General features: G+C 56.5%; 1 protein-coding gene and 2 long non-coding RNA genes across 4 annotated transcripts in view; 2 read left to right on the forward strand and 1 right to left on the reverse strand.

Moving 5' to 3' along the window:
* LOC142444371 (uncharacterized) overlaps window positions 1-3093 on the forward strand; it is a 6250-nt gene extending 3157 nt beyond the window's left edge. Inside the window, exon 3 of the long non-coding RNA XR_012783906.1 lies at window positions 1-3093. This exon is cut by the window's left edge and continues 332 nt beyond it. This is a non-coding gene — a long non-coding RNA (uncharacterized LOC142444371).
* A 50063-nt stretch (window positions 3094-53156) lies between these two features.
* OSBPL5 (oxysterol binding protein like 5) lies at window positions 53157-108928 on the reverse strand. 2 transcript variants are annotated; one of them, XM_075545221.1, is made up of 22 exons: window positions 108759-108928; window positions 82777-82933; window positions 80931-81013; window positions 76461-76541; window positions 76159-76260; window positions 75091-75294; window positions 73974-74058; window positions 71767-71941; window positions 71251-71458; window positions 70565-70749; window positions 70126-70207; window positions 69119-69217; window positions 68364-68460; window positions 65626-65724; window positions 57821-57918; window positions 57470-57559; window positions 57251-57387; window positions 56816-57001; window positions 56511-56631; window positions 55703-55835; window positions 55060-55162; window positions 53157-54317 (listed from the first exon to the last, which is right to left on the reverse strand). In XM_075545221.1, the coding sequence occupies exons 2-22, from the start codon at window positions 82910-82912 to the stop codon at window positions 54179-54181; spliced, it is 2643 nt and encodes an 880-aa protein (XP_075401336.1). In that variant the 5' UTR covers window positions 82913-82933; window positions 108759-108928; the 3' UTR covers window positions 53157-54178. The 2 variants fall into 2 exon arrangements, with proteins under 2 accessions (XP_075401336.1, XP_075401337.1); XM_075545222.1 differs by lacking the exon at window positions 55060-55162.
* Window positions 108929-109178: 250 nt separating this feature from the next.
* Window positions 109179-115627, forward strand: LOC142446212 (uncharacterized). The gene is made up of 3 exons (XR_012784036.1): window positions 109179-109296; window positions 113831-113914; window positions 115525-115627. It is a non-coding gene; the product is annotated as an uncharacterized LOC142446212 (long non-coding RNA).
* Window positions 115628-140890: the final 25263 nt, after the last annotated feature.

Raw genomic sequence — 140890 nt, forward strand, 5'->3', positions numbered from 1 at the left:
AGTGGGACCCAGCGTGATCTGGGCAGACTGAGGCTGCTCAAGGTGGGGTGAATAAGTCCTCGGTACCTGGACCATCCTCAGGACAGTCCAAATGAGCCTGCCGCAATGCTGGTGTGGCCTGCACCCTGGGAGGTCCAGAGCAAGTCAAGTGCCCAGTAAGGTGCCCCTCCATGTGTTCCTGGTCACACTTGAACCCACATAACCAATGCCAGGCCGAGGCCGGACCAGCAGGGGTTGGAGGGAGTGGGTGCAATCTAGAATGGCACCCGTCCAGGGGCACACCCTCCACCCTGCACCCCCAGTCACACCACTGCACCCTGTTGCTAACATGGAGGAGCAGTGGGAACATCAGATCTCCTCTGACCCCAGAATGGGCACTTTCCTGGGCACCTCTCAGGTGGGGCTGGGAGGTGGTTGTGGCCAGGTTTTCCTTGCCTCAGGGCTAGATAGATTTAGCCGAGATTTTAGCCAGAAGTCTTGGGCATGGTAAGAGTCTTGGCTAAAGGTGAACTTCAATGTGAGAAAATAAAGTTGTTTGCTGGAGTAAAAAAAAAAAAAAGAGTCTTGGCTATATAGAACACTCTTTCTACCCCCGTGAGGGGGATAAATAGCAGAAATGTGGGTGAAGGGAGATAAAAGACAGTGTAAGACATGAAATAAGAACAATAATATGTAATTCATCTAGGATTCATGAGGAGCTGATAACAAGGGCTCAAGTAGAAAGGAAATGTTTTGGAAACATTGATGGCAACACATGTACCAGTGTGCTTCATACAATTAATGATGGATTGTCATAAGTTTTGTAAGAGCTCCCCAATAGAATTATTAATAAAGAGAGAGAAGGAAATATTTAAAAAGTCTATCTAACGACTATATATATTTAAAATAATTAATCATTGGAAATACTAATTAATATTACACAATATATTAAAAAATACTCTTTCTTAGACCCCTCTGTGAGGGGATCTCCAGTGGCCGACAAATGTGCTTTGGGTCTCCACTCTGCACTTCCCCCTTCATTCATTATGGTTAAGAATTTTTTTTATGATGCCTTATAACTGATCCCTTTGACACCTCATGATCGCACAGGCTGATGTGCTTCTTTCATGTGGGCTTTGTTTTTTCTGAGCTAGATGGCCGCTTGTTTATCTTCAAGTCTTTAAGACCCAAGACACTATCTCTTTTGATAGCCGAGCACCATCAGCTTTCTTCGCCACATTTGTTTATGTACCCGTTTGTCCTCGGCGATCGTATCATGGAGGTGTGCAGCCAATGACATGATTTTTTGTTCTTTGATACCTGATACCTGATCCCTTCAGAACCACGTGATCACACAGGCTGGTGTGTTCTTCCATGTGGGCTTTGTTGCTTCTGAGCTAAATGGCCGCTTGTTTATCTTCAAGCCTTTAAGACCCCAGACACTATCTCTTTTGATAGCCGGGCACTATCATCTTTCTTCACCACATTTACTTGTTCACCCGCTTTGGCTTCAGCAGTTGTGTCAGGAGGGTGAGCATCATAGAATGCCAATTTAATAGAAGAAAGTATTCATGCATTGAGGGAGTGCTTGAGTAGAGGCCCAAGGTCCTTCTGCCACCTTAATACTAAACCTATAAATATAGACACATAGATCTTTCCCCATCCTCATATATATATTTGCATGTACATGTCTTTGTCTAGACCTCCATAAATTCCCTTTGACTCCTAGCTCTTTCCTCCATCTCCCTTGACTTTCCTCCTGCCCCACTATCATGCTCCGTCCCCACCTGGGTTACAGCTATACCTCTTCTTTACACAACCTTACTCTTGATTATTCCCTACCAGGCCTGCCACTGCCCCCTCACCACCAATTTGGAACCCATGTTGTTCCCTTGTCCCTGGGTTAGTTAACACCACTTCCTTACCCCCCCACCTCCCCCTATCCCAAGTCCCCCCGGAACTGTCGGTCCCGTTGTTTTTCCTTCAGATAGTTCATGCAGCCTGTCTTATTTAGACAGAACTGAGGAGATAACAGCATGCACAGAAACAAGACAGAGGAACACAAAGCAACGGTATACAACAAAACAACAACAAAAAACACTGACAGAGAACAAAACAAAACACATCAAGAAAGAAAAGCTTGTAGTTAGTTCAAGGATCATTTGTTGGCCTTTAGGAGTGGTTTCCAGTCCAGTCTGTTGGGGCACCACACCCTGGCCCCAAAGTCCACTTTCAGCATTCCCTGAGGACCTTGCCGCTCCATTCCCCTTGCTGTTCCCCTGCACTCCCCCAGTGCTTTGCCTTGGTGTGGTGGCATACTGTGTCTACGGTGCTGTCCTTTGTAGCGCCATGGGTCACTGAGGGGCATCATGTCTCATAGTGGGGCCAGCCATGTTGTCCTCTCTGTGGACTGGCTGCTCTAATCAGGAACATCATCCTCTCGGCCTGATGGGCCAAGCCGGCTCCACTCTCTCCTCCTCCCCCTTCATCTGCTCCCGTGTGCTCAGATCAGATATGTCCCTCTCCCGGAGCTGCAGAATCAATGTCGTCCTTTGAAACAAATTCTTCTGGGGGGAGGGGCAGGAATCCACTTAATTTTTGCTGCTGGGGCCAGCCTCCCAGACCTCTCCACTGGTTCGGTACTCTACGCCGGAATGTTGCATTCACACCTTGTGGCACTGGGTTGCAGTCTGGTCCCTCTTTCACTGTGGAGACATAAACAACACCCTCCCCTTGGGTGGATTAGTGCCCCGTGCCCCGCTCCCCTTTTCTTCCTTATGTTCATCCTTTTATTTTCCTTTCCCCACCTCCTCCCCAGAAATGAGTCAGTCAAGTTGCAATGTAGCACCGATGAAGAATACAGCTTTCCCCCAGTTCCCAAATGCTTCCCCCGCGCCCAACTACCATGATGCGAATTCTACCTTACAAGTCTGGATAGAGCAGAGGTTGTACACTGGTGCAGATAGGAGCTGGAGGCACACGGAATCCAGGTGGATGATACCTTCAGGACCAGGGGTGTGAGGGGCGATACTGGGAGAGTAGATGCTGAGTGGGTTGCAAAGGGGGAACTGATTACAAGGATTTACATGTGACCTCCTCCCTGGGGCACGGACAACAGAGAAGGGGGTGAAGGGAGACGCTTGATAGGGCAAGATATGACAAAATAATAATTTATAAATTATCAAGGGCTCATGAGGGAGGGGGGAGCGGGGAGGGAGGGGGGAAAAAGAGGACCTGATGCAAAGGGCTTAAGTGGAGAGCAAATGCTTTGAAAATGATTAGGACAAAGAATGTACAGATGTGCTTTATACAAATGATGTATGTAGATGTATGGATTATGATAAGAATTGTATGAGCCCCTAATAAAATGTTTTTTTTTAAAGTAGTCTTTCTCAGCTTCTGTTGCAGATTAGTGTGTGCTTAGCTTGCTTATTGACAAGAGGGACATCTCGCGATTTCTCGTGTCCAATCCTGTGATGATTGATGCCAAAGAAGTGTCTGCCGCACATAGGGCCCGCTATTTCTGGGGTAACCTTCCCGGTATGAAGAGGCCATTGGCGTCCACTATGAACGATCAACTGGAGTTGCAGGAGTGTCTGGAGCACGGCACAATAGCCAAGTTCAGCAAAGTGAGGACCATTATGACTAGGTCAAACGCCATCAAGCAGGGCAAGGACCAGCATTTCCCCGTCTTCATGAACGAGAAGGAGGACATCCTTGGTGCACCGAGATGGAAAGGGTGTTTGGCTTCCCCGTCCACTACACCGATGTCTCCAACATGAGCCGCCTGGCGAGGCAGACTGCTGGGCCGGTCGTGGAGCGTCCCGGTCATCCGCCACCTCTTTGCTCCGCTGAAGGAGTACTTTGCCTGTGTGTAAGGGATGTGAGGGCACACTGAGGTAGTGACAAAAGCTAAACAAACAACAACCACCACAAACAAAACACCAAGACCGTGAGGACGGAGAGAAGAATCAGCACCCAGAAGAGAACACGGAATCTTAAACACAACACAGCCCAACAAACCACAGATGCGGACATGACTGGAGGGCTTTGCCTTGCAAAGAGGGTTGGCCATCATCTCCTGAGTTTCTCAATGTTACACTTCTGGTTCTATTTAAAACAAACAAAACACAACAGCCAAGAAGCCAAGCCTCCTGTTCCCTCTCCGTCTCCCCCCTCCGCCCCTCCTTTTCATTTTTGGTCAAAACTTTTGTTTTCTACTCTTTCCAGAGGGGTTTTCTGTTTGTGTGGGTTTTTCTTTCTTGCTGTGACTGAAACAAGAGGGTTTATTGAAGCAAAAAAAAAAAAAAAACCAGGATTAAAAAAATAGTTACAATACCTTGCAGAGGAAAGATGGGAGAGAAGAAAAAAGGCAATTTTATAGAAATCGATATATTGGGTATTTCTTTTGTTGGTTTTTTTGAGACTATCTTTTTTGTTGTTGTCTCTAGCCTGATCAGATAGGAGCACAAGCAGGGGACAGACAAGAGAGAGTCGGGCGGCACAATTCCTTCCCGGCCCCTAAGCCACCTTGCCGGCACCATGCCTGGTCACGCAGAACAGAACCCAGCCAGCAGCAGCAGGGAGGACAGACAGACATCCACACAGACACTTTTCTACAGTATTTCAGGTGCCTACCACACAGGAAACCTTGAAGAAAATCAGTTTCTAGAAGCCGCTGTTACCTCTTGTTTACAGTTTATATATATATATATGATAGATATGAGATATATACATATATAAAAGGTACTGTTAACTACTGTAAACCCCAACTTCATAATGGTGCTTTCAAGCCACGAGATGAGTAAAAACATCAGCTTCCAACGTTGCCTTATGTGCAGAGGGTTCCGACCCCAGGTGGAGAAGAGGGATCAAGCTGGAAGATGAGTCACGATTCTGAGGGGGTTGTCCCCCCACCAAAAAAAAAGGCAGAGGAGGAGAATTTGGAATAGTTGGTCTCCTGTTGGCTACTGCCACAAGGGTGTGAGGCGGGAGGGGTTGGGACCGTGGGAAGCTGAGAGTGGGATTCATCCAGCCTCATGCAATAACCTTTTGATTTTGGTTCTAAAAGGAAGCAGACCCCTCCCCCCTTCGGGGGTGTATGTGTGTGTGGAAAACGGCAGCGTGAGGGGTCTTCAGGCTCAATTTGTCACTGATTCGAGGGCTCCTTGTGGGGGCCCCGAGAGATCATCCAGAGTGTGGGACAGTGACAGGGAAGCCCCCCGCCTTGAGCAAATAAAACAACATAAAAAACGTTTAAAAAAATAAAATACTCTTTCTCAGCTTCTGTTGCAGATTAGTGTGTGCTTAGCTTGCTTACTGGGGATTTGCTGCTGGATGTGCTGACTGGGGGCGTTAAGAACGGAGTAGACATGGTGGCAGGGCGATCCTTCTTAAAAAGGGAATCTGGTCTCCCTAAAGATGAGACTATGTGACTCATGCCAGATGGTGACCTGAGTCTCCAACAAGGTACAGTGCCACACCCTTTGCCAGGTGACTGTGCAGAGGCTGGGAGCTACAACACATCACCAGGAGCCGCATAATCACATCCCATCGGGACGTGGAGAGCGACCACTCCATCCTGAGGACCGCAGCCTCGCGCAGGTGACCCGCAACTTCGGGGTGGCCCTCAGTCCGGGACACTGGCTGAAGGGGATTCTGTCTCACTCCTTTCTGCATCACTGGCGGGGACCCCGAGGAGTCCTGGGGTGGCTGCGCCATGGATTGCTGGGACTCCTTGGTCAGGTTTGCAGCAGCAGCAGGACAGCATCCCTGGTCCTTGGAACCCAGCAAGGGCACAAGTGAGGACAGCGTCTCGGTGGGCAGGGCACCCAGGGCGGTGAGTGTGCACTTGCTGCTCAGGGGTCTCTCTTCCTCGCGGCAGGAGCGCACGCCCTTCTAGCGCGGAAGATTTGTAGCGTTGACTCCGCTCTCTTGCCCTGTCTTGTCCCGGTTTGCCTGGCTTTCTGCCAGTCTGCCAACCTGGGGTAACTGCCTATCACAGGCGCTCATGGGCACCACTGACCTTGGTGCGGCATTATTCTGACACTGCAGCCTTCCATTGAGTGAGCGCAGTGAAAGCAGGTGCCCTACCACACCCTGCCCCGGGCTCTGCCGGGAAGCTGCCCCTTGGTCTGCCCACAGCCTGCCTCTCGGCTCTGCACGCAGGTTCTCAGGGGCACAACTAACCCACCCCCGCAAGCGCACAGCCAGGCCGTCCATGCTGACCCCAGTGGCCCTTTACCCAGGGAGGACTGCCCGGTGGGTGTCTGCGACCATGGTCTACACTGCGGATAGCCAGGGCCCATTGCTGAGCAGGCTGCTAGCAGGCCGACCTGTGAGCCCTGTATTGCAATTCTCTGTTCTGGATCCCTCTGGCTGTCCAGGGTTGCTTATGGTCTACCCAGTGAAATGCCTTTACCTAGTCCATCGAACACAAGTAGGCATGTTTCTGAGAGTCTCGGCTTTCAGCCAAGGTCCATCTGACCATGACAAGGCTAGTTCTCATCCACATCCTCTTTCCGACGGCTTGCACATCTGGCTGAGAGATAAACGGGTTAAAGATCATTATTAGCCATCAGTTGCATGACCTGTTCTTTTAACAAGCATGTCCTGTGGGTGGTTGCTAATTGCGAGGCTTAGGAGGGATGGAGCGTATGGAAATGAACTAGAGTTCTAAGATTAGACGCTAGGAGTGTTTGGCTAACATTCCACGGAGAAAGAGTCAGACGGGGAGAGGCTGACCCACTAATCAGGAGCAGCATCGTGGGTCTCTCACGCGGTGGTGGCTGGTGTGATGCTGCGGTACAGGAAGCCGTGTCAGTAGAATTTCACCCCAAAAGAACAGGTTTCAGCAGAGCTTCCAGACTCAGAACAGACAGCAAAGAATAACTCGGGCCTTGGGTGAAACTGCTGTACAGACCGCTTGAAAATGTGGAAGGCACACATTCAACTTGGAGGGCTAAAGAGGGCCTGACCCAAGCCTGGATGCCAGGGCCCCCACCTGCTCCCTGGACATGCCCGACACAGGCCCCCAGCATTTTACAGAGCCCAGATTCTCGGTGATGCCCCGCGGGTAGGGACAGGCTGTGGTTGGTGCAATCAGAGGCAGAGGGGCGAGGACACGCTGAGCCGCGAGGATACGTGGAGTGTCCTCTCTGTCCAGTCTGGCCAGGTGTATGGGAAAAGTGACCGAATGTAAGCCCCGTGTGAGCAGTCGAGAAGCCCAACCAGGGTGCGGTGTCAGGAGCTCCAGTGGCTGGGATGGTGCCCAGGGATCCAGGTCTCCGGCCTGCCTCAGGGCCTCTGTGGGTGTGCTGGGTGACGTGGCAGACAGCCTCCTTCCTGGCTAGAGTCTTCTGCCATGAGCTGGCCTGTCCTCCTTCCTGAGGCTCTCTTGGCCACACAGATATGGGGAGAGGCCGAGACTGCGTGGGGTGGTCCCTAGGTCACTAAACACGCAGGGCCCCAAAGAAAAGGCCTGTCCAACCACCCCAACAAGGCTCCTAACGGAGCAAACTTCACCTCATGCCGATCTTTCTCAGTGACGCACCCACCCGCCCAGAGGCAGCAGGCCAGGCCCTCAGGTTGGCTGGGCTACACAAGGGAAGGTACCTGTAAGACCAGCTTTGGGGTTGGATGGGGGCCAGAGCAAGCCTCCCAAGGGGCCTCTTGCCTCTTACTGCTGCTGCCCCTGCAGAAGTGAGGGAGCAGGGTTGGTGTGCAGCCCATCTGGGCAGGGACTTGGGCCAGGCATCTGGACCAGCATTTTGCCCCAGCAAGAGGTGAGAGGCAAGACTAGGGGCAGGGAAGGGTAGGGGCAGGGGAAAGGTAGGGAGTGGGGCAGAGGGTGGGTCAGGGAGGGTTGGCCTGTGGAGTGTTCCGGGGCCTAGGGGAGGCCAATTACCATCTTGTTCCTGATGCCAAATGTGGGCACGGCTTTAAAATTGCAGGTCCCCGTGCAGCCCCACCCCAGCTCTGCTCAGGACCTGCTCCAGGCTCTAGTCCCCCTCCCCATGGCCTTGCTCCCCGCTGGGAGCTCAGCCCAACACAGGCCACCCAAGTGAGCCCAGAGCAGCTGCAGTTAAACCAGCCAGGAGCAGGGCCAGTGGAGTATAGTTTCAGGAGTGCCATGGTTCCCAAGACCTGGAATTGCCTCATCCCAGTTCCTAGGAATGACTGGTTCCCCCAGATCCTCCCATAGCAAACATCCTCCACCGTGTGTCCACAGCTGGCTCTGAGACACAAAATGTCAACCTCACTGCTGTTCTGTCCAGGGACTTTGGGAAGGATCTGCTGCTCTTACCCTGTCACCTCCCATGTCCTCTGGGAACCTTTGCAGACAGGATGCTAGACTCAGACACAAGGTCACTGCTCTCCTGCTGCCAGGGGCCTCTCCCAGGGGCCCCACTGGACACCTCCTCATCTCCCCCGAAGCTGCAGCTGCAGCTTTGGGGTTCAGGTCTCCTATAGGTTCTCTCAGCCTTCCCCTGGCTAACAGGCTGGACTCTTGGAGCCTGTGATGTTCTTGGGGTTGGGGGTGGGGGAACCACAGACCATGAGGGTTCTGTCTCCCATCAGTCCTGCTCAGCAGAAGGAGCAGGAGGGAGGCTCCGGCCTGACCTGACTCTGATTCAGAGACCCACCCTGGCCACATCCTCCCCCACTGTCAGAAGTATTGGGGGCTCTGGGGACGTCAGATGCCTGGGTGACCCAGTGACACCCCTTTGCCTCCATTACCATGGTATTTTCAGGGGTCAGACAGCCACATAGACTTAATTTAGCCTAAGGGCATAAGTGCCCACTTTGGGGGGCTAGGAGCACTATGGGTGGCCGCAAAACCAGGTGGCCCCCCTCAGCCCCACAATGTCCTAACTTTCCCTAGTCATCCCCAAATCTCACTGGCCCTGGATGAGCCTGGCTCTTCCAATCAGGGCCTCTCAGGACACATCCCTCCGTGGCCATGAGTGGCACCGTGGCCTGACCCAGGGGCTCCACGAGGGCTGAGATGACACGAGAGGAGTCCCCTTGCTGGGTGGTTGTGATTCCTCTCTTGGTGGGGTGCTGCTCTCCCCTTCCTCTGGTGTGGGGTCTGCAGCTGCACATACTTCAACGGGTAGCTGAGGTTGTCGCAGCAAGGCAGCCCCCTTCCCTGGCCTGGACAGCTGTGAGGACGCCTGTGGGTGGGGCTAGGGCTTGGGCGGTCCCTGGACAGGGTTGTGCTAGATGGTCCTAGCCTGTGCCCGTCCCCTGTGCCCACAGCTCGCTCCAGACCTGGATACCCAGGTGACCAGCCTCATTTCTTTTGCCCTCAGCTGGCTCATGGGCTTCTCAGTGGACACCCTCTGTCAGCAGAAGTCTGACAGGGGGGCTGGTCCTTCCAGTCACTGGGCACCTCCCTCCTCATGCCCACAGGCTCTGCCCTAGGCTCCTCTCCTCTGTCTTTGATCCTGACTGAACAGAGAGAGCCTAACTTCCACAGCAGCCCACAAGGAGCCACCTGCATGCCTTCTAGAACCTTCCGCGCAGATAAGTGATCTCAGCAACATAAAGGCCCTTTTGCATTGCCCAATTTTCCTTTCTTTTTTTAAACAAGAGAAAGTAGACAGATTCGTGTTGGTAAATGGTAACTGTCCATATTCACAAAGGGACAGTGTAATTTCTGAGCCACGCGTACAGAGAAAGCGGGAGAGCAGCCAGAATTCTGTGCACTGAGACAGGCTGTGGGCTCACACCCTCCAGCTGCCAGCAGAGCCAAGGGGCAGAGGGGCTTCTGTTTCCCCACAGAGCCCGGGGGTGAGTGGATTTCATAGTTTTGTTGAGACAGGAAGGGATGGAAAGTTCACATGCAACTCAAAGGGGTAGAGATCCTTCACCCTGTGTTCTGCCCCCTCCCCACAGTAAGTTGACCGCCATGGTGCAGAGAGAGAAAGGACAGCAGAGATCAGGGGGACTGAGCACAAGAGGAAAACCAAAGCAAAGCAGAAAGAGGGCAACTCGCTCGCAGGGACCGAAGAAAAGGACGAAAGGAAGTCTGGAGCACATCCTGTGCTGGTAGTCATCCTCCTTCATCCTCCCCCCTCCCTCCTCCTCACCTTCATCTTCACCCCCTCTTTCATCAATGTCTTAAGTACCTTCATCGTCCTCCTCCTCTACTCCTTCACCGTCTTCATCTTCCACACCACAATCCAAGCAGCACTGCAAGGATCGGGGCAAACGTCACCTGTGACGCCCTCTCCTAGCTCACCTGCTCCTGCTGCAGAGTGCTGGGTGAGCAGGTAAAGACCCGCACTCCCTGGCCCTTCAAGCTGCCTCTTCCTGCGGGCTGCCTCCTGTGTGTGAGGTGGACGTTTCCTCCAGTCCTTCCCAGATTCCTCTGGATTTCAGCTGAGTTTGAAGATGGAGCACTGTCTAGTGCAGATGAACTTCTTCAGAGAGAACTTTGTTTTCCAAGGAAGGATTTTCATCAACATCAAAATCTACTCTGTAACCTGATTTCATGTCTTGGAAATCTGTCCCTTCTACTCTGCTCAAATTAAGCTGTGCCTCTTCATCCTCTTGGCCAGGCCACGCAGACACTTGTGGACAGTGGACACTGTTGTTACCCCAGATTGGGGATTCTGGGGATCAAGGGTGACTCTTCTGGAAGGAGTGCTGGCGGAAGTTGCTCTAATTTGGTTCTACCTTCAAACTGCTTGCTGGTTCCTCCTGTAAGTCTGTCTCATTCCCTGCCCAGCTCCGTGTTCCACTGATTCCTCTGGAGGTGAATGCTCTCCTGGTAGACTGACTATCTCCCTGGGCGGAGTCTCATCCTCAGACGCGCCCATGCCAACCACCCAGCTCTGGCCTTAGGGCTGGTGTCTGTGGACTCAAGACAGATTGGGTGCTGAGTATGCCTCAGCTGCCTTATTCGGAAAGGGGCGCATCAGGGGGGGTAAAGCCTATCAAAAGGGGAAATGGGGAGCGCTGGAGAATACAAGAACTGCTGCCTGGCTTCAAGCTTCCAGCCTTGCTGCTCAGTCTCTTGCTCCTGATCCTGGCGAGTGGATGCAGGGCAGGCGGTATCAGAGCTGGGACAGTGAAAGGGACCCGGAGCAGGGACCAATCCCAGGTGAGTGCTCACTGGGCACAGGTCTCAGGTCTAGGACCTGCCAGGAACTGAACCCGGGAGCAGGGGCTGGCATATTTGAAAAGCCCCAGACCTGTTTAGCATGAGCGGGCAGGAGGAGCTGACTTTTTATCCCCCTGGGAACCTTGCACCCCAACATTTCACAGGGGTCTGCTCCCACAGGGGTCGGGCTCAGCTGGAGGTCGTTGCCTGGAGCCTTTTGGCAGGTTGGGGATGTGAGAGCCTCTGGGGCTGTGGGAGCCCAGAGAGTAGGGAAGTGGTCTCCCCTGGGAAGCAAGGGGGTGGGGGTTGGAAGAAGCAGGTTCCAGCCTTGGTCACCTGCAAGCCTGTTAAGTGGGGCGGTCCCAGTTCACTCTGGGAATGGACTGCAGGAGTGGAGCTAGGGAAAAGGGAATTGTGGGGTTGGGGTGTTGGGGGGTATGAGGGAGACAGCGGAGCTCACCTCACAGGAAATGCAAGCAGTTCAGAGCTGATGAGTGCTGGGACTCTGAGTCCCCTTTCTTCTACCCTCCCACCCCAACTCCCTTGTCTGGGAACCAGAGGTTCCTGCTTGGGGGCCTGGGTCCTGTTCACCTGGGGAGTACTGGGCCAGGGACCACTGCTGTCTGGAATGCCCTGCAGGTGAGTTCGGGGTGCAGAGCCAGATTTGACTTGGGGGCCAGGGGGCAGTTTTGCAAAAGGCAGAGCTGGAGGCAGAGTTGGGGTTTGGATTTGGATTTGGGATTAGTCCTTTGAGAGTGGGAACCACCACACTTGCCACCCACACTCCAGTGTCCTGCCTGGCTTTTCCCTGGGGATTTGGTGGGCGGGGCCAGCAAGCTCCCCAAAGTGTCCCCTCCCAGCTCTCAGCAGCCCTCTACTTAGAGCTGCCATTCTGACCACAAAGGATGCTGGGAACGTGGGGGCCCAGCAGTGACCCCACGGTGGGGTCTCAGGGACAGGGCCCATTCTGAGGCCATCATGTGGGGACATCCTGTGTGGTGACCCAGTCTTCCCCGGGGACTATGGGACCCTGAGACCATGGGCCTGAGCTCTCCAATCAGTCTGCAGATCACCCACACTTCAGGTCACAGACACAGTGTGGTCCAAGGCTCCCCAAAGGAACAAAGAACCCCTCATAAATCACAGGGTTCAGGTAGACACAGAGGAGGCCCAGGATCCCAGGTCAATAGAGAAGCTCAACAGACAGGACACCCTAGGTTCCAGGTGCCCCTAGATGTGGACAGGCTCAGCCTGTCTTTGGGATGTGCAGGGTTTGACTCTCTCACCTCTGGGTTAACCCTTCACTGCTCAGTCCTCAGGTGAGGGTGAGGGTCTTGCATTCTCCCTGCCTGGACCCATCTCAGCCAACCTGTGACCATGAAGCAGCATGAAGGTTGTTCTGGTTCAATTGTCTCATCTGTGTGAGGGGGTGGGTACCCCACGAGCAGGCCTGTCCCCCATAGAAGCTTTCCTGTCTCTGTCACCACCAACACCACCACCACCTCCCAACCCCACCCCCTGGCCCACACCGAAGGTCCCCATGTCCTTTCCTCTGTGAGAAGGGGGAGTCAGAGTGACCCTGCAACACCCTGAGGTTTGAACTCAGTCTCTGGGACAGGGGGCTGTCCATCAGGGACCTGTCCCCCTCAGGGCCACTGCTCTGTGTCCCCAGAGGCAGTCACCTGGCCTGGCCCAGGTCCCACATGATCAGGGCAGGACACAGACCCAGTCAGAGCTGATCTGGTCCTGCATCCCAGGAAGGAAGCCCCTCTACCTCCCACAGGAGGAGCTGCCCTGGTTGGGGTCTCACCCTGCAACCCCCTCTCTCACACAGGCCACCATGTCAGGGTGTCCTGCAGGACCCCCCACACCCAGGGGACATGTGAGCCCTGTGAGCCTGGGACATTCACAGCCCACCCCAATGGCCTGCCAGCCTGCCTCCTGTGCGCCACCTGTGGAGAAGGTGAGTCTGTACCTGAGGGGCCATCCCTGTCCTGGGACACTGTCCCTGGACCCGCAGTGGCTGGATGCGGGGTTGTCCTCAAGGGACCGTTCCCGTGGAGCTGAAGCAGTCAGTCCAAGTGAGGTGGCTGGGGGGAGGGGGGTGAGGTGAGGGGAGTCTAATGTCCCCCTCTGGCTCTAGGACCCAGAAGGGATAGTGCGACACAGAGCACAGAGCCTCGGGGGCAGGACTTGCCCCTGGATGCATGGATTTCATAACTGTCCCTGACACTGAGTGCGCTGGCGCGTGCGTGTGTGTGCTGCCCGTGAGCGTGTGAGGACCTGTGAGTGTGACTTTGAGAATGAGTGTGTCTTTGGTTGGACAGGGTGCACACCTCTGACTGTGAGAGTGAGTGTGAGTTTGTGTTACCCGTGTGCGCATGTACGTAAACGTGTGAGTTTGAATGTGTGAGCATGTGTGTGATTGTGGGGGTGAGTATGAACGTGCATGTGACTATGTGTGTGTGAGTGTGTGTATGTGAGAGTCTGAGTGTGGTGTGGACTTGTGAGTGTGGGCATGTAGCGGGTGGATATGAGCCCGCATGTGAGTGTGAGTGTGGGTGCGTGTGGACCTGTGAGAAGATGTGGGTTTCTTGTAGTGTGTGGGCAGGATGGCTGTGTGTATACATGGGACTGTGTGTACATGTGTGTGACTGTTAATATCTGTGTTTGGGTTGGGGAGGGTGTGTATTTTGGACAGTACCTGGGTGTGTTCAGCGCGTTCCTCTTATGTATCTGTGTGTGTGCACACATGAGTGTGAGAGTGGGTAGATGTGAGTGTGTAAGTACAGACACAGTGAATGGCAGGGAATTCCCACAGAGGCGACAGGGACAGACGGGGGTGGGTGTGGGGGGCGGATGTGGCTTGTGAGGAGTGGACCTCTGTGTCTTAAGGTGCTTGTGGTGAGGATTGTACAACTCTTCTTGACTTGTGTGAAGTACTGCATTACATGAAATGACCTTAAAACTGTTGAAAAAAAGACAAAATTAGTATTCATGGACTTCAAAGAGTCAACAGAAAAGTGGACCCCTGTCCCTGTGAGTGGGGGTGACTGGGTCATCCTTTGGGGTAGCTGACATTGCCCCTTAGGACCACGAGTCCAGGCTGTGCAGGCCCCAGCATCCCAATGCCACCACTTGTCCTGGAGAGACAGTGAGGGACGAGATGGGGGACCACAGCTGGGCTGTTGAAGGGTCCCACATGCGGGGCCTTGTGTCAAGTTCAGGGGCTCCTAGGACTGAGCCGTGTCTCCTTGACCCGCAGACCAGGAAGCACTGGTGAGCTGCTCTTCAGACACAGACCGCACCTGCCGGTGCCTGCAGGGACTTTTCTACCTGGATGCCCTGTCCCTCGAGTTCTGCAGGCCCTGCCGCAGGTAGCGAGAGGACCCCAATCAGCACCCTGGGCCTGGCTCACAGCTGCCTGTGGGCCTGTGCTGGCACTTGGGTTCTTTCCTCTCAAAGCCCAGCATCAGTCAGAGAGGTGACTTTGACCAGGTAGGGCTGGTCCAGCTCCCGGAGCCCCTCACTCCCAGATCAGTGCGTTATGGCCCATCCCGTGGCCCCGGTGAACCCCAGCATGCACAAATTCCATTGCACACCTTGGGGCCTGCACCCACCTGTGTGATAGGTTTCTCCAGTCCCGGGGGATGGACCCAGAACCCCCTCCATGGTGGGGACAAGGACCTGAGTGGAACTTCGGGTGTGTCTCCTCCAGGTGTCCTGAAGGCCAGGCCATCCTCCAAAACTGCAGCGTCACGGCAGACACAGTGTGCGGCAGCGCTGGTCCAGGTAAGAGGGTGTTGTAATGTCACCGCTTGTTGAGCTAACAGTCACCCTCCATCCCATGAACCACATGAAGACACACGGAGGTCTTTCACCAACCAGGAAGCTCCGTGAGCTTCGGTGTCCAGCGCCGACCGAGGGCCTCCTGACTTGGTCCTGGCTGCTCATCCCACCTCTCGAGGTCACGTGATTCACCGGGTGGTCTTCCACCCTGGCCGGCCCCCACCCGAGTGGCCCGTTGGCACCAACCCTCAGGTGCGGTCTGGGCTTCCCCTGAAAGATGCTTTAAACCCTGAGGTCACTCCAAGGCCCTAGCAGCGCCACCTGTGAATCAAGGACAGAGAGCAAACCTGTGTGGAGTTCAGTTTTCTCCCCACAACCGCGTCGCCCTGTGGGTGTGGACACTAGACGGTGGGTCCCAGCACCCATGAAGGACCCAGGGTCATTGTGAGGCGCTAAAAGGCCCAGGTCAGGAGGGGCCATCCCCTTCCACGCACGGAGACTGACCAGGAGGGTCTCCTTGGCCGCGTGGTGACCCCCAAGCAGCTCAAGAACAGCAGGCCCTTGGCCCTGAGTCCAGGTTGCCCTTTGCTGGTTTCAGAGCCCAGGTCCAGGCTGCCCCTGGTCGCAGCTGTAGTGACTGTCCTTATGTGCGGGACCCTCGTCCTCTGTGTGGGAATTGAAGGATGCTGTGCCAGGTGCCCTCATCCCCTGGAAGGTTGGTGGACAGTCCTGGGACCCTGGGGAGGGGTGGGGTTCAGGCAGCCTTTGTCCCTTCTGGGGCTGAATGTCCCCCTTGTCAGAGTCCTCCTAGTGTGTGGCTCCCAGGAAATGGGGGTGCCTCTCTCACTGGGGAACATGTGGAGTAGGGTGTTTCCCCCCCACCCCATGACCTCATGTCACCTGTGGCTGAGCCCCCAGCAGGTGAGGCAGGGGCATGTCTAGGATCACACCAGGGGTCGTTAAGCCCCTCCCACAGGGAGGCTCAGCCCCAGGCCCAGGTTGTGGAGACAGGACAGTCTCCCAGTGAGCCAGTTTCTAAGCCCTGGCTGGACATTCATGGTGCTGAGGACCATAGGCCTGTGGACAGTTTGGGAAACCATGGGGTTACTGTGGGAGTGAGGAGAGGCATATGGGGCCCCATGGGAATCCTCCTGGGTGCGGGTGGGGACCAGGCTCAGGGTGGAATCTCATACCCGTTTGTATCATCCTCTCAGGAAATGCCAACCAGATGGAGAACTTGTTGAGTGGGGGCTGGCCGGGGCCCTGGGCTGTCTTCTCTTACAGACCCCTCCGGGGGCACAGAGAGTGGGCAGGTTGAGTTGGGTGGAGCGACATCAACAAGAGGGTGGTGTTGGATAGGAGTCAGCTGTGGGACTGGGCAGAGAGGGGCTGTTTGGGCCCAGGGCTGAGGGACCACGACCCCAACCACAGTGTGGGGATGGAGCCCACATGGCCGTGTCCACAGTCATCCGAGCCTGGTCAGGGCAGAGATGTGAGAGAAACTTTCTTGGGGTCCAGTTCTGTCCCAGGATTGGCCTGTAGGTGCCCTGGGTCCTGTCCCCAGGCACGTGGACACCATGGAATGTCGTCTCTCCTCTCAGATGGTTGGTCTTGTTTTCAGGGGTCGAGGGGCTCAGTGTCCAGCGTGCTTTCCAGCCAGCAGGAAGACATGGAGGTTCCATCCCAGGACCGGCACCACACAGGGCCACTCTGCACAGTGTCTGCTTGCTGTCTGAGTTACCTTTTCCATCCAGGAACCCAGAGGCTCGTGTGGATGTCCATGCAAGCCCCCCATATCATGGCCTTCCTTTCTCCCCCATTGGGGAAGAGCAGGCTGCAGCGAGACCGTCCCCCCTCAGGGCTCTGGAGCAGGTAAGAGGCCAGTCCAGTATCTGCAGTCAGATCCAACCTCCAGCCCCTCTGGGCCACTGTCACTGCCATCTGAGCAGGGGACCTCCTTCCTGGCCTCCACACTGAGTCCTTCCTAAGGGGCGACTTACAATGGGAGCGTCATTTGCCCCAGTCTGGGCACAGGAACCCTTACCTCAGGCTCTCTCCTTCTGGGCACCCCAGGGGGAGCCCTGCTCACAGCCCCCTCAGCGTCCCCCGCAGTCCTGAGCTGGTGGCAGCTTCCGTCTTGTCCCAGCCTCGGTCTCTACATGGTATCTCCTCTGAGTCTCAGTCTGGCTCTTGTCACTTTCTCTGGTGGGAACCCAGCCGAGGGTTGTGACCCCCTGCTCCAGCATATCCCCGTCCTCACAGGTCACTGTGCAAACACCTTGGTTCCACACAGGGTACCCCGGAGGTTCAGGATGGACAGCCATAAGGGAGGACACTGATCCCCCAGTATAGGGGTGCTCAGAGCAGAGGACACCACCATATCCGGAGAGTCTCAGGAGAAATGGAGATGTGTGTAGGGCTGGCAGCTTGAGAGACATGAGCTTGTGGGCAGGGCTAGGGATCAGGTCTCAATGTGCACTCTGGGGTGGGACCTGTGATGGCCCCAGGATGAGTCCTAGACCCTTGTCCATTGCCACATGATGTTCTGCTGAGAGGCCCAAAGCTCCCCAGGGGCTAGGTCCTGGGAGGTTGCTCAGGGGACCCCCAATGCTGTGTGGGGAGGGACACATCTAGGAGGGCACAGGGGTCACGATCAAGATTGCCAGGAGCTGTGAGTGCAGAGGGAAGAGAGAGGGCTGGATGGGACCTGGATGACCAGCTCAGCGCCCACAGGTTGTCATGATGAGGAAATCGACCTGGTTCACAGACTGTGGACCTTCCCACATGGACACCACACAGAGATCATTGGGATCACACTCCGCGCACTGGAGAAAGAGGCGTTCCACGTCCCAGCCCACAGCACCAGGCCCAGGTCATTTCACACGTGAATTTTAGCAGCCCTTCTAAATCACGTTCTTCTCAGCTTCTGGAAGCCCCTGCGGCCGGAAGGAAGGAAAGAAGGACCGAAGGAAGGAAGGACCGAAGGATCAAAGGACAGAGGAAGGGGGGATTGATGCAATGACAGGAAAGGGAAACAAAGTCAACAAGGCCCACGCGAGCGCAGTGTTGCCCTCTGTTGGAAGGAGCCACACTACAAATGCAAGAACATCAGGTGCACACAGTTTGCAAGGAAGGAAAGGGTGGGTTGGCAGGACAGAGTGGGAGCCAGGTAGCAGAGGGCTCCCTGTGCCCCAGGGGCATGAGAGTGGCGGGTAGCTAGTGGGGGACTGTGTTAGGCTGGGTTGACTAGAGCAGGGGTCCTCAAACTACCGCCCACGGGCCACATGCAGCCGGCCGAGGACATTTATCCACCCGCCGGGTGTTTTTGACCCCGCTGCCTGTCCTGCTTAGCAGCCGACTCGTCCAGTGTGCATAGGAGTTTGCTCCTAGTTTTAAATATATATATATACATATATATATATATATATATATATATATATATATATATATATATATATATATATATATATATCTGGCCCTCCAACAGTCTGAGCAACAATGAACTGGCCACTTGTTTAAAAAGTTTGAGGACTCCTGGACTAGAGAAACAGGTCTGGTGACCATGGTGTGTGTCAGAAAGGACTTCAAATCCAGACGTTTCTATATCAGCGCAAGATCCCACCCCAGTCCAGCTCAAGTCCCTAAATCCAATATGCGCCCCGGGTTCCCCTTCAGACTCACACAGCCACCTGGAGTCGTGCAGAAAGCAGGGCATTCACAGGACGGGGTGCGTGGTCGTGTGGACCCAATGGCAGTGGGTCTAGCAGGTGTCAGTGGGGCTCACTAGCAGCAGGTGAAGGCAGAGAGAGGGGCCTGTCTCCAGAGAGCCATTGATTCTGGTCACACCTCCAAAGGAGGCCACCAGGCTGCGACCTGATTGGCAGGCTAAAAGTCACCCTGATCTGTGACAGTGGCCAAGTTGGCACCAAAATCCCGTGTCAGCAGAATTCCTGCAGGGGCGTGACAGCGTCCTCCCTCTGGCTAACTGTCCTTCCTCCGCAGCGATACGCACAAGAGTACTTCCTGAAGCATCCGTCCTACGCAGGTGAGTCCTTTGAATTCCTCATCCGCAGTGACCGTTTCCTGTGGAAACCCCCTGTTTCTGACACAAGCCGCTGAGTTCTAATGGAAGAAGAGTTTGGTGCAGACAGTTGGGGCCTGGTCTTCTGGAGCTGCAGGGATTGGCAGGGGTGGGAGGGGTTGGGGGTGGGGGTGGGGGAGTGTGGAGGTGAAAAGGGCTGGCATGGAGTGACTAAGACCCAACCTCAAAGGAAATTCCCTTCCCTGGGGAGAAGTCAACCGCCCCTTTGAAGGCCTGGAATATTCCAGCTCAGAGTTTGCCTCAGGTGACTTCCTAGGAACCTGAGAAAATGCACTGAAGGGGTGGTGCCAGGTCCCCACATAAGGTTGGCTTCCAGCTGAATGACTCACAGTTTACCTTTCTCTTGTTGCCACATTCATTGCTGGGCTCTCCCCATGGCTGGATGGTCCCGGCTGCTGCTTTTGTGGGTAAGTGCGCCTTCGGACCCCAACTGCTACTACCCCCTTCCCCCCTGCCCAGGGACAGCGCAGATGGGCCCCAATGCTGGAGCTGCTGGGCGCTGGGAGGTCCAAATGAAGGAGAGGAGGTGAGGCCTTGAGAGGTTCCCGTGTTGGAGTGTCCTGGGCGCTGAGAGGTCCAGGTGCTGGAGAGGCGGGGGTTCTGGGAGGTTCGGATTCCTTGGGGAGTCTGGGAAGTCGCCCTTCTGGGGTTCTCCGATTGCCCATCAATAACACAGAGCACCCTAACTCTGGGGAACTTCGCGGGACCCATAGGGCGTGGCGGTGCCGAGGACTTAAGTCGAAGGAGGCTCCATAGCTTGAAGCCAGACATTTCCGCCTCAGCTGCTCAGTACAAGCGCAGGGGGTGGGGAGCCGAATGGGGTGTGGCTGGAACCGAGTTTTCTGGAAATCTCTTCCTGGCTGCTCCCTGCATGACCACAGGTGCCGCCAGCCCATGCTGGGCACCAGACTCCCACCCTTTTGTCCTCTTTTGGGTGATGCCAAGTGGTCATCGGTGACAGGGGACAGACAGCGTGCTAGAGCCTGAAATGGAAACTGCAGAAGCTCGGGTGGAGGCTGCAGGGCCCACCTGCTCCCCTGCGTCTAGCCAAGTCTCTGGCAAGAGCAAGCTGGGTCTTCCAAGAGCAGCCAGGACCCAGGAAGTCCCAGTGACTTCCACCTGACCACGCACACCCTCCACGAAGGGGCCCTCCAGCTACGTCTGTCTGCTGTCTGTGTATCTATCTGTCTGCGTGCCTGCCTGTGTGTCTGAGAGAATGTGTGTGTGTGTCTTTTCAATTGGTTTGTTTTAGGAATTGGTAGTTCCTTTCTTTCCCAGTCAGCTCCGCAGGCAGGGTTTCCTAAAAACCACAGCCTGTGCTGCCCTGATTTCCTGCTGATGGTACCGCCTGCCCCCTATAGACCTTTTCCCATAAGCCCAAGGACACCTGAGTTATAGGATGTACCCCCAACTGAATTTCGCAGTTCCAACTATCAGTGGCCCATGGGGGAAAGTTGAAACTTCCTGCTCCTTTAACCAGTCTCAGACCCTCAGCGGCAGTTCTGCTGGGTCCCGTAGGGTCCCTCTGAGGCACAGAGGACTCTGTGGCAATGAGTTTGGAGTGACAGGCTCAGGAATTCTCTTCCTGGGAGAAAGAACAGGCTTTTTATCCTGAAAAAAAGCTACCCTGTCCCATAGGGTCCCTGCCAGCCGGAAAGGCCTCGAAGGCCCTGAGTTTGGAATTGCAGGGTCACTCCTTTGGTTCCCAAGAGAGAGGTCAGACAGACAGATAAGCTTTCTAGTCCAGTCAAGAGACAGAGCCTTGGAAAACCACCCAGGCATCCTCCCCTTGTGCCATAGGGTCGCTAGGAGCCAGGAAGGACTGCATGGCTGTGAGTTTGGAATTACAGGGTCAGGAGTTCTGTTCCCCATCGGGACTTCTGACCTGGATGATAACTGAGAATAAAGTCATCCCTGTTCCAGACACTGGGACCCTGGGGACCAAGCCCCACCCCACCACCCATGGCCACTAAGGCGACCCTGACCCCTGTGACCTCGGGAGGCCTTCTGAGGATTGTGAACCTTGTCAGGAGCAGACAGCCTCATCTTGCTCCTGAAGAGCAACTGGTGGGTTTGAACCACTGGCCTTTGGGCTACCAGACCAATGTTTATGTGGCAAGGCCACCCAAGGTCCTTGTGCAGAAACATGGGCCCACGTTTATACTGTGCCAATGGGGGCACAGTTGAGGGCTGTTTTCCTCTAGGTTGGATCTCTTCAGCGGGTGGTACATGGGGCTGTACACATGATGTACATGGGATTGTACACGGGGTATACATAATGTGCACATGGGATTATGCCTGGGATTGCACATGAGTTTGTGCATGTACTGTACATAGCTATATATAAGATAACATGGGTCTGTACATGAATGTACATAGGATATACATGGCTGTACATGGGATTGTACCTGGGTGCACCCAGGTGTACATGAGGCTGTTCTGATTTGGAACCACCATGACGGCACCTAACATCAGTGTCCTGGCTTGAGTTTGAAGCAGGTCATTGACACTCCCAAAGCAATCCGATGTTGCTCCAACCGGGTGATGGACACAGGGGGTCAGAGGAACCACTCCTGTGAGCACGCGTCCAGGAGGGCCACCGGCACTCAGATGAGTGACCCCGATATCGGTGGGTGTCCACCTCTTTCTCACAGCGGGGACAGGGCCCTCTCTTGATGACACTGACCTTTCCTTTCTAACAGATGGTGGTCCTGGTGGCCTGTGAGAACCAGTGTGGCCCCGACGAGTATGAGACGGAGGGTATCTGCTGCCAGACGTGCCCACTTGGTGAGTGTCCAGATGCTTCCAGAACATTCTGGGGCAGAACTCTGAGCTGGTTGAGGACTGCAGATTCCCAAAACAGAAATGGATAAGGGAGCCTGGTCATTTCAGGGGACCACACCTAGACAGGTTCTCACCACTGGGGTGTTCTCTGCACCCCGGAGAACAGACAGGGGTGTGTGGACACTGAGGAAGGACATTGAAGGACAGAAGAGGCCATGTCCCAGCCCCATCCCCGCATGACTCCCTCTGACCCTCCTGGCATCAGGGGATCCTGAACCCAGCTGCAGATGGAGGGCCCCAGGGCAGGTGACAGACCAGCCAGCTCACCTGTGCCTGTCTCTCCGCCAGCAGCACACACTCACTCCTCTCATCTGCCTTCAGGGACCGAGGCTCACACACACCTGCACCATTACCATGTGGGCCCCATACATGCTTATATACTCCCAGCACCGTCACACTAACGTGCTCACACTCTTAGCCCAGCTTTAGGAAGAAGCGTCATCATTGGCCTGCTGTCCTCCCAGTTCTCAGGATTTAGACCCCGAGGGGCAGGGGCAGAGCTCTCTGGGTTGAATTCCTGCCAAACCTGGAGCACTGAGCCTGGGCTCAGGGACCTGGGCAGACCCTTGGTCCCCAGGCTCCGTGGTCCCATGTGAAACAAGGAGGGCTCTGCCATCCTGCCCCAGGTACTGAGGGGCCTCCCATGGGAGTTGGGGGCAGGGATACATGAACTTCCAGGATATCTCTGGTGGGGTGTTGTCTAGGATCCTCCCAGAGAGGCCAGAGGTTCTGTAACCTTCTTACTCTGTAGACTCAACAGAAATTACACTTCTGAGCCCTCTCACCTGTGGTTCTCTCCTGTGCAGGACATTATGTCAGCAAACCCTGCAGGAAGGACCCCCGTGATGGAGAGTGTGCGGTGTGCCCTCCTGACACCTTCAGAGCCCACCCCAGCCCCTTCCAGTATTGTCAGCACTGCACCCAATGCGGGAAACGTAAGTGTGTGTCCCTGAAGAGCCCGGCCTATGGGCCCTGCGGTCTGCCTGCCTGCCTGCCTGTCTCCCAGAGCCATTGGGAACCTAGCAGGGCCCTGCTGCCCACTGGGGCGGGAGGAGAGACCAGGACTGATGTTACCACGATGACACGGGTGTCTGGTGGCTACAGACTCAGCCCAGAACAGAAACAAAAACTCCTCCAAACTCTGCTATTCAGTCAATGTCGACTCAATGCGACCCCATCAGTCAGGGTGCAACTGTGTGAGGTTCCAAGACTCTACTCTTCATGAGAGTAGAAAGCCGGTCTCCCGAGGAGCGGCGCTGGTTTGAACTGCTGACCTTGCAGGTAGCAGCCCAACAGGTCCCCACTGCACCAGGAGGGCTCCTCCCAGACTGGCCCAGAGGCTTTTCCTCGCCTCAAGCAGAATTGCGCTAGACAAGAAACCCTCTCTCAGTTACACCGGAGGTTCTGTGGCTTCTGGGTGGTTGTGAGCATGGACAGCGTTCTCATAACATTGTTGGCAAGGGCACAGGGAGGGCGTGTCCTGAGGGCACACTTCTGCCGGCTCCATTGACAAAGGTGAGTTCCACCAGCGGGGAGTCCAGCCAGGATGGAGTCAGTGGCAGATCTCCCCCACCCTGCGTCTGGGTGCACAAACATGGCGGCTCTAGACAAGAAACGGGGCAGCAGTTCAGGTGGGTGTCAGGCAGGCTCATGCCCATTGAGCCCCATACCCTGCAGTCAGCTCACCTGACACCTGGATGACAGGCCCCAGCTTCTCCCTGACACTAGGTGGCAGGGACATGTGTTGTCCTGTAGGTACAGAGGCAGAGGGATGGGGACACAGGGCACTGAGCACTAGTGTAGGGTCCTCTGTGTCCTGCCCTGAGCCCTGGCCCTCCTCCTTCCCAACAGGACAAGAGATAGTGACCGACTGCAATGCGACCAGCGACCGGAAGTGCCAGTGTGCAGCGGGCTACTTCTGCGCCCAGGAGCACTGCGAGGACTGTGACGAGTGTTCCAGGTTCTGGTCTCAGGAGGGTCCGGGTGGGCAGCCACCCAGCGCCCAGGCTTGGGTGTGGCCATGGGCTCATTTCACAGTGGGTGGCTGAGTCCCCTGTCTCATGTCGCTCAGCCTTTACACCTCCATTTTCAGCCTGGGGTCCGGGCATCAGAGGGTAGAGGGGTGGCACCTTACTCCTCAGATGTCACCAGACTGAGGGGAGTCAACATCAGCTGCCCAGGGCCCTTTCCTGAGAGGTCAGACAGGTCTCCAGCCTGCAATCTTCTCTACTAATTCTGACATCTCCACCTACCCCCACCCCACCTGACTCACACACCCACACATGGCATGTCTCTTCTCTGCTGGGTGGAAAAATCACACAGGTAATCCATACATGGGCAGCCCTCAGAACGCTGGGGCTGACCTGGGAGATTCCAATTCAGGATCAGGGCAGTTCAGGATCGAGTTCTCCATGCTCAGCCAGCACAGGAGCACCACCCTCCACCAGCAGATATCCCCATATGGAGCTTTCTGGCTCTTTGGTGGGAAGCATACCAAGGCAACTCCTGCCCTCTCCAGCTGTGCTGCCACCACCTGTCGGTCATCTCTCACTGTCTCTGGAGTCCCTGCCCTGTGTCGCCGCTGGCCCCTGGAGTCAGCACCGGAGCTCAGAGGCTAGCTCTGCCTTCTGGTCATCCTGAGATCCACTTTTATCCTGACTCGGATGCTCCCAATCAGCCAGAGGATGGCTGAACAACCAATCCCCTCACTAGGGTTCTGCCTGCCTGATTTTCACTGCCATGCGCCATCAGGCTGCCAGGTGTGTTATTTGCATATTGCTTGGTCTTACCAGTCTCCCAGTCACTGCACCAGGCCTGACTTGATGAATGACATGTGCAAACACCGCCCCTGATTCCCAAGTGTGGTTGCACAGGATAGAGGGCGTCTGTTCTCCCCAGGATAACCTCCCCAACATCATCACCAGGCCCCTGTCAGAGACAGCCCCAGCATGCCCCTGATGCCCTGAGGGTCGTGTCCCTGGGAAGAGAACATCCAGTGGAGAAGACACCCTGAGGGCCTTGGGGGCGGGATCATGAGGAAGCTCCTGGAACACACCTCACACGTGTGACCATGTGATAGATGCTCAGAACCCAGCTCAAACAACGCCCCGAAGTCCACAGTTGGGCCTTCCTCCTGTCCCGCTCGGTCAGCGCTCAGGCTCCGTATCTCAGGGACTCTGTGGCTTTGTCCTTGGGTCTTGTCCCTCTTGCTGAGCTGTGGCTGCTGCAACCCCCACCCTCACCTCCATGCTCCCCAGCACACAGAGGATGACAGCATTGTCTCCCAGACAGCACAGTGTTCCCCAGATTTGCTCTCTGGGTCAGACTGTGTCTACGAGCCAGCCCCACCAGAGAGTGACGGTCTGAGAAACTGGGTCCCTTGTGGGGGTGCTGAGGGCCCTCCTGGCTGGACTGCAGGCCGCTGATGGTCATGTCTTCTTCTTCCTCCACTCAGCTGTCTTCGAGGTCATACCCCAATTCAGCCTTGTAATGCCACGTCGGACACGGTGTGCAGCTTAGACACAGGTAGGTGCCAGCCCTGGGGCTCCAACTCTAGTCAGGAACCTGCCCCGGAAGCGAAATCCCTGTAGATTGTTGACCTCCACACCCACCTCCTCAAATTCTCAATTCAGGCTCTAGGCCAAGGTGTTAGACGCCCCCCAGAGACCCGTGGAAACGGAATGTGCATAACTGTGTGCCATTAAAACGTTTTTCACAAGAGCAGGCATGGTCTGGTGTGGCCTACATGTCAGTATGCACAGGAGTGGTTGTGTGAATAGTGCACACTTCCACACGCACACACACACTTGCAAATGATGAGATGGGCCTGACCTGAGAATAAGGGGAAGCTTCGAGATTGGCGTCCCCTACAATCCAGCCTGTCCCTCGCTGCCCTGGGAGCTGGTCCTTAAGCGCAGACTCCAACTTCTATTCTCTATGGTCACTGCCAATCCTTGGCTTGTGTCTGAGCTGCCACCTTGCCAGGGAAGCCAGCCCCTAACACATCATTACGGGTCCAGTAGGTGCAATTGTGCGGTGTTAATAAGCAAAGACTGTAGTAAAGTCACAAAGCGCATGAGAGACAGAAGAGAAATCTATAAATAAACGGAGTCAGACACACTTCATGGCAGCTTGCCCACCTCAGCCCTGCGTGGTGGTCCACATGGACGGAGAAAGGGAATCTTCAATGCCAGCCCAGGCTTTTATCTCCTCTGGGAACACCAAGCCCCTAATTACAGGTGAGGACCCATGTCACAGGAAGGGGTTGTGCTCTAGGTAATACGGTAGTGGAAGGGGAGTGATCTAGGGGTATACACGCGATATGAAGAAGAGGGATTGGGGGTATACATGTGGCAATATGGGCAGATCCTAATGACAAGATGGCAGCCTAACTTTGGATGCGATTTGGCCTGTTCCTGGCTCAACTGATAGAGACCATCACCGGTAGGGTGTGAACTCCACCTACAGGAACCAAGCTAAAGGTCCCAAGCCTCAGGGAGAAGTGATTCCTTGTCCCCAGCAGTAGGGAGCAGGCCCACCCCTGTGGTGGGGTGAGACAGCAGTCTGGCAGTGAGTGCCTCAGGGAGGATGTCTGTAATATCTGACCTCCCCACACACCACCTCCTCCACGCTCCTGGACAGGACTCTCTTCAGACTGGAGGGCCACCCTGGGCAAAGGCATCTCCCTAACCCAGGGGCTGTCCAGGAGACGCATGTCATCCAAGTGTCTCTGCTGAGGACTGCCACCATAACTGGGCCACACGAGTCTCTCTCTCTGACTCCTTCCAGACACTGTAGTTGCTGTGTTCCTCCCTGTCCGTGTGTCGCTCCTGCTGCTCTGGATATGTGTCTCCTGCTGGTACTACTGCAGACGGAGAGGTGAATCCCCGGGAGTCAGCCTAGACCCGCAGATTCATGGACACGGGGTCTCCAGGGCTTTTGACAGCACAGAGCCTCCTTGACCACAGTCTCAACTTAGGGACCCCTGGTTGCCAAGGCTGGGTGGGCTCATGCCAATTCCAGGGGAGACCTCTCTCAATCCCACCCCCACCACCCATCCCTGGACTCTTCAGAACTGAATCCCAGGCCTGTGGACCCTGGTGCAGGCAGGCACTGAGGGCTAAGGTGCCCTGGTGGTGTGTGTTTGTGTGTGTGTGTGTGTGTGTGTTGGAGTTCCTGGTAGAGGAGTCAGTTCCTAGTGTGTGTGTGTTGGGGTTCCTGGTAGAGGAGTCAGTTCCTAGTGGGGGAAGGGCTCCTGATAACTGTGCAGTCCCAGTGCGTCTGGGTGGGTATAGGGCCAGGGTGGGAGGTGCGGCAGGGCCCTACTGAGGTGGGGGAGGGATCCCTGGCTTAATCCCTGTGCTGAAAACCTACCTTCCTGTCTCCCCAGGGATCGGCATAAAACATTTGCTCACCTACTTAAGGAAAGGTAGGCTGATCTCTTTCAGGGTGGGCCTAGGTGGGAGGCCACATCCTTTCCATCTCAGAAACCTTTCTCTGAGGTCACCTCAATGACACTCTGCCTTCTCTCCTCACTTTCAGAAATGCCAAGAGAGACAGAGGGCCCTGTAAGTACCACACATCCCCAGACACCCACCTGGGCCTCGGTCCCAGCAGGCTGAGGTCTCAGACATGATGGCCGGTAGTCTCAGGGTGCTGAGGGAGAGTGGGGGCCTCAGCTGCCCTCCTGCTCCTCTGTTCACTTTGCGTGGGGACTCTCCCCCACCCTCTAGAACCTGAGACCCCTGTGCTGGGGTGGCGTGGGGAGCTGCAGCTGGATGGAGCACCGGGAGGGAAACTGAGACACACAGAAGGTCAATGTCTGCTGTAACAATGTAACTCACATGGGGGCTTACAAGCCTGGAGAGTTCTCCCTCAGTCCTGGGAAGCAGTCACCCCAAATCAAGATACTGCAGTTCGGAGGGGACTCCCTGCCTCCGTGGGAGCCCATTGACCGAGGCTGCATGGACCCCATTCCCAAAGAAGCCACAGCTAGTCTGCTTGCTCATGAGTGGGGGATGCCGGCTTCACCCCTCAGCTTCCTGACCTCCCCCTCTCCTGGTGGCCCAGCGTCCTGTGGCTCGTGGCGGCCAGTAGGCTCAGATCTCTGCCTGTGGCATCATGTGGCCTCTTCCCGTGTCCATGACCAGGTGCCCTATATTTATGAAGACGCCAGCACTGGACGAGGCCCACCCCTCCCCAGTGTCCCCCCACCTCCCTCTCTGCATCTTCCTTGGGGCTATTCCCCAATCAGCCTAGGCCTCCCATCCCAGGGGGTCAACACGGACATGCCACTCTTCAACCCTCAACACGCTTACCCTGATGCCCCACGCGGTGTGGTGCTAACTGTTCCCTGACACCTCAGGCCCTGGGACCCCATGCCACCCCACGTCCCACACAACCCATGACCCCTTGCCACCCCAAGGGCTTCCCCGACACCGGCTGGGCTCCCTGAGCAGAGTCGGCCCAGGACATTGGCAGGGCCTGTGCCGCAGGCTCTCCTCACCAGAGGAAACCTCTGTGTCACTCAGGCTTCTGACAACACCAGCTGCCAATCTCAGGAGGCCTTGCTGTCCCAGGATAAAGGAGGTATCCCGGCAGCTCCTGATGTGGAACCCACGCTGCAGGAGGAGATCAGCTCAGGTTTCGAACCCGAGAACAGGCCACCCCGAGACCTCTCTGAGGAGCCCGGGCAGGAGGTGCTGACAGAGGGAGGCCTGGAGGTGCCTGAACCTGATCCAGCTGCTGTGGACAGGCCCCAGGGCCACCCCAAGGCCGTGGTCGGCATAGAGGATCTGGAGGAGGTAGGGCGCCTGCCTGGAGGGTGAATCACGGCCCCTGGCCTGCTGAGTCCCCTGCATGTCCCTGAGTCCCCACCAGACCCACTTTCCAAGGGGCTGCAGGCTCAGCTTAGGGGATGGACCAAGGGGTCCCCACTGCCAGAGCAGCCAGGGGTGGGGGTAGAGGTTCTGCCAGCCCCCTCCACCCTCCAGGCATCATCTCAGCTCCTGTCAGGCTTCCCTGCTCCCCCGGCGAGCCTCCCACCACCAGCTCACCTCTGAGTGCATTCCTGGGAATTCCTTCGGGGCTGGACCGTCCTCCTCTGAGTACCCGTGTCCTCTCTTTCCCCACAGATACAGAGGAGAGTATTTCCTGAAGGTTTCCACCTAGGACGGTGAGTGCATGCAGTTCTCCCCCGTCGTCACTCATGTGAAACATGTTTCTTTGTCACACACCTGGAGCCATGGGCCTCCTTCTAAGACAGGACCACGCTCCTGTGGTCGCTGAGAAGCATGGATCTTTGTAGTGGTTTGTGGCCCCTTCTCGCCTCTCAGGAAGCTCCAGGAGGGCAGGAGAGGCCATCCAGCCTGGGCTCTGGAATCCCCGCCCCTGATACTGCAGTTTTCTCCCCACACAGTGAGGGTTCATGGAGGCCAGGCCACGTGCAGGTGCTGTAGAGTTGACCCTCACCGGGGAATCTCAGAGATGTTTCCAGATTTACACAGCCGAGCCCTGAGGCTGAGAGAGGTGACACAGCTCACCCTGGGTCACAAGTCCTTCCTCTTCTGGCCAGCCTGCCCTGGCCCGAGGGCCTCCCCCATCAGACCTCCTTATCATCTCCCCCCAGCCAAGTGGGGAGAACAGACAGGCCAGACCCTCGCCATTGTGTCCATGGGCGCTCCCATTTCCCAGGATCCTCTAAGACCTTCCCCCAGGACGATGGCAGTCTGGGGCCTGGGCCACGTGTGGTCAGTGTCTTATGGATGACAACAGCCAGCAGGTGTCCCTTCTGAGGGAGCGGCCAGGAGCTCCCCATCCGGGTGCACGGTAGGGCTTCAGGGCTCCAGCCAGGCAGGTGGAGCCACGTGGGGAGGCGACAGGGTGGAACCTTGTGCTCCTCCTAGAGAAGTAGGCGCCTCTTTCCTCTGAGCTTTAGAGCCGAGAAAACAGGAATGCCCCGTGTGTCCTTTTAACAAACAGCAATGCCCTCTCGCTTGACGCTGGGCTGGCTGTTAGGGCCTCTGCCTCGCCCCGGCTCCCGCGGCGCCGTGGTCGTCAGAAGGACGCGCGTCCGGCCCTCCCAGTGGTTCTCACGTCTGAACGCACGTGGCAGCCCCTGCCCCTTGTGACAGGCGTCCCCGTCTCCACTGCCCGCTGCCTCACTGATCGTCCCCTTCCCCAGCGCCTGCTCTCTCCCATCGCCGGGCTCAGGGCACGGAGCTCTCACGTCCTCGCCCCCGAGGGCCACTCTGGGCTCACTCCTTCCACACAGCTGGTTGGTCCTGTGTCCAGTCAGTGCCACAGCTTCTCTCATCCATCCCGTGACCGTGTCTTATTCACCCCTCCCTCGTGTTGTGCTTTGTCTCTCCCAGCCTCCATCCCCTGACTCTCCTGTCCCCCCTCCCCTGCTTCCTGGAAGTCTTATCCGTTACTGTGAAAACCATGTTTCTCCTTTCCTTTATGATCATGAACTCTAAACTCACTGCTGAACTGTCCCTATGGGTTCCTGAGACGGTCAGTCTTTATAGGAGTAGAAAGCCGAGTCTGTCTACCTACCTTGTGCCGCCTTTGAACTGCTGACCTTGTGGTCAGTGGCCCAATGCAGAATCATTTTGCCACCAGGGCTCCTATATATGCATGGCCTCCTCAGAGGCCTAACTTTCTCAGACTGATTGGCCGTGCCTCAGCATAATGCTCTCTCATCTCGTCCTCACACACAGGAGGGTGGAGAGGCACTGTCCTCCAGGGCAGGCCACAGGTCCCCATCCGTGGGGGTGGGCGGTGAGGGAAGGGCCATGGTGGGCAGAACAGGGAGAGGGCCCACCTTCCCTGGGTCCTGCAGGCAGCACAGACCCACTGCTGTCTGGAGGGCTCTCTGTCAGCCCCTCCCTCTGAGACCCCAAGCTGTACTGAGCAGAAGTTTCTGCTCCTCCGGGAGGCCTAGAACTCAGGCTGCGGAATCAGGTTCAATTTTCTCAAAGTTCCCGGCAAAGGGTCGGAGAACACAGCCTTGTTGTCCTTCCATCTCCCGACTGCTTCTTTGTGAGCACGGATTGTGGATCCAAGGCAGACGGAGGCCTTGAGCACCTCTGTCTGTCGTCCACTGACCGGGTTGTCACGTGGAGTCCAGTTGGGTGGCCTCGGGTTTTCTCCTCTTGGAGCGTCATCCACACTGCAGGCTGCTGTCTGTGATTGGCATCAGCCAGCCGGGGTGTGCCATCTGCACATTGCAGGCTGCTGGTGGGACTTGGGAAGTCTAAGTCGGGGTGCCATCTCGGGGGACAACCTTTCTCTCTGTGTCTGCTCTGCGGCAGCGTCCTTGCCCCTGACCTTGGGCCCCTCTGGTCTTCTCCTGGCTCAGTGTGTGTCCCCTGGTTGCTGGCTGGCTGGCTTGCTGGTTTCATCTGTTCCCTATCTCAAAGGGATTCCCTCATGACTCGGTCTACACTGATCTTTCCTGAGTGACTGACTAAGCCCCCCTTGCAGGAGGGGAGTAGCCCCCCAGGCTCTGAGGGGATGAGTGAGAATGTGGGGTTTGGGGGCAGAATTGCAGCTCTAACGGCTTCCTCTGTCTCTGACTGATGTTTTCAGGCACCAATAGAAGCTACTTTGAATTTGAAAATGAGGTTCCACAAACAGAATGGAAGCCCCTGATGAGGCTGGTGGGCCTGAAGGAGCTAGAGGTGCAGCTGTGTGAGCAGGAGAACCCAGCAGACCTGCGGGAGCAGCGGCATCAGATGCTTCTCAAGGCGGGAAACAAGTTTGGGTGGGAAGCGTCCCTCTTTAAACTCATGGCCGCCCTCCACTCACTGGAGTTAAACATGACTCTGGAGAATATTATTAATAGATTGGTTAATAACAATATTCTAGGCAGGTATGAATAGACCAAGTGTTCCTGTAAATCTTAGCTGACTCTACTCAGCAGTGGGACCCAGCGTGATCTGGGCAGACTGAGGCTGCTCAAGGTGGGGTGAATAAGTCCTCGGTACCTGGACCATCCTCAGGACAGTCCAAATGAGCCTGCCGCAATGCTGGTGTGGCCTGCACCCTGGGAGGTCCAGAGCAAGTCAAGTGCCCAGTAAGGTGCCCCTCCATGTGTTCATGGTCACACTTGAACCCACATAACCAATGCCAGGCCGAGGCCGGACCAGCAGGGGTTGGAGGGAGTGGGTGCAATCTAGAATGGCACCCGTCCAGGGGCACACCCTCCACCCTGCACCCCCAGTCACACCACTGCACCCTGTTGCTAACATGGAGGAGCAGTGGGAACATCAGATCTCCTCTGACCCCAGAATGGGCACTTTCCTGGGCACCTCTCAGGTGGGGCTGGGAGGTGGTTGTGGCCAGGTTTTCCTTGCCTCAGGGCTAGATAGATTTAGCCGAGATTTTAGCCAGAAGTCTTGGGCATGGTAAGAGTCTTGGCTAAAGGTGAACTTCAATGTGAGAAAATAAAGTTGTTTGCTGGAGTAAAAAAAAAAAAAAGAGTCTTGGCTATATAGAACACTCTTTCTACCCCCGTGAGGGGGATAAATAGCAGAAATGTGGGTGAAGGGAGATAAAAGACAGTGTAAGACATGAAATAAGAACAATAATATGTAATTCATCTAGGATTCATGAGGAGCTGATAACAAGGGCTCAAGTAGAAAGGAAATGTTTTGGAAACGTTGATGGCAACACATGTACCAGTGTGCTTCATACAATTAATGATGGATTGTCATAAGTTGTGTAAGAGCTCCCCAATAGAATTATTAATAAAGAGAGAGAATGAAATATTTAAAAAGTGTATCTAACGACTATATATATTTAAAATAATTAATCATTGTAAATACTAATTAATATTACACAATATATTAAAAAATACTCTTTCCTAGACCCCTCTGTGAGGGGATCTCCAGTGGCCGACAAATGTGCTTTGGGTCTCCACTCTGCACTTCCCCCTTCATTCATTATGGTTAAGAATTTTTTTTATGATGCCTTATACCTGATCCCTTTGACACCTCATGATCGCACAGGCTGATGTGCTTCTTTCATGTGGGCTTTGTTTTTTCTGAGCTAGATGGCCGCTTGTTTATCTTCAAGTCTTTAAGACCCCAGACACTATCTCTTTTGATAGCTGAGCACCATCAGCTTTCTTCGCCACATTTGTTTATGCACCCGTTTGTCCTCGGCGATCGTATCATGGAGGTGTGCAGCCAATGACATGATATTTTGTTCTTTGATACCTGATAACTGATTCCTTCAGAACCACGTGATCACACAGGCTGGTGTGTTCTTCCATGTGGGCTTTGTTGCTTCTGAGCTAAATGGCCGCTTGTTTATCTTCAAGCCTTTAAGACCCCAGACACTATCTCTTTTGATAGCCGGGCACTATCATCTTTCTTCACCACATTTACTTGTTCACCCACTTTGGCTTCAGAAGTTATGTCAGGAGGGTGAGCATCATAGAATGCCAATTTAGTAGAAGAAAGTATTCATGCATTGAGGGAGTGCTTGAGTAGAGGTCCAAGGTCCTTCCGCCACCTTAATACTAAACCTATAAATATAGACACATAGATCTTTCCCCATCCTCATATATATATTTGCATGTACATGTCTTTGTCTAGACCTCCATAAATTCCCTTTGACTCCTAGCTCTTTCCTCCATCTCCCTTGACTTTCCTCCTGCCCCACTATCATGCTCCATCCCCACCTGGGTTTCAGCTATAACTCTTCTTTACACAACCTTACCCTTGATCATTCCCTACCAGGCCTGCCACTGCCCCCTCACCACCAATTTGGAACCCATGTTGTTCCCTTGTCCCTGGGTTTGTTAACACCACTTCCTTACCCCCCCACCTCTGTCCCAAGTCCCCCCAGAACTGTCGGTCCCGTTGTTTTTACTCCAGATAGTTCATGCAGCCTGTCTTATTCAGACAGACCTGAGGAGATAATAGCATGCACAGAAACAAGACAGAGGAACACAAAGCAACAGTATACAACAAAACAACAACAAAAAACCACTGACAGAGAACAAAACAAAACACATCAAGAAAGAAAAGCTTGTAGTTAGTTCAAGGATCATTTGTTGGCCTTTAGGAGTGGTTTCCAGTCCAGTCTGTTGAGGCACCACACCCTGGCCCCAAAGTCCACTTTCAGCATTCCCTGAGGACCTTGCCGCTCCATTCCCTTGCTGTTCCCCTGCACTCCCCCAGTGCTTTGCCTTGGTGTGGTGGCATACTGTGTCTACGGTGCTGTCCCCTGTAGCGCCATGGGTCACTGAGGGGCATCATGTCTCATAGTGGGGCTAGCCATGTTGTCCTCTCTGTGGACTGGCTGCTCTAATCAGGAACATCATCCTCTCGGCCTGGTGGGCCAAGCTGGGCTCCACTCTCTCCTCCTCCCCCTTCATCTGCTCCCGTGTGCTCAGATCAGATATGTCCCTCTCCCGGAGCTGCAGAATCAATGTCGTCCTTTGAAACAAATTCTTCTGGGGGGAGGGGCAGGAATCCACTTAATTTTTGCTGCTGGGGCCAGCCTCCCAGACCTCTCCACTGGTTCCCTACTCTACGCCGGAATGTTGCATTCACACCTTGCGGCACTGGGTTGCAGTCTGGTCCCTCTTTCACTGTGGAGACATAAACAACACCCTCCCCTTGGGTGGATTAGTGCCCCGTGCCCCGCTCCCCTTTTCTTCCTTATATTCATCCTTTTATTTTCCTTTCCCACCTCCTCCCCAGAAATGAGTCAGTCAAGTTGCAATGTAGCACCGATGAAGAATACAGCTTTCCCCCAGTTCCCAAATGCTTCCCCCGCGCCCAACTACCATGATGCGAATTCTACCTTACAAGTCTGGATAGAGCAGAGGTTGTACACTGGTGCAGATAGGAGCTGGAGGCACACGGAATCCAGGTGGATGATACCTTCAGGACCAGGGGTGTGAGGGGCAATACTGGGAGAGTAGATGGTGAGTGGGTTGCAAAGGGGGAACCGATTACAAGGATTTACATGTGACCTCCTCCCTGGGGGACGGACAACAGAGAAGGGGGTGAAGGGAGACGCTTGATAGGGCAAGATATGACAAAATAATAATTTATAAATTATCAAGGGCTCATGAGGGAGGGGGGAGCGGAGAGGGAGGGGGGAAAAAGAGGACCTGATGCAAAGGGCTTAAGTGGAGAGCAAATGCTTTAAAAATGATTAGGACAAAGAATGTACAGATGTGCTTTATACAAATGATGTATGTAGATATATGGATTATGATAAGAATTGTATGAGCCCCTAATAAAATGTTTTTTTTAAAGTAGTCTTTCTCAGCTTCTGTTGCAGATTAGTGTGTGCTTAGCTTGCTTATTGACAAGAGGGACATCTCGCGATTTCTCGTGTCCAATCCTGTGATGATTGATGCCAAAGAAGTGTCTGCCGCACATAGGGCCCGCTATTTCTGGGGTAACCTTCCCGGTATGAAGAGGCCATTGGCGTCCACTATGAACGATAAACTTGAGTTGCAGGAGTGTCTGGAGCACGGCACAATAGCCAAGTTCAGCAAAGTGAGGACCATTACGACTAGGTCAAACGCCATCAAGCAGGGCAAGGACCAGCATTTCCCCGTCTTCATGAACGAGAAGGAGGACATCCTAGGTGCACCGAGATGGAAAGGGTGTTTGACTTCCCCGTCCACTACACCGAAGTCTCCAACATGAGCCGCCTGGCGAGGCAGAGACTGCTGGGCCGGTCGTGGAGCGTCCCGGTCATCCGCCACCTCTTTGCTCCGCTGAAGGAGTACTTTGCCTGTGTGTAAGGGATGTGAGGGCACACTGAGGTAGTGACAAAAGCTAAACAAACAACAACCACCACAAACAAAACACCAAGACCGTGAGGACGGAGAGAAGAATCAGCACCCAGAAGAGAACACGGAATCTTAAACACAACACAGCCCAACAAACCACAGATGCGGACATGACTGGAGGGCTTTGCCTTGCAAAGAGGGTTGGCCATCATCTCCTGAGTTTCTCAATGTTACACTTCTGGTTCTATTTAAAACAAACAAAACACAACAGCCAAGAAGCCAAGCCCCCTGTTCCCTCTCCGTCTCCCCCCTCCGCCCCCCCTTTTCATTTCTGGTCAAAACTTTTGTTTTCTACTCTTTCCAGAGGGGTTTTCTGTTTGTTTGGGTTTTTCTTTCTTGCTGTGACTGAAACAAGAGGGTTTATTGAAGCCAAAAACCCCCAAAAAAACAGGATTAAAAAAATAGTTACAATACCTTGCAGAGGAAAGATGGGAGAGAAGAAAAAAGGCAATTTTATAGAAATCGATATATTGGGCATTTCTTTTGTTGGTTTTTTTGAGACTATCTTTTTTGTTGTTGTCCCTAGCCTGATCAGATAGGATCACAAGCAGGGGACAGACAAGAGAGAGTCGGGCGGCACAATTCCTTCCCGGCCCCCAAGCCACCTTGCCGGCACCATGCCTGGTCACGCAGAACAGAACCCAGCCAGCAGCAGCAGGGAGGACAGACAGACATCCACACAGACACTTTTCTACAGTATTTCAGGTGCCTACCACACAGGAAACCTTGAAGAAAATCAGTTTCTAGAAGCCGCTGTTACCTCTTGTTTACAGTATATATATATATATATATATATATATATATATATATATATATATATATATATATATATATATATATATGATAGATATGAGATATATACATATATAAAAGGTACTGTTAACTACTGTAAAACCCAACTTCATAATGGTGCTTTCAAGCCACGAGATGAGTAAAAACATCAGCTTCCAACGTTGCCTTATGTGCAGAGGGTTCCGACCCCAGGTGGAGAAGAGGGATCAAGCTGGAAGATGACTCACGATTCTGAGGGGGTTGTCCCCCCCCCAAAAAAAAAGGCAGAGGAGGAGAATTTGGAATAGTTGGTCTCCTGTTGCCTACTGCCACAAGGGTGTGAGGCGGGAGGGGTTGGGACCGTGGGAAGCTGAGAGTGGGATTCATCCAGCCTCATGCAATAACCTTTTGATTTTGGTTCTAAAAGGAAGCAGACCCCTCCCCCCTTCGGGGGTGTATGTGTGTGTGGAAAACGGCAGCGTGAGGGGTCTTCAGGCTCAATTTGTCACTGATTCGAGGGCTCCTTGTGGGGGCCCCGAGAGATCATCCAGAGTGTGGGACAGTGACAGGGAAGCCCCCCGCCTTGAGCAAATAAAACAACATAAAAAACGTTTAAAAAAAATAAAATACTCTTTCTCAGCTTCTGTTGCAGATTAGTGTGTGCTTAGCTTGCTTACTGGGGATTTGCTGCTGGGTGTGCTGACTGGGGGAGTTAAGAACGGAGTAGACATGGTGGCAGGGCGATCCTTCTTAAAAAGGGAATCTGGTCTCTCTAAAGATGAGACTATGTGACTCATGCCAGATGGTGACCTGAGTCTCCAACAAGGTACAGGGCCACACCATTTGCCAGGTAATTGTGCAGAGGCTGGGAGCTACAACACATCACCAGGAGCCGCATAATCACATCCCATCCGGACATGGAGAGCGACCACTCCATCCTGAGGACCGCAGCCTCGCGAAGGTGACCCGCAACTTCGGGGTGGCCCTCAGTCCGGGACACTGGCTGAAGGGGATTCTGTCTCACTCCTTTCTGCATCACTGGCGGGGACCCCGAGGAGTCCTGGGGTGGCTGCGCCATGGATTGCTGGGACTCCTTGGTCAGGTTTGCAGCAGCAGCAGGACAGCATCCCTGGTCCTTGGAACCCAGCAAGGGCACAAGTGAGGACAGCGTCTAGGTGGGCAGGGCACCCAGGGCGGTGAGTGTGCACTTGCTGCTCAGGGGTCTCTCTTCCTCGCGGCAGGAGCGCACGCCCTTCTAGCGCGGAAGATTTGTAGCGTTGACCCCGGCTCTCTTGTCCTGTCTTGTCCCGGTGTGCCTGGCCTTCTGCCAGTCTGCCAACCTGGGGTAACTGCCTATCACAGGCGCTCATGGGCCCCACTGACCTTGGGGCGGCATTCTTCTGACACTGCAGCCTTCCATTGAGTGAGCGCAGTGAAAGCAGGTGCCCTACCACACCCTGCCCCGGGCTCTGCCGGGAAGCTGCCCCTTGGTCTGCCCACAGCCTGCCTCTCGGCTCTGCACCCAGGTTCTCAGGGGCCCAACTAATCCACCCCCGCCAGCGCACAGCCAGGCCGTCCATGCTGACCCCAGTGGCCCTTTACCCAGGGAGGACTGCCCGGTGGGTGTCTGCGACCATGGTCTACACTGCGGATAGCCGGGGCCCATTGCTGAGCAGGCTGCTAGCAGGCCGACCTGTGAGCCCTGTATTGCAATTCTCTGTTCTGGATCCCTCTGGCTGTCCAGGGTTGCTTATGGTCTACCCAGTGAAACGCCTTTACCTAGTCCATCGAACACAAGTAGGCATGTTTCTGAGAGTCTCGGCTTTCAGCCAAGGTCCATCTGACCATGACAAGGCTAGTTCTCATCCACATCCTCTTTCCGACGGCTTGCACATCTGGCTGAGAGATAAACGGGTTAAAGATCGTTATTAGCCATCAGTTGCATGACCTGTTCTTTTAACAAGCATCTCCTGTGGGTGGTTGCTAATTGCGAGGCTTAGGAGGGATGGAGCGTATGGAAATGAACTAGAGTTCTAAGATTAGACGCTAGGAGTGTTTGGCTAACATTCCACGGAGAAAGACTCAGACGGGTAGAGGCTGACCCACTAACCAGGAGCAGCATCGTGGGTCTCTCACGCGGTGGTGGCTGGTGTGATGCTGCGATACAGGAAGCCGTGTCAGTAGAATTTCACCCCAAAAGAACAGGTTTCAGCAGAGCTTCCAGACTCAGAACAGACAGCAAAGAATAACTCGGGCCTTGGGTGAAACTGCTATACAGACCGCTTGAAAATGTGGAAGGCACACATTCAACTTGGAGGGCTAAGGAGGGCCTGACCCAAGCCTGGATGCCAGGGCCCCCACCTGCTCCCTGGACGTGCAGGACACAGGCCCCCAGCATTTTACAGAGCCCAGATTCTCGGTGATGCCCCGCGGGTAGGGACAGGCTGTGGTTGGTGCAATCAGAGGCAGAGGGGCGAGGACACGCTGAGCCGCGAGGGTACGTGGAGTGTCCTCTCTGTCCGGTCTGGCCAGGTGTGTGGGAAAAGTGACGGAATGTAAGCCCCGTGTGAGCAGTCGAGAAGCCCAACCAGGGTGCGGTGTCAGGAGCTCCAGTGGCCGGGATGGTGCCCAGGGATCCAGGTCTCCGGCCTGCCTCAGGGCCTCTGTGGGTGTGCTGGGTGACGTGGCAGACAGCCTCCTCCCTGGCTAGAGTCTTCTGCCATGAGCTGGCCTGTCCTCCTTCCTGAGGCTCTCTTGGCCACACAGATATGGGGAGAGGCCGAGACTGCGTGGGGTGGTCCCTAGGTCACTAAACACGCAGGGCCCCAAAGAAAAGGCCTGTCCAACCACCCCAACAAGGCTCCTAACGGAGCAAACTTCACCTCATGCCGATCTTTCTCAGTGACGCACCCACCCACCCAGAGGCAGCAGGCCAGGCCCTCAGGTTGGCTGGGCCACACAAGGGAAGGTACCTGTAAGACCAGCTTTGGGGTTGGATGGGGGCCAGAGCACGCCTCCCAAGGGGCCTCTTGCCTCTTACTGCTGCTGCCCCTGCAGAAGTGAGGGAGCAGGGTTGGTGTGCAGCCCATCTGGGCAGGGACTTGGGCCAGGCATCTGGACCAGCATTTTGCCCCAGCAAGAGGTGAGAGGCAAGACTAGGGGCAGGGAAGGGTAGGGGCAGGGGAAAGGTAGGGAGTGGGGCAGAGGGTGGGTCAGGGAGGGTTGGCCTGTGGAGTGTTCCGGGGCCTAGAGGAGGCCAATTACCATCTTGTTCCTAATGCCAAATGTGGGCACGGCTTTAAAATTGCAGGTCCCCGTGCAGCCCCACCCCAGCTCTGCTCAGGACCTGCTCCAGGCTCTAGTCCCCCTCCCCATGGCCTTGCTCCCCGCTGGGAACTCAGCCCAACACAGGCCACCCAAGTGAGCCCAGAGCAGCTGCAGTTAAACCAGCCAGGAGCAGGGCCAGTGGAGTATAGTTTCAGGAGTGCCATGGTTCCCAAGACCTGGAATTGCCTCATCCCAGTTCCTAGGAATGACTGGTTCCCCCAGATCCTCCCATAGCAAACATCCTCCACCGTGTGTCCACAGCTGGCTCTGAGACACAAAATGTCAACCTCACTGCTGTTCTGTCCAGGGACTTTGGGAAGGATCTGCTGCTCTTACCCTGTCACCTCCCATGTCCTCTGGGGACCTTTGCAGACAGGATGCTAGACTCAGACACAAGGTCACTGCTCTCCTGCTGCCAGGGGCCTCTCCCAGGGGCCCCACTGGAAACCTCCTCATCTCCCCCGAAGCTGCAGCTGTGGGGTTCAGGTCTCCTATAGGTTCTCTCAGCCTTCCCCTGGCTAACAGGCTGGACTCTTGGAGCCTGTGATGTTCTTGGGGTTGGGGGTGGGGGAACCACAGACCATGAGGGTTCTGTCTCCCATCAGTCCTGCTCAGCAGAAGGAGCAGGAGGGAGGCTCCGGCCTGACCTGACTCTGATTCAGAGACCCACCCTGGCCACATCCTCCCCCACTGTCAGAAGTATTGGGGGCTCTGGGGACGTCAGATGCCTGGGTGACCCAGTGACACCCCTTTGCCTCCATTACCATGGTATTTTCAGGGGTCAGACAGCCACATAGACTTAATTTAGCCCAAGGGCATAAGTGCCCACTTTGGGGGGCTAGGAGCACTATGGGTGGCCGCAAAACCAGGTGGCCCCCCTCAGCCCCACACTGTCCTAACTTTCCCTAGTCATCCCCAAATCTCACTGGCCCTGGACGAGCCTGGCCCTTCCAATCAGGGCCTCTCAGGACACATCCCTCTGTGGCCATGAGTGGCACTGTGGCCTGACCCAGGGGCTCCACGAGGGCTGAGATGTCACCAGAGGAGTCCCCGTGCAGGGTGGTTGTGATTCCTCTCTTGGTGGGGTGCTTCTCTCCCCTTCCTCTGGTGTGGGGTCTGCAGCTGCACATACTCCATCGGGTAGCTGAGGTTGTTGCAGCAAGGCAGCCCCCTTCCCTGGCCTGGACAGCTGTGAGGACGCCTGTGGGCAGGGCTAGGGCTTGGGCGGTTCCTGGACAGGGTTGTGCTAGATGGTCCTAGCCTGTGCCCGTCCCCTGTGCCCACAGCTCGCTCCAGACCTGGATACCCAGATGACCAGCCTCATTCTTGTGCCCTCAGCTGGCTCATGGGCTTCTCAGTGGACACCCTCTGTCAGCAGAAGTCTGACAGGGGGGCTGGTCCTTCCAGTCACTGGGCACCTCCCTCCTCATGCCCACAGGCTCTGCCCTAGACTCCTCTCCTCTGTCTTTTATCCTGACTGAACAGAGAGAGCCTAACTTCCACAGCAGCCCACAAGGAGCCACCTGCATGCCTTCTAGAACCTTCCGCGCGGATAAGTGATCTCAGCAACATAAAGGCCCTTTTGCATTGCCCAATTTTCCTTCCTTTTTTTAAACAAGAGAAAGTAGACAGATTCGTGTTGGTAAATGGTAACTGTCCATATTCACAAAGAGACAGTGCAATTTCTGAGCCCCACGTACAGAGAAAGCGGGAGAGCAGCCAGAATTCTGTGCACTGAGACAGGCTGTGGGCTCACACCCTCCAGCTGCCAGCAGAGCCAAGGGGCAGAGGGGCTTCTGTTTCCCCACAGAGCCCGGGGGTGAGTGGATTTCATAGTTTTGTTGAGACAGGAAGGGATGGAAAGTTCACATGCGACTCAAAGGGGTAGAGATCCTTCACCCTGTGTTCTGCCCCCTCCCCACAGTAAGTTGACCGCCATGGTGCAGAGAGAGAAAGGACAGCAGAGATCAGGGGGACTGAGCACAAGAGGAAAACCAAAGCAAAGCAGAAAGAGGGCAACTCGCTCGCAGGGACCGAAGAAAAGGACGAAAGGAAGACTGGAGCCCATCCTGTGCTGGTAGTCATCCCTCCTTCATCCTCCTCCCCCTCCCTCCTCCTCACCTTCATCTTCACCCCCTCTTTCATCAATGTCTTAAGTACCTTCATCGTCCTCCTCCTCTACTCCTTCACCGTCTTCATCTTCCACACCACAATCCAAGCAGCACTGCAAGGATCGGGGCAAACGTCACCTGTGACGCCCTCTCCTAGCTCACCTGCTCCTGCGGCAGAGTGCTGGGTGAGCAGGTAAAGACCCGCCCTCCCTGGCCCTTCAAGCCGCCTCTTCCTGCGGGCTGCCTCCTGTGTGTGAGGTGGACGTTTCCTCCAGTCCTTCCCAGATTCCTCTGGATTTCAGCTGAGTTTCAAGATGGAGCACTGTCTAGTGCAGATGAACTTCTTCAGAGAGAACTTTGTTTTCCAAGGAAGGATTTTCATCAACATCAAAATCTACTCTGTAACCTGATTTTCATGTCTTGGAAATCTGTTCCTTCTACTCTGGTCAAATTAAGCTGTGCCTCTTCATCCTCTTGGCCAGGCCACGCAGACACTTGTAGATGGATGGTGGACACTGTTGTTACCCCAAATTTGGGATTTGGGAGATCAAGTCTGACTCTTCTGAAGGATGGCGGAGTTTGCTCTAATCCTGTCCTACTTTCCAAGTCTGCTCGCTGGTTTGTTCATTGAGTGTGTCTATTTCATGTTGACCCCATCACTGTGTTCAATGGCTTCCTCTTTTTCTGAGGTCTCTTAGGGCCCTTGTGGTTGGAGTTGAGCTCCCTTATATGGATTGAGAGAAGGCAGGCAGCTCCCTTTCCTGGCAGAGCTGAGTCAGGTCCCATCCTCTGACCAGCCCCACCTCTCCTCTCCTGCATTCCATGCCTGGCTGGTCTCCCAGGCAGCCCCAGAGAGCTAGCTTGACACTAGCAGCTCTTCCACCAGCAGGAGGGCAGGCTGGGGGTGGAGCATGCCCACATGCATACCTGCTGGCAACTTCCCAGTCAGCCCTAGGAGCTGCCCCAGGAAAGGAAGAACAGGGAGTGCTGGAGAACCCCAGAAAGGCTTCCCGGGGGCTTGCGGGCATTACCAGCAGTGCTGCTCCTCCTGCTGCTCCTGGGCTGCTGAGGGGACACGCAGCCGGGTTTCTGGGTTAGGGCAGGGAAGGGGGTGAAGGGACACTGGCTGGGGTGGGGTGGGCTTCTGGTCTAGGACTGGCCTGGAAGGACACCAGGGTGCAGGGACAGACCAGGTCGAAAAGGGCCAGCCCTGTTTAATGTGAGCAGGCAGGAAGGAGGGGCTGACTGTGCCTCGTCTACCCCAACTTTTCACAGGTGCACTGTTGCCCGTGGGCCAGCTGCTCAGTCGGTGGTCAGTGCCTGAGCAGCCTGGCTGTTGGGGACCTGAGAGCCGCCCTGTCTGGGCCTGTGGGAGCGGGGTGAGCGGGCCTCAGAGGTGGCCACCAGTAAGTGTGGTGCTAGGAGGAGGACTCCGGTCCCAGCCCTGGACCCCTGAAAGCCAGTGTCTGTGAGGTGGGGCTGTCAGGGTCCCTTCATGCCCTGCACTTCCTGGTTGGGCAAGCTGGGGAGACATGTGGCAGAGGAAAGTGCCAGCAGTTCAGAGTGGTACCTGAGTGCGGCTACATGGAGCCCCCCTTCTTTTCGCTGCCCACCCGGGAGGGGGGACCCACAGAGGACTGTGCTGAGGGCCGCTGCTGTTCCAGCTGCCCAGCTGATGAATCCCGGGTTCAGGGCCCCACCCCAAGGTGGGCAGGAAGCAGCTTTGTAAAAAGCAGGTGAGAGGAGCAGGCTCGAGTTCCCCGTCACCCCCCACACCCCCCCCACACACACCACCACCACCACACAGGGCTCCAGAGCAGCCACTGGGCCACACTGGGTCTGCAGTCAGCTTCCCAACACCCTCCCTCCCTGAGTTCCTGGACCATCCCTACAATCTGAGTAGGTACCCCTTTCCTGGGCTCCACACAGGGTCCCACCCACTGGGAGACTTGCAGGGAGGGATGCCCCTTATTTCCCCCCACCCCTCACCCTGCCCACCCTTCAAGAGGCAGGAAGCCTTTTCTCAGGCTCTCTGGGGGGTGCCGGTTAAGGGGGGGAGCGCACAATGGAGCTGGAGCTCTGTGAGCAATAGAACCAGGACATGGGAGGAGCTGCCTCATCAGGCGCTACTCAGGTGGACACAGCTTAGGGAGGGAAGCGTCCATTGTTTCCTATGGGTTTTATTAGCCCGTCATCCCATGCCATAAAATTCAATAAATCGACCATGCTAAGAGGTGTATAATTGTGTTCAGATTCAATTCTAGAGCAATTTCTCTTCCTCAGAATCATTTATTGGGATCTGCGTGTCCCCCTCCCCTGGATTTAAGCCACGTACGACCTTTATGAATTTACTTTGTTTCCTGCCATACAGACTGTGCCCTGTAGTTTTACTGCCTTTGTTTCACCTGCCAGAGGATGGCTGTCTTGACCCTTGCTAGGATTGGTGCTCTTTCACTAGCAGCTGCTATGTTCATTGGCCAATACATGACTGGTGACATTTCCCCCAAGGCGCCCGGTATGCTTCATTAGCATACTTACCTGTCCGATCACAGTTGCCCGCCATTTCTTCCTTATTTGGGAGATGCACGACTATTGGCTACCTCAGCTGTACCTTATTTCCATGTGACGGAATGGTGCCCGCCCTTCGCTGGCTATTTAAGCCTCTGCTCTCAGCTCAATAAACGAGGCTTGATCAGATTCCTGTCTTGCCTCCATCTCTCCGCGTCCTTTGCACATCTTCATTCCCAGTCCCTCTTTCAGGTCCACGTTGTTGATGACCCGCGGGAGGGGACAATCATTGTTATTAATGTAATTATTATTATTTTCTCAAGGATCGGGGCAAACGTCACCTGTGACGCCCTCTCCTAGCTCACCTGCTCCTGCTGCAGAGTGCTGGGTGAGCAGGTAAAGACCCGCCCTCCCTGGCCCTTCAAGCCGCCTCTTCCTGCGGGCTGCCTCCTGTGTGTGAGGTGGACGTTTCCTCCAGTCCTTCCCAGATTCCTCTGGATTTCAGCTGAGTTTGAAGATGGAGCACTGCTCTAGTGCAGATGAACTTCTTCAGAGAGAACTTTGTTTTCCAAGGAAGGATTTTCATCAACATCAAAATCTACTCTGTAACCTGATTTCATGTCTTGGAAATCTGTCCCTTCTACTCTGGTCAAATTAAGCTGTGCCTCTTCATCCTCTTGGCCAGGCCACGCAGACACTTGTGGACAGTGGACACTGTTGTTACCCCAGATTGGGGATTCTGGGGATCAAGGGTGACTCTTCTGGAAGGAGTGCTGGCGGAAGTTGCTCTAATTCGGTTCTACCTTCAAACTGCTTGCTGGTTCCTCCTGTAAGTCTGTCTCATTCCCTGCCCAGCACCGTGTTCCACTGATTCCTCTGGAGGTGAATGCTCTCCTGGCAGACTGACTCTCTCCCTGGGCGGGGTCTCATCCTCAGACATGCCCATGCCAACCACCCAGCTCTGGCCTTAGGGCTGGTGCCTGTGGAATCAAGACAGATTGGGTGCTGAGTATGCCTCAGCTGCCTTATTCGGAAAGGGGCGCATCAGGGGGGGTAAAGCCTATCAAAAGGGGAAATGGGGAGCGCTGGAGAATACAAGAACTGCTGCCTGGCTTCAAGCTTCCAGCCTTGCTGCTCAGTCTCCTGCTCCTGCCAAGTGGATGCGGGGCAGGCGGTATCAGAGCTGGGACAGTGAAAGGGACCTGGAGCAGGGACCAATCCCAGGTGAGTGCTCACTGGGCACAGGTCTCAGGTCTAGGACCTGCCAGGAACTGAATCCGGGAGCGGGGACTGGCAGATTTGAAAAGCCCCAGACCTGTTTAGCATGAGGGGGCAGGAAGAGCTGACTTTTTATCCCCCTGGGAACCCCACACCCCAACATTTCACAGGGGTCTGCTCCCACAGGGGTCGGGCTCAGCTGGAGGTCCTTGCCTGGAGCCTTTTGGCAGGTTGGGGATGTGAGAGCACCTGGGGCTGTGGGAGCCCAGAGAGTAGGGAAGTGGTCTCCCCTGGGAAGCAAGGGGGTGGGGTGGAGGAAGCAGGTTCCAGCCTTGGTCACCTGCAAGCCTGTTAAGTGGGGCGGTCCCAGTTCACTCTGGGAATGGACTGCAGGAATGGAGCTAGGGAAGAGGGAATTGTGGGGTTGGGGTGTTGGGGGGTATGAGGGAGACTGTGGAGCTCACCTCACAGGAAATGCAAGCAGTTCAGAGCTGATGAGTGCTGGGACTCTGAGTCCCCTTTCTTCTACCCTCCCACCCCAACTTCCTTGTCTACCAACCAGAGGTTCCTGCTTAGGGGCCAGGCATCCTGTGCACCTGGGGAGTACTGGGCCAGGGACCACTGCTGTCTGGAATGCCCTGCAGGTGAGTTCGGGGTGCAGAGCCAGATCCGACTTGGGGACCAGGGGGCAGTTTTGCAAAAGGCAGAGCTGGAGGCAGAGTTGGGGTTTGGATTTGGATTTGGGATTAGTCCCCTGAGAGCGGGAACCACCACACTTGCCACCCACACTCCAGTGTCCTGCCCTGGCTTTTCCCTGGGGATTTGGTGGGCGGGGCCAGCAAGCTCCCCAAAGTGTCCCCTCCCAGCTCTGAGCAGCCCTCTACTTAGAGCTGCCATCCTGACCACAAAGGATGCTGGGAACGTGGGGGCCCAGCAGTGACCCCACGGTGGGGTCTCAGGGACAGGGCCCATTCTGAGGCCATCATGTGGGGACATCCTGTGTGGTGACCCAGTCTTCCCCGGGGACTATGGGACCCTGAGACCATGGGCCTGAGCTCTCCAATCAGTCTGCAGATCACCCACACTTCAGGTCACAGACACAGTGTGGTCCAAGGCTCCCCAAAGGAACAAAGAACCCTTCATAAATCACAGGGTTCAGGTAGACACAGAGGAGGCCCAGGATCCCAGGTCAATAGAGTAGCTCAACAGACAGGACACCCTAGGTTCCAGGTGCCCCTAGATGTGGACAGGCTCAGCCTGTCTTTGGGATGTGCAGGGTTTGACTCTCTCACCTCTGGGTTAACCCTTCACTGCTCAGTCCTCAGGTGAGGGTGAGGGTCTTGCATTCTCCCTGCCTGGACCCATCTCAGCCAACCTGTGACCATGAAGCAGCATGAAGGTTGTTCTGGTTCAATTGTCTCATCTGTGTGAGGGGGTGGGTACCCCACGAGCAGGCCTGTCCCCCATAGAAGCTTTCCTGTCTCTGTCACCACCAACACCACCACCACCTCCCAACCCCACCCCCTGGCCCACACCGAAGGTCCCCATGTCCTTTCCTCTGTGAGAAGGGGGAGTCAGAGTGACCCTGCAACACCCTGAGGTTTGAACTCAGTCTCTGGGACAGGGGGCTGTCCATCAGGGGCCTGTCCCCCTCAGGACCACTGCTCTGTGTCCCCAGAGGCAGTCACCTGGCCTGGCCCAGGTCCCACATGATCAGGGCAGGACACAGACCCAGTCAGAGCTGATCTGGTCCTGCATCCCAGGAAGGAAGCCCCTCTACCTCCCACAGGAGGAGCTGCCCTGGTTGGGGTCTCACCCTGCACCCCCCTCTCTCACACAGGCCACCATGTCAGGGTGTCCTGCAGGACCCCCCACACCCAGGGGACATGTGAACTCTGTGAGCCTGGGACATTCACAGCCCACCCCAATGGCCTGCCAGCCTGCCTCCTGTGCACCACCTGTGGAGAAGGTGAGTCTGTACCTGAGGGGCCATCCCTGTCCTGGGACACTGTCCCTGGACCAGCAGTGGCTGGGTGCGGGGTTGTCCCCAAGGGACCGTTCCCGTGGAGCTGAAGCAGTCAGTCCAAGTGAGGTGACTGGGAGAGGGGGTGTGAGGTGGGGGGAGTCTAATGTCCCCCTCTGGCTCTAGGACCTAGAAGGGATGGTGCGACACAGAGCACAGAGCCTCGGGGGCAGGACTTGCCCCTGGATGCATGGATGTCATAACTGTCCCTGACACTGAGTGCGCTGGCGCGTGCGTGTGTGTGCTGCCCGTGAGCATGTGAGGACCTGTGAGTGTGACTTTGAGAATGAGTGTGTCTTTGGTTGGACAGGGTGCACACCTCTGACTGTGAGAGTGAGTGTGAGTTTGTGTTACCCGTGTGCGCATGTACGTAAACGTGTGAGTTTGAATGTGTGAGCATGTGTGTGATTGTGGGGGTGAGTATGAACGTGCATGTGACTATGTGTGTGTGAGTGTGTGTATGTGAGAGTCTGAGTGTGGTGTGGACTTGTGAGTGTGGGCATGTAGCGGGTGGATATGAGCCCGCATGTGAGTGTGAGTGTGGGTGCTTGTGGACCTGTGAGAAGATGTGGGTTTCTTGTAGTGTGTGGGCAGGATGGCTGTGTGTGTACATGGGACTGTGTGTACATGTGTGTGACTGTTAATATCTGTGTTTGGGTAGGGGAGGGTGTGTATTTTGGACAGTACCTGGGTGTGTTCAGCGTGTTCCTCTTATGTATCTGTGTGTGTGCACACATGAGTGTGAGAGTGGGTAGATGTGAGTGTGTAAGTACAGACACAGTGAATGGCAGGGAATTCCCACAGAGGCGACAGGGACAGACGGGGGTGGGTGTGGGGGGCGGATGTGGCTTGTGAGGAGTGGAACTCTGTGTCTTAAGGTGCTTGTGGTGAGGATTGTACAACTCTTCTTGACTTGTGTGAAGTACTGCATTACATGAAATGACCTTAAAACTGTTGAAAAAAAGACAAAATTAGTATTCATGGACTTCAAAGAGTCAACAGAAAAGTGGACCCCTGTCCCTGTGGGTGGGGGTAACTGGGTCATCCTTTGGGGTAGCTGACATTGCCCCTTAGGACCACGAGTCCAGGCTGTGCAGGCCCCAGCATCCCACTGCCACCACTTGTCCTGGAGAGACAGTGAGGGACGAGAAGGTAGTCCACGGCTGGGCTGTTGAAGGGTCCCACATGCGGGGCCTCTGTGTCAAGTTCAGGGGCTCCTAGGACAGCCGTGTCTCCTTGACCCGCAGACCAGGAAGCACTGGTGAGCTGCTCTTCAGACACAGACCGCACCTGCCGGTGTCTGCAGGGACTTTTCTACCTGGATGCCCTGTCCCCCGAGTTCTGCAGGCCCTGCCGCAGGTAGCGAGGGGACCCCAATCAGCACCCTGGGCCTGGCTCACAGCTGCCTGTCGGCCTGTGCTGGCACTTGGGTTCTTTCCTCTCAAAGCCCAGCATCAGTCAAAGAGGTGACTTTGACCAGGTAGGGCTGGTCCAGCTCCCGGAGCCCCTCACTCCCAGATCAGTGCGTTATGGCCCATCCCATGGCCCTGGTGAGCCCCAGTATGCAGAAATTCCATTGCACACCTTGGGGCCTGCACCCACCTGTGTGATAGGTTTCTCCAGTCCCGGGGGATGGACCCAGAACCCCCTCCATGGTGGGGACAAGGACCTGAGTGGAACTTCGGGTGTGTCTCCTCCAGGTGTCCTGAAGGCCAGGCCATCCTCCAAAACTGCAGCGTCACAGCAGACACAGTGTGCGGCAGCGCTGGTCCAGGTAAGAGGGTGTTGTAATGTCACCGCTTGTTGAGCTAACAGTCACCCTCCATCCCATGAACCACATGAAGACACACGGAGGTCTTTCACCAACCAGGAAGCTCCGTGAGCTTCGGTGTCCAGCGCCGACCGAGGGCCTCCTGACCTGGTCCTGGCTGCTCAGCCCACCTCCCGAGGTCACGCAATTCCCCGGGTGGTCTTCCACCCTGGCCGGCCCCCACCCGAGTGCCCCGTTGGCACCAACCCTCAGGTGCGGTCTGGGCTTCCCCTGAAAGATGCTTTAAACCCTGAGGTCACTCCAAGGCCCTAGCAGCGCTACCTGTGAACCAAGGACAGAGAGCAAACCTGAGTGGAGTTCAGTTTTCTCCCCACAACCGAGTCTCCCTGTGGGTGTGGACACTAGACAGTGGGTGCCCAGCCCCCATGAAGGACCCCGGGTCATTGTGAGGCGCTAAAAGGCCCAGGTCAGGAGGGGCCTTCCCCTTCCACGCATGGAGACTGACCAGGAGGGTTTCCTTGGCCGCGTGGTGACCCCCCAGCAGCTCAAGAACAGCAGGTTCTGGGCCCTGAGGCCAGGCTGCCCTTTGCTGGTTTCAGAGCCCAGGTCCAGGCTGCCCCTGGTCGCAGCTGTGGTGACTGTCCTGATGTGCGGGACCCTCCTCCTCTGTTTGGGAATCGAAGGATGCCGGAGGGGCAGGAGCCCTCATCCCCTGGAAGGTCTGAACACTGTCCTTGGGGCCCTGGGTGGGGTGTGTGGGGGCAGGACTCAGATGAGGAGACCACTTCCAACCATGGGTCTTGACAAAGTCAGTTCATGGAGGAGGAGCATTCAAAGAAGACTCCAAGGGAGTCTCTCCCATGAACCCTTTGGAATTATTGGCCTCATCCTCTGAAAGGTTGGACAGTCCTGGTACCCTAGGTGGGGGTGGGAAGCGGTGAGTGTGTGGGTGTGTGGGGCTCAGCGGGCCTGTGTCACCGGGGGCAGAATGTCCCCCTCCTCAGGGCCCTCCTTGGGGTGTGGCTCCCAGGAGATAAGGTACCCCATCTTACTGGGGAACATATGGACCAGGGAGTTGTGCCCCCCTATGGCATCATGTAACCTGTAGCTGAACCCCCAGCAGGTGAGGCAGGGGCGTGTCCAGGATTACACTGGGGGTCCCTAAGCCCCTCCCACAGGGAGGCTCAGACATGGGCCCAGGTTGAGGAGCCAGGACAGGCTCCCAGTGAGAGCCAGACTCTATGGGCCTGTGGAAGGTTCTGGAAAGTGAGGGTGGGGGCCTCACTGTGAGATTGAGGAGGGTCTTGTGGGGTTCTGTGAGATTACTGCAGGGTGGGGCTATGGGTGGGGACCTGGCTCAGGGTGGAATCTCATACCCCTGTTGGTATCATCCTCTCAGGAAATGCCGACCAGAGGGAGAACTTGGTGAGTGGGGGCTGGCCGGGGCTCTGGACTGCGCTCTCTTTACAGACCCCTCAGGGGGGCCCAGAGTATAAGGTGGGCAGTGGGGGTTGGGTGGAGCCACATCAGCAAGAGGGGACAGGCTGGTGTTGGGTGTCAGCCAGCTGTGCCCCTGGGCTGAGTGGGGGTGTTGACCTGGGGCTGAGGGACCAAGACCCCAACCACAGTGTGGGGATGGAGCCCACATGGCCGTGTGCACAGTCATCTGAGCCTGGTCAGGGCAGAGATGTGAGAGAAACTTTCTTGGGGTCCAGTTCTGTCCCAGGATTGGCCTGTAGGTGCCCTGGGTCCCTGTCCCCAGGCACATGGACACCATGGACTGTCGTCTCTCCTCTCAGACAGTTGGTCTTGTTTTCAAGGGTCGAAGTGCTCAGTGTCCAGTGTGCTGTCCAGCGGGCAGGAAGACACGGAGGCTCCATCCCAGGACCGGCAGCAACACACAGGCCCCACTGTGCACAGTGTCTGCTTGCTGTCTGAGTCCCCTGTCCATCCAGGACCCCCGAGGCTCATGGGGACATCCATGCTCCCCCCACATCATCTTCCCTCCCCCAGGGGGGAAGAGCAGGCTACAGTGAGGCCACCCCTCAGGGCTCTGGAGCAGGTAAGAGGCCAGTCCAGTGTCTGCAGTCAGAGCCCCAACCTCCTGCCCCTGGGGCCCACTGCCGCTGCCCTCTGAGCAGGGGACCTCCTTCCTGGCCTCCACACAGTCTTCCCAAAGTTTGACTTACAACGTGAGCGTCATACAGCCCTTTCTGAGCCAGGAACCACTACCTCAGGCTCTCTCCCTCTGGGCACCCTGGGAGGGCTCTGCTCACACCCCCCCCTTTCAGGGTCTCCAGAAGTCCTGGGCTGGTGGCAGCTTCTGTCCTTTCTTAATCCCTTACCCCCAGGAGAGCCAGCAGTCTGGGGCTGGTGCTTTGTGTGGTCCCAGTGTGATGCCTGCTCACACCAAGGAGGTGACTTTGAGGACAAAGGAATGCCTGAGTCTAGACGTGGTCCTTTCAATCAGTGTGTGTGTGTGTGTGTGTGTGTGTGTGTGTGTGTGTGCGCGCCTGTGTGCGTGTGCGTGTGTGAAAGCGGACACTGAATGAGGAAGACTGAGCAATGAGTGATGCACTTGCGTGACTTGCGCACAGGAACGTGGAAAGGACCGAGGACTTCCAAAAGGACACACGAGTCTGTCTTGCAAGGACCAGTCAGAAGGCTCCCTAGAGACAAGGATGGCCGACGTCGGCTCACACCCTGTGCGCACGTGACTAGGAGAGGGCAGTCCTGGAGAAGGACACCCTGCTCAGGAAAGCGAGGGGCAGCGACAGAGAGGAAGACTCTCAAAGAGCCGGGCTGACCCGGACACTGCAGCAATGGCTCACCTGTCACAGCTGTGAGGATGGGGCAGGGGCAGGGGCAGGGGCAGGGGCAGGCAGTGCTGTGCTGTCCTAGGGGGCATCGCTATGACAATGATACCTAACAACCCCGCACCCCTGACCTCAGCAACCACCCACTCCACGCCCCCCTCTCTCAGGGTGGAGGGCCTGCCTCTGTCCGCTGTAGAGAAAGCACGTGGTGTGTGTGAGCTTCTGCTCCGGGCGGGGGGGAGGGGGGTCGTCATGTGGTTCCACATTGCCCTTCCCCACTCCCTGCTGGCCTTTTATCTTTAGATATTGATTGGAGACACACCGTGCATCTATCCTATATTGTTTCTATGACAGGAAACTCGTTCACACATGTGATGGGGACCACAGACAGTTAGGCTGGACCCCACATTGTGGAAGCAGAATCCCACCCCTGATGACCTCCTCTTCCTGTGATGTTTTGCAGGCCCCAGGAGAGACCCCTGAGTGGATTCCCATCGCTATTCACTCTATCGGGCAGGAGGGAACTGCCCTTGCGGAGTTGGGGAGCTACTTTTTTACTGAGTGGAAACTCCCCAGCAGCCTCAGCCTCAAAAGCTGGGCCTGGTCCCCACAGCCCCCTCCCCTGTGGCTCCCCAAGGGACCCCTCCCAGCCTGTCCATCCCTTTCTCTAAGGCCAGGCCCTCAGCCTCTCCCCTCCCTGTGGGCATAGGCCCTTCCCTTAGCACCTCCCCTCTCCATAAGCCACTCTCCTCTCCATTTCTTAGGCCCTCCCTCAGCTCCTCCCCCTCCAGATCTAGTCCTGAAACCCTGCCTCAGACCCTCCCCCTCTCCAGATTCCCTCTGTGATCTGCCCCAGCACCCCTGCCCGGAGGGTGTACTTGAGTTCCCCAAGAACCCCCAAGGCCTGGGGGTTCCTCAGAAGTCCTTTTCCAGAGTCCCAGAAGATAAAAAACAGAGCAGGCAACATGTGTCTCGGTTTATTTTGTTGTGTGGAATACATGAGTTTCGGGGTATCGGGGTGGATGAGGGAAGACCATGGACCCCAACCAATAGGAAGTGACATCAGTCTCCTTAGAGGCTTGGCCACTGTGCAGCGTGAAGGCTCTGCAGGTGTACACACATGTTCATGTTTGCTCAGGTGCATCACCCATGCACACATCTCCTCACACTCTTCCACATGTACAGTGCCCCCCCCACACTCACACGTGCATATGCACACACATTTCCAAACTCACTCATGCACATGCACACATTCACAGGTGCATATGCACACATGCGCACACACGTACACATGGACACACTCACATGAGCATAAGCACATGTGGACACACACACACGCGCGTTCAGGCAGGGAAGGAGGCCAGGTTGGGAGACTCACAATGCTACGACATTGATGACAAAGGTGTCCGACAGGAAGACAGTGGCCTCCCAGAGTAGACTGTCCTTGAGGCCCCTGGTGACCCCAAGGCACACACATCTGCTTACCCCACCCTCACCTTGGCACATGTCTGCTGTTACCAACGGGCAGGAACAGCCATAGGGTGCGGGGCCCTGCTGGTGCCGACTGGGTCCCCCACCGACTTGGGCCCCATGAAACTCAAGCGCCCTGGGGGTGGGCAGCACCCTCCTCCTGAGCCTCACCTCAGAGGGGAAGCCCAAGCTTCAGGGTGTGTGAGCCTCTGTGCACCCTGGGACCCCGGGTCACTCAAAGCACGCCTGGCACCCAGATGACACTCCTCTGCCCAGGTCCCTGGCAGCCATCATCTTGCCCCAGGGGTGTGGCGCTCACTCTGAGCTGCATTTGGCTTGAGCATTAAGGCTGGGCGGCTGCGACTTTGGGGCTGCCAGTCTCTCCAGGGGGAGCCCAGTGCCATGGGCCCAGTCCATCGGAAGTCCTCTGGCCCACAGGCCTGAACTGGCTGGCGAAAGTGCTGGTGCCTGGGCCAGGTGGGCTGCCAGGTCTGCCAGTGTCACAGCTCAGGCCTCATTTAAGGACGGAGTTGATGAGCAGCTGACAGGCAAGGAGTGCGCAGAGCAGGACCCAGGTGCGTGGGCTCTGCAGGAGGCTGGGGGCTGGCGCGGGTGGGGTCTGCATGGCGCAGGTCAGCATGGCCGCGAGGTGCCTGTGAGACAGGTAGGCTATCTTAGGCACCCCACCGTCCTACTCCCTGGGGTGCCTGACCATGAGCTAGGCACAGAGGGACACCTCAAGGTGATGTGTGGGGGGGGGGGCTACAGGGGCTCCCAGGTTCTTTGTCTACACGGGGCTAGCTCGCCTGACATATCTTCCAGGTGAGGGGAGGCTCAGGGCTTAGTAGATGGCCTCAGTCCCTCCTTGGGGACACTTCTTGGGCACTGGTGACTCCTCTAAACAATGCCCCCCTCAACCCCCAGCTCCTCCCCACGACCTCACCTGGGCTCCCACCACACTGTTCAGCCTGTGGCCCCCATCATCCGTTTCACCTTCAGACTCCACCTTCCCTCCTCTAGACTTCATGGCCACCTCCTCCTGGAAGCCCTCCCTGACCACACTCCACTGCCCAATCACCATCCTGATCATCTGGACAGTCCGTCCTCTTTGGAGCCAAAGCTGGCTGGTACCCTGGGTGCTGGGTATGTCTGTCCCTCTGGGGCCACCATTAGCCCACGCTCAGCCCAGCTCTGTCCCTGAGGCCTAGAGCTTACTTGTTCATCTGCCTCGAAGTCCAGCCTGCACCTAACTGCGCCCTCACTCAAGTGCTGAAGATCTCCCGCTCACTGGGCCCCTGCCCTGGAACCTGGCCCCCAAGTAGAGGCCCTTGGCCTGAAAGTCCAGCACCCGTGTGCTGTGTCCGGCTGGGAGAGGGTCTCAGCCTCCTCGCTCACCTGTGCAGTTCCTGCTGGGCCCCCCGGATGGCCACCACGGCCTCATGCAGTGTCTGCAGCCGTCTGGCCTCCTTCCCACACCGTGCGCACAGGCTCCCGCAACCTGAGACCAGTGGGCATGGGAGTGAGCTGAGGGCCGAGGGCCAGGGGAGGGGGAGCCGCACTGAGGGAAGGGGGCACTCAGGGCAGACAAGGGGCTAGATCACAAGTATGCCCCGCTCCCACTTCTCCCTCTGCCTCCCTGCCAGCTAAAAAAGGTACTTCCCCTGGCAGCAGGGCGGGGTATCGCTAGCCTGGGTGTGGTAATGTATGTGTTGCTGCTATCCACAAGGTCCACTGTTGAAAACCCCCATCTGCTTTCAGGGAGGAAGAGTCTCTACTTCTGTCAAGAGCTACACCTGGGAAACCACAGGGTACTTCTACTCTGTGCTCTAGGGACACTGTGACTTTGGTTTTACCTGGGAGACACCCCCTTCTCACCCTCCCTCATGAGGCTGGGTCCCACAGGGTCTCTGGAGGTGCAAGGGCGAGGCCGAGCGGGGGAGGGACTTCCCAACCACTACACAGCAGGGAAGGGGCATCCCTGGATCTCCCACCCCAGCCATCCCCAACCTTGACTTCCCTCCCAGCCCGCCAGCCTCACCTGGAGGGGAGTCGGAGTCCATGTCCGAGAGCTCCGGGCACGACTCCGGTGTGGAGCCGCTGCTCTCGGGGGTTTGGCTGTGGCTGGACGGCTGGTCGCTGGCCTTGCGGAGTGAGCGGTCGAGGCCAGACCCCTACAGGCAGAGGGCCCTGGTGAACGAGCAGCGCCCCCAACCCCACTCCACATTCCCTTCTGCTTTGGAGGGGCGATAGCACCCAGGGCACCCACTGTGCGCAAGACAATTCTAGAAGGGTCTACATGCAGAGCTGGTCGGGACTGGGCTTCGCCTGGCCGTGCCTGTTTCCTCATTAGTGATGACAAGCTACTGACTTCCCCCGTCCCAGTATGTAGAGAGGGCGTGTGTTAACGCAGAAGGGTGGCAGTGGAGGTGGTCTGGCTGTGAGCTAGTGTGGCAGGGTCCAAGGGCTGGTCCTAATCTCTGGGACCCATGAGTGGAAGAAGCCCCCCATGAGAGTAGAGCGTTTCCTTGCCCGGGCGCGCATGCAGCCCTCGGGTTCCTGGGAATAGTGATCAGTCTGGTTGGCCCTGTGGCCAGGATCCTAGAGGCGCGGCTCAGCTGTGGGCACACACGGCCACTGGTGGCTGCCTCTGGCATGGCCATGGCTCCCAGATCCCAGCGGCCGCCCCGCCCCACACCACCCCAGCCGCCCCCTGGAGTTTGTCCAAGTTGCCTCCCTTTCAACCTCCCACTCCCTCCCGCACCCCAATCTCCCAGGCCCTCTCGGGCAAACCCTAGCCCCTCCCATCCCGGCACGAGGGGCGTGCACTGGCATGCGCAGGGGCTGACCTTGTGCCCCGGCCCAGGGCTGTGCAGGGGGCGGCTCTGGCGCGACCCCCTCCGCAGTGTGTGCAGAACACAGTCCTGCTCAAACTGAGCGACGTCCTTCTCGGGGTCCCAGGGGCTGTGGCTAGAGGCCAGAGGGCGGTGGTCAGCTGAGGCGAGGGACCATCCCTGCTCTCGGCCCCGGAAGCCCCCAGGGGATATCATGGCAGGATCCCTGGTGCTGGCCGGAGGAAGGACCCCTGCCTGGCCGCGCCCCCTCCCTCATCCTCCAGGGCGAGGGGCTGAAGTGGGGGGGGTGCAGAGCTCACTCCTCGTGGAGGTAGCGCCACTCTTGCGTGGCGGGGTCCAGGCAGAAGAGCTGTGGTGTCCAGGGTGCGCAGGCCTGCTGGCGCCTCAGGGCACGCCTCCGCTGTGCTTCCTCCAGGACGAACTTCTCCTGGGTGGCCCTCTGCTGGTCGCCCTCGCTGATGGCCCTGCTGACCTGCAGCCAAAGCCTAGGGCCAGACAGTGGACTAAGATCCGGGCTCAGAGTTCGGGGCTTGGTTGCCACCCCTGACTGAAAGCTCACTACCCCTTTCTATACTGAGCCCTGGTCTGTGGCCGCAGGCTCTGAGACCCTCAGGGGGTCAGTCTGCAGAGCCGGGGCAGTCAGGGCCAAGCCGGCGCCTCTCCAGCCCCATGCTCCCTTGCCGCAGTCCACACCCCATGTCATCTGCCCTGAGGGTCCGATTCTGTGGTCTCACCGCTCAGACTCCAGCTCCGACTGCTCCTCCAGCAGCACCGTGTGGTACGTCAGCCTCTGTGCGCGCACCTCCGCAGTAGGGTTCCAGAAGAGCTCCTGGACCCCGCTGCCCTCCTCCCTGATGAAGACTTCTCGGTCCTGCCAGGAGGTGGCGGGTCAGCAGCGAAGGACCGGCGCTGCAGACCCGGCCCAGTGCCCCGCCCACCCGGGTGTGCCTTACCCAGTGGCCAGAGAGCCTAGCGAGCACCTCCTCTCCTGCGGTGATCTGGCCAGAGATCTGGTTGATGGCCGTGCTGCCCCCAAAGAAAGGCTGCAGGGACACCGGGCTCGTGGTCAGGGGTGTGGCCTCAGGGCAGCATCAGGGAGGGACAGGGAGCAGGGTGAGCCCAGCACAGAGGGCTGGGGCTGGACCCTCAACTCCTTGTGGACTTGCTCACTGGCACAGCAGCTTGTGGTCAAGGTCACCAGGGTTCCTGGCCTTTAAGCCTCTCACCCTAAGCCCCTCCAGTCCTATGTGGAGGCCTTATGTGTGCATCAGGGGGCCCCCTGGGTGAGGGCAGGGCCAGTCTACCTTGAGCTTGAATTCCAGCTCCACTCGGAGGTTGTTCTTGCCACACTCAATGGTCACTTTGCCACCCAGCTCCATGGTCATGGTGCCATAGAGAATGCCTGAAACACAGCCGGGCAGGAGGTCAGGGCTTACCCCCACAGTACTGCTGATCTGTGTCAGAACAGGAGTAGGGTGGGGGCGGGGAGAGGCTGGCAGCTCCGCTCCCCTCACAGTTTCTGCTCAGGCCTCTCTGTGCTTCCAGCTTCTGCAAAGCAGTGTCCACTCTGCTCACCGCCGTGTCCCCAGGACATTTGGCAGCCCCTGCATTCCACACTGGCCCGGGTTCAGCAGACGCTTGCATCCCTACGACGGAGCCCAGGGCCCACCTGCTCAGAACAGCAAGCACGCCATGGTCAGTGGGCACCTGCATCCCCGGGACAGTGCCTGGAGCCCACTGGACTTCAGGTTAAAGACAGCGCCCAGCATCTAGGGGCTCTCCCATGCCCAGAATGGCACTTGGTGTCCAGCAGAGACCTGAGTCTCCAGGATAGTGCCCGGAACCCAGGGGCTACCATGGGCTGAGTGGTGCCGGCATGGTCTTTGAATCAGGGCAGGCTCTTTTCTAATGATGACGGGAAAGTGGAGCCTTCCCTTTCTGGCTGTGAGGCCACTCCTGCTCGAAGACCCCCAGAGAGCTGCGCTAAAAAGGTTCCCATTCAAAAATTGGGGGGAAAATCTATTTGTATAGCAATGGACTAGCAGTCCCCTGCCCCCGACACCTGTTCCCGCCTGGAGAGGCCAGCTGACTGGAGGCACATGTGGGGAAACCAACTTGGGGGAACATGGAGGTGCTCTGGGAGCTACCTTCAGGTGGCAGGGCATCCTCTAAAGCAGAGTGTCCTGAAATAAAATGTAAGGAGGGAATTGTGTGTACGGTATGGCCTCGGTCTCCCTTAAGCGCTATTTTTTTCATAATAATTTTTCTATTTTCATTTTATTTCAGAGCATCATGGGCCACAAAAAATTACCTTGAGGGCCACATGTGGCCCACGGGCTGCCAGTCTGACACCCCTGCTCTAAATCGAGAGAAGGCCCTAGAGAGAAAGTGCTCAGGCCCCCCCCCCCCGCCTGTCGGCAGGTCCCTCCCAGAGGCCAGGGTTGCTGGGCTCTGTGGACCATCGCTTAGGTACTGCTTTGAATGTGGAGCCTGGTCAGGGCCTTACATAACCTTCAGACAGAACTCAATTAAACAGCGACGGACTCCTGACTCCACAGGTCCAGTTTGAAAGGAGGCCGGCACAGGGACCACTGCAGGCAGGCAGGCAGAAATTTGGTGAGACTCTGGGGCAGAAGAAGGTCCTGGTAGGATGGGAGCAGAAGCCAAATTCTTCAAAAACCCCACTTGCTGTGCCGCTGAGACCGGGACTCCAGGGACCAAGGCCCGGGGATATTCTTCAAATCTTAGACCGGACACAGTCTCTGAGGCCACTCTCAAGCGCAAGAAGAGAGTGGCTTCCAAAATAAGGCCTATGGCCCACAAGCAAGTTTTCTCCTGCACAAAGCCGCCTAAAGCTGACCAATCTCAAACACCCCCCTGCTATCCCATTGATTCTGGCTCCCAGGGCAGAATAGCGCTCCTGTGGGAGTCAGAGAAGGCGACTCTTTATGGGAGTAGGAAGCCTCGACTTTCTCCCAAGAAGCAGCTCATGGTTTCGAACTGCTGACCTTTTGTCTTGAAGCCCAATGTGGAACCACGACACCACTAGGGCTCCTACAGCTGAGGAGATCAGGATTCTTCTTTTAAGTGTGAAGACAGTCTACATCAACCTATGAAGGAGATCCCTACCTTGGAATGAGTAAGACCGTCAAAGATACCGATGACACAACGTGCTGTCTAGGGCGAACATCCTAGTCCTCGGGGTGGGACGGGAGGGTGGGGGGGAGACACGGAAAAAATGGGACTGGTGACTTGCTGTCCCGTGGGTTCAGGAGGGCTGATTGTCTGACTCGGCGTGTTGGGATTTTCCATAATAAACGCTTATACCTGTTTCTGTGTCTTTCAAATGCATCGGTGACCATACGGGAAAGTAAGGGCAAGCCCAAGGGAGAAACGCCGAGAAGACACAGCTGCAAACATCCATGAGAAATCAGAACATGGAATGGGTTACATTGAATCTAGGAAACTAGAAGCCATCACAAATGAAGTGGACGGAGACAACGGGCAGTGTAAGATATGAAATAATAATGACCACATATAACCGATCAAGGATTCACGAAGGTGGGAAGGTGGGGGAGGGAGGGGCAAAAAAGAGGAGCTGATACCAAGGGCTCAAGTAGAGAATGTTTTGGAAATGATGATGGCAACATATGTACAAATATGCTTGATACGACTGATGTATGGAATGTTATAAGAGCTGTAGAATGATTTAAAAATATGAAATGGAATGCATAAAGATTGAAATCCCAGGCACAAGTGAGTGGAAATGGGCTGTCATCGACAATAATTGGGTCTGCTCTGCTGGGAAGGACACATTAGAAGGAACGGCATCCCGTTCCTGATTAAAACACCAGCGACGGAATCATATCCCTACAGTTCAACAGCGAGCAGTTGACAGGACTAACTAGTGTTTAAATTTATGCACCGAGCACTAATGCCGCGCTGAGGAAATGAAGACTTTTTTTGTTTTCTTTGCACTGATAGATATTGGCGATTGGAATGTGAAAGTTAGAAACAAAGGCAGATTTCAAATCAAAACCCAACTCACTGTGTGGAAGCTACATAATCTGGTGGCAATTTGAGGATTCAGAGTGTAGGGGTCTAGCCTGTCAATGAGGTCTCTGTATGGCCATGGCCGTCTACTGAGGAGTCTGGGAACTCCTGTCTTCCTCCTTGGAGGTGGGAGACACTCTTTCTCCTCACTCCCTGGGAGACATCGCAGCTGATAAGACCTCTGGAGCCGGAGAAGCCATGTGGAGACCCAGGCCAGTGTGGGTTGCTTATAACACCACCGGATCCACAAGACTTCCCACCCACTGGCCTGTGATCTTCCTGCACTTGGAGTCACCTTCATGTGTGGCATGAGTCTGAAGAGGGCTTTATAGATTGATATTGGACATATGGGCTAATATCAGACTTATGGACTTGATCCAGACTGGGCTGGCATGTTTTCTCAATATTCAACCGCTCTTTCTTGTACACATATGTGTCGCCCTGGGTTTGTTTCTCTCGTCTACCCAGATGAACACACACTGCCATCAAGGCGATGCTGACTCATGGCAACTCTCTAGAACATGGTAGCGCTGCCCCTGTGGGTTTCTGAGAAGGTAACGCTTTACTACAGTAGAGAGCCTCAGTGTCCCTCACGGAGCAACCGGTGGATTTGAACTGCTAACCTCGTGGTTAGTACCAAACCCATGACCTACTACGACATCCCCAGGGCTCTAGCGAAGAAGGCTTAGCAGTTGGAAAATATGGCCTTGGTGATAGAAACAAAGTCAAGGTTAGCACGATAGGCTGTGGCAAGAGCATGAACTCAGGCTGCATAGGTGAGCGTCACCTGGTGGGACACACAGGAATCAAATCAATCACCTACATCTGCAGAGAGAGATGACAGAGGCGCTCAATACCATCAGTCAGAGCGAGGCCAGGGGACTAGTGTGGAGCAGGCCATCAGATGCTCACATGCAAGTTCAGGTTGCAGCTGAAAAAAAATGAAACCAAGTCCACAAGAACCAAAAGAGAACCCTGAGTGTATTCCACCTGCATCCAGAGATCATCCCCAGGAACAGATCTGATGCATCTGGCATCAGCGAGAGAGGGACCAAGGCATGTTGTGAGATGACTTGCGAACACCACACCCAAAGAAACCGAAAAGCCCTTAGAAAGACGGGAAGGACCAACAGGGATGTCCGAAGAGATCTGAACCTTGCTCTTGAGTGCAGCGCGGCTGAAGTGAATGGAAGAAAGAGCGAAGGAGGGGCCCTCAGAAGAGAAGATGTTAAAGAGCAGCTCGAGGCGCGACTCAAGGCTTAGAATGCAGCATATGAAGACTTGAAGGTAGAACACCAAAAGGAAGGACCCACCCTGGGCATTTCTCAAGCTGAAAGACATGAAGAGAAAGTTCAAGCCTAAAAGTGAGAGCTTGTAAGATTCTGTGGGCAAACTCGGGAATGCGGAAAAGCATGCATCACAAAGCACTATCCGATTGTGGCCGTTACCCAGTCTGCTGCCAACGTGAGACTACGGAGAGTGAAGGGGTGGAGTTTAGCCTGTCCATCAGGTCTCAGCCTAATGACCTCATTTGGAGGCGCCATGAAGATAAATAGCCCACTGGAGGCGGGACAGACACACAACTCCTGCTGACAAGACACATGGAACTATGCTAGAGTCCTGGAGCTGGAGGAGCCATGTGGAGACCCCTGCCAGCGCTGAGATGCTTCCATCACCACTGGATCCGTAATACTTTCCACCCACTGGCCTGTGATCTTCCTGCATTCGGCGTTACTGCATGGCTGCATGCGTCTGAAGAGGAATTTATGGATTGGTATCAGACATATGGGCTAATACCGGATTTATGGACTTGATCTGGACTGGGCTGGGATGTTTTCTCAATATGCGATTGCTCTTGTAAATAAAGCTCTTTCTTGTACGCATGTGAGGGTCTCCCTGGGCTTCTTTCTCTAGTCAACCTGATTCACACACCGATGTGCCGTCATTTCAGTTAGCAGCATGTGTTCAAGAGCCAGCGATACTGAAGGACCAGATCCAAGCTGCCCTGCAAAATAGGCCCCAGGAACAGCTGGAATCCCGGTGTAGACGTTTCCAAACACGGGGACAGGTGACCGCTCATCTAGGCCAAGAACTCTGCAAGACAGCTAGCTGGACCACCGACTTAAAGAGCCACGCACGTGCCCCTGCCCTGGTCAGGTGATCACACAGAAGGCCGGAACTGCCGAGCGATTCCAGGGGCTTCACACACGCACGACACTTTGCTGCAGGACATCGCCAGGAGCTGCCGGAAGTTCAAGGCGGATTCCGAAGAGGGTGTAGAAGGAAGGATGTCATCGTTGGTATCGCTACATCTTGGCCGGAAGCAGAGAATGCCAGAAAGATGCTCTTCATTGGCTGTGACTGTGTGAGTCCTAACAAGTGAGGACGACATCGCAGGAATGGGAATCCAGAACACTTAATTATGCTCCCAGGGACCGCCGGTCCATAGGAACACTGCATGGCTGAAAACCAGGAGAGGGTATGTCAGGGCTGTATCCTCTCACCGTACTCATTCGAGAGAAGCCGGGCGCTATGAAGAGGAAGAGGGGTCAGCACGGGAGCGGGTATAAGCAACATCATGAGAGACTGGAAAGAGACGGACGGTGTCAAGGAGCTCGTTTTACTTGGTCCCGCAGCAACATGCGTGGATACGACCGTCAGGAAATTAGAGCAGGGATGGCATGGGCAAATCCACTGTCACCTGTCTGTCATGTGCTCAAAGGAGAAGATGCCGCCTGGAGACCAAGGTGTGCTGACCCAAGTCACAGTGCGCCCCACCGCCTCGCAAGCATGGGAAAGCCGGGCGATGACCGGCGAGGACCTAAGAAGAATCGGTGCTCTGGAATCAGTCAGGTGCTGACGAGGCTATGGAACCGGCCACGGCTGCGGGAAGAGAAGCTTAGAAGTCAGAATGTTGAGACTTTCTTCAGGGGCTTGGAACACGTCGTCCGCAGGAGCCAGTCCCTGGAGAAGGGCATCGTGCTTGGCAAAGTAGAGGGTCAATGCCAGAGAGGAAGGCCTTCCGTGAGCAAGACTGACCCAGTGGCCGCACACTGGACACAGGCATGGGACCGACTGCGAGGCCGGAACGGGGAGGTGCAGTGCTTCTTTCCATGTGTACAAGAGTCGGGAGTGTCTCGACAGCCCCGAGCCAGAGCGACGGGGCTTGACAGGTACAGGCATCTACTTAACGGAGAGTGACTGGGCATTCGTGGAGGAAGGCACTGCTCTGGGCAGCGCGATGCTGGACCCCGCAGATGACCACATGAGAATCATGAGAGAGAGAGACACATGCTCACAACACGTGACGCCATACAAGAGAAAGTTGACACCATGATCAGAGAACAAGGTGTCCACATGAAATAGCAGTCCACTCTGCAGCAGCAGCAGCAGCAGCAGCAGCAGCACTTACCTGCAAAATAAGACACCGCCACCAAACATGCCACCGATGACAAGTTCCGTGCCTCCGTTAACCATCAGACAAATCAGAGAAGGCAAAGAAATAAATGAAAAAACGAGATGGTTTAGCTCACATCTAATTAGAATGGATGCGTGGTCAGAGAGACCCGTCCCTGGAGAAGGACATCGTGCTTGGTAGAGCGGGGGTGGGGGGGGGGCGGGCCCTCGAGGAGATGTGCACACTCCGGGGCTGCCGCCATGGGCTCAGGCACGGGGGCAGTTGGTAATGTGCGGGGGCGTGGTGCCCTGTTGTGCATAGTAGGGTCACTATGGAGAGGACCTGACTTGGCAGCACCTAACACCAACAGCTGGAGTTCTAGAAGAGAGGAATGGAGGAGCCGGGGGCCCAGTAGTGTTTTGTTTTCTTTCAAAGATGAAAATGTTTCTAGACGTGTGGGAAAGTATGGCGGGGCAGCATCTGCGGAAACAATTTGGAGGTCATTCAAAACGACCCAGCAGACCAGCTAACCCAGCAATCAGCTCCATTCTTTTGTTGTTGCAGGTAGACACTCAAGAGGTTTGAAAGCCGGGACGCAAACAGATGCTTGTTCCCTGGTGTTCACAGCAGTGTTCGTCACGGGCCCCAAGAAGGGGACACGCCTCACGCGCCCACCAGCAGATGACTGGACACAAGGTGGCCGGGCTGCCCCATGGAGCAAGACATAACAAGGAACAGTGCCCGACACTGGCTGCCACCTGGATGGACCTTGAAACCACGAGGCTGAGGGAACTGCGCCTAACACAGAAGGACCAGTGTGGTCTGCTCCCAGGCAGCAGCCCCGAGACAGGAAATCTCTAGAAGATGCAAGCGCACAGAGACTGCTGGGGACCACAGGCTGGAGGGGGAGGGGTGGGGAAGGAAGAGCCGGTCTTCTCCAGTGAAGAGCTACAGTGATGGAAACCCACAGGGGCAGTTCTTCTCCGTCGGGCAGGTTGTTAAGAGACGGTGCCAACTCCATGGTGGAGGGGGTGTTTTGGGGAAGGGGGAGAAGGGAGTGGAGAGCTACTGCTTAGTGGGTGCAGAGCTTCTCTTTGGGCAATGAAGTTTTGGAAAATCCAGTGGTGGTGGTTGTACAACCCCGTGGATATAGTCATCGCCCTTCACAATGGCTAAAGTGGCAGATTCCATAGCTTTTGTTACAATTAAAAACAAAACAAAAACAGACCAGTAGAGAAGGGTCCCCCCCCCCCAATTTGTTTCCCATGCTTAATAAAAGTCCTAAAGTTCCTGATTCGAAAGGTCTAAAAGGAAGCCAATGCAGACAATGGAAGAGGCGCGAGACGTGGGGAGCACCAGAGACAAAGAGAAGAGGGTAACCGCTGCTACGAGACAGGCAGATCCCCCACCCCAGAGACAGGGGATTGGGGAGACCTCCATCCCAGGGGAGTAGTAAGAATATCTTCAAAGAAAGTAGAAAATGCAGTCCCCCTGGAGTTACCTACCCAGCTAAAATATCATCAAATCCAGTCCGTGGAAGTCAAGTTCTCCCAACGATCCCACACCACAGGAGTTCACTTCCTTCAACATGCTCACTGAGGACGGGCCTTGGGCTCAGCCCTCCAGAGAGAGAGAGATCAGCCCAGTCCCGCCTCTCACCTTTGCAGTGGGCGTAGGGCATGGTGAAGGTGTAGTCCTCCGCCCGGTTCAGGAAGGTGAGCGTGGCTTTGCCGTCCAGCAGAGCAGACAGTGAGTTCCCTGCAGAGCAAAGGGACAGTGAGTCCAGCGAGTGGAGACAAACTTTGGGGGCCTGGTGGGGGAGGAGGCACCATCACAATCACAGGCTCTGGGCTCTCTTCCACTAAGGGGTCCTAGCGTCTGTGAGTGAGCTCGTCTCTTAACCTCTCTGAGGTTCTGGTTCCCTAAGATCCCTGTCCAGTGCTGACGGTCATCTGTCCCGGATGAGTTATTTAACTGGCCAATGTTTAGACACCTCTGTAAGTGCTCTCTGCTCCATTGAAGGGTGACCGTCTCAGAAACCCACACAGACAGTTCAATCTAGTCCTCCAGGGTGGCTCTGAGTCGATGGCAGTGAGCCCAGAGGTCACCTGCTCAAACCCACCAGCTGCTGCACAGGAGAAAGAGGTGGCTGCAGGCGTCCATGAAGACCATGCACAGCCTGGACGCAGCTATGCTCCATCCTCTCGGATCACCAGGACTCAGAACCAGCTTGGCAGCAGCAAGCTGGATCATGGGTGAGGAGCTCAAAAATCAAAACCCACTGCCACAGTCAACTCCAGCCCTGAGCAATCCTCCTAGATAGGGTTCCAGGACTGTACGTCTTCATGGAGCTGCCACCTGCCTCCACCTCCCTCTGAGTGGGAGCTGCCACCTGCACCTGTCTCCCTCTGAGTGGGAGCTGACACCTGCACCTGTCTCCCTCTAAGTGGGAGCTGACACCTGCCTCCGACTCCCTGAGTGGGAGCTGATACCTGCCTCTGCCTCCCTCTGATAGGGAGCTGACACCTGCCCCTGTCTCCCTCTGAGTGGGAGCTGACACCTGCCTCCACCTCCCTCTGAGTGGGAGCTGACACCTGCACCTGCCTCCCTCTGAGTGGGAGCTGACACCTGCCCCGGTCTCCTTCTGAGTAGGAGCTGACACCTGCCTCCACCTCCCTCTGAGTGGGAGCTGACACCTGCCCCTGTCTCCCTCTGAGTGGGAGCTGACACCTGCCCCTGTCTCCCTCTGAGTAGGAGCTGACACCTGCCTCCGCCTCCCTCTGAGTGGGAGCTGACACCTGCCCCTGTCTCCCTCTGAGTGGGGGCTGACACCTGCCTCCGCCTCCCTCTGAGTGGCTGCTGGGTTTGGACTGTGGAGCCTGTTGGTAGCAGTCCAATGCTTACCAAACAGTGCCCCCAGGGTAGAGGGGGTGAAATCTGCCCCAATAAACTCAAGCAAAAACAACAGGATGGCGGAGCTGGCGCAGGGCTGGGCAGTGTTTTGTGCTGCGGTATCTAAGGGCGCTGTATGCTGGCAGTGACGGCGGTGGGAAGAGGGTGCTGACCCGAGCATTGGTTTCCGAGAGCAGGAGCCACAAGGCTTCCTCCTCTTGAACACCCAAAGATGGCCATGTCTGCAGAGATGGCCAGCACATACCTGCCTGTAAGTGAACCCGGGTCCTGAGCACCTTGGCTGCCCAGTTGTAGGGCAGGGCTGATGCACAGAACTTTCTGTGATGGTGCAGGGGTCCCTGGCTCTGCTGGTCCAGACGGGGGTGGAGGAGGGTCACCCGTGGGCTGGAATCTGGGTGCCCCTGACTTGTGATGTTTAGTACCATGTGTTTACTTGGCTAGGCCTGATGCGATCTTATTCCCGGTCTTGGGCTACTATCCATGTGGCACCGTGGGCTGGGCATTGAGCTGGGCGCCACTAGGTCAGCAGCTGGAAAGCACCAGCCACTCCGTGGGGAGAAAGATGGGGCCGCCTGCTCTGGGGAAGAGTTACAGCCTCACCCACCCCAGGGAGCATTCTGCTCTGCCCTGCACAAGCCGGCCTGAGGGCTCTGGTTGGGTTGGTTTCTCTAATCCTCTATTTTCCATGCGGTCTGTATTCACCTGTATATGTTGACCAGGCAGGGGTGGGGAAAATCTAACGTGTAAGCTACATGATGGTGGGATCTACTGGACCTGTGAGGAGGCCTGGTGCTGCTGTCAGTTAAGCACTGGACCGCTAACTGGATGGCAAAGTTGGGGTGAAGCCCACTGGCTGCTCCCCGGGAGAAAGACGAGGCTGTGTGCCCCATCAAGATCTACAGTCTTAAAAAAAAAAAAAAAAAAAAGATCTACAGTCTTAGTGTCCTGATATTGGGCCTCTATTAGTAGGACCGGACTCGACGGCAGTGGGATTTTTTGTTTTGACCCAAATTCTCCTTGAGTCAGCCCACTGCCCGCTCTGCAAGCTCTCCTCGCTCTGGGCCCTGCATGCATGCCCATGCCATCTGACCTCTGGTTCTCAGGGCTGAGCCAGCAGCTTGTCATCTGACCTGTGGACTCTGGGCTTCACCAACGTCAGAAGCACCCTAAGCCCGCCTGCTGATCGAGAGTCTACCAGTCCCTGAACAGTCTGGAGTCAGGAGATGCCACCAGCCACGCCTGTCAGTCTCCACAACTGCATGAGCCATTTTCTTGAATTAAATGGTCATCTATTCATCTCTCCGTCCATCTGTCTGTTTGTCTTCCTGCCTGCCTGCCTGCCTGGGGTCTTCAAAACGTTTGTGGAAAACTGGAATGAAAAGCTAATGGCCACCGCTCAAGATGGCCTTCTCTCTGCCTCCCCTGCCCCCCCTTCTTCCTAGTGCCACCCTCTGCCCCCACTCCTGCCGCCCTGCCCCGCTCACCGTAGAACCTGGACCTGGCAGTGATGGTCCCGCTGATGCAGAAGCCATCTTTGCGATTGCTGACGTGGAAGGCAGACACAGGTGGGCGGTGGGAGACCTGGGGAGGAGTAGCACGTGAGGGCTTGGTTTCCCCAGGAGAACCTCCTGCCCCCACAGCCACCAGGCCAGACTTCCTGCTGTTGCCCAGGGGAGGAAGAGCCCCTTGGGAGTACTCTGGGGAAATGGGGAGCTTCCCTGCCTTGGAGGTGCACTTGGTAAGCATGTTTGACTGGTGCACTTGGTAAGCATGTTTGACTGGTGCACTTGGTAAGCATGTTTGACTGGTGGTGCACTTGGTAAGCATGTTTGAGGGTGCACTTGTTTGACTGGTGCACTTGTAAGCATGTTTGACTGGTGCACTTGGTAAGCATGTTTGACTGGTGGCTGGAGTCCACCCACAGGCGCCTTAGAGGAAAGGCCCGGCCACAAGCCCTGGCACTGACAACCCGTGGAGCACAGCCAAGATCGGTCTCCTCCCCCCACAGACAAGTCCTGACCCTCAGAGGTGCTGCTGTGTCTGCAACCAGCCCTTCCGGTCAGTGTCTCCCGCGAGGGGCTGGGCAGGCAGTGCAGCATTCCGACGGGCATCTGGGGCGAGACCTCACCTGCACTCTGAATTGGGCACCCAGTCAGTTCTGTGTGTGTGTGGGGGGGTCTTCCCTCTGCAAGCCCAGCCCACCACCTGGACACGCACGCAGCGGGGTGTCCGGTCTCACCTGCTCAGCGATGTAGAAGGTGTGGCTGTTGGTGTGCGGGTGGAACCAGCGGCAGCGGAAGACTTCCCCGAGGATGGGGTTGTAGGGTTTCTTGATCCCCTAGGACAGGGACAGGGAGGCTGTGGGGCTTCTGAGGGGCGCCCTGCAGGTAGGGGGCTGCCCCAGCCTGAGGCCTACAGTGTCTCATTGGCTTCAGAGTGGTGACAGTGTGTTGAGGGCCACGCTCCGGTCCTGCCCACTACTCTGCTCCCAGGGAGAAGGCCGACCCATGCCCTCTGGATTTCAGACCCCCAAATAAAACCCCAAACCTGGCCAGCCTGCCTCTCTGATGGCCCCTCCTCCCTCTCAGTTCCAGGAGAGCTCTCTGATCCCCATGGTCCCCCCAGTCTCCACAAGGGAAGGGTCTCCTCTGCACATGGACCCTGCTCTATAGGGACCTTATGCCACCCCTGGGCCCCATTCTGTGTATGTGTACATGCTGTGTGCCTGCATGTGTGTATCCTGTGGTCTGCTAGGTACAAGGTCAGCAGTTTGAAACCACCCTCTACCCTGGAAGAAAGATGAGGCCTTAGAGCTTCTGAAAGCCACGGGGTTGTTCTGCCCTGTCCTGCAGGGGCGCTGTGAGCTGGCATTGACTCCACAGCAGGGAGGCTGCTTTCCCTCCCTGCACCTCAGTTTCCCCTCCCACACCATTAGGAGTCAGAGCCAGAATGACTGTCTGCACACTCGGCCCTGGGCTCCAGGGTTCTCGGTCAGCGGTGGGCAGAGCTCAGCCCTCTCTTCCCCACACCCAGTCTGCGCCTGGTGTTCTAAGCACAAGCCATGCACAGGGGTCCCAGAGCCTCCTCCAGCCCAGCACCTCAGCCCCTTCCTGGCACCGCAAGGGTCTCTGCTCTGGGGGAGACCCAGGACCCCTGGTGGATCCTGGTCTGTGCTGGGGAAGTCAGGGCCTGGAGCCATCTTGGGGGTGGGGTGTGGGCAGGAAGGTGTCCAGGGCAGCAGCTCACCTTGGGTTTCTTGTAGAAGCCAGACAGGTACCAGCGCAGCACCTGCTTGATGCGGCTGTAGGCGCTGTCCTCCAGTGCAGCCCTGTGACAGGAGGGACTGCTGAGCGCCCCCTCCCATGCACCACACACCATTGCACACCACCCTCATCATGGGAAGCCCTGCAGCGGAGGTGGGTCTCCCAGCCCCCACCGCCTCCACAGAGAAGCACCGCACTCCCCAGCCCCCTGCCCTGTGCTCGGGGCCTAGGAGTAAGGTGAGGGTGGCCCTCCCTCCATGCCCACCCAACCCTCTTCCCCAGCAGCCTGGGCCTCAGGGGTGTGGGGTTCTGGGGAGCCTGGGGAAAGAGGGGGTTCCAGGAGCCAGGGGAGGGAGGGGGTTCCAGGAAGCCTGGGGAGGAAGGGGTCCCGGGTGCCAAGGGGCACGGTGGGCGGCACGCACCGGGACAGCAGGTCGGCATGGGCGCAGTGGTCAGCCAGCTTGCTGAGGAAGGAGCGGGGCTCCAGCATGACCGTGGGCAGCACAACTTGCGACAGGTCCAGGCCCGGGCGCAGTCCCCACAGGAGTCCCCACAGCAGCCCGCGGCGCTCCTGGGACATCACCTCCACCTGCGCCCTTGTGCCCAGCTGTGTGTGTGTGTGTGGGCAGGGGGTGACGGGGTCAGGGTGGGGCTGTGCCCTGACACCCCCAGGTGCACCCTGGGACCCCTCCACCTGTGCCCTCTGCTCCCTCCTGGGCCCCTGCACCCCCCTCCCCCATGCTGTCTAGGCCATGAGTCCCCCACTCCACACTCTGCCCTGCGGCCTCACTGTCCAATGTCCCCCTAACCTGCCCCGATGGCCTTCTGTGTGTCTGTGTCCAAGGCCTGTTCCTGTGGGGACAGGACAGCAGTCCTGGATGTCCCAGGACCAGAGTCCACCCCCCTTGAAGCCAAGCTACTTGCCCACCTAGCCCCCACCCCCAGCTCATTTGGGAAGAGGAATCAAGCCCCCCAGCTATGCCTGAGTCCTTTGCTGGGCTGGGCAGGTATAGGGTTGGGGTCAGGGTTAGGGTGCGAACTAGGGGCATGCAGACCCTCAGGCCCATCCTGCCAGTGTGGGAAGGGGCAGGGCCCAGCCAGCCCTCACCTCGCCCAGCTCCTGGGGAGCCTGCTCCACATACGTGGTGCCCCTCCTCACTGGGCTGCCCCCGTGCTCCGAGGGCTCACTGCCACTCTCCGCCGTAGGCCGGCCGTGCTCCTGCGCCTCGTTGTCCGACTCCCCAGCCTTCTCCTTCTCCAACTTGTCAGAAGCTGTGTCCTTCTCCAGGGGACTGGTCAGCGGGGACCCGCTCAGCCTGGAGTGGGAGGGAAGACTGATGACTCCACCAGGTTGGGGGGATGCCCTGTCCACCCAGCACCACAGTCAGGGCCCCCCAACTGCTGGTACCCATCCCTGAATGGCCGCCACTCCACACCCCAAGCTGCCGCTCATCTAAGCGGTGGGAAGCGGGAGGCGTGGTCAGCTGTGGGCAGAAAGGTCAGTGCCCCTCCTCCTGGTGGGAGGTTTGGGGGACAGCACCCATGCCTCAATGTGCAAGCCCCCTCTCCAAACACAGGGGTGCCAGGCAGCCTCCCCCATCCCCCGCCCTGCCCATCCACTCACGGGAACAGGTCCTGGTCGGTGTGGACGTCAGCGGAGCCGGGCAGCCTGCAGAACGCTGAAGGAGACGTGTCTGGTGAAGAGCCGGGCTCCCCGTCGCAGCTCTGTGTCCGGCTGCCCAGGCGCAGGAGGCTGGAGCAGCACAGGGCCAGCTCCAGGGCATCCAGCCAGCAGCGGCCTGGGGAGGGACAGCCTGTCAGCCCCTTCGGCCCCTACACTGGCAGGGACTCTGGGCGCTCCTTTTCTGAGCTATAAAGTCACAATCTGCTGTTCTCCCAGGGCACAGGGTTCAGAAGGGGGCATGGGTAGGGTAGTACTGGGCACAAGGACCCATCCTGACCATTACTGCTGGCTTGGGGCGGGGTGGGGAGGGGCACCTGGGATGGAAACGCTGGTTTATGACCATCACATCAGGACATGCATGTCATCCTGGTGCCAGGATTCTAGCCCAATCCAGTCACCACCCCTCCTCCAAGATGTCCACTCTGATATGTACACATCAGGGGGCTGATCACCCCCAATCCACATAAATCAGGGCCCCAGTGGCTGCTCCGTGTCCTTGGTCAGGTCCCCAGGCTGGTGGTGGCCAGCGGTCAAGTCAAAGTGCACCCTGCCCCACTCCAGGTCTGTTTGGACTCCTGGCAGGTGGGAGCCCATCACTGGCTCTCCTAGGAGGCTCCTGCTTCCAGGGCTGAGCGCAGCCAGCTGCAGTCATAGAACGCAGCCACTAGAGGGCACTGTGGGACAGGGCAAGCTGGTAACACCAAGGGGCAAGTCAATTGCAGTAACATTGTTGCAAACTGCCGTTCTGCTACTTTGTATCTACCGGCAATGGTGTGTATTGGGAAGTGGGTGGGTGTCGTGGAATCTGGCTTTATGTCCAGGCTCTAGTCTAGCACGTTCTTGCTGGCACCTTGACCTATGCCTCCCTTTCCTCATCCGACCAACGTGGGTGTGGTACAGTGCGGCCTGGCACTTTGGCAGCTATGAGTCTGTTGCGGTGGAATCACCGATCAATTCCAAATGATGGCCACCCCAGGTGTGGCCAAGGAGAATTGCCTGCAGGGTTTCCTCAGCTGTCACATTTTGAGCAGCAGATCTCCAGGCCTTGCTTCTGCAGCTCAGTTGTGGGAGGGTGAACCACCAACCCTCTGGTTAGCAGCTACCGACGGCACACAGGGTGTGACACACACCGGTGACCCCCTGGTACACATACTGCAGAGCAGACCCCTTGCCCAGCCTCACGCTGTCCTCTCCGTTGTTGGCAGAGCTTTGTGTTTGAGCCCACTGAGGCTTCGGAGGTTGATTGCTACTGTTCAGTGCCAGCAGTCCGGTTTCCGCTCACAGCCATCCTCCGTGAAAGGAACAGCGCACAATCCGGCACCGCCGTCCTCACAATCGTTCTTCCGTCTGAGCCCATGGCTCAGCCACTGTGTCCGTCCATCTCGTTGAGGCCGTTCCTCTATTTTGCTGCCCTTCCACTTTGCCGAGCCTGATGCCCTTCCCCGGGGACGGGTCTCTCCTGACCACATGTCCACAGTCCGTGAGACCAAGTCTCCCCATCCTTGCTTCTGAGGAGCCTTCTGGCTGAACTTCTTTCAGGACAGATGTTTGCCCCTTGGCTGTCTCTGGGACGTTCAGAATTCACCACAGTTCAAATTCTCCTTCGGGCTTCCTTAGTTGGTGTCCAACTTTCACGTGCATATGAGCCGACTGCGAACACCACGGCTTCCTATAAGCTCACTGGATTCTCGTGACGATTGAGGAAGCAAAACTGAAAAACCAGACTCACCCCCACGGGGTTGATTCCTACTCGCAGTGACCCTCGAGGACGGAGCAAACTGCCCCTGTTGGGTCCCAGGCCTCCATCTCGGTAGACACAGGCTATCTCATCTTTCTCCTGTGGAGCAGCTGGGGGTTCAAACCACTGACTTGTGAATTGGCAGTGGTGTACTTAACCACCAGGGATCCCCTATTCTCAGGGAGACAGACCCCCCCTCCCTAATTAGTCTCATTTGTCTCATGGGGAAACTGAGGCCCTGAGGAGAGGGGTACCAGAAAGCAGCAGCCTGCCTGGTCCGCACTGGACTTGTCCTGTGGCTTCCAGCCCCCCCACCCTTGGATGGTGGCACCAGAGCCCGTGTCTGTGGCTCCCCGGGTCTCACACCCAGCCTCGGACCCTCAGGGCCCCCGCTCCAGGCAGGACTCACCATCGGACTCGGAGGCCGCCCTGAAGATCAGGTAGCTGCTGGGGAAGGGCTGTGTGATGCACCCCATGCTCTCGCCTTTGGGGCCCTGCAGGGGCGGAGAGGGGCATCAGTGGGGGGCCCAAGGAAGCTGGACACACTGCCATGCGGACCCCCACTGATACCCAGGATTGGGTCAGGCCTCGTGGAGGCTGACAGAAGTGGTGACACCGCCTGTCTCAGGCCTCTGCTCTCCACTCTGAGCCCCCGGCTGTGAGGTTGGGAAACATCCCCAGCAGGGCAGTCCCAGCGGCAGCTCAGAGAGCTCACCGCACAGTTTCTTTTGCTGTCAGTCTGTCCTGGGCAGTGTCCGGGACACAGTTGATCAAACTGGAAAAGTGATGTATTTTTCTGAAATCCAGGTTTAACGGTGCCCCTTGGCTTGGGTCTGGTACCTGCATCCCGCTGAGTCTGGGACTAGGCAGCCCCAGCTGTGAGGGTGCCACAGGCTGGGGGCAGGCGGGCAGCATCTCTGTCACATGCTCAGCTGGTGTGTGTGTGGGGGGGATTTACCTGGATGCTAGTGGGTCACCTGCTCCGAGGGCCCACAAGGAGGGCCCCTGACCATATCTGGCCTAGGGCCATATTTTGAGGTCCACAGGGGTTGAGAGGTAGGTCCCTGCCATCCTGCTGGGGAATAGGCCTGGCTGACCAGCAACTCCCTGGGATCCCCAGTGCTTCTTGCTTGCATATTAAAGGTGCCTTTTCTGTACAGAGCCTGGCCCAGCCCTCCCCCCTTGTCCCCAACATCCTTCTCAGTCACATGTGCACCCCCTGACCTGGTCCTGAGTCCTCTTGCCCCCACCCACTTTCAGGGCTCACGCAACTGGTCAAGTCGATTGTGACTCAAGCGCCCCCTGTAGATACTTACAGGGGTCTCATCTTTCTTCCTCGGACTAGCTGGTGAGTTTGAACCCATGGTGGGTTTGAGCTCACAGAGATGCCAGGGATCTCAGAGGGGTCAGAAGGCCCTGAATACCCCCATCCTGTTTTCATAGCCCCTCTAAGTCCTGCTGGCCACCTTCACGGCCCAGCGGGCTCTGGGGTTCCCCCTGCCCTCATGTCCCCACCTGGGCCCCACCTTCACAGCCCACACAGACTGGTCCAGTGGGTGGAAAAGCTTGAAGCAGAAGCCGTCCTTCTTGGAGGGCCTCTGGATGAGCTGGCAGCACTGCAGCAGCACGGTGCCCACCCAGTGGCCCACCTCGGGTGTCTTGTAGATCAGCAGCAGGCCCGGCTTCAGCACGCACCACAGCTTCGTCCAGCTCTTCAGGGTCCCGCGGATCTGCCGGGGCCGCACAGGTGTGTGTGTGTGTGTGTGTGTGTGTGTGTGTGTGTGTGTGTACGCGCGCGCCGCCCCCCCCCCCCGGACAGCATCTGCGCATGGGGGGGAAGGGCTGCCAGGGGTGGGACTGGGACCCCTGGATGTGTGCCCCAGGGGCCTTGTGTCCTGTTCACGAGCACACACCAGAGCAGGTGCCCTGGTGGACACTGATCACACCTGGTCCTCAGAGGAGCAGACTGGGGTGGACACACAGGAGGACCGGGACAGATAGGACAGGGCCTGCCACAAGGCCAGGCACGCCCAGGGGGCCTGGGCTGCTGGTGACTGCCAGAGAGGATGGGGGACTTCTGTAAGGGCAGCCCTGGGGTGAAGGGGCAGGGCACAGAGGGCGGTGCCGACTGCCCTTCCCTCTTTCTCCTCCCTCCCCTGTCCCTCACCCCCTTCTCCAAGGCTGTTTTATGCCCCCTGTTCCCTGGGAGTGCCTGGCAGGACTCAGGGCCTCAGGCAGAGACTTGGTTTTGTTTGAAAGGACGCACATCCGCTCCCCAGACCCCATTCACTTACTCTCTGCTCCTGATGGCAGTCCCCACCTGCCACTGATGGGGAAACTGAGGTGAATGACTACGTGGGCAAGGTCCCAATGGGCCTCCTGACCCCAGCCCTAGTCCTCACCCCATGATCGCCCATCCTCTGCAACCTGCACAGGTACTGAGGTCCCGGGGGTGGGGTGGCAGGAAGGGCAGCAGCAGACACACTGGGGTGCTGGGGAGCCCTGTGGGGGAGGCCTCCCCCTGAGCTGCATCCATGCCCACCCCTCCCACCCTGCTGATCCTGCCCCACCCTGCACACCCACCCGCCCCCCACCTTCAGGCTGTCGGCCATGATGACCACGCTGGGGTCGGTCAGCGCGCTGACCAGTTGCTTGGTGGCACGTTTCTTCTCCTGCCGGTAGTTCTCCTTCTGAGCCTGTGGGACACCTCTGGTCAGGACCCGGTGCCCATCGGTTCCCGCTGCCTCAGGGCATGAAGCACCCCCCTCCTCCCCCCTCCCCCCACAAACACACACAGAGTCCTCAGACAGGACAGGCAGGGAGCGGAGAGGGCAGGCTGTGGAGGTGGCTGGCCCCCACCCCATGGCAGAGGCCTCACTGGCCCCAGGGTTCACACCTTGAGAGTCTCTTTCCTGGTGGCCTTGGCCGTTGGGGACACACACTCCTTGTCGAACCCGTCACACAGCCGGTACTCTGCCTGCGGGGGGTGGGGTGGGGAGCCGGTGAGGCTAGGGAAGGGAGGGTGACCTTGTGGCACAGCACTGTCCCCTGCCCCCCTCCGCTCACCACTGCTTCCCAGGGAAAGACTCTGGAACCTGCCTGGACTGAGGGTGGGACTCGGGGACACACAGGGAGGGGCAGGGGCTCCGGTCCAGGGCTGTGTCCAGAGGGGCTGGGCACCCAGGAGGAACAGAACTCCCAGAAGAGGGTGGGGTCCAAGAGAGGGGGTTCTTAGGAGGAATTGGGGTGTCTGGAGATGGGAGAATCTCCAGGAGGGGCAGAACACCTAGGAGAAAGGGGCCAGGAAAGGAGGTCCCCAGGAGGGACCAAGTACCCAGGAGGGGGTGGGGTACCCCGGAGAGTGGTCCAGGAAGCCCCAGAGAGAAGGCAGGTGAGAAGGTGCCGTTTGTAGAAGTAGTACCTCATACCCCCCTCTACCCCGTTCTCCAAGTGTCCAAGCAGGGATGGGCCTACACTGCAGGTGACTGGCCACAGCCCTCAACAGGGAGGGTCAGCATTGTAGGCAGGGACCCCACCATGTCCCCCGAGAGCTGTCCTCCCTTGGGAGGCTGGCTGGGCACAGTGACCAGTGATCAGGGTGCTGGAAGGGACCTTGGGCCTTCTACGGAGGGGAATGGAGGGCTGGGTGGGGCAGGGAGAGTGGATCCAGGGACAGGGTTCAGGTTCTAGAGCAGGGCCGAACTCCAAAAAGGCCAGTTTTCGAGTGCCCGGGCTAAGACCAGCTTTTATACTTTTTAATGTCTGAGTCCAGGTCAGAAGAATGAGGAACAAATGAATGAATGAGCCCACGGCCAATGCCCCACAGCCCAGCCCTTCAGCAGATGAGGTTGACAGACGGGCTTGCTTTCGGCAACGGGAGATGCTAAAACTCAAATCCACTGCCACCAAGTGGATTCCATCCTCCCAATGGTTAGGTTTGAACCCACGGATGCAGCCACTGTGTCCGTCCATCTCCTCGAGAGCCTTCCTCTTTTTCGCCGTCCTTCCACTTTGCCCAGCCTGATGTCCTCTCCAGGCACTGGTCTCCCGTCATCACGTCCAAAGTATGTGAGACCGAGTCTCCCTGTCCTTTCACATGCAGCCGCCTCAGTTGTGCACACCGCGGCGGGTCAGGCGCACCTACGTCTCCAGAGACGCTCCTGTTCTTCAACACCTTAGCAAAGTCTCCAGCATCCGATCTGCCCTTTAGTCTAAGACGGCTGCTTCTGTCTGCGTTGATCGTGAATGCAGGTGAAGTGACAACGTCCTTAGCCACGCCCATCCCCTCCCATTTGTCAGAATGTCACCACTGGTCCAGCAGCAAGGATTTCCGTCTTCTTTTTTTTTTAATTTTATTTTTGGGGAATCAAATTGTTTTTTATTTATTCTTCTGCCAATCACAACTGTGACAGTCTTTTTGGTGCCAACGTGACACCTGTAAGAAGATACAGGTGGAGTATGACCTGTCAGTAAGGTTGCAGCCTGACCACCTCCCTTAGAGGGGCCACCAAGACCTGTAACTCTTGAAGGCTGATCTCTCTCTCTCTCTCTCTCTCTCTCTCTCTCTCTCTCTCTCTCTCTCTCTCTGCCTTCACCTTCCTGCTTGCTGGCCACTCTGAGAGCCACCACAGTCTCACCTCATTTCCACAGCCACTGGAGCCACACGGTTCTGCGCCCACCAGCCTGTGATCCTCCTGCATCCTGCACCACTGCCTGTGGCTGCGTGAGTCTGCAGAGGGACTAGCGGACTTGAGTTGGACTGGGCTGATGTGTAATAACTTCTTGACAGAAAGCTCTTTCGGACACACGCAGGAGGGTGGGGTGACTGGAATTGTCTCCCCTGTCACCCTGGCCTCACACACCCCCCTCACACACACCCTGGTTTCCATCGACGGTGACTTGTCAGTTAAGAAACAGTGGCTCCCCTGAAGAAGCCACCGCGACTGTGCACCGCGGAACTAGCACGACTGCATGGTCACGTCCGTGCGCACCAATCCCGCAGAGCTGCGTGGGGAAGGAGCTCTCACGGCGGGCCTGGAGCAGCAGGGGATGGGTGCGGCTTTAGCTTGCCTTCTCTACACATGCCTTGCAGCCCCTAAGCCCGCCGGTCAGAGCCATTCCCGGATAGGGATCTGCACTAACACGTTATTCCCACGACCACAGCTTCCGAGCAGCCCCATGCAGCTCTGCGGGGTCTAGCTGGGCTGCCTCCTCTAGCCAGCTCTCCCCGATTGCTCCCGTCCTGCAGCGTCTACCCTCTCTGGTCCCCTGCCACCGGGCAGTGGGATCCATGGGGGCCCTCGGTTTGCTGTTTCCTGTGTGGGTGGTGCTGCCCTGTCCACTCTCTGCTTATCTGAAGGCCTTCCATCGGTTACAGGTTTCCTGAAAACTTGAAAACTGCTTAAGCAATAGGTGGTCGACCAGGGGGACTGGATCCGGGGGCTGCTCTGCCACCTTCTCACGCAGAGACAGACGACGTGGGTCAGAACCACCAGCCCGGACCTCCATGGCTCCCGGCACATGCACATGAGCTGTTTTCTTCATACTGAGTCTTCATTCACCCTGACGGCTGCGCTCAGTCTTTGATCTTCATCAGCAAGGGCTCCAAGTCCCTCCAACTTCCAGGAGCACGGTGCGGTGCGTCCCCTGCATCTCGCAGGCTGTTCTACACCTCCTCCGATCCTGAGGCTACCTTCCTCTGCATAGAAGCCAGTGTCTCTGAGGATGTGCTCAGCCAACGGACTGCATAGGGCGGCGAGAGGACACCATCCCGACGCACACCTTTCCTGATGCGAAACCACACATCGCCTCCACGGGCTCCTCATGAGCTCCATGCAGTCTGGGACTCCCCTTCTTCTCCGTGGTTTACGGTCCAGTCGAAAGCCTTGGAACAGTGAAACACAGGAAACATCTCTGGTGTCCTCTGCGTTGAGCCGAGGTCCGTCTGACGTCGGCAATGACCTCCCTTGTTCCACGTATTCCTCTGATCTGGCTCGAACCTCTAGCAACTCCCTGCCAATGTGCCGCTACAATTAATGTCGAGTGATCTTTAGCACGGTTTTACACGCGTGTGATAGAAATGACGCTGTTGTGTATTCTGTGCATCTGGGTCGTGGAAGAAGTGCAGCCGGGGTGCTCTGCAGAGGCGAGGATGGCGAGGTTTCATCGCACACACTGAGGACGTGTGGTTAGCAGAGACCAGTCCCTGGAGAAGGACATTGTGTTTGGTCACGTGGAGGGGCAGCGAGAGAGGAAGGCCCTCGTCGAGATGGATGGCCGCAGGGGCCGCAGCCCCGGGCTGGAGCAGAGAACACGGTGAGGATGGAACAGGACCGGGCGTGTCCTTCTGCTGGGTGTCAGGCCCCTGTATGAAGCCGGCAGTGTCCTGGTGTGCTGTCCATCAGTCACTGTGGGTCGGAACTGACTCAACAGCACCTACAATTACGAGCTCGGCTGGGAACCTAAAGTACCCAGAGGTGCCATGGGGGAAACATGGTCGTTGGGAAACCCCTGAGGGGGCGTGTTTTCTGAGTCAGAGCCGACCCCACAGCACCCAGCCAAGCACCCTGATGACATACTAGAATCTGTGTCCTTTCCCAAGTCACAGCCAGTAAGAGTCACCTTGAGTTCCTCTGATGAGCACGGCGTGAGCGTGTGGTCCGCACTGCATGCATGTGCATGTGTCATCATGTGTATGTCTGTGTGAGGGTGGTACATGTGCTCATGTATGTAGGCATGTGAGTACAGATGTGTACATGTGTGTATTCCCCCAGAACATGGCGTCACACTGGAGAGAGGGCCTGGAGGGAAAGCGGGGGACGTGTGTGTGTGAGACATGTGTATTCCCCCAGAACATGGCGTCATGCTGGAGAGGGTGCCCAGAGGGAGGACAAATGTGTGCATATGAGTGCAGGTGTGTACATGTGTATTCTTCCAGAACTAGGGGTCTTACTGCAGAGGGTGCCTGAAGAGAGAGGGGGGACACATGTGTGTACATGTGTGTATTCCTCCAGAACTTGGGGTCATGCTGCAGAGGGTGTCTGGTGGGACGCACATGTGTGCATTTGTGTATGTGTGTACACGTAGGTGTATTTCTCTGGAACTCAGCATCATGCTGGAGAGGACCTGGCAGAGAAGGAACCATTCCGAGCAGTTTCCCTGGCGCAGTCACGCTGCTGACCGGCAACTCCTTCCCTGCTGACTGGCCATTACTTCCCTGCCTAGCAGGGGGACTTAGATTGCCCTGCCCCTGCAGTGCCTCTCAGGAGCAGTCTGGGGTTGGAGGTGCCCCATGATAGCCCACCCCGCACTGGGTCCTGCTGCCCCTGGCCCAGTCTCCTGGCCACCGTCACCCAGCAGGTCTTACCGGTGGTACCTTCGTGGCAGAGCCGGGAGTTGGTGGCCCGTCGTCCCTCGGCAGAGTGTGCCCATTAAGCTCCATGTCCTTTGCTGTGACAGTGATTGAGGTCAGGCGTGGACGGCATGGGTGGGGGGGAGGCAGAGGGGGCCAGATGCAGGGTGGCTGGGCAGGACAGGAAGCTACCCAGAGACACCAGCCAGCTGAGGCCCTGCCTGGAGGGGTGTGCTCAATGCCAGGCAGTGTTCCCACTGGGAGGGACCCAGGAGCTCCGGCCACGCCCACTGACCCCCTTGGCTGATGTGGCTTGTCCCTTGGGGTCACCCATGTCAGTCCCTTGGGGACTCCCATAAGATCCATAGAGCACTCTCCCCTCCCACCCCACCCCTAAGTGGCCAACTCTGCCCCGGGTGGCCATGGGGGAGGCGGGGATGAGGGGGCTGGGTCAGAGCCTTGGAGCAATCACACCCTGTAGTTTGTGGTTTTCAAAGGAACAGTTTGGGGCTCTGGAAGCCAGTGGGGGTGGGGAGGGCAGCAGGAAGGAGGGATCAGGGCCAGGGAGCCCGGCAAGGAGGGGGACAAGTCACTGCTTCCTGTGGCTGGGGAGCAGGGGTGGGGTAATGGCCTGCTTCCCAGGTCCCTGCTACTAAGAATCAGGGTGGTGACAACCCAGGTGACATTCATCCTGCTGAAGCCATAAGCCACCCCTACCCTCCCTAACCATGCAGCTGGCGGTGTCCTGGGTGGGTGGGGTGTTCTGTGGGCCCTGCTGACCTCCTTGCCCGGAGTCCAGGCAGAGAGGCCTCCTGGCCTGGGAAAGTCCCTGGCACGAGGGCTGCTTAGGTCACCCCTGCCGGCCTTCTGGTCCCCTCTGCAAACTCCCAGTGTGGGGGGGGGGCAGGGCGGGGGGGTGAGGGGTGGGCAGGGACCTGGTTATGTCCAAGCAAAGCGGGGCCAGGGAGTCGATTCCGACCCACAGCACCCCTGGGAGTATGGGGCACTCAGTGGAACTGGGCGCCACAGGCTCCTGACAGTTTCAGAGGCCACGGGCCAGCCCTGACTTCCAAGGCAAAGCCCCGGTGGTGCAGTGGGTTAAACATCTGGCTGCTCAATGCAAGGTTGGCAGTTCGAAACTACCAGCCACTCCAAGGGAGAAAGATGAAGCTTTCTACTCCCGTAAAGAATGACAGTCTTGGAAACCCACAGTGGGGACAGTGCTGCCCTGTCCTACAAGGTCGCTGAGTCCGGTGTTTGGTTTTCATCTCTGAGTGGACTTGAACCTGCAAAGCAAGTGCTGCCTCCTGGGCTGGGGGGGGGGCGCAAGGGGGGACTGGGAGGGCTGGTAAGTCTTTGGGGCGGGCACAGAGAGAGCTGGGGAGGGGTCAAACGGCTGGGGAGGACCAGAACTATTGTCCTCGCCTGGGAGAGCCCCCAGGGTGGGTGCCGGCTGTGTCCAGCCTATCATCCCCACACTGTGTGGGCAGGCTCAGCCCTCACTCAGCTGGGGCCTGGGTGGCTGGTCACCAAGAATGCCCCTTCCCAGGAGTGCCGACACCAACACGTGTCCATGCTGCAGGTGGGAACCTAAGCCCACAGAGGCACAGGGCACTCAGATCTGCTGCTGGGGCCTGGGGCGATGAGCTGACTGCCTCCTGGCCTTAGAGAGCATCCTGGGATCCCAGGGGGACAGGAAGGTCACCTGGTCTGTCTGTTGCCCTATCGCTTCGTGGGCCCCTTTGCTCCTTAGCCCCCTGGGGTCCACATCTGAGGGGTGAGCACGTGGACTAGGCAGAGAGAGGAGAGAGGGCAGTCTGGGGTCATGCAGCACAGCGCGGGCAGGCATGGCGGCACCCACCTGGGCTGAGCGCGCAGGGCTCACTGTCTGGACCAAGGAGCAGGTTCCGGGCCAGCTTTCGGGGGTCAGCTTTCTGTGGGGTGGAGGAAGGTGGGCAGAGCGAAGACCTTCGCCGCAGAAAGGTCTCTTCCTTCATGGTGCGGGCGGCTGGGGGCTTCTGGTGAGAAGCAGAGCATGTGGTCACACCCCTGAGCCTCCCTCCAGGGTCCTGGGTAGGGACCAACCAGGTAGCATCGTCTAAGCCTTGGGCTGGCTCGGATGTTAGACCGGGGGCTGTGGGACCAGGAGTTGAAGGATCCAGGGTCGTGGGACCAGGATGAGGGTTGGCAGGGAGGGGTGGCTGGAATTAGGCCTGTGGGGCAGGCATCTTTGGTGGTGCCTGTCCCTGCGAATTCTGGTCCCTGGCCCAGTGAGAAAGGGGGTCTGCTGACCCTAGAGTCTCCTCCCAGGGAAGGGTGAGACCATCCGGTGCAGGGACTTAGAGAGGGGGTAGGGGAGGCCAGGCGGCCCCCACAGTCCACCCCCCCTTGCAGTTCAGAGTCCTGGGCAGAACCCTGTGTCAGAAACTCGTCCCCTGCAGACTGTGGCTTCAGTCAGTGAATCAGCCCTCTGGTGGTGACCCCCCAGCCCCCTTCCCCAGCAGAACAGGGTGCATCCTCAGTCTCAGGCGATGGTGGTTGCACGTTGGGCTGCTAACCGTAAGGTCAGCAGTTCGAAACCACCAGCTGCTCCTCAGGGGAAAGAGGGGGCTTTCTGCTCCCATCGAGAGTGACAGTCTCAAAACCGATTAAGATTGCATGACTTGTTTAAAGGCGGTATGGCCACGTGGGGGTGGAACGCTCTACAGTGAATCTCCAGTTCTCCCCAGAGGACTGAGCGACGGAACTATTGAATCATAGGATATGTTAATTACATGACAATAAAAATATTTCCCTCTTTTGACGAGGAACATTGAAAAAAAACAAGAGTAAGTCTCAGAAACGGAGGGGAGCCGTTCCACCACATCCTGGGGGTCGCCGTGAGTTGGAGGGGGGCGGTGGTTTGCGGATGGCAGGAGTTTAGCTCACCAGGCCTGCCTTCCTCCTGAGTCTTCATCCAGAGGCGCCCCCAACACCGGTCCATCTCGCAGCCACCACGGGCTACGGTGCTGGGCCTGGACTAGAACCCGGACCTCCCACCGGGAAGAGCTCTTGGAGCCATGAACGGGGTGGAGTGCCACAGGGGAGCTCACAGAGAAGAGCACCTGAGCCCATGCGGCCACCCTGGCCACCACCAAGGGGACTGGGGCTCACAGCAGAGCCACCTGTGTCCCTGAAGGACAGAGCAGAGCTGCGTCCACGGCTGGGGAAGCAGGCTCTCTCCTCCCAGAGGGGCTTTAGCCAGTGTGCCACCAAGGACTGCCCACACCCTGCTCTGAGCCCTGGTGGGGAGGGCTGGTCCCCTGCGCCCCTGCCCACCTTACACCCTGCCCGCCCTACTACATGTATGGCCCTGTCCCACCCCATTCACTGCAGGCAGAGCTGGGTGCTGAGGGTGTGGCCCAGCTCCCTGCATCCACTGCCCGCTCAGCTCACTGAGGCATGTCTGGGCCTCTTTCAGCAGTTCCTGGAATTGGTCTCCTCCCGGCTCTCTGGCCAGGCAACTGAGGGCTGGGGTCTCCTCGTTGTCTCCCCCTCTCCCACCCCCACCCAGCCTGGCCTCCAGGGTTCCTCACACCAGCCCACAGGCCTCCTCGCCTCATAGTTGGGGGATCCTGTCAGCATGCGGGGTGCTGAGGCCCTGGGCTGCCCACCACCACCCCGCCTGATTATGATGATCCTGCCACTAGGTAGCGGGCATCAGGCCAAATGGGTCCCTTGTCCCCTTCACAGATGGACAGTGGGGCTCAGGAGGCCAGCTGGCGGTAGACAGTGTCTGCCCTGCTGCCCACCTGCTTCCCGAACTGACACCCACCCCTCAGCCCTGTCTGGGCTTTGCTTCCTATAAACTCTGCTGGGTGGGAGGCCAGGTGCTGGAGGGCCCCCATGCATGTCAGAGTCACCAAGACAGGTCCTACCCGACTCACTCCACTGAGCACCAGGTAGCATGCAAGGTACGATGAGGGAGGGGACACAGGTACCCCATGGGGGCACCTGTGTCCCCCCCAAGTGCGGAAGGGCTTGCTCTCCTACAGTCTCATCAAGGGGGCTGAGCCTTGCAGACTTGGGATGGGAGGGGCTCTCGTCCCCAGGGCAGGAGACCAGTTCACAGTTCAGCGCCTTCTTTTCCATCCCCTCTCCCCAGCTGCCACTGTCCACCCTACACCCCCACTGCCTGCCTGGCTCCACAGGTAGATGGGGGTAGGGGGTGACAAGGGTGCCACTGGCTGCCTTTCTCCTCTGACCGCACTTTGTGTCCATTCCAGCACTGCTGACCACCTCGGGACCGGGCAGTCTGCGGCACCACTGCCCACTCCCCTCCCACCACCCTGCTTCCCTCCCATCACACGTACCCACCCATCCTTCCTTCTGTCTGTCTATCAACCTATCCATCTATCCATCCATCCTCCCTCACACCCATCCAACATCCATCCGTCCATCCTCCTTTCCATCCATCATCTTCCCACTTGCCCACTCTTCCATCTACCCAGCTTCCTCACTCTATCTCCCATCCATTCACCCACCCACTCATCTAGCCCTTTAGCCTCCCATCCATCCTTCCATCTATTCATCCAGCTGCTTTCCCACCCACCCATCTTCCAGGAATCTCTGTAGCCAGTCAGCTGGCCAGCCTGATTTCTCCTCCTGTCACCCCTCTGCTCCCCCACCCCCTATCCCAGGCACATCAGGAGCGATGCTTGTATCCGTCCCCACCGTCTGCTCCCCCACCCCCTATCCCAGGCACATCAGGAACGGTGCCCATATCCGTCCCCCCCTCTGCTCCCCCACCCCCTATCCCAGGCACATCAAGAGCGATGCCCGCATCTGTCATCCCCTGTGCTCCCCCACTCCTCTCCCAGGCACATCAGGAACGATGCCCGTATCCGTCCCGTACTCTGCTCCCCCTCCCCCTCCCCCAGGCACACCAGGAATGATGCCCGCATCCATCACCTCTCTGCTCCCCCCTCCCCCTTCCCCCAGGCACATCAGGAGTGATGCCCACATCCATCACCTCCCCCCTCCCCCTTCCCCCAGGCACATCAGGAGTGATGCCCACATCCATCATCCCCTCTGCTCCCCCTCCCCCGCATCATTAGACTAGATGCTCGCCTGAGGGTCTGCAGACACCTTGGTGAGAGCACGCAGAGCTCAGCAGTGCAGGCAGCACCAGCGAGGTATCCAATGCCCAGGCCAGTGTGGGGCCTGCAGCCACCTCTGACCAGCTCAGACAGAAGGCCAGCAGCTCGTCTCCATGGGGCCCACCCCCTCGATGAGGCCTCACCCTGGGCTGTGGCTGTGGGGCCCCAGAGCTGCCCACCAGCTGGGCACTCTTACACACGGGCTCCGCTGAGGGGTGGGGGGCGGTAGTGGCCGCTCTGCTCCATGCAGCTGTGCTCGCCACAGCCCCTGCCAGCCCCCTCGCGCCTGCTCCCCCAACCATCCTTGCCCACTCGATCCCAGACACACGGGCCGTCTTTGTGTCCCCAGACATACCAAGCTCAGTTACGCCCCGGAATGCAGTCACCCACAGAAGGCTGGTCCTTCTCAAATGCTGCACAAGCGGAAAGGTCACTCGCTGGGGTGGCCAGCCCCTCCCTCTCCCCACATGATCCGAGCTCCACCCAACTCCAGACCCGCCTGAGTCCATTTCCAACCCCCACGTCTTTATCTGCCTGCCACTAGGCTTGGCTGTCAGGGTTAGGTGGGCGGGGCACATCCATGTGGTCACTGCTGGCCCCCACTGCCATATGGCCAGGTGTGTGGTGCTGGCTAGCTCCTCCTCTACTGGGACCTCAACTCCACCCGGCTCTGCCATGTCTGACCTCCTGGGTCCAGTCCTGTTCTGTGGCTTCCCGAGTTCCCTGCACCCACTACCCACTGCAACCCCAGTACATAGCACGACATGGTGGGCATGGCCCCAGGTGGCCCTGGTGACAGTGGGCATGGCTCCAGCATGTCTCTGCCAGGTCCCACCGGCCCGAGTGTCCCAGATGATCTGTTCAGCTCCAGGGAGGGGTCGAACTGTCTGATCTCAAGGTCACTGGTGACCTGGTGAGTGGGTTGGTGCCCCCAGTCCCGCCCACCCGGGAGCTGCCTTTCAGCAGTTTGCCCAACGTGACCTCCCCACCAAACAGTGGGGGGGATGCGAGGACCCAAGGAGGCAGACCCTGCATGCATGTCCCTGGTGGTGGCCGGTGGCTGGAGGTGCGGGGACAGCAGTGAGGAAAGGCCACTGGGCACCATGTGGTGTCTCACACTCTCCCTGTGGCACACAGCCCCCAAAGCTTGCTGGGGTTCCCCAGCAGGCGAGCACAGGGGCCCCCAACAACTCTGAGTCATCCCCATATACCAGAGCAGCATGCCAGGCTGTGGCCCAGGGTTGAGCCGACTACTTAGTGCTCAACCCAGGCTGCACAGACAGCCCTTGGGAACAGGGCCCTGGGGACCCCCAATGTCCACCCAACAGGTCCAGGCTGGTGCTCAGGCCCAAGGCGGTCATCCTAGACTTGCTGTGTTGGTTCGGCTGTGGCTTGCCCAATGCCCGTGAGGGAGACCACCGCCCGAGTTAAAGGTCTGGAAAGCGAGCCCTCAGGTTGGGGGACATGATCAGCTGAGTCTTCTCCAGACTCAGAGATGGCTGAGGCAGGGCTAGGGGAGGACTGACCTTCAGGAGGGTCAGTGGAGGCCCGGTGGCCAGAGCTCTGTCTCAAGCCCTGCAGCCAGCCATCAGTAGACTGGCCTCCACCCTCCCCACATCTCTGGACCAGACCATGCCCCCTTTGCCAGTTCTAGGAAGCTGGCCCTGTAGGGGGGTGGGAGATGTGGTCTCCTCTGTGGTCCCTCCAGCAGGCCTGGCCCGCCGTGCCCACCAGGCTGCCGATGCGATCTCACAATGGTCTGGGTCTGCATCTGGGTCTGCAGGGGATGTGGATCAGAAGTGGCACCTGGAGCTCTGGGTGGATATCAGGTCCAGGGCAGTAGGACCTAGGTCCCAAGGCCTTAGGGAACACTGAGCCAGCCCCTCTCCAGCAGCAGGCCTCACACCGCCTGGCACCAGTTACAGGGCCCCCGCTGGCTGCCCTTGCCCAACACAGACACTAACTGGGGGAAAGCGACAGGCCGGTGGGAAAGAAGACCCTCTCTCAAAGGATGATGACAACATGTGTGCAGATATCCCTGACACCATGGAGGGATGCAGGGAGGCGGTAAGAGCTGGAAGAGCCCCGAGAAAATGGTTGAAAGAAGAAGACTCCTTCACCCATGGGTCACTTTAGGTGACTAGGACAAAGCCTGTGGGTCACTTTTGATGGCCAGGATGAAGCCAGCCACTCTCAGAGCCTGTAGGGTTCTGGGATCCCAGGGTGGGGGTGGGGGAGCGCATCCCTTGTGAGACGGTGATTCCGCACCAAGTGGAGGAGGGGGAGCCAGGGGGCGAGGGCTTGGCCATGGCAGGTGGGAACAGTCGGTCAGCTGCCTTTCTCCTGAGGAGTGACCGGTGGATCACAGCCCCCTGCAGGACCACAGCTCCACCAGGACCCCTAAGCGTGCAACAGCGTGGGGGAAACACGTGACACCTTGAGGGAATGACCCCGAGGGGACAGAGCCACAAAGCAGGCACAGACTGCTGGCTCCAGGCAGGGTCGCCCCACCCATTCACTTTGTAAAAAACAGAAGCGCAGGATGGGGAGACGTGGTCCAACGAGGCATACCTGTCCCCTACCCTTTGGGGATAAGGTTGAAACAGGATGCACCGAGTCCCCAGGGAAACACGCAGGGTGGCTGCAGCCACTGTCCACTACAAGGCTCTTCTTAGCTGCCTTCACCCACCGAGTGGCCAGCAGCAGGAAATGGTTTCCACACAGTTGTTCGCCCCTGGACGCACAAATCACACAGCCACACAGAAAAACGAGTCTGGCCCACCCCCAGGTGGAGGTGGGGATGCTGAGCCCAAGCAGCCAGACACCTGACCTGTCCCTGTCACCCGGGTAAGTGAGACGTCCAAAGAGGCCGGTGAGAGAGACCAGTGTTCCCTGGGGCCTGGGCCTGGGGCTCGGGAGGGGGGGGTGGTGCGTGCTGTGGGGTGGGGTGGGGCAGGGCGGGCACTGAGCTGTGTTTACAGGGTGTGGGGAACATTCGCAGTGGAGGCGGGGTATTTCAATCACAGGAAAGGCGACTCCATGCACTGGAGCGGTGGTGTCGGCGAAGACGATCGAGCGTGCCGTGGACCACCAGAAGAACAAACAGATCCGTCCGGTCCGACGTACTTTGGACCCGCTGTCAGGAGAGATGGGTCCAGGAGGAGGACGTCATGCTTGGTGAAGCAGAGGGGCAGTGCCAGAGAGGCAGGCCCTCAAGGAGATGGACGGACTTGGTGGCTGCCGCCGCGGGCTCAGACAGAACAGTGAGTTCGGCGCAGGACGGGGCCTTATACGTGGAGTCGCTGTGGTTGGGACCCCTCGATGGCACCTAGCGACAAACACCCCATCTCTGACCACATTTACAGACCATAAAGCATCACTGAGAAGCATCCCACAAGGCCGGGTGGGGGAGGGTGATGCCATGGCCAGACAGGCAGGGGCAGCTGGGGTCAGGATCCAGGCCTGAAGGCAGACACAGGCCCTCTTCACACGCCACACACGCTCCAGTCAGGGTCACATGTGGCCCAGGGACAAGCTCATGCCGTGTCGGCCTCCTTTCTGGCTGTCACCTCTGCTCAAGGAGCCTGGGGAGGGGGGCACCCTCTGTAATGTTATGGGGTGTCAGGCAGCAGACCCAGATCTAGGTCTGCCTTCCCTGCCCCCATGACATCACCTTCAAGGCCCCAGAGAGCCTGGGCCTCCAGGACGGCGGGGGGAGGGGGGAGGGCTTTGGTGGGGGAAGGTAGAGGTCACTGGACGTGGCCATGTGGCAGAGGGCCTGGTGCCTCCCATGTGGGTTGGTCATGGGGAATGCCCCCTGCCTCCAGATAACTGCAGCCCACCTGGCCCAGGGCAGAGAAGCCAGGACGTGGCCGGGGTCTGAGGATGTCCATCAGTCACTCGGCCAGGCCTTCTCAGCTGGTGAGATTCCCTATCAATCCTTTGAGAGGTGAGAACAGCACCAGACCCTCCCCACAGTCCAGAGGGGTCTCTTGGGTCTTTGGACCCAGCCCAGTTGGGGCATCTGTGTCTGGAAAGTCCCCCTCAGCCGAGCACCCAGCCAGCACCTGCAGGGTTTGGCGCAGATCCTGGGAGACCAGTGTCCTTCCCACCCACCCATTAGACACATGAGGACAGAGCTGTCATCCCATCTCCATCCCTGACCACCGGGCCAGAGCTGGTGGTCTTTGGTACTGTCCCTGACCCCTCTGGCTGCCCCATGAAAGACAGGACCACCCACTGAGTGGCCCAGCACCCTCGTCACAGCTGGCGCCCTGCTCAAGGCCCGGGCTGAGGCTGATGTTCCTGCGAGCACCTTCCAGCTGGGGGACCCTGCTGTGGTCCACGGGGTCTCCACTGGTCACTTTGCAGAAGCAGAAAGCCAGGCATTTCTCCCTAGTCTGTTTGGGCCTGGAAACTGTAGCCTGGCCACCTGAGTGGCCCTGCGGGTGTTTGAAATACTGGGGACATGGCTGCCAGCATTGGAGCCAGGCCTACAACTGCACTTTCCAAATAAGGCTCAGCATTCTCAAAGGAAAACAGCCAGGAAAAGGTGCCACCAGGGACAGGGACGCTCCCTCAGCACTGATGCCAACCCACAGCCCCTGTGGGGCGGGGCGGACCTGCCCCTGTGGGTTTCGGAGGCTCTAAATCATCATGAGAGTAGAGAGCCTTGTCTTTCTCCTGCTGAGTGGCTGGTGGTTTCAAACTGCTGACCTCTCACGGTTAGTGGCTCAACGTGTAGCCCACTGCGGGCCTAGGGCTCCTGCTTCGGGGGCTCACGGTATCAGATGACCTCATTGTGACCTTATGCACCCTCACCACAATGTTCCTTACACACAAGGATGGCAGGCCTTGGGGCAGGTTATCAGGAAAAGGTCCTCTCGCTTGGCCAAGTAAAGGGTCAGCGCACATGCAGGAGACTCCCTGGGATGTGTGGCTCAACCAGCCATCCTGAGGTGGCCACAGGGCCAGGGAGGTGCTGCTGCTCTCCATGGCCCCCGGTGGTCAGAGCTGACCCGAGGAAGGCCACCCGATGACACACAGCACTTGAGACGCAGATGGCGACAGGCCCGTGGGATTGAGGAGACTGGTCCTTGGGTCCCAGCCGAGCCTCCCTTGCTGTGTCCCCATCGTGTCATCCAAGTATCTGCCCAGCCCCCCACCCTGACCTCATACCTGAACTATCCTACCACCCCCAACATCTCAGGTGGGTCCCAGCTATCTCCGTTTGGCCACAGCTCCTGCTCGAGCCAACAGTGTCACTTGGAGGGTCTCTTCTCAGGCCAGGGACACAGCAGAGGCTCAGGAGGCAGGGTGGTCATCCTCTCTAAGACCACCTCCTCCAGGATGGCCCGATGGCTTGGGTATGCAGCCTTGCACCAAACCCCAGGGGGTGAGGGCAACACAATTTTCCATTTCTTTTGCTAAGCTAACTTTTTCCAGGAAGTGTTGTGGGTTCCCAGGTAAACACACCTGATGCAATCAGTCTTGGGCTGCCCAGGGCCTCGTCCCAGGGGCCGAGGGCCAGGGAGAGGGACCTGGAGCCCCAGGAGGGCCCACAGCACATCCAACGTGGCCAGGCTGGCAGGAAACCTTCATGGGAGGTGGGGAGTCCCAACGCACAGGACATAGAGGCCCTGCTCGCCTGTCCCTGTCTCAGGGGCCGCTTCTAAGCTTAGCAGCAGGATGAAAGGAACCAATCCCCGGGGCCCACACACCTCTTATTTGCAGGGGGCCACTCCCACCAGGGTTCTGCATCTCTTACTGATGGTAGCAAACTGTCCAGTCCCCCAAAGTGCTCCACGCCCCTTACTGGCATGCTCCACCCAATCATTTTGTGGGTGTTACAAGACCCTAGCGAGGAGGGCCCCAGATGAGAGTGAATCAAGTCATATTACTACCATGGCCCCTCGCCACGTGTCCGTCCGTGTGTGTCTCACTGCGGCCGCCTGTGTGCTGCTATGACGCTGGGAGCTATATCCCTGGGGTTCCCAATACCAGCAGGGTCCCCCAAAGTAAACAGACTTCGGGGAGCTTCCAGACTATGAATGGACTGCAGAGAAGGAACCAGCTGCCTGCTTCAAGCCAGCGGCCCCTAAACTCTCACGGAGAGCAAGGGAACATTGTCAGTTCCTGAAGAATGCAAAGCCGGCATGTACCCAGGAAGACAGGCGATCAGGAGAGACATCAGGGAAGATGTCCCTAGGGAAAGACATGGTGCTCGGTACAGTGGAGGGGCAGCGACAAAGAGGAATGCCTCCAGGAGACAGACGGGCACCGTGGCTGCAGCCCCAGGCTTGCACATAACAGTCGGGAGGATAGTGCAGGCCGAGCGGGGCTTCATTGTTGCACATCCGGTCCTTAGGGCGCAGAATTGACACCCCCACCCGCACCCCACCACACCACAATGACCACCAGGGTCCATACAGGCCTGGTTCCTGCCTGCAAAACCAGTTTAAACCTGTCTCTGCAACCATGTTTGGTAAAGGAGACGGGTAGGGGAAAGGAGGAAGGCTGTCCAGGAGATGGACGGGGCACCGTGGCTGCTACGAACGGGCTCGGGCTCAGGGACAGTGGCGAGGGTGGCGCAGGGCGGGCGGGTTTCCTTCTGCTGTGCATGGGGTCGCTATGGGTCGGAGCCCGCTCGATGGCACCTAACAAGACAGCCCCAGAGGGTCTCCACGGCGGTCATTTCTGCAGAAGCGGACCGTCACACCTTTCCCCCACACAGCAGCTGGTGCCTGCGAACTGCTGCCCTTTTGGTTAGCAGTCGAGTGCTGAATGGCTGCACCACCAGATGGGGGTCCTCTGCCAGCAGGGACCTGTCCACGGTTCTTTGCACTCTGATGGCACCACGTGGAGCACCCACTTTCAGCCACAGGGCTCTCGATTCCCCCCCCCCCCCCAAACACAGTCCGAGGTAATGGACTGGCCCATACAATTCCTCACCGGGAGATCAGCAAGGCTGCCCCAAACCCCATACCAAACTCACCGCCACCGAGCCGATTCCGACTCACAGCGACCCCACAGGGCAGGGCAGGGCAGAGCCGTGTCTGTGGGTTTCCGAGACTGTGCGTCTTTATGGGACCAGAGAGCCTCGCCTTTCTCCGGTGGAGTGGCTGGAGGGTTCGAACTGCTGACCTTTAGTGTTAGCTTCATTCACCGGACCACGGTGGATACTAAGCCACCAGTATTTCGAATACCAGCAAGGCCATCCCTTGTGGGCAGCTTTTAGAAGAACTTGCAGAATAAGACAGACTAGCAAGCAAGGGCTGGCAACCAATTGCTGAAAATCGCCCAGTAAGAACCGTGCGGGCCACTATAGGATACCGTCCCGTGCAAAACGCTCAGAGCAGAACACACGGAAGCCTCAGAGCTGCAGGGGCTGGTTTTGAACTGCTGACCTTGAAGATCACAGCCCAACACGTGACCAATTACGCTACCAGGGCTCCTACCACCCAGGTCAAAAAGCAAGCCATCCGGCCCCGCCCCAACCCCCCTCGGCCCCACCCCCAGCCTTCCTGGACCGGGCTTCCTCGGGTTTTGTGGTTTATTTCCCTGTCTCTCATCACCCACAGGGCGTCCCTCAGGCCCAAGTGTCTTCAAAGTCACACTGAGGATGAAATGGGCGTTGGGATGGAGGTTAGGGGGCGTGGGTGGCCTCGAAGTGGCCCTGCGGTATGCTTAGGTATGGAGTAGGTATGCCTGCGACCCCAGGGCAAGGTCAGAAGTTGACGGAGGAGACCCCACAAGAAGGAACCCGGACGCTCTTTCATTTAAGGAATATACAGATGACAGCGCTGGCACGAACTTTTGATTTTCTTCTTTATATTTATTTATATTGGCATATGATTCATGTGCCACACAGTTCAATGGTTTCAGTATTTCAATTATCATAATCAACTGTTGAACGTTTCCTTCATCCTTGTACCCATTATTATTAGCTCCCCACTATCCCCTAACTTCATCTGCTATAACCCTGCTAAAAAACCAAAACTCAGTGCCACAGAGTCCTGTCTGACTCCAGGACAGGGTAGGACTGTCCCTGTGGGTTTCTGAGGCTGTAACTGTTTACAGGGGCGGAGAGCCCCCTCTTTGTTCCGGAGAGCAGCTCTTGACCTTGTAGTTAGCCACCCTAACGCACAACCAGCACGCCTTCTCCACAACCCTAAGGGGCGATGAATCTACTTACTGACCCTACGGTGTGCTTGGCCTGCATTTCATATAAAGAAAATGATACAAAAAACCCTCAACACGGGCAACAAAACAATACGAAACCCAGACACACCCCATATAAGAGAATGCAGAAGATAACAGAAAGCAGAGCAAACCCAAGGCAAGTCAAGGGCAATAACAAACGACAGCACATTACCTTTTAACCCAACCATGTCCGCAGCACTCCACCCTCCAGTGCACGGAGAGGAAGCCCTGGTCAGCTGGACCAGGAGTCCAGTGGAGGCCCAGCCCCCACGGGGACTCTTCACATGGACCTGAGCCGTCACCGTCATCCACAGCCATCTGCAAACCAGGTGCTCAGAATCCAAGCTCCAGCGCAATGCCCTCCTCTGATCCTGGATCCTAACATCGACAGAGTCCTTGGGTCACACGGGCTGGTGTGCTCCTTCCGATGTGGACTCGGCGGACATGTCACCCAGATGGCCGCTCGCTTCCAAACAAGCCTTTGAGAGCCCAGGAGCCACTCTTCCTGGTAGTCTATCACCATGTGACCCCTCACCACTTTGCCGAAGAGCCTACACCCTCAGGGAAAATACTCAGCAGGGCCACCTCTCCAGAACTAACTGCTCTTAGATTAGATCAAGTGGAGGCCAAAATCCATTTGTACAGCTAAAAATACCCCCCAAACTCGTGCCATGGATTCACTGCTGACACAGAGACACCCCCTTACCCCCTCCCATGGGTTTCTGAGACTGTAATTGTGGACGGGAGTAGAAAGCCCAGTCTTTCTTCCATGCAGCTTCAGGTGGTTTCAAACTGCCAACCATGCGGATTGCAGGCCAACGCATAACCACGACACCCCCGGGGCTATCTAAGTCCACATATGCCTCCGGTCCATTCCTGAGACAGCAGCTCCAGACCGTCAAGAAACAATTCAAGTACCCTCTGCGAGACACTTGGCAATTCCAATTATGTATCAGCAATTGAGCCAATGGTATGGATTCTAAAGAACTGCTGAGAAAAAGAAAACACACGCACACACACATACATACATATACACACATGCACATCTACAGGAAAGCTTTCTGGACCCACGCATACGGGATACCCACCCACACAAGCTAAAGTGTTCAGGAAAGCAATGAAGTCTGGGGCAGGGACCAGCTTCAGTAACTCCCACTCACCAAGGCAAAGCCGTTCCCGAGCACCAAGACATACCGCAAAGCAAGGACACGGGAGTCCAATGATCTGTGTTCTTGTTGTTGTTAGGTGTTGTCCAGTCGGTTCTGACTCAGAGCGAGCCCATGCACAACAGAACAAAACACTGCCTGGTCCTGCGTCAGCCTCACTGTTGTTCTTATGTCTGAGCCCACGGTTGCTGCCACGGTGCCCCTCCACTTTACCAGCATGATGTCCTCCTCCAAGGACTGGCCCCTCCTGACCACACGTCCGAAGTGCGTGAGGCCAAGTCTCACCGTCCTTGCTTCCAAGGGGCGCTCTGATGGTGCTTGTTCGCAGATGGATTTGTTCGCTGTGCGGTCAAAATTCTTCCCCGGCACCACCATTCCAACGCAGTGACTGTCCTTTGGCCTTCTTCATTTTCATTCAGCGCCCTGCCTCCACATGCATGTGAGGTGACTGAAAATACCAGGGTGTGGATCAGGGGCACGTTAGCCCTCAAAGTTACATCCTTGCTTGTCAACATTCTAAAGAAGCAACTTCAAATGCAAGGGATTCAAACCAAAGTCCGCTGATCTCCAACGCACAACCGTGGAGAGCAGTCCTCGGCTTCTTCTCACACCTGGGTACTTCAGTCCAAATCCTGAGATGACCTCCGTGGGGCCAGGTGGGTCCTAGGCAATGACTTCCTGAACCCAAATCAAGCCAGACTCCCGACCACCAGCCAATGCCCATGCAGAGCGACCCTGTGGGACGGCGCATAACTGGCCCTGTGGGTCTCTGAGGCTGTGACTCTTCTCGGGAGCAGGGCCTCCTCGTCCTCCCTCGGAGAAGCTGGTGGGTTTAAACCACCGACCTTGCACTTAGCACTCTAGCACATCTCCACCCATCACCTCACCGGGGCTTCCATCACTTGATGAAATTAAAAAACCCGCACAAATTAAACTCAAGGGTGATCAGGTGCACGGGGTTTGCCCACGGAGCAAGCTCAGAGGCAGGAAGAGGTTGTGATAGTTACATCACCTGTTGTCAATTTGAGAAGTAAGAGCGAATGGGTGAAGAAAGCTGATGGTGCCCGGTTATCAAAGATATAGTGCCTGGGGTCTTGAAGGCTTGAAGGTAAACAAGCAGCCATCTAGCTCAGAAGCAACAAAGCCCACATGGAAGAAGCACACCAGCCTGTGTGATCACGAGGTGTCAAAGGGATCAGGTATAAGGCATCATCAGAACAAAACAATCTTACCATAGTGAATGGGGGGGGGGAGTGCAGAGAGGAGACCCAAAGCCCATTTGTCAGTCACTGGAGATCCCCTTGCAGAGGGGTCTAGGGGAGGAGATGAGTCAGTCAGGGTGCGATGTAGCACCGATGAAAAATACAACTTTCCTCTAGTTCCTAAATGCTTCCTCGCCCCAACTACCATAATCCAAATTCTACCTTGCAAGTCTGGCTAAACCAGAGGATGTACACTGGTACAGATAGGAACTGGAAACAGGGAATCCAGGGTGGATGATCTCTTCAGGACCAGTGGTGTGAGTGGCGATACTGGGAGGGTAGAGAGTGAGTTGGAAAGAAGAAACCGATTACAAGGAGCTACATGTGACCTCCTCCCTGGGGGACGGACAACAGAAAAGTGGGTGAAGGGAGACATTGGACAGGGCAAGATATGAAAAAATAATTTATAAATTACCAAGGGTTCATGAGGGAGGGGGAGCAGGGAGGAAAGGGAAAAATGAGGAGCTGATGCCAGGGGCTTAAGTGGAGAGCAAATGTTTTGAGAATGATGAGGGCAATGAATGCACAAATGTGCTTTATATAATTGATGTATGGATGGATTGTGATAAGAGTTGTATGAGTCCCTAATAAAATGATTTAAAAAACAAACAAAAGAGTCAATGGGTAGAGGGAGTTTAGCCTGTCAATCAGGTCACAGCTTGGTGGCCTCATTTGGAGGCGCTAAGGAGATACATAGCTTGCTGGAGGCAGGACACATGCTCACTCCCTATGAGACATTCCTGTTGATAAGACACATGGAGCTACCCCAGAGCCCTGGGAGCTGGAGGAGCCATGTGGAGACCCATGCCAGCTCTGAAATGCTTCCACCGCCACTGGATCCACAAGACTTTCCACTCACTGGCCTGTGATCTTCCTGCATTTGGCGTCATTGCATGTACTGTGTGAGTCTGAAGAGGAATTTATAGATTGATATCGGATATATAGGCTAATATTAGACTTATGGACTTGATCTGGACTGGGCTGGGATGTTTTCTTAATATTCAATTGCTCTTGTACATAAAGTTCTTTCTTATACACTTGAGTATGAATTTCTTTCTCTAGTCGACCTGGCCTAACACAGGGGTCCAGAAGAAGGCAGGGCAATGGAGAACTCAGGGATGGAGGGAGACAGGGGCTGGGGAGGGGGGCCACGCCCCAGTGGGGAGCTGTAATTGAGGGTAGCCAGTTAGCTGGGTTGGCGCCCCCCACCTCCCACCCCACAATGCAGTGTTAGCACACAAATTCCAGCTCCTGTAGTTTTGATAGAAAAACCTTGACACATGGAAGGTTATGTAAGCAAGTGCAACGTGGTTTTGGGGTTCTGGGGGAGACCGTGGAGCCGCTCCCCTGCTGCCCAGCCACCTGGCTCTTGGGTGGCTCAGGGCCTGCTCACCTGGAGGTTAACAGGCCAATGTGTAGCCCCTGCTCCATGGGGCTCCTATGCGGACAATGGGGGTGCAAGTTTGTTAGCAATACAGCTAACAAAGCATTTGCCGTTTCCACCACTGCTGCTGAGTGGATGCTGGCTCTGGAGATGCCCCGAGAGAGCAGATCCCCCCTGTGGATTTTCTAGCCTGGCTGGCACAATAAACTATCGCAGAGGGGGTGGGTGGTCAGGCCTCTCTCCCTCTGCGCAGCTGGGTGGGTGTGAACCTCCGACCAGCCCTCACAGCTGTGCCAGCAGCCTCCTGCCCCAGTCTGGGAGACTCTTTGTGGGTCACCAGGGCCCATGTTCCCCTGGGGCCGTCTGGCTCAGGTAGGCAGCTGGCCCAAGCAGGGAGTGTGACCATGACGCCAGCCCCTTGGCTGGGGCCGGCCATGCCAGAGGTGGGCGGGTCCGGGTTCCGGCTCCAGGCTCTGGGCTCTGGCTGGCAAGTGACGAATGCCCACCATGCAGGGAGCCGGGCTCACCCCAGATCAATAGAGTGTTCTCTGCGTGTCTGAGATTAAAAATAAACTGACACACAGACACAGTTTATACATCACGAGCTCTCGGAGGACAGTGGCTCACCTGTGCTTCTCCCCAGGGCCCTCCAGAAGCCTGCAATGATGAGCCTACTGCAAGGCCGGCCTGGGGGCCGTGAACTGGCCGGGCTCAGAGTCTCAGGCAGCCGCAGGGAGGGGTGGCTGGCTGCCTTGGCTGGCTGTGTGTGCTGTCCTCCACTGTGCCCAGAGGACAGAGACTCTATTTAGGGACAGCTGGAGGAATCGGGCAGGATCCTTCTCCCCTGCTCCACTGCCCCCTGCAGCTAAACCCACCCAGAGCCCCTCTCTCCCCATCCCCCCCGGCCCCCCAGCAGTATCCAGCCAGATGATGCCCACAGCGAGGACCCAGCTGGCTCTGCAGAAGGTGCCAGGCCTCTGAAGAAGCTGGGGCAATGAGTATGCCCACAGGCCAGCCTTCTGGGGTTGTGGGCAAGAGGGCACAGGTTGGGGGTCCCAGAGCCTCCCTGCCCAGTGTCCCATGGCTGTGGTCATGAGGGTGGCTTGCAGGAAGAGAAGTGGTTACAGTGTGGGTATGCAGGCTGGGTGCTGAGGTCAGGGCATCCGTAGAACATGATGGCCCTGGTCACCCAGGGAGGAACCTCATGGTCCAACCTGCCTTGTCCCCAGGCTTTCAGTACACCATCATGCCCCAACGGCTGCCACCTCCATGTCCCTATGTCTCTTCTTTTATAGGACAGCACTGGGGGAGGGGGAGCCCTGGTGGCATAGTGGCTACATGTTGGGCTGCTCACGGCAAGGTCAGCAGTTCAAAACCACCAGCCTACTCGGCAGGAAAGAAAGGAGGCTTTCTGCTTTCATAAAGAGTTACAGTCTCCAGGGTGCAGCACAGCACCCACAAAACACACAACATTCTTCTAGCTCTGTAATGCTTCCTCCTCCCCCACTATCATGACGCCAGCTGTACCTTACAAATCGGCTAGATCAGAGCATGTACACTGGTACAGATAAGAGCTCTCCACACAGAGTCCAGGACAGATAAACCCCTCAGGAACAATAATGGGAGTGGTCTGAGCCCTTTCCAGTCACCTGATGGAGGGGAGAGGACCAGCTTTTTCCTTCTCTGGCAGGTTTCTGCCCCACCCGGGTTCCAGCATTCGCAGGTTTTACGAATTGGTCCCCTGTGTGGTGGGTGCCATTCGTGAAGAATGACTGTTGGGATGGCGTGCAATTGCTCTGCCGAAGCTGACCCCCGCCCCCAGCCCCCATTCGTGGTTGGAAAGCCCCAGAGGTGCCCTTGAAGAAAGGCTGGGGCTTGCCTCCAAGAAGAGGGATACCCAGAAAGCCCTGGGGCAGTTCTTCTCCATGGCCAGAGGGTTCACCCCGGGTTTGAAGCGAGTGGACACCAGAGGTTTGGTGTGGGCACCAACAGAGGCCAAGGATGGTCCATGAGCCAAAGGGGACCCTGAGATCCTGACCAGGAGGACCAGCATGGCCGGGACCTTGACCTCCAGGTGGCAAAGAAAGCAAATGTCCCAGCCATCCACTTGAGCTTCCCCAGGAGATGGAGATGCCCAGAAGCCCTCAGCTCTGAAGCAGGGCACCTGGCCACTTCCTGTGGACACTCCCGGCATGGACCTGAGCCCCGGAAGCTGGCCTGGCTAGTTCATGGACTCTGGACACTCAACCTAGGGGCCTAGCTGGCAGGACACAGGGCCCGGGGCAGCTGTTGGCAGATGAGTTCTGCTTCCAGATGACTTGCCTGTATGGGTGTATAGTCACCCTGGACCCACAAGCCCCAAGGGTGCCCCTTCTCAACCAGATCTAGCCCCTAGCCTCTCCTTCACTTGCTGGTTTTAGGTTCAAGCCTGTCTGATCATCTTTAAAGAACACAACCAACAGATCCCCAAGAGACCCCAGGACCCCCGAGAAAAACTTTGGACCTCAAGCCCTATGGAAGGTTTAGGAAGAAAGCTGGCCCTGTCCCCAGCCGGCACTGAGACCTCGGCCCACCCCGGCTGCTGCCCACTGTTGTCCCCAGGGAGCTGGAGGCCCTTGGAAGAACCTCAGCTCTCCATGATGCTGCTGCTCACAGCAGCTCCGCTCTGTGCACCTCGCTCAGGGGGCATGTGCTAGATCCCAGAACCCTGCTCTCATGCAACCCCCCTGGAGATGCCCTGTGAATGTGCCGGCCATGGTGCTAGGAACACAAGACAGGATCCAGGGACTGCATGGAAAGAGCCAGAAAGTCCCTGGGCAGGAATGGAAACAAGAGGTGATGCGTTTGTTTACACACAGCTGAGCGTGGCAGTGGTGTGCAGTCTGCTCTGCTTGTCCTGGCCTGCCACAGAGTTACCCCGCCCAGCTCCGGAGAACAGCCCCATGCTCAGTGAAGCCAAATCCTTCCCAGTCCAGGGGGGGGGGCACCCCCACCGTGGTTGGCAGGGCTTACCACAGCTGCTTTTCAAAAGCAAATAGCCAGACATTTCTTCCTAGTCTGTCTTGTTCTGAAAGCTCCAGGGTCGAACCCCATCCAGCAAGTCTAGCGTGGCACAGCCTCCTCTGACTACCAGAGGCACATAGGCCGGGGGGTTGCACCCTGGTCTCCAGAGTGGTGAGTGAAAATTTGGCTGCTGGGCCATCCTGCCCTGTGTGTGATGCTGAGGCCATTTGGAGAGGGAAGGGCCAGGAACAGAACATGCCCATGTTGTACAGCAGCACCACCACCGGGAAGCCAGCCTGGGTTGATTTATGGGCCATCTGTCCTCAAGTAGTAAGGGTCTCAGGATGGGAGGAGGAGTGCTGCCAGTAAGATCTGGGGGGTGGGGTGGGGGGTGGTGGAAAGGGCAGCCAAGACAGGGACAAGGATACCTGACTCAGGCTGGTGGGCTTTTAAATAAACCTGCAGCAAGCCCAGCCCAAGGGGGAAACCAAGATCCAGTCTGTGGTTTGTGTTGCTTGGCTTAGATCCATCATGAGTGCTAATTAATCAGCAGGAGGTGGGCCTCCCCAGCCCAAGAGGTAGAGACCAAACCACCCCCTCCCCCTGGCATAAGCTCTGTGAGTACACAGCCTCAGCAGGGACCTCGTTCTCTGATGGGAACACCAAAGTTCAAAGGCTACACCAGACTTGCTGGCAACTGAGCCCTGGCCCGCCACCACTCAGGGTCCACACTCACCCCAGACCACCAGGACACTCAGGATCCACACTCACCCCAGACCACCAGGACACTCAGGATCCACACTCACCCCAGACCACCAGGACACAGACCGATCACATTGCCGAAGGAGCCAGGCCTCAGGTAAAAAGACAACCCGGAGCCAACAGAAGCAGGATGTGGCTTGCTGGCTAGCAGGGGACAGAGAGGCAGCACACAGACCCTGTCCTTTGGGGGTCCTGGGGGCCTGCCTTCTCATCATAGAGCCCCTGCAGACCTCCTCAGAGGGGAGGGGACCGAAATCTAGGCCCCCCTCCCCAGCCCCACCCAGAATAGGCTTGAAGGCATGCCAGGTAGGGAGGACCGTGCCCTGTCCTGTCCTGCTGGGGAGCCCACTGGCTGCCACTTCTTGGTGGAGAAGAGGGAATGAGGCCTCCAGGTGGGGAATCTCTGGCCTGGGTTAGACGGCAGGCACTCGTCCACCTGTCGCTCTGCTGGCCTCAGGCTCCTTCCCTGCCAGGCTCTGGAGGTGCCCCACCACCCAGGACCAACAGGAAGGATGGGTGCTGAGATCCCTGGGGGTCCTGATGGACCAGCTGGTGTAACTCGTGAACCTCAAGTCTATTCTCAGCTTGTGAGCTAGACCTGGGTCCTGCCCACTTTTCCACACTGCCAGGATCCCAAAATCCACGCGTTGCCCCCACCCCACGAGGACAGGTGGGGCTGGCCCCCTGGGCTTTGCGACCTGGGACAGTCAGTGAGTGTGGTGTCAAGTTCAGCACTCCCTCCACCGCTCTCCCTGCATCGCACAGGTACACAGTGGGGTCCCTAGAGAGTTTGGGGGTACTGGCCACACCAGAGGCATGACAACATAATGGCTCCCTAGAAAACGTGTGCACGGTTTCTGTTGTGACTTCCTTACTAACCAGATCCCTGCCGGAGTGGTGGGAGTGGAGGACGGCAGAGGCTTGGTTTGGTAGGTAGTTAGTTATACATCACAAATGTGTGCTCAGCCCTGCTGACCTACGAGCTCCTTTACTGTGCAGCCTTCTTAGGGGCTCAGCTCCGAGACCGCAGACGTTCCCACAGGCAGGGCCGTGCCGACAGTCCCTGCCAGCACCCCCAGGCGGGTTACAGTCACTGGCTGTGCTCCGTGCTCGGCTAAGGGGCGTGCGATGTGGGCTTTGTGAGCTGGCACCAGAGTCCCTCTGAGTGTGAAGGGAGCACATTGCGGAGACACCAAGCCCTAACAGCAGGTTGCTTCCGCTCTGCTTACCGGCGTGCCCAACACAATGCCCACAGACAGGACGAAGGCACATGGCCTCGGGAAAAGGGCGCCGAAGGCCATTTGCCTGCACCGTCCAGAGTATTCTGTGATTCAAGTTGACGGCCAACCTGACTGTCGATTCTGGAAAACGGAGGCTGGCCGTCAGCCAGATGAGTTGACACAGGGGCTGCAGTAATGGGGTCAAACAAAGGACAATTGTGAGGATGGCGCAGGATGGCCAACGGGGCCTGTTACATATGGGGTCTCTCTCTGCCAGTCCGGAGGAAGACGGGGCTTTCTATCGCTTAAAGAGTGAGTCTCGGAAACTCACAGGGCAGTTCAGCTGCAGGCAGTCCCCCTTCTATAGGGTCGCTGTGAGCCCGTGTCCACTCGAGGGCAGTGAGTGACCAGTGGGCACTGAGTCCATGGCACCTGACAGTAACAGCACGTGGATTCCGGAGGCCGGGTCGCTGAGGAGTGGGGTGGCACCGTCCCTAGTGGTACCGCTGGGATGACGTTCGTTCATCCCGTTTATCAGTGCCCTGGCTTACCCAGAGCCAAAGCTACTGGTCTAGCGGCAGGAGCCTCAGGACATGCCACCTGTCTGTCTCTCCTGCAGTGGAGAAAGGGAGGCGGACCCGAGTCACTCCTGGGGCCAGGGCAGGAAGGGGCAAAGGGCCCGAAGGTACTCACCCCAAGAGAAGCGTCAATTAAAATCCCGCAGCCACTGCCTTTTCAATGGGACTCCAGGCAGAGGATCCACCGCTTTAAGTCACGCTTCCCACCCCGCGCTACGCTACCGTATTCACCCCAATAGACGGGCACGAAGCCTCCGCGCTCCCAGGGCCTGCGCGCTGTCTCCGCTGGCTCGGCGCAGAAGGCAGCACCGCCGCCCAGTAGCCGCAGGTCTACGAGCTGAGGCGGGAAGGGGCAAAGGCGTGGCGGCGGCAAGCCCTCCGTGCAGCCTCAACTCCCTGGCTCGGCGGCCTAAGAGGCCTTTCTCCTTTAGGCTCGCTCAGGCGTCCCCCCCATCCCCTAACCGCACAGGCAATCACGTTCCTGCACTCCCCAGGCATCGGTCCATGGTCAGCGGGCAGGGCTGAGGTGCGGGGTGCCCAGCAGGTGCCACCCTCTTACCGCAAAGCAATGCCCTGCAGGGTGCTTCCAGAACACGGGGGGGGGGGGGGGGGAGGGGGGCCTGGGCCCAGGGAAGGTGGCCTGGGGTGGCCACAGGACCACGTGTCGGACGACCAGTGGGCGGAGTCTGATCCGCAATGGCAAACGGAACCACACCCATAGCCACCAAGTCATTCCAACTCACCGCAACCCTGTACAGCGTTTCCAAGAGTGACAGTCCCCACGGGAGCAGACAGACTCGCCTTTCTCCCGTTGAGTGAAGGTGGTTGGTTTAAACCGCCTGATGCCTGACGCACAAGGCTACCAGAGGTCCTTGCTATGCGGAGATATTATTGGGGGAGGGGGGAGGCAGGACCCCAAATGATACCTCTCCTCATTCTGTCATGGAAGGTGGGGATGGGTGGTTTCTGTGCCCTTAAACTGTGTCCATCCCAGTTCACATCACACGTCTTGCCCCAAAAAAGCAGTTTGAGCCATCACACGAGTTCCCCAAACTTCAAACTCACTGCCATTGATTCCGACTCATAGGCACCCAATGGGACAGGGTAGAACCACCCCTGTGGGTTTCTGAGACCACTTTGTCTCTCTTCCACAGAGCAGCTCATGGCTTTGAACTGCTGACTGTGGGGTTAGCAGCCCAGTGCATAAGCCCTGCCCCATCAGGCAGGTGGGTTAATGAAACTGGCCAGTATGACCAGTGACTGATGTTATAAATTCCAGGTGGCCCTTGGCAGGAAAAAGTTTCTCCACCTGGGCTTTTATCGCCTTGGGTCCAAACTGTGTTCAAATCTTGAGCCTCGGCTTGCCCTTCACTCACCATGGAGCCAGCCTTAGTCCCTTCTCCATCAACAAATGAAAAAAAAAGGGGGGGGCATTTTTCTGAGCTCAGCCCACCCTGCCCACAGCCCATTCTTAGTTCAGAAGGAAGGGGACCCTGGGGGGGTAACTCCCAGGTCTGAAGGGCATGAGCTGACCAGCCCCTGTTCCTCCCAGGCTGCTGCAGCGGGCACCAGGCCAGGCGCAAGGGGCAGGGGTGAGGAAGCCTGGATCAAGCTCCCTGTATCAAGACGATGATGCTAAGCTGGTTGGTGGTCCACTCCTGCATCCTCTGAGCACAGGTACTTGGAGATGGAACATCACCCCCACCCCTACCCCCAAACACTCAGGAGCAGGCAGACAATCAGCAAGACAGAGGTGGCCGAGTGTGTGGACAGGCCTCCCTGGCTGCCTCTGGCCTGCCCACTTTCCCCAGACTAAGTCAGGTCATTGAACACTTTCAGAACAGAGACCATTCCAGGGAGTTCGGGGTCGGGGAAACGCTGCTCAGAAAATAAACGTGGACACATGAGCGACATTGGGGTGGCCACTCCAGGTCAGGAGCAGAGGGTGTCTCAGGAGAAGGAGCATCCAATGGGGAACTGACTCAGATGGAGCCTCGGCAGAGCTAGGGGAGACACCAGGCAGAGCCAGTAGCCAGTGCAAAGGTCCTGGGGTAGAGAAAGCCAGGCCTCAGTCTGGTCCAGGGAGGGGCCAAGAGGCAGACAGGGGTCTCAGAAAGGAGTCTGGACACTCAGAGACCGATGGATTTAGAAGGGGATGTGACACAGGCAACTTGAAAAACAAACTGGCCACCATCAAGTGGACACCTTTGACAGTGGCCTCTGACATGGGACAGAGTCGCAACTGCCCCCATGGGTATCCGAGAACTGTAACTCTGTACTGGAGCAGACCGCCTCGACTTTCTTAGCTGTTCATGGTTTCATAAGGGCAGGGAGGACCCAGGGGCAGGGATCCCACTCTAGACAGAGTGGTGGTGGTCCTACCTAACCGAAGGGGCTGGATTGGAGGGAGGGAGGTAGGAAGCCTGCCCTGGTGGTTCAGTGTTTAAGCACCGGGCTTCTAACTGATAGTTTGAAGGTTCAAACCCCCAACCCACTCTGTGAGAAAAAGATGAAGCTCTCCATAAGGACTGACAGCCTCGGATACCAGATGAGGCAGTCCTACCAGGCCTTACAGGGCCCTACAGGTCACACTCCACTCTATGGCAGTGGGCTCCACTTGGGTCCTGGTCCCTCGGTGGTAGGAATAGTCTGTGTTCTGTGCTCAACTGCTAACCAGAAAGCTGGTCATTCAAACCCACCAGGAGTGCATGGGCAGAAAGGCTTAGAGGCCTGCTTTGGAAAGGTCACGGACTCAAAACCACATGGTCCATGTGGGGTTCCCAGGAGGTGGGCCCCCAGGAGGTGGACTCGTGGCGAAGGGCCTGGGTTGGGGCTTTTAGAGGTACAGCAAAGCCATCACTCACCACCGGGATGGGCCAGGATTGGCTGGAGAGGCCCTCCGGGGGCTGGGGGGGGGGGGTCCCTTTAGGCATAGCGTAAGGCCCTCCGTCTCACTGACTCAGGAACAGTGACATCTATGTGGGACGGTTCTGAGGTGTCTCCTAGTGGACATGAGCTCTCCTGGGATCCTGGTCACAACTCCCCACCCCCACGACCCCGATGCTCAGGGGGTGGGGGTAGGGGCTTCACTCCTTTTCTGGATGGTCTAGTCTCCACCTGGCTCTGTTAAAGTGCTCCAGCTGGTCATTGTTATGCCCACCCCCCACTTCCCGAGTCACAGCTGTCAGTCATCAGATCCAGAGCGCAGAACTGGGGCCCACCCTCCAATGCCCACCCATGGTGCTCACTCCCCGGGGCTCAAGCAGCAACATGGCCAATTCACATGCTTTTCCCAATTTGGGCCACTTCCCAGTCAAGAGGGCTGGTGACCTGAGTCCACATGCTTTGTGATGGTCAAGCTCATCCCCCTGCCAGGATCCACGCCCTCAGAGGAGCCCCCTGGGCTGTGTGATGCCAGACTGGCCCAAGAGGCAACGCCCACCGTCCTTTGTGAATGCTGGAAGCCCCACAAGGACGTTCCAGGACATCCCTGGCCTCAGGGATCACTGCTCTGTCAGATTGCACTGCCCGCACCTGGCTCGTGGCCAACCAGAACCTCCCCCCCCAGGCCCTGGGATAGGAGCCCCAGCTTCCCAGCCCCCTTGTGTGAAGGTCTTACAGCCCTCCTGTCTCAGTGTCTGCAGGGGCCAAAAGCCACAGAGCCCAGGCCTCTGTCGGTGTGTCTCCAGCCTCAGACTCCACACACACATCAACCTGGGCTTGAAGGCAATCGAGAGGGGCTTCTCTCTCCTGAGCCAGGGCCCCACTCTGTTGGCTGTTTGGGCTTGGCCCTGGCCTCACACTCAAGGGCTGGAGGCACCAGACTGTCCTCTACCCACACTGTTGTCTCTCCCAGGGCACAGACTACAGGAGGACCCTGGTCTCCCAGGAGTCAAGGGGAGGCTTAGCCTTTTCCAAAGGGCAAGTCCAGTGCTCAAGGAGCCAGTGGGAGTTCCCTGCCCCGCAGTCCACCCTGCAAGTGGGTCCCCTGGGCTTCAGAGCCTGTTTGACCAGTCTTTCTATAGCGTCCAAGGGTTTAAAAGCCAGAAGCCCTTCACTGGGCCTGGACGCTAAGCAGACAGACAGGCAGGCAGGCAGGCAGGCAGACAGAGGGGCCCAATCACAACCCCTGCCTTCCTTGGCACCGGACTTGCTACGCTCACACACGTGCCACCAGACAATGGAGTCCAGGGCCAGGTCTGTCCTGACCTGCCTGCTGCACACCACACCAGCCCGGACCCCCTCACCTCACGCCAGATCCAGGGACAGGAAGTGGAGGGACAGGACAGGAGCGCAGACTTGGTGCAGACTCACGGGTGTGAATACCCAGGTGCTGGGGCCTAGGGCCAGCCCTCCCCCTGTCCTGGGCGTTGCCCTGTGAGCTCCTCACCCAGGTCCACCTGCAAAAGGCTCCTGGATGGGGCTCAGGTGACAGGCATACACTCACCTGGGTTATTTACAAGAGAGCAGTTCAGGAAACCCCCAGAGGGCACTGGGGAGACTCCCATCCCACAGCTCTTCCCTAACCAGGCCCTGCTGGGCGGAGACGGGAGGGTGGCAGAGGAGGCCAGCTGGCAGTGCTGGGAGTCTGTCCACATGGGGACCATGGCAGGGAGGGTGCTCCGCTGGGCACGAGGGCGCTGAGGCTCGGCCCTAGAGGACAGGGATCGTAGACCGGCCCTCTCCTGACATCGCTCCCCCAGCAAGCCCCTCCCGCCCCCTGTCTTCCAGCGACACAACCCGGCTGTAAACACAAGTCGTCAGGGTCATTCCTGGGCGGCCCAGGAATGGAGGCTGCGTGGGCGACGGCCAAGGGACCAGAGTAGGCGCGCTCTGCGGACCCGGAGACTCTCCCAAGCCCGCCTCGAACCCCGCCGCCCCTTCAAGCCCGAACAACCCCCCGCCCGCCGGCCCGGCCCCCCACCCGACAGGCCCCCGCGCCTTCACGCCCCACCCAGGGGGGAGCCGGCTGGGCGCGCCGCTCCCCACGCCAGCCCCACCCGCGTCCCAAACCCACCCGGCTCCACCGCCACCCCGCCCGGCTGCGCCCCAGTCCCCGGCGCCCCGGCTCCCGGGTTCTGGCGGCCCGCGGGCGGCTCCGGGCCAGGCCCGGATCCCGGCCCCTTACCGTGCGCGCGGCTCGGAGCTCGGCCGGCGGGGCGGGCGCGGAGGTCGGCGGCGCTGCCGCCGCAGGAAATGCCGGCGGACGGTCCTTGGGCGAGGGCGGCGGCGACGGGCGGGGCGCCGAGGGCGGCGGCGCCAAAACCCGGGCGGGATCGGCCTCGCCGGAGCGGGCCGCGCCACCCGGTCACGGCCGCGGGCCCGGAGGCTGCGGGCGCTCACTGCGCGCGCCCCTCGCCCTGGCGCGCCCCAGCGGGCGGGCGGGGGGAGGTGGGCGCGGAGCGGGCAGTTATGAGGTTCTCACATTTAGGAGTGCGGGGTGGGCGCGGGGCGGATGCAGCTCCTTGGTGCTCAGGATGTACCAAGCCAAGCCACGGTACACCCTGACCCAAGACACGGTCAACGTCCCAGCCCCAACCTCCCACGCCCTTCACGGAAATGAGGACCCCAGAATTGTGATCTGCAAGGACCAGTCCACTGCCTCTCTGAGACACCAGCTTGGGCCGCAGGCTAAGACCCTGCCCTCAGTGACTGTCCCTCTGCAGGTACCACTCCCCACCCCTCAGACCTTCATGTTCTCCTGTCTCTGAGAAAAGCATTTATTTTAATTCTGCCAAGCAGCCTCAGACTGGCCCAGGGCTAGCTTCTCCCCTGCCCTTCACTCTGAGAACCAGAAACGGTTATAAGCCTGCTGACCACACATTCCCAGGAACTGCCGAACCCCAACCTGCCCCCAGCCTGCTGTGTGCTGGGACCCAGGCCCTTCAGACAGGCACAAACCCCTCCCCTGTCATCTGACTTCTATGGCGGACCCTCAGGGCCCACTGTGCTCAGGCCAGAGAGGCAGGTGGAATATCCCAGAGCAAAGAGCCTCCTGCAGCCCCCCTTTCGTATCTAGGCCTCAAAAAGGGGCCCACCTTCTTCCCACACTGCCTGTGGCCACCGTGAGCACAGCCAAGCCCAGGCCTCCTGCTCCAGGGTGTGCAGGGAGGGCAGCCCCCAGCCTGCTCTGGAAGCTGCTTGACCACCAGGCAGGGCTGTGGAAGCAGCCGGGAGGGGTCATCCAGCTCCCTCCTCCCAGGACCACCTCTCAGGCACTTTACGCTGCCTCCACAGCTGGGTGGCCTGGGGACAAGTGCCTTCCCCATGCAGCCTGTTAGATCAGGCGAGTGGGTGTCCATTGTGGTTGGGGGGAGGCCATGGAAGATGGTCCTCTGGACGCCCTCTCAGCTCACTCCCAGGACCAGCCTACCCTGCCCCATGGTCACCTTTCGAGGCCTTCGGATGCAGAACTGCTTGGATAGCATGCTCAGGGCCATAGCTGAGTGCCCGCCGGGGTCTGAGGTGGGGCAGCCTGGGGCCTGTCGGCAGAGGGTCTGCGCAGCGTGCGGTCCAGGCAAGCGGTGACTGCACACAGCTGTGGGCGCTACCAGAGCCTGGTAACCACCCTGCTGGTTGCCGAGGCCGGCCCACAGGGACGACAGGGCAGGAAAACACAGTTCGTGTCCCCTGGGGTGGACTCTCACGGGCCAGTTCCGGGGAAGATTTCAGCTGCTTGGTGATACCGGCCTTTGGACTGGAGCACATGAAAGGACCCTGCTCAGCACAAACCACAGAGGTCAGGTGGCCACCTGGTGGGTGGGCGAGGACAAAGTCTGGCTGTCCTGGGGGTGGGGTGGGGGGAGGAATGACCACAACCAGATGGCCAGGGAGCAGGGTGGACCAGACCGGGCTCTTCTGGAAAGCCCTGCTCTGGGTTGTAGCCAGGTTGTGGAGGGGCAGTTGGGGGGAAGGATGCCCAAGGGCAGGAGGAAAGATACTGGGCTACGCAGGGTAGGGTTTTGGGGTGACTTGGGAGGGGCATGTGGGCCTCAGTCTGTAAGCTTAAGAGTGGGTGTCTCCCTGGATGCCTGAGGTGCTGAGTGGGACTTTCCAGGAGGGACAGATAGGCGTTTGGGAACATCACCAGGGAGAAAGAACTTCAGGGGTCCCCTCTTGCCCGCCCATGACAGCCGTTTAGATGTAGGTGTGGATGAAGTCAAAATTTTAGCCTTCTTAAAAAAGAAAAAAAAAATTAGCCTTCTTTCAACATAGTAGTGGTTAGGCATTTGGCTGCGATCAGAAAGGTCAGCAGTTCAAAACCACCACCACCACCACCAGCTTCACTGAGAACAAGCCGGGGCTTTCTGCTCTGGTAGAGAGTTACAGCCTCAGACTCTCACAGGGGCAGTTGTACCCTGCCTTACAGAGTAGCTTTGAGTCAGCCTCTACTTGACGGCAGGGAGTGTGGCTTTGCTTTGTTTTCCCAACTCCACCGAGAACAACGACAATTTGTGAAGACCGAAGAGCTGTCAGGTAAGTATTGGGCTGCTAACCACAAGATTGGTAGTTCAAACCCACCAACTGCTCCTTGGAGGAGGCTGTCTGCTCCCACGGGTCTTAAAGGCCGCTTGTTTACTGCCCTGGGGACCCTGCACAGGCTGCTGTGCGTGGATGGCAGTGGGTTTCCTCTTCTACTTTGTTGCTGATGCAAAGCGCCATAATCCCTGACAAGAGATACACGGGTTTAAAGTCAAGGCTCTTCCAACAACATTTACTTCCAGAGCAAGGCTCGCCTCTGCCCGGCCCCATGGCCACCACCTGCCTGGCTGCACTGAGATGCCACTGGGGGGTAGAGAGAGCTGGGCTTCCCACAGTGCTGCAGTCCTGGGTAGGGTGGAGCTGGCTGGAGAGGACCAGGGAGTCTGTGTCTCCAGGGAAGCTTAGAGCTGTCTTCAAGGGCGGAGTCATGAATCCAGGTGGGGATGGGAGTAGGGAGGGGAAGGTGATGTGTGCAGTGCCTGTTTCTCTTCCCTCTTAGGGAAACTGCAGCTATGCTGGCTGAATGTCCTCACTTCCCCAAGTCCTGAGCAGGGCAGAGCACGGTACTGGACCAGTCAGACCTGTGGCCACATGGCGGGGCATGCTCACGGTGGTCTCTATGTCTCCCTATCTCTGTGTCTCAGCATTTCCCCCCTTTTCTCTGTAGCTATTTCTCCCTGTCTCTCTTTCTCCCAATCACTCTCTGGCTTTCTCCCTATCTCCCTATCTCTCTGTATCTCAGTCTTTCTCCCTATCTCTGTCTATATCTCTCTGTCCTTCCCAAGCCCAACTCCATGGCACCCAGTGTGACTCGCTCACAGACTTCGCTTCTCTCAGCCTCTGAATTGCTGCCTCTCAGTCTAGCTCTTGCGCAATCTCTCCGTGTCTCTGTCCACCTCGCCTCTTCTGTGACCATGCTGTGTCCTAAACCCGTGGTCTGGGATGGTCTGAGGGAGAGGAGTGTCACATGGAGGAGAGAGAACAAGGAGGTCCTTGTGCTCCATGACCATGACTACCAGCACCATCACCACTCCCAATTCCACCCTGAGCGCCACAGCCGCCACCATGCCCAGTAGTGGTAGCCAGGCACTGTCCTGCCCTGGTCTCCCAGACAGGGAGGCAGTTGTGAGCAGAGACAAGGAGCCACACACTTCCCGTTCTCCTCCTGTTCTGCTTCTCCTTCCTCCTCTGTTGCTCCAGGCAAGAAGAGACCATTGCTGTACTTTGGAATAGCCAATGCTAGTGTTTAAGAGCCCAGGCACTCACAGGGCTTTCATTGGCTGATTTTTAGTAGACCACCAGGCCTTTCTTCCTCATCTATTAAGACTGGATGTTCCACTGAAACCTGCTCAGTATCACAGCAACACCCAAGTCTCCACTCTCAACACCTTCACTACCTTCATCACCACTATCTTAATTACTACCATTGTCACCATCTTCACCATTACAGCAATTCCTACCATCATCACCATCATCACTTCCATCATGGTGATCATTATCACCATCATCATCACCATCATCATAACACCACCATCAACACCACCACTACCTCCATCATGATCATCATCATCACCATCATCAATATCACCATCATCACCATCATCATTACCACCATCAACACCACACTACCTCCATCATGATCATCATCATGACCATCAATGTCACCATCATCATCATCACCATCACCACCATCAACACCACCACTACCTCCATCATGATCATCATCATCACCATCATCAATATCACCATCATCATCACCATCATCAATATCACCATCATAACACCATCATCATTACCACCATCAACACCACCACTGCCTCCATCGTGATCATCATCATGACCATCATCAATGTCACCATCATCATCATCACCAATATCATCATCATCATAACACCATCATCACAACATTATCAGCATCACCATCACTACCTCCATCATGGTCGTCATCACCATCATCATGACCACCACCATCATCACCACTACCACCACCATTGTCATTACCACAATCATTACCATCATTGCCACCCCCAACGCCATCACCATCGTCAATATCATCGTCTTTACCATCACTACCATCATCATTATCACTCATCATTCCCACTATGGTCACCATCACCACTACCACTCCCAGCCCCCATCACCATCATCATGACCACCATCATCGCCATCATCACTAGCACCCCCACCCCCACCATCCCCATCACCTCTGTAATCATTATGTCACCCCAACAGCTACCATCATCATCACCATCACCACTACTGTCAGATCGATCGGCAAACCCAGCATGTCCTACAATGAGGAAAACAACAACACCCAAAAGATACAAGGTCACCTTGACCCCTAAACAAAGGAGCCTTTGAGCCTTCCTCCTGAGTCTCTGACACCCCAGGAGAACGGTTTTACCACACCCTTCACTTCTGCACTTCGGGAGGGAGGGTGTGTCTGAGGACCTCCGGGATGTGCTGACTCCAGGAACCAGGACACCTGGGTGGTCTGCCTTGCTTCCTGAGAGGCAGTCTGTCTTTGCAAGTTGAACAGCTTCCCAGGTCTCCAGCCTGTGTTCCCTGTCTTTGTTTGAGAGCACACAGCCTCAGGGCCCTTGGCTTGCCCATCCGGCTCTGCCTCTCCCCATCAAATAGCTTGAAGGGTAGGCTCCTCTCTGCCCTGAGTTAACAGTTAGGTGCCGGGAACTGACCCTAACTCTTGTCCGCCCACAGCCATGGGATGAAGCACTGCTGGGTCCTGCACCATCCCTATGTTCGACATGGAGCACCCTGCCGGGACCCATAAGGATGTTTAAGGTACAACTCATTTGGTTTCTTTTTCTTGTTGCTGAGATGGGACGAGAATGCAACAGCTCAAGAGTGTCTGTCTGATGACGCTCTTCAAGCTGTGCCCCATTCTCATCCTCCTTTTCTGCACCAATCCTCCCCCGTCAACAACTCACTGCTCCTACGGCTCCTCCCTCATCTTCCAGGATACCGCTTTCCTTCAGGGCTCATGGAGGAGGGCGTCAAAGAGCTCAAGGCAGACATGCTTTGCCAGTTAAACTAAACTAGTGTTTTCTTTTAAGACAACGTCAGTTATGGTTTAGAGATAATCCCAAGGCCCTACCCACCCTCCATGACTCCAGCTTGTCTGGATTCCAGTGAAGGAGACATTTTTTTCTACATGTTTCCCCTTTTGATCAGGATTCTCTTACAGATACTTGGGCCAAAATGTTCAGTGACCGCAGTAGTTGGGCACCATCTAGTTCTTCTGGTCTCAGGGCACAGGGGCCCATCATTGATGCAGGCACTCAGCCACACATTTTACATCCTCCTCCAGTTCCTGGCTTGCCTTCTGTGACTCCAGGGACGCAGAAGTCAGTTGTGTGTCTGGATGGATTGTCTGGTGTGGTTTTAAGAGCCCAGGCCCTCAGGGCTTCCACTGACTGGTTTGGGGATGCAGATCCCCGAGCCCTGCTTCCTAGTCTGTCATGGCTTGGACTCTGCAGATGAAGCCTATTCAGCATCATAGCAACATGGGACCATCATGGACAGATGCTCCACGGATGGAGCATGAGGTGCAGTGGCATGGAATGGAGACTGAGTGAGGAACTGAATCCAATCCTCCTGGATATTCAGACTGAGCCCTGGTGGTAGAGTGGTTAGGTGGTTTGGTGCCCAGCTGCATCCAGAGTGGTGGGGGTTCAAACCCACCAGCTGCTCCGTGGGAGAAAGCAGTTTGTATCTGTAAAGATCGACAGCTTGGAAACTCAATGGGGGTAGTTCTACTCCATGCTGTGGGGTCACTGTGAGTCAGAGTCAAGTTGAATGCAGGGAGTTGAGTGTTGTGGCCTCAACCATGCCTGCTCTTGTCACTTTCCATGGTGACTGGGTGGGGCTATGCAAATAAGGTGCTCATGGCCTACCAAGAGGATTGGACAGCCTGATGACAATGTCAACAAAGTACCTGTGACCCTCACAAGTGCTGCAGGACAGGAGTGGATGGCTCTGGGCAGGAGTAGGGTGCTTTTGAGCAGGAATGGGGTGACTGGGCCAGAGTGGGTGATGCTAGGCCGTGGCAGAACCAGGAACCTAGGAGTAAGAGAGCCGAGAGCCTTTGGTGGAGGGAGGCCTCCAGGCACTTTACTGGTAGTTCCTGAGAGCCTGTCACCCTTGCCCCAGCGGGTTGGAGCCAGGCCAATGGGCCAAGAGAAGGAGAGGGAGCGGGAGAAGGTGAGAGGAGGTGAGGGTAGAGTGGGGAGAGAGGTGGGAGCTGCTGGAAGTGGGCCTAGAGGAAGCCATCCTGACTGATAAGATGGCTCCTGAGTAGGTTCTGCTCCTGAATTGGAGCCAGCGAGCCCCATCAGGAGCCTCATCACTGTGAATGTGGCCTGAGGGCTCTGTGAATCCCCTTGTCCCTGCAGGGTATGGAGGCTGCTGGTGAGGCTGGCATCAGGCTGGTGAGGAGGCAGGAGGTGGGGACGTGTCCAGAGTGACCTGGTAAGTATCAGATAGCCCCCACCCCCGCCTGTCCTCAGCCACTGTTCAGTGTAGTCGCCCTTGGGAGACACATCTGGCCATGGCTCATGGGGCTCTGGGGCTGGTTGGGGGCACCTTCCTGCAGGTGCACTTTCCTGCCCCCGGGCCCATCCCTACACTGATCTCCAAGCTCCTTAAAGGCAGAGAGACGTCTGAATGAGCACCCCTCCCCGGGCCCCATGTGTCCTTAGCAGGCCCAGCCCTACTCCCACTTGGGTCCTGGACACCTTTGGCATAAGCCAAGCCACCAGCTTAACCCCCTTGTTACGCTTTTCTCCACGGTAATGCCAAGGTCTGTCCGTTAGCGCACTCTCCATCCTGTGATGCTGCAGGCTCTGCCACCCAACTTCAAGCACCAGTGGGGCCACCATGCTAGGTGGTTTCAGCAGAGCATCCAGACTAAGACCAGGAAGAAAGGCCTGGTGGTTTGCTTCCAAATATCAGCCAATCAACCACTACCTGTATTCCCCCCATCCCCCCTGTCACAGACTTCCTTTGGGCACTGAGTCAGGACATGGTGATATCTGGCTCCATAAAGATTAGACCCACCACCAGTGAGTCACCCTACAGGACAGAGTAGAACTGCTTCCTAGTCTTTGTGGGAGCAGGCTGCCTCACTCTCCTGCCCTCAACAGAGCAACTGGTGGCTTTGAACTGCTGACCTTGGCTTTAGTAGCCCTTGGCTAACCCACTGCCCCACCCGGGCTCCTTCCCTTCTGCATGATGGCCTCAGGAACCCTGGGGAGCTGTTCTGCTCTCTCCTGTAAGGTTACTCTGAGTCTGACCCCACTGGAGGGCAGGCAGGGGGTTGGGTGGTTCAGGATTGGCTGCATGGAGCCGCTCTGAGTCGACTCGAAGGCAGTGGGTTTGGGTTCCTATTAGTGGTTCCTGAAGGCCACGGCCTTTGACTTTCATCAGCAAGGGCCCTCAGCATGATTCCAACTCCGCACGAAGAAGAACAAAATCCTCACAAGGGACCCGAGAGACAACAGCGTGATAAGCAGAGACAGGGTTGAACTCGCCAAGGATTCCGTGGGCTTAGATCTAGTCCATGACCAGGGGATGGGCAGTCAGGGGCTCAAACACACATTGCATGGGGTCAATCTGCTGCTTGCACAGGGTCCTCTTGAAAAGCAAGCAGGTCATTTTGAGGACCCGGGTGCACCTGAGTCTTCTCCCGCCTCCCATGTATGTGCAAGCTGACATGGAATAAGGAAGACCACAGAAGAATCCATGCTGTGGCAGTGACATCATCTGTCAACTTGAGGGAAGGCGGGGAGTCCAGCTTGTCAATCAGGTCATAGCCAATGAGGCTTCGGTGTGGGCATGGCCTTCTCCTGAGGATTCTGGGAACTCCTGTCTTCCTCCCTGGGGGCAGGACACACACTCTCTGCTTCATATTCCTGTTGACAAGCCACATGGAGCTACACTGATGGAGCCAGAGCCCTGGACCTGGAGGAGCCACATAGCGACTCATGCCAGCTCTGAGATGCTTCCACCACCACTGGATCCACGAGAGTTTCCACCCACTGGCCTGCGATCTTCCTGCATTTGGCATGGTGAATTATGCATGAATATTGGACATATGGGCTGATATTGGACTTATGGACTTGATCTGGACTGGGTTGGGATGTTCCTCAATATACAATTGCTCTCTTATACAAAGCTCTTTCTTATACACCTATGAGTGCCTATGAATTTGTTTCTCTAGTCCACCCGGACGAACACAGATGCATTTGAAGGATGGTGCCGGTGAAGACTATTGGTAGGGCCACCAACTCTCAGAAGAAACAAACAGATCTGTCTTGGAGGACGTACGACCAGATGTTCCTCAGACAAGGATGGTGAGACTGTGTTTCACGTGCTTGGGACGTGTGGTCAGGAGTCCAGTCCCTGGGGAAGGACACACTGCTTAGTAAAGTGGAGGGGCAGCGAAAAAGGCGAAGGACAGACACCATGACTGCAGCCGTGGGCGCAGGCAGAGGAACAAGTGCAAGGACGTGCAGGACCGGCGGCGGTTCCTTCTGGTATATGCGTGGTTGAGCGGGAGCAGGGGGACGGCACCTAGCTGCCTCATCAACGCGTGCTGTTGGAAGGGAGGGATTACTATGCTGAGGAGGTGGGTCTGGGTCTGAAGGCTCAAGGGTCCAGTTTTGGTGTGGATCGGCACAACCCACTGTCACTGGGGGAGGCAGGTAAAAGGTGAGTTTCTGTGCCTGGGGCCAGGCTGACATGGTTACTGGTGGTGTCTCATTCAGCTCCAGCCCGGAGAGAAGGGGGGGTTGGCCTCTGCACACCCACGGCCGACCCAGGGCTCTCAGTGAATGTCAATCCATTGTCTGACTCTCCCAGAAAGACCAATGTGGGTGGCTCTCGTGAACAGAGCCAGATTCATTAGGGTGTGAGGCCACAGAAGCACGTCAACTTGGCAGTGTAGAGTTGCAGTGGCCCTTAGGCTGCCTCCCAGGGAAGGCTCTCCTTCTGTGCCCTTGGAGATGTCCTGGCCTCAGCTTCTACAGCCCTGGTGTCCTCTGGGCTTCTGTAGATAGCCGGGCCTGTCCCAGGGGACCCATCTGTCTTTGCTTAGCTGCACGCCTTCCTGGGAGTCCTCCAGGTGTCTCGGATTAAACACTGGGCTGCCAATGGCAATGTCAGCACTTTGAAGCTCTCTGCTCCTGTAAACCCACAGGAGAAGCTCTGCCCTGTCCTGGCGGGTCACTGTGAGTCGGCCCCAACTCAATGGCTGTGGGTTTGCTTTTTAATTTTTTATTAAAAGAATTTTATTGGGTGTGGGGAGGTAGGCACAGCCATCGAGTCAATTCCAATTCACAATGTCCCTTTAGCACAGGGTAGTACTGTCCCCGTGGGTTTCCAAGACGGTCACTTTTTCCAGGAATAGAAAGCCTCGTCTTTCTCCCTGGGAGCGGCTGCTGATTTCAAACTGCTGACCTTGCAGTGTGCATCCCAGCACACAGCCACTGTGCCATCAGGGGGCATTTGGGTTTGCTTTTGAGATGCCTTCCTGGGCCTGGAGCTCAGAGGTGAAGAGGTTTTCCCCATGGGCCCCTCAATGCATCCTCACTTGCCTCGGGGAGAGCCTGGTGCCGGGAGCCAGGGCCTCGTGTGGATTTCCTTGTGGCTCTTGTGCACTGGGTGGAAGCACAAGGTTTGTTAGGGAGCCAGATAGGGGGTTGTTCTTCTCCATACCTAGGGGCCCCCTACAGGAAATTGGAAGCTCATAAAGGCTAAAGGGCATGTGCCAATTCAGGCCCTTGAACCAGGTGAGCTTAATTCAGCCAATGGGGACAACCAGGACCATCGACCACGCCTCCCAGTCTCAGGCCCTAGAAGGCTGGAACTTCAAGACCAACACCCCTTCCTTTTAGCCGCTCCTCTGCTGTTCTGCTTGGCTGGGTCACAGTCTCTCTCTCTCTCTCTCTCTCTCTCTCTCTCTCTCTCTCTCTCTCTCTCTCCCTCCCTCCCTCCTTCCTTCCTCAGGCCCCAGCATGTGCCTGTGTGTGTGTGTGTGTGTGTGTGTGTGTGTGTGTGTGTTTCTCACCAGCAGCCCTGCCTCCGGAGCCTCTCCACTGTCCTTCCCCCCTTCTGTGCCCAGTCCCACTGAGGCAGTGTCCCCTCTACAGCCTTGTTCCCGCTGTGGTTTGTTGGGATGCTGAGTCACGAGGGTGCGTTCAGGTTCAGGCTTGAAGGGTGACTGTGGAGTCTCGGGGGACCAGTAAGGCAGGTCCTTCTTTTTTTTTTTTTTAAAGTTTCACTCTATATGTTTTGCCTGCACATCTGACCCCAGCCATGGTCCTGCCAACTGCCTCCTCTGCGTGTGAACGTCGGACACTGACTAAGGAAGTCGGAGGAAGACACGCAGATACTTTGATGTGAGGTGCTGGAGAGGAACGTTGAAAGCATCACAGATGGCCAAAGGGACCCACGGACCTGTCTTGGAAGAAAGTTGTCCAGAGTGCTCCTTAGAGGAGGAGGGCGAGGCTTTGTCTCACATACTTTGGACGTGTTGCCAGGAGAGAGCAGCCCCTGGAGAAGCACATCGTGCTCCGTAAATTGGAGGGGCCACGAAAGAGAGGAAGGGTTGGGCTGACCCGGTGGCAGCACCCATGGCTCAGGCATAGGAACAAGCGTGAGGATGGTGGGCAGAGTTCCCTTCTGCTGTGCACACGGTCGCCGTGAGTCAGCACCGGTGCCACGGCCCTAACAGTAACAGCGGCAATGGGGATGGATGTGGCAAATGCTCCTGGCGCTGCGGTCCAGTGGCCGGGCGCTGCCACACGCCACCTGCTTGGGAGTCCCTGGGTGGTGGTCAGGCTGGGTGCCTCAGACACAGGCCTGGAGGTGTGCTTCCCCAAGCACGCAGCCTCCAGAGCCCTGGGCCAAGAAGTCCTGCTCTGGTCGTGCGGGCCGCTGGGAGAGGTGCGTCCCCTCCCTGGATGGCTGGCATGGGGACAGTGGTGGCTGGTCAGTCGCCTTAAACACCTCAGCCTCATGGCAGGGGACACAGATGCAGTCTGCACTATCAGAGTCCCCTGTTCTCCCCCCACCCTCCCCAGCTGAGAGCCGCCCTCTTACTGCAGGGCCCAGGGGAGACCAAACAGCAGTGTGTGTCAGAGAATTTGCATTTTTTACAGGGGCTCAGGCAACTCTTGGCTTATTCAATCTAAGAGCTGTAGCTGGGGAGTTGGGGGTGGGGGTGGGGTGGGAAGCAAGGCGGAGAAGCTTAAAAGAAAAGGTTCTGGAAGGATGCTTTCCTGGGGAATGGGGATAGCCTGGACTGGGAGCTTCTAGGATGGAGCCCGAGGTAGCACAGGGGAGTTCAAGGTCAGCTGGCCCCTGAGCCAAGAATATGGGAGGTGAGGGGATGGGGGCATCAAAGGGGAAGTCTCCTCCAGGGGGCCACACTGCCCTGCCAGTTCTCTGCATCCCCTCTACTCCTGGCCAGCCTCTCCCTCTCCTTCCACTCTTACCTCCGCCTCCCTCACTTCCTCCAGGAAGCCCCACAGGGCTGCATGAAGGCTACCCCCCTGTGGGGTGACTCTGTCTGAGTCTGCCAAGCTTAGCAGGGCTCAGGAGCCTTCAGGGGAAACCAGGGGGGCTCAAGGGGGATGATGAGGTAAACAGGGGTCCCAATTTCCTGTCCCTTGGGCATCTTCTCCCCGTTTGCTGGGTTTTTCTGTGCAGCTTGAGCCAGTGAAGCTGCTCACTGCAGGCAGGTAGGCCACACACAAGGGTCAGCTGGGACATTGGTCAGGGCTCTGTTGGGCAGCATGTAGACGGAAGCACCCCCTCCCAGAGTCTCCTCGGTCTCCTTCCTCCAGGGGCTGAGGGACTTGCACGCTGCCAGCTGGGCAGGGGGCTTCTTTGAGCCTCAGGGCGTGTGGAAGAGAGAGGCATCCAGGCAAGGTGGGGCCAGCAGAGTCCAAATGAATGGTACTGAGGCACTGGGGTATGCCAGTGGCAGAGGCAGCCCCCAGCCCTGGGTGTGGGGTGACATCAACCTTCATGACCTCCCTGGAGTGAACATTTTGATAGGTTGTGAAGTCATTCTGAGCCTCGACCTTCCCTATACATAAAATGGGGTTGAACCCCTTCTTGGCAAGGTTTACAGAGCGACCGTGTGTGAGCCCCTTTTCTCGGCCGGCCACCATCACCCTCACGGAGGAGTGTCCCAGAGTTTGCTGTCCGCGCCTCTAGCTCGGTCTCTGAGCGGCCTGGGTGAGAGACAGCCAAGTGCTGGGCACAGAGACTGCTCCGTGCAGGCTCCACTCCTCTGAAAGAGGGTAGTCTCTCTCAGTGTGCCCGACTGACGCTGAAGACCCGCCCTGGGACAGCAGATGCTCCCCAGCGGGCCCTTTGCACAAGCAGACTGTCCCCCCAAAGCTGGCCCCTCCTCGTGTCTCTGGATGGCCACTCCCTGTGGACATGGGCGGCACTTGAGCGCTCATGCCATTCCCCTGTCTCCCAGCTCTCCTATCTGCTCTTCCCACCCTCCTCACTCCCTCCCAGCAGGGGGGGAATGGAGTCTTCGAGGCCACACTGACCCCTGCTGGGAAGCAAGGTCCTTGCTCCAGCCTGAGGCCTTTCACCCTTGGTGTCTGAAGAGGGTCTACCCGGTGAAGAGGTCCAGTCTCGGAACCCACTGGGTTTCCCTATCCTGGGGTCCCTATGAGTCAGAATGTACTCGATGACCGTGGTGTGTGTGTGTGTGTGTGTGTGTGTGTGTGTGTGTGTGTGTGTGTGTGTGTAAATGTTCTAAAGGAGCCCTGGTGTTGACATAGGTTACAGGTCAAGCTGCTAACTGCAAAGTCAGCAGTTTGAAACCAACAGCTGCTGCTCAGGAGAAAGATGAGGCTTTCTGCTCCCATCAGGAGTGACAGTCTCAGCCATCTGTAGACAATGGGACATCCCCTCACAGAAGGGTCACAAGGAAGGGATGAGTCAACCAGGGTGCGGTATAGCACCGATGAAATGCACAATGTTCCTCTTTGAGGTTTTTTTGGGTTTCTACACCCCCCACTATCATGACCCCAGTCCTGCCTTGCAGTTCTGGCTAGACACTGGGACAGATAGGAGCTCAGAACACATGGAATCCAGGTCAGATAAACCCCCCAGGAACAGAAATGGGAGTAGCGATACCAGGAAAATAGGTGGAAGGTGGGGGGAGGAAGGGGGAATGGATCCCAATGATTGACGCATTACCACCACCCCCCCGGGGGACAAACACCAGAAACGTGGGTGAAGGTGTAAGATATAAAAACAATAATAATTTATAATTTATCAAGGGGCAGGAGGGGGCGGGAGGGAAAAAAGAGGAGCTGATACCAATATAGTGAATGTTTAGAAAATGATGATGGAAACATATGTACAAATGCGTGATACAATTGATGTATGGATTGTTATAAGAGCTGTTAAAGTCCCTAATAAAATGATTACAGAAAAAAAGGAGAAATGAGTTACAACCTCAGAAATCGACAGGGGGCAGTTCTACTCTGTCCTATAGGGGCGCTATGAATCAGAATCAGCTCCAGGGCAGGGAGCTGGACTTCTCAGTGTGGCAGGTACTGTGGCAGCGTTTGAAGGTGGTGCTGGAGAAGACTAGTGAAAGTACCATGGAGTGCTAACAGGACAAATGTGGCCAGACTGTGCCTTAGAGACAAGGATGGCAAAACTTTTGTCTCACGTACTTTGGACCTGTTGTCAGGAGAGACCAGTCCCCGGAGAAGGACACCGTGCTCGATACAGTAGAGGGACAGTGTAAAAAGAGCCCCGGACGCTCTGCTTTGTTAGCCATCGGGAAAGGAGAGGCAGGGAAGACCCCAGCTGGTGTCCAGGCCAACTGCTGGGCCTCCAGCCCAAACATGGGGTCTGAGAGGCTTGTCCAAGGAAGGCCTGCCCTGGATACCTGTGGTTCCTGTGTGGGTGACAGGGTGCTAGGAGGTGACACCTGCTTAGCCTGCCTGCAGAATGAGCCACCTGGGACTCAGTCCTGACCTGATCTTGCCTTTGCTTCTTCCTGGACCTCACACTGCCCCACCTTGAGTGGGGGGAGCCTGGTGGGGGGTGGCAAAGCCATTGCTAAAAGCCTGGGACCCCGACTAGGTGAGTGTGATGGGCTTTTGAGGTGTGTCCCCTAAAAAGACACAGAAAAGCCCTAATCCCTGAAGCTGTGAACCCCGATCCTATTTGGAAATGTTGCTCCCCAGTGCCTTCAAGCCAGTTCTGACTCAGTGACCCGATGTACCCCAGAACGAAACACCGCCCAGTCCTGCACCAGCCTCGCAACCATTCTGCTCTGCTGGCCCACGGTTGCAGCCACGGCGACCGTCCACCTTGTCCAGGACCTTTGTCGCTGCCCCTCCACTCCTCCCACCATGAAGTCCCTCTCCAGGGACTGGTCTCTGCGGACTGCCTGTCCAAAGTCCGTGAGATGAAGTCTCGCCGCTCCTGCTTCTGAGGAGGGCTGGCTGCACTTCCTCCAAGCCAGATTAGTGGTTCCTCTGGTAGCCCGCGGACTTCCTGTGTTGTGTCCACGAGGTCAGGCCGGCTCTGACGCATGGTGACCCTTGTGGGTCAGGGCAGGGTGATCCCACTGGGACTTCTGGCGGGTCGATTCCCAGACCTGTCTTCGGTGACACCTTTGGATGAACTCAAAGCTCCTTTCTGAGAGTGGTCCAGCATGTGACCCTCTCCTCCCTTAGGACTCCCTACTGAGTGGGAGGGCCCCTAAACTTACACCTTGAGTAATGTCTTAGAAGGGCAGGGGAGGGGCAGGCACAGGTACACAGGGTGCAGGCGGCATTGGAAGATGGGTGGACACGTCCAGGAGCGCCAAGAACAGCCAGCATTCAGGACCCTGCCCGAGCCACTACCCCAGTCTGAACTTCTGATCTCAGAACTGAGGGACCTCATGTTGCTGTTCTTCCACCCACCCTCGACTTGGGCTTGAGAGACAGTGGCCATCGAGATAGGACTGTGGTACAGCTCGTGCATGGTGGCCGCAGGGTGAGGTCTACTCAGGAAAACACACCCTTGGTCCTCATGCACCACGGCCTGCCACTTACTGACTGTGGGTGTTGCTGTTGGTGACACACGGCGTTGGTCACCTTCTGCTTAATCCACCATTAGCGGTCACACCCACCCCCCAGGCCATCTGCTGCCCACACCTTGCTGCCACAGCCACAAGCTTGGAGCCCCTCTGCCTGGGGTGCTGCAGCAATCAGGTTCCTGCTGAAACACAGAGCTTTGGGGACAGTTCACAGGGCCACCTACCTCATAGAGATAATGGGCCAGCAAGCACTGTGGCTGTGAGCAATGGCTTCCCTGCCTGGTGGCCATGTGGGGCATCACTGTGGGCAACCACTGTGCCACACAGAAGGGTGAGCATGGGTCTCCTGTCTGCTCCAGTGTTGGTATGACTCAGACATGCTTCTGTCCAGGGCCCACCAAGCACCAGCATGGCCTCATTCACGTAACACAAGAGAACCCCGCTTTCCCAACAGGGTCCCATCCATAGGCATAAGGGCCAGCAATTCAACACACACACACACACACACACACACACACACACCTGCTGCCCGTGCATGGGAATGGCCGAGGAAAGGCTGGGCGCTGCTGTGGGGCTGAGTCATATCAGCCTTGGACCCAGGAGGACTGGCTGTGGGTCCTTATGCCCTCACTCCATCACTGTATGAAGTGCTGGGGAGCCTCAGGCACCCCACTGCGAGGGGATGGGGTACCTCCAGTCTGGGACTGGGTCTCAGGTGGGCCAGTGGATGGTAGACAGCAAGTGTCATAAGGCAGAGGGTGGGTCCTAGTGGGGACTGTGGCTAGTGTTATAGGCTGTCCTTTCACCCCTCCCCCTGCCCCCCAAACATTGTGATCGCTGGCCTTTGGAAGGGACCCTGCTTGGAAAGAGGGGCTCTCTTGTGTTAGGTAAATGAGGCCATGCCAGTGTAGGAGGGCCCCAGACAGAATCACTGCTGAGTCACAGAGAGGCCAGAACAGACATGAGACACACAGCAGGAAGACAAGGGCTAAGTGAGGACACACGGGATCCAGGGTACGTGACAAGGAAGGCATCCACATGGACCCCGAGACCCTGGTTTGTGGGAAACTCCATGGCTGGTCTTACATTGGCTTGTTAACGGGAAGGTCAGCAGTTTGAAACCCATAGCAGCTCCGCCAGAAAAAGAGGCTTTCTACTCTTGCAAAGAGCTCGTCTCAGCAACCCACAGGGGTGGTTCCAGACTGCCCTGCAGGGTTGCTCTGAGTCAGAATCCACTTGGTTGGTGACACTTGTGCCTGAGAAGGTGACAGTGGAAGGGGGAGGGGCAGTATCCCAGGCACTGGAGGGGGGCTCCCCAGTTCTGACTGGCCCCGTGGGCACCTGCCTGCCTAGGTCCAATGCTCCCGCTCTCAGGTCACACATGTAGGTAAACCCGCTCTTGGTCACCACACTCTGGGGGCTTGCCAACTTGGCTGTCAGCACCTCCAAGCGGGCTGGCTACGCCATCCAGCCGCACCAGAGCTCTCGTGGCTGGGAGCTGTGAGCAAGGCAAGGCTGCCATATGAGAGCTGGTGAGCGCAGTGGGGACTGGAAAGAGAAGGAGTCCAGGGTCCCAGGGGGCCACATGTGTTCCTGGTCAGTGGACGCCTGGACCAAGCCTGAGTGTGGTCTATGGAGAGAGCCTGCTCTTCTGTCCAGGGGTCCTCTGAGTGGCCAGCCTGAGCCACAGGGGATGCACACTTAGTTGTGGCCCTGGGTCTGGACATGGTGGGACAGGTGAATTGCAGGCCAGCCAAGGGCTACCTTCCTGGAAATGCTGGCTCCCAGCTCAGCTGACCAGCCAAGAAGAGAAAGCTGCCAGCTGGAGTCAGAGGCCCAGTTTGGACCCAGGCTATGTCCCAGGGTCAGGCTCCCTGTTCCTGCCACGCCCAGAAGGTGTGGACCAGGGAAGGTCCAGCCCTGTCTAACCCATGGAGATCCTGCTGTCTGGGTGCAGGAAGCCCTGAAGGCTGAGGGGGCCTTGGAGAGGGAGACATGGAGGGGGTCCGTGGGGGCAGGGCACACCATCTGGGGAGGGGCTGGGAATGAGGGGAATGCTGACTCATGTCTGTGTGCATGCTCATGTGTGCAAATGGTGGGCTCAGCTCCTGCCCCCCATCAGCTAGGGGGGGTCAACCCATTCCCCTCCACCTTCAGTTCAAGGGGCAGATACTGCCCCTGCACCTCAGGGTGCCTGGACCATGGCTTTGGGCCAGTGTCCCACCCCCTCCTAACTTGAGGCCCCTTCTCATCAATCACGTCTTTCAGACAATGAGAAACTCCCCTTTGAAGGTGCCCGCAGAAGCCCAACACCCTGGACTAAGGGACAGGGCAGGCTGCAGGGGTGACCCAGGTGCAGAGGTCACTCAGAAGCCCAATTCCAAACTTCCCAGCTGCGGGCCCCAGCCCCTGTGGAGAGTCCCCTCCCTGTTGGCTCAGCTAGGGGTGGAGGGAGCGGAGCAGCGGGTGTAATGCAGTATTTTGGCCAGGGGTTCACAGCAACGCTTTCCTAGGACCTTAGGTGCCCACCAGGGCTGACATTGGGGGGCCTGGTTGTGGGATCCAGGTTGCCAGGCACTGCTGAGCAGCACCCACCCCAGAACTTCGCAGAAGTCAGCGGCAAACAAGGGCTCGCCCCAGAGTCGAGTGGGGTCTGCATTCCCAGCCCCTCCCAGGCTATTCAGAAGTGGCTGTCAGGGACTACAGGGTGTCCCATACCCCGCAATCCTCCCGATCCTGCTCTACCACGACGCAGTGGGACTGGGGGGGGGGGTGCTGCCTGCTGGGGGCACCCACTCACCGTGCAGCAGGGCATGGGGGCGCCGGCCGGGGTCCTCCTGCAGGTCCCCCTTGTTGTCCTGGAAGGCGAGACAGGAGACGGACCTCAGCCAAAGACTCCCCTGGTTACGGCCTCGCGGTGCGGCCCGCGGCTCCAGGACAGTCCAGCCAGGAGCGCTCCTGACGTCACCTGCCCGGGGTGGGCTGCAGGTGGTGTCTGGGCCCCGGGCCGGGGTGACTGGGGGCTCACTTCGGGGTGCCGAGAAGAGTCTCCTCACTGCTGCACCCACACCTGCCGGGGCGTCTGGCCGACTGTCCCCAGCGGAGCCACCACGGCAGGCCCCGGACTGCAGCTGCCTCCTGGCGCCCGGCCGAGCGGGTTCGAGCCGCAGGCGCGTCGGAGGAGCGGTTACCTAACCGGCCGCGCGGCCCTGTCAGGACGCGGGAAGGCTGGTGGCTGGGAGCCCGGGCGTGCTGCGTGCGCCTGGAGGAGGGCCAGCGCGACGGCCCTGCCGGAGCATCTGCCGCCAGCACACACAGGAGGACCCGGGGTCCGGACGACCAGCCTGACCTGACCCTCTACCGGACACCCGTGTTCCCGCCGTAGCCCGAGGGGCTGCCCGTTGTAGGGACAGTGGTCCGCACTGGGAAAGTCCTGCTCCCGTCCGAGGCAGCCACTGGGACGGCCATCCCTCCTGACCCCCTTCGTCATTCTCTGGTGGCCGCAGGTGGCCTTCTGCCTGGATTCCAGCAAGGCCGGGGTGGGGTGGGGAGACCGCAGGAGCCTTCCCCCTGAAGCGGGCCGGAGGTGGGCAGCGGGGGGGGCAAGCCAGTCAGGGCTCCGTGGCCTTTCTCTCGACCCTGGACCACTGGTAACTGCCTGGGGTCGCAGAGCAAGTCAGAGGCAGCCAGAGAGCAAGGCTGTGTATCTGTTCCTCCGTTCTTCCCCTGAGCCTGTGGCCCCGCCCAGTACCATCCCAGCCCCGCCCAGAGCAGCCCAGCCCCACCCCACAGCTCCTCAATTTGCCCCGCCCAGTCCCTTCATCCCAGCCAGCCTCGCCCCGCCCATCCAGCTCAACCTTGTCATCCCCCAGCCCCGACTCTCCCGGCCCCGCCCTGCCACGCCACGCCAAGTCAACCCCGCCCATCCTGGTCAACTCCGCCCGTCAGTCTTGCCCCGCCCTCCAAAACCCCTCTCAACCCAGCCCGCCCCTCCAAGCCCCGTCCCTCCCTGCCAGTCTTGGGGCGCACTGAAGCGGTGCGGCCTCCAGGGTCCTGGCGAACCTGTGCTGCAGGTGACCGGGGGCTGTTCAAGAGGAGTGAAGTGAGAGTGGGTAGATGGGACAGTTAGGCAGGTCTCGATGTCCCTTTCGGTCGCTGTCCCTGGGCACCAGCTGTCCTAACACACTTGGCGCTGTCGCTGGCCCAGATTCTCAGAGCTGGAACAGCTGGGCGGCGCGCAGCAGGGTTGGGGCTGCTGGGTGGGGGAGGGCGGCTTAGGGGGCGGGCTGGTCAGGAGGCGGGCTTTTACCAGGCCCGGCCGCCTGGAGGGCGGCGCAGCCCTGTCAGCACGTGCCCCTTGGCCCCCGGACTTGTGATCTCGGTTGCAACCACCCCTGGACAAGGGCCTAACCTTGGTGCCTCAGTTTACCCCACCTGATTGCGTGGTGAAGGGCCTCTGTCTGGCTCTCCCTCTGATCCAATTCACACATGTGGGCACTGAGTCTGCCAGGCTCAGGGAGGGATGGGCAGCGGCTAGGTGAGGAGGCAGGTTCCCAGGACCACACTGTCAGGACATGGGGACAGCGCGGTGGACGCATCTGTTTGAGTGTGTAAATTGTGTCTGTGCAGTGAGTGTGCACCAGTGAGAGCATGTGTGTGCCTGAGTGTCTGTGTGAGTGTACATGTGTGTGCCTCATGGGAGTGACTGTGGTGTGTGCATGTGTGAAATGTATGTGTGTATGTGAACATCTGACGTGTACTGTGATAGTGTGTGTGTGAGTGTACACAAGAGTGTGACGTGTGTGTGTATGAGTGACAGTGCGAGATATATGGTGTGAGTGGGTGGGGCCAGTGTGTATAGGAGCGTGTAGAATGTGTATGAAGTGTGTGTATACCCGTGTGTCTGAGTACACCCGTGTGAAGTGTGTATGTGAGTTGTTAGGTGCCATTGAGTGGGTTCCTTCCCATCGCGACCGTAGGCACAACAGAAGGAAACATCGTCCGGTCCTGCGCTGTCCACAATTGTCCTTCTGTCTGAGCCCATGGCTGCAGCCACTGTGTCCGTCCATCTTGTCGAGGGCCTGTCCCTCCACTTTGCCAAGCCTGATGTCCTTCTCCAGGGACTGGTCTCTCCTGACAACGTGTCCAAAATCTGTAAGCTAAGTCTCGCCAGCCGTGTCTCTCCGGAGCACTCTGGCCGTACTTCTTCCAAGACAGTTCAGCTTGTCCTTTTAGCAGGTCGGGGTAGTTTCAGTGTTCTCCAGCTCCACAGAGCAAATACCTAGATTCTTCTCCAGTCTTCCTTATTCAATGTCCAACTTTCACCTGTTGATGAGGCCATTGAAAACCCCATGGCTTGGGTCAGGCTCATCTTGTCCTCAAAGTGACATCCTTGCTGGTCAGTACTCCCGAGACGGCTTGTGCAGCAGATTTACCCAACACAATCTCCTGACTGCTGTTTCCATGAGCATTGACTGTGGACCCAAGTAAGGCAGAGTCCTTGACAATTTCAACCTTTTCTCCATCCTATGAGTCCAGGATTTGGGTCTTCCGTACACCGAGTTGTAATCCATACTGAGGGTTCCAGTCCTGGATCTTCATCAGCAAGGGCTTCAATTTCTCCTCACTTTCACCAAGCAAGGTTGTGTCATCTGCATAGCTCAGGTTGTTCTTTTTTAATTGTTTTATTAGGGGCTCATACAACTCTTATCACAGTCCATACATACATCAATTGTATAAAGTACATTTGTACATTCATTACCCTCATCATTCTCAAAACATTTGCTCTCCACTTAAGCCCCTGGCATCAGCTCCTCATTTTTCCTCTTCCCTCCCCGCTCTGCACTCCCTCATGAAACCTTGATAATTTATAAATTGTTATTTTGTCCTATCTTGCCCTGTCCGACGTCTCCCTTCACCCACTTTTCTGTTGTCCGTCCCCAAGGGAAGAGGTCGCATGTAGATCCTTGTAATCGGTTTCCCCTTTCCAACCCATCCTCCCCCTATCCTCCAGGTATCGCCACTCACACCACTGGTCCTGAAGGGATCATTTGCCCTGGATTCCCTGTGTTTCCAGTTCCAATCTGTACCAGTGTACATCCGCTGGTCTAGTCAGACATGCAAGGTAGAGTTAGAATCATGATAGTGGGGGGAAGGAAGCATTTAGGAACTAGAGGAAAGTTGTATGTTTCATTGCTGCTACATCACACCTTGACTGGCTCATCTCCTCCCTGAGACCCCTCTGCCATGGGAGCTCCTGTGGCCGACAAATGGGCTTTGGGTCTCCACTCCGCACTCCCCCATATGTCAGGTTGTTAATAAGGCTTCTCCAATCCTGATGCCACACTTTGCTTCTTAGCATGCAGCCTCTCTGAGGACTTACTTGCTCAGCACACAGACTGAATAAGGATGGTGAGAGGACACAAATTTGACGCACCCCTGTCCTGCTTTTAAACCACGTAGGATTCCCTTGTTCCATTTGCACAACTGCCTCTTAATCAATATGCAGTTTCTTCATGGGTACAATGAATTGAGTGTGTATGAGTGTAGCAGTGACATCATCTCCTGTCAACTTGCAAAGGGGTGGAGTCTAGCCTGTCAATCAGGTAATAGCCAATGAGGCCTCTGTGTGGGCACAGCCTTCTGAGGATTCTGAGAACTCCTGTGTTCCTCCCTGGAGGCGGTACACACTCTCTGCTTCATCTCCCTGCAAGACATTCCTGTTGACAAGTCACATGGAGCTATGCTGATGGCAGCCAGAGCCTTGGAGCTGGAGGAGCCACGTGGAGATCCACGCCAGCACTGAGATGCTTCCACCACCACTGGATCCACAAGACTTTCCCCCTACTGACCTGTGTTCTTCCTGCACTTGGTGTCATTGCTTGTGTTAAAGAGGAATTTATGCAGGAAAGGGGCGAGGAAACATCTTGTTTGGGCTAATAGCGGCCTTATGGACTTGATCTGGACTGGGCTGGAATGTTTTTTAATATACAGTTACTCTTTGCTATGTAGTTCTCTATAGCTCTCTCGTGCACACATATGTGTGTTCCTGCATTTGTTTCTCTGGTCAAGCCAAGCCAGACTAGCACAATGAGTGTGTGTGAAATGCCATTGCATGTGAGTGTGTGTCTATACGAATGGGTGCGAAGTGTTATCGTGTGTGTACATATATTAGGGTGTGTGTGTGTCTGTGCTTATGAGGAAGTGTGTGTGTATGAAGAATACATATGTGATCATGTATGATCATGTATGTGTGTTAGTGTGAGGGGCTGGGAACCTGGGGCTGGTGGGAGGGTGGCAGAAGACGTTGCCAGAGGAAGGGACCTTCCTGGAAGCCACTGGGACAAGGGATGCTCTCCTGGACAGCGGTGGGTGCACGTTGTGGACCTGTCTCCCCAACCATCAAAAGGAACGGGGAGCCCAAGCTTCATCCAGGGCTGGGGGCCTTGGTGGTGGCATTGGCCATCACCTCCTGGGTCACTGGGGAGCAGAGGGCAGCCAAGGGTCTGCAGAAAAGGGGCGAGGAGACTCGTCTCTGTTTGGGAAGCTTCTACTGCAGCAAAGGGCAGACAGTTCCCACCAGGAGGCAATGAAGCCTGCGCTGAGGACGGGAGGGCATGGGCTTGGCAGTGGCCCTTCGTCAAGCTGCGGAAGACTCATTATCCAAGGAATCTGTGAATCGCAGCCAAGAACCAGATTCCATCTGCTGTTCAAGCATCTCCCACTCACTCGCACCGCCACCAGCTCCTTCTCTTCCTCTGCACCCCTCCCTCCCTCCTCCCTCCTCTCTTCTCTCTCCCTGCCAGCCAGCATTAACTGAAAACCCGCAAGACCTCCACTGACCCTCATGTTCCCCTGAGTCTTCATTCCCCACGTGAGCCCACCGGTCCTGGCCCTACAAGGCCGCCGGCTGCACAGGCCCAGGGCTCAGTGGGGAAGGGCTCCGGCCTCTGCATGGGGGTGAGGAGGAGGACCAAGGCTGAGGTCAGGTCCGGGGCTCCTGGGGCCAGCACAGGGCAGGGCAGGGCAGGGCAGGAGCCGTGCGTGGGTGGGTGGAAGGTGCCAGATCTTTACCTGGAGGCTGGTGTTGGGTCACCTGGCTTCTCTTCCTGACTCCCCACTTCCTTCTAACCTTGTGGGAAGTAAGAGAAGTAAGGCCAAGACCTCGCGGAGTGACGATGACGGGGGCTAAGAGGACGAGATTGTGCAGTGACAGGGGCCCCTCTGGGCCAAGACCAGTGGCTGGGGTGCTGTGTCGCATGCATCTTTCCCTGTGTCTATCGCCTAAGCATGGGAAGGACACCCCTTCTGCCACCTCAGTCTAAGGTTTGCCTCACCTCAACCCCAAAGCTCGGTGCCAGCTGAGGGCTCTGAGACCCGATGGGCACTATGGGCGGCAGGGCACTAGCCCTGTCTCCTTGTCCCCCTTGTCTGGCAGACATCAATGGCCTCTAATGAGCCGCTAATGAGGAGGAGGAAGCTGGCCAGGGCCGCCATAGGGTCCCTCCACCTGTTTGCAGACCACAGGAAGCCACCAGGTCTCCCTCATGGAGTCTTTGCAGCCTGCTTCCTCTTTGCAGGCACCGCTTCCAGGCCATTAGCCAGCCCAGGCCAGCTGCCACCATCTTGCTGGGGGAGAAGGGAGGACAAAGGCTAGGGTGAGAGGCAGGTCTGTCTGTTTCTCAGTGCTCGGGACAGGCAGCCTGTGTCTTGCATTCTGCAGCCTGAGAGGCTGAAGGGAGGCAGTGGGGGCGACAGGCTGCACCGGGAGTGAGGGGAGGGGGAGTCAGGCATTCCTGGGCCTGCAGAAGCACATCACCGTCCCATGACATCTCCCTCTGCGTGTGGCTCCGTCTCCGCTCTGCCCCACTCTCAGAAGAAATGCTCAGCGCTGTAGCCCGAACTACAACACGGTGCCACCGAGCCAGTTCCAATTCCTAGTGACCCTGTGTAATGTTTCCCCAATGGTCGGTCTTTAGGGGGGCGGACAGCCTCCTCCTCATCCCTTGGTGCAGTGGGTAGGCTTGAACCAGTGGTCTGTGCTTACTCCATAGCACCGCCAAGTCTCCCTGAATGGATTGACACCCCTCACCCCCACACACACACACTCAAATATGTACTGTAAATTCCAACCCCTGTGCTTGTGGTGGTTTGGGAGAGAAGCCAGGCTGTCTGCTTCTGTAAAGATTTGTGGCCTCGCAAACCCAATCCAGGGTCTCCAAGCATCAGAATTGACTAGATGTCTCTGGGTCTGTCTGGTTATCTTTTGGGTTCACAGCCTGATTCGAATTTCATTGGGGAATGCTTTTCTCCATTCTGTTAGGGGGCAGCATCGCTATGGTGGGTGTCCTGGACCTTCTCGTCTGAGGTATAAAAGGAGCAGGTCGAGCAGGTAGTAATGGGGATGATAGAGGCCACACTGCCGTCGCACAAAGATCACCCCGGAGTCAAGCAACAGAAGCTAGAAAGACAAGGATCTTCCCCAGAGCTGACATGAGAGCGAGAGCGAGAGCGAGAGATTAGACTTATATCCCCTTGAACTATGAAAAAAAATAAATGTCTATTCTCTGAACGACCCTCCAGGGGCATTTCTGTGGTAGCAGCACTGGAGAACTAAGACACTGAGTGTGGTACGTACATGATCTGGTGTCAACCAGAGACCATTAACAGTGAAGGGGTGGAGTCTAGCCTGTCATACAGTCACAGTTTGGTGACCTCATTTGGAGGTGTGCTGGACATAAATAGCTCCTTGGAGATCAGACATGCTCTCTCCCTGTGAGACATTCCTATTGACAAGCCACATGGAGCTATGCTGATGGAGTCAGAGCCCTGGAGCTGGAGGAACCACATGGAGACCCACACCAGAGTTCTGAGATGCTTCCAGCGCTGAGATGCTTCTACCACCACTGGACCCACAAGACTTTCCACCCACTGGCCTGTGATCTTCCTGCATTCAGTGTCATTGCATGGCTGTGTGAGTCTAAAAAAGAATTTATGGATTAGTATCAGACATATGGGCTAATATTGGACTTATGGACTTGATCTGGACTGGGCTGGGCTGTTTTCTCAATGTACAATTGCTCTTGCATATAAAGCTCTTTCTTACACACATGAATCTCCCTGGATTTGTTTCTCTAGTCCACCCGGACTAACCCACTGAGTATGATCTCGTTAATAAAATGACAGAAACACCTATTTCCAAACAGGGCCCCATTTATAGATCCAGGAGGTAGGCATCATCAAAGGCTATGGACATAGATTCTTTTTTTTTTTTGAAGCCATTTTATTGGGGTCTCATACAACTCTTAGTGCAATCCATTGTGTCGAGCACATTTGTACATTTGTTGCCCTCATCATTCTCAAAGCATTTGCTTTCGATGTGAGCACCTGGTATCAGCTCCTCATGTTCCCCCTCCCTCCCCCACGGATGTAGACTCAAAGTAAAAGCGAAGAGATTTATTGGCTGATATCAAAATGTTGCAATGCTAGAGGATATTTTAAACTTCGAAGTGGCTCCAGGGTTCAGAAAATGGGAGACACTTTTCTATGGGAGATGTTTAGGGAGACAGTAACCATTAATGAAAGATCAATAACAGTGAGCTATGCACCCTGTTCATCTAGAGAGGCCCTGTCGTGCAACTAGCCTGTGCAAACAGGTTGTGGCAATGGTTTCCCTATTGTTCAAGGACAGGAAGGGCTCATGCAAAAGCTGCCTTCTGAGGGCAGCCTGGTGCTGCTCCTCAGGCCCTGTCTTTGAGCACCGCTGCCGATTAACCCATGACTGCGAGCTGAGCTACAACACCTCTTGTTTTCCAGGTCTGTTCATACAAAAAGGAGTTTCTACATTTTCTCTTATGTTAACCTCCTAGATGTGGGGGACTCTTCCACAATCCCCCCTTTTGATCAAGAATTTCTCTTGAAATTCACTGGCCACTGATAGGAGAGCTCCCTCTTCCGAGTTGACAGACGTTTCTGATCTCTTTGAGATGTCTGTGTCTTTGGGGGATGTTTTTAAGATCCTCACATGCCAATCGTGAAAGGCAGCCAGGCATCCTCTATTTGGTCGATTCCGTGCCGTCACTCGAGCCATTACGCCTGCAGTCATTTTAGTAAAGAGTGTGCAAATGTAAGGCTAAAGTAGTCAGAGCACTCGGGAGTGAGGATTAGTAACTAAGCTGAAAACCCAAACGGTTTTCTTCATTTTTAAAAACCGTTTTATTGGCACTTGATCCACATAATCACACAAATTTCCATAGTTCGATCATATCAAGACGAGTTGTGCAAACATTACCACAATCACTTTTAGAACTTTTTTTTCTTCCTTGTACTCATGGTTGCTTGTTTAATGATATTTTTTTCAATCATGGCAAAAACACACCCAACAAAGCGTTCTCTGATCCAACCATTTCTGCATGTGTAATTCTGTGCCATTGATTACACTTTCAATGCTGTACAACCATTGTTGACACCCCTCTCCACCATGAAAATGAACTCGGTGACATCCCTCTCCACCATGAAAATGAACTCGGTGGCCCTCAGCAAAAACCCTTCCTCCTTCACCCACAGTAACCATCGGTCAACTTTGGTTTCTTTCTTCCCTTTTTAAAGTAGTTTTCTTCTAAGGGAATCCAGGGCGGATAATCCCTTCAGGATCAGTGGTATGAGTGGCGATACTGGGAGCATAGAGGAAGGGTGGGTTGAAAAGGGGGAACTGATTACAAGGATCTACATGTGACCTCCTCCCTAGGGCACGAACAACAGAAAAGTGGGTGAAGGGAGACATCGGACAGGACAAGATAGGACAAAATGATAATTGATAAATTATCAAGGGCTCATGAGGGAGGTGGAAGGGGGGAAGGAGGGGGAAAATGAGGAGTTGATGTCAGGGGCTTAAGTGGAGAGCAAAGGTTTTGAGAATGTTGAGGTCAATGAATGTACAAATGTGCTTTACACAATTGATGTATGTATGGATTGTGATAAGTTGTATGAGCCCCTAATAAAATGATTAAAAAAACAAAAAAGAGAGAAAATGTTTGGAAAATGATGATAGCAACATATATTCAAATGTGCTTGACATCATGGATGGATGTATGGATTGTGATAAGAGTTGTATGAGCCCCCAATAACATGATTTTTAACAATTAAAAAAAACTACTAAAAAGAATGGAAGAGAAACATAATAAAGTGTTACCAAAGAATAAAAAAGTAGTTTTCTTCATATAATATTCCCATATAATACACTTCCATCGTTAAATCACTTTTAAAAAGAGTTGTATCTACATCATCACAATCAGTTCTAGTGCCCACTCCCCACCCCTGCACCAAACTGTTTTCTAAGGAATGGTGGATTCTTCAAAGTACCTGATTTATATATATATATTCTATCTGTGTCTCTATCATCTATATTTATCTCTATCAATCGATATCATCTATGTCTATGTATCAATAGTTATTTCATCTATATCTATCTATATTGGTATATCAAACCCAAATTAGTGAGTACAGGTATTTGGCATTTGACATACATTTGACAGATTTTATAGCAATGATTATGCTAATGAAAAAGTCCACGTAGTCTATAACATAGAACCAAGAGCCAATCCTTTTGGGAGGATTGGCTGTGAGGACGCAGTTTAAAACGGGGCTGACAGAGGGGCTGCATCTTCCTGTTCTGATCCAGGATGGAGAGGACAGATCCCACACTCAGCTGAAGGCTGGCGCTAGCTTGTGGTTTGGGCTGGCTTCACACCTGTCGTTTCTTCCCAAGCATCTGGAGAAATGATTCAGACAAGCAGGCTGAAACTGGAACAATCTTCCTTATGGAACAAGCATTTACAAGAAGGCAGCGTCATTAGCAACGTAATTACAACACCACCTAAGGAAAGTCCAAGCCTTTGAGCGGGCTGCATGGTGCTTTGTTCCATGATCGCGGGTCTCTCTCCGGTCTCTTCAAATGTTGTCTGCTTCTGGCCTTTAAGGGGTATAAAGACATTGTCTTGCTTCTGCTGTTTGACTAAGGTGTAGAGAATTATATCAAAGGGGCTGTTACTGGGAGGTGCTGTGTGTGGGATACAGGAAGATTATTCCCCAGGTTGTCCCCCACCCATATTACATAACAAACCTTAGATGCTGCTTGATAAGGTCAAGTGCTTGAAGGTTATCTCCCTGAGGGTATCAGCCATCTAGACCAATCAGACCCTATTGTCTGTCCCACCATAGGTGGGGCCCACTCCCTGCTGATAAGGATAGTGGATTGCTCCCCTGAAGGAGAGCCCGAAGACAAGGTTAAGCTAACTCAAAGGGGGTCAAGGTTAGGCTGCCATCTTGACTTTAGAGTTCACTCATGTGGTCACATGTGCACCCCTAGTGCCTCCCCTTCCTATTGAGTGTGCACCCCTAGCTCATCTCCTTCCTGTTGCACGTAAGCCTATTGCACAGCCTTTCCTGGTACATATGGGGTTCCCTGTAATTAGGGGGGCTTGCACACCCCCTAAGTGTATATAAGCCTTGGCTAGAAGTATGTTCAGGCTCTATGCATGGACCTGGCTGCTGAGATCATGGTCGTCCCTGAGGTGAGCAATTGCATGCTTTATCTTGTCAGATGTTGGACCCGTTTGACTGGGGGCTGGTCCCCCACAGCTGTGAAGTCAGTGTTGGTTCACAGCATCCCCACGTGCAGCAGGAGGAAACACCGCCCACCCTGCTCCTTCCTCACAATTGTGGCTGTACTTGAACCCTTGGCTGAAGCCACTGTGTGAATTCATCCTGTTGAGGGCCTTCCTCCTTTCCATTACCCTTTTACTTTCCCAAGCATGATGTCCTTCTCCAGGGACTGGTCTGTACTGAGCACATGTCCAAAGTCCTTGAGACGAAGCCTCAGTGCTGAATCATCCAGCTGGGCTTCTTCTAAGACAGAGCGATCATTGAATTAACTATAAAAGACACAGTTAACAGAAAAGCAGGGTCCCCAGAACATGTTTCTCTAAAGATGAACAAATATAAACACGAAAGCTTTATGTAGGTCTCTAGCTTGGCGTACTAGAATGGAGCCATGCATTAAAAAAACAAAATCCTTTAAACACATTGCCCCTTGTTTCTATGATTCTGGTTTGTCACTAATAATCACATTGCTCAAAGCCACTTTGAATATGATGCTATAAACTGTAAGGAAGTCGAGAGGTGTCAGAGACCAAATCAGTCAAATTAGAGCAAACAGGCTTTATTGGGGAGAAAAGCCCAGCCTGGGCGAAGTCCCATGGTCCACAGTGTCTGGACCAGGGGAGTCGCGCCCCAGGCTACAGGGTGGTGCTTATATGACCAGAGAACATGTGACTGGGCTGCTTTGAGTCCATATAAGGTAAAGTAGTCAGGAATTGGAAGATAAAGGTATGAGTGGGTTTCTGGAATGCAAGGTGTCTTCCTTGTTCTGGGTGTATTCGTGCCGGGTGCAGAGCGGCAGGCCAAGAACAAAATGGGCACTGAGCCAAACGGGCCATGAGTAAAAGAAAGGAAAAACTGCTGACAGGTTACATAGCCAGCTGTGGTCAGCTCCACAGTTGTGTGTGGGAGATTCTAGGCCACTTGCTGCTAGTTGTGTCAGCCAGCTCTGGTCAGCTCTGCAGGGATGGGGGAGATTCAAGGTCACTTGCTGCTAGAAGCCGACCTGGCATTGATCCGGCCATAATAAGCCATCTGAGGAGACTGTGACCAAATTAACCTTCTGGGCCTTTGGTTTCATATCTCAGACACATCAGGGGAGCAGCAGGCTAGAGTTATGTCAGGAAACACTCGGATACAGTTCTTTCATTTTCTGAAGCAGAACTAGAGCCCCAATTTTCATAAATTATTAAATCTATTCATTTTGAATTCTCCTAGGGTTTGTGGTCGACTCTGCTGCCTTGAAAGTTGTCTGGGACTTCGTTTTGCTTGGATTCACAATCATTGCCCATGGCAACATCAGTCAAGATGTCGAAGGACACACTGCGCCGGGCAGATTGCCACACAAGGCTTCCCTAACGTTTTAGGAGCCTAGATGTCACGTGGTAAACGGAGGGCCCGGATGAGAATGTAATGCAGCTAAATCCTCTGCTCGTAATTGCAAGTCTGGAAAGCCGACTCTGGTGGGGGAAGGCCCTCACGGTTATGAGCTATAAATAAGTCAATGAACACTCCATGACTGAACACAGGAGCTGCCCTGAGCGATCTCATCCCTGCGGCTGGCTATTCCTTGTTCCTGAGTTTATCTGTAGATAAGAGCAAGCAGGTTTGGTAGCCCAACTCACAGTAAAATGTAGCCAACCCTCCTACAACATCTCTTGCTGATATTGATCCTAGATTGTTCCCCTGGGGAGGGCTTAGTGGTGTTGGAGGTCAACCAGCACTAGGTCGAGACAATGGCTCACTCACTGCTGGTTTATTGTTACCTGCTTATGACATTCCCCATTGACCATGTAGCATGTTCACTGTGTGATGCACATGCCTTCTGAAAGATCCCTCAGCCCCATTATGTATACGCTTTGGACAACGCAGTCACTCTTGGTACTGACAGAGGGATGAGGGGTCCCTGTGCCCCGCTGTATGTCTTTCTGTCTATATGTCTGTCTGTATTTATTATCTTCTGCAATAGCAACGTCACTCCTGAGGACCCATTTAAGTGTTGGGGACCAGTACCCCAACAATGTCACTTCAAGGACTTTGGGGTTCCGATACAGGTCACGGTACTTTCAATCACCTCATGTGCGCGCTTGAAAGCAGGACCCCGAATAAAGAAGTGACCGGTGACCGATGGTGCTGGGGCAGACTGCCGGGCGTCCCCTGCCAAAGAACAAACACACCCAGTAGGAAGACGTGCAGCCAGAACGGTCCTAAGAAGGGAGGGTGGCGAGCTGTCCTCTCCGTGACATGCATGTGACCTTGGGAGGGCCACGCTCTGAAGGACATCGTGATGTGCAGAGTAGGCCTTGTGAAAAAGAGGAAGGCCGAGTCAAGGTGACCCGACACAGGGGGCTCCAGCTTAGCCCCCTTGTGAGGAGGGCACAGCACGGGGCAGCGTTTCCTCAGTCGCAGAGAAGGTTGCGATGGATCGGACCAACTCAGGGCACCTCTATGATGCGACTCTTCACAATCCCGTCTATTTCAACCCTTCTCTCGAACATTCTCGGCCAGTCTCTGAATGCTTCATGACTTTGTTAGGTAGCTAGAGGCAGAAAGCAGGGTTGTCCCTTTCCATGCCAAGGTCTCACAGGAAGTTGGGAGCTGCTCCAGGCTAAAGGGCAGGAGTAAGTTCAGGCCTTGGAGGACGGATGCCAGTGCACTTGGGAGGGCCCCAATCTAGGCCAGATGACCTTAACTCAGCCAATGGGGTCATGGCTCCCTGTCTCTGCTGGGTGTGGTAACTCGTTGCAATGGGCCACACAGAACCCCCCAGGCAGTCCTCATGGTCATGGGCTTTCTTGGGAGGTGTGTCAGGCTACAGTTTAGGATCTGGAAATACTCCTGATATAGTTCTTTGATCAAGACAGCTTCATCTCAGTCGGGCCTCTGTGAAGCACCAAGCCTAGCACCCCCAGAGAGTTTCTGAGGCTGTCACTCTTGATGGGGTAAAAAGTCCAGTCTTTCTCCTGTGGAGCGGCTGCCGTTTTGAACCACCGACCTTGCCTCTAGCAGCCTGGCCTGTAACCCACTGT

Source organism: Tenrec ecaudatus, chromosome 4, assembly GCF_050624435.1.
Source record: "Tenrec ecaudatus isolate mTenEca1 chromosome 4, mTenEca1.hap1, whole genome shotgun sequence".
NCBI classification, from domain to species: Eukaryota; Metazoa; Chordata; class Mammalia; order Afrosoricida; family Tenrecidae; genus Tenrec; species Tenrec ecaudatus.

Coding starts and splice junctions, on each gene's coding strand:
- OSBPL5 (XM_075545221.1), bottom strand. CDS start 82,912: ATGAAGGAAGAGACCTTTCTGCGGCGAAGGTCTTCGCTCTGCCCACCT. Junction 57,919..65,625: donor GCCCTACGCCCACTGCAAAG/GTGAGAGGCGGG, acceptor GCTGTGTTTCAG/GCATTCTCTATGGCACCATG. Junction 56,632..56,815: donor TGGCGCTACCTCCACGAGGA/GTGAGCTCTGCA, acceptor TCTGGCCTCTAG/CCACAGCCCCTGGGACCCCG.